At 43.5% G+C, this 121,896-nt stretch overlaps 1 protein-coding gene across 6 annotated transcripts; it reads left to right on the top strand.

The window, feature by feature from the left end:
* The first annotated feature begins 2,175 nt into the window (after positions 1-2,175).
* MIER2 (MIER family member 2) lies at positions 2,176-103,706 on the top strand. 6 transcript variants are annotated; one of them, XR_013272199.1, is made up of 13 exons: positions 2,213-2,353; positions 3,220-3,385; positions 17,704-17,820; positions 17,904-17,988; positions 31,254-31,294; positions 45,539-45,602; positions 47,078-47,226; positions 62,411-62,492; positions 62,663-62,757; positions 80,784-80,908; positions 83,094-83,170; positions 92,830-93,039; positions 102,491-102,730. XR_013272199.1 is itself a non-coding variant. In XM_077475608.1 (12 exons), the coding sequence occupies exons 4-12, from the start codon at positions 17,931-17,933 to the stop codon at positions 102,778-102,780; spliced, it is 981 nt and encodes a 326-aa protein (XP_077331734.1). In that variant the 5' UTR covers positions 2,176-2,266; positions 3,220-3,385; positions 17,704-17,820; positions 17,904-17,930; the 3' UTR covers positions 102,781-103,706. The 6 variants fall into 6 exon arrangements, 5 of the variants coding, with proteins under 5 accessions (XP_077331734.1, XP_077331736.1, XP_077331732.1 ...); XM_077475608.1 differs by lacking the exon at positions 92,830-93,039 and having other exon boundaries at positions 2,176-2,266; positions 102,491-103,706; XM_077475606.1 differs by lacking the exon at positions 92,830-93,039 and having other exon boundaries at positions 2,219-2,353; positions 102,491-103,706.
* Positions 103,707-121,896: the final 18,190 nt, after the last annotated feature.

Here is a 121,896-nt window from a genome sequence, read left to right as displayed (position 1 = left end):
TATGACAAGCATCCGACTTCAATGATATTCAATGGGCTGAAGTAGGACCAAAGTGGTGCAGGGACCTTTTTCAAAGTCAGACCGACTTGTGTCGGACCAGTTAGGACGGCTCTCATAGGGAATCATTGATTTACACTCATCATGTCACATGTGCTCCCAAAGTCAGAGTGTATGTTGTACCAGTGTGAACCCAGCCTAATACCATAAATAATAAAACACGACTATAACTAAAACAATTCAGATGACTAAAAATATAACTAAAACTAAAACAGCATTTTAGTCAAAAGACTAAGACTATAACTAAATCAAAATTTGCTGCCAAAATTAACACTGCTGGCCCACACACACACTGTAGATAAAATACGTATTGAACAAATCACGATTTTTATAGGTAAATATACACTATTGGGACACCCGCCTTTACACACATGAACTTTGATGGCATTCCAGTCTTAGTCCGTGGGGTTCAATAATGAGTTGGCCCACCCTTTGCAGCTATAACAGCTTCAACTCTTCTGGGAAGGCTGTCCACAAGGTTTAGGAGTGTGTCTATGGGCCAACTCAATATTGAACCCTACGGACTAAGACTGGGATGTCATTAACCACTTCAGCCCCAGAGGATTTGGCTGGCCAAAGGCTGGAGCGATTTGGCACCGCGTCGCTTTAAATGACAATTGCGCAGTCGTGCGACGTGGCTCCCAAACAAAATTGATGTCCTTTTTTCCCAGAAATAGAGCTTTCTTTTGGTGGTATTTGATCACCTCTGTGGTTTTAATTTTTTGCGCTATAAACAAAAAAAAGCGCCAATTTTGAAAAAAAAACTCATTTTTTTTACTTTTTGCTATAATAAATATCGCCAAAAAATATATATCATTTTTTTTCCCCCTCAGTTTAGGCTGATACGTATTCTTCTACATATTTTTGGTAAAAAAATTGCAATAAGCGTTTATTGACTGGTTTGTGCAAAAGTTATAGCGTTTACAAAATAGGGGATAGTTTTATGGCATTTTTATTATTATTTTTTTTTTACTAGTAATGATGGTGTTCTGTTGAGAACTATAGTGTCTGCCCTGTACTGTGCAGGGAGATGCCAAAAGTCTCCGAAGATGAACGGCGCCTGCGTACTTAATAGTACCTTCTGCCCTGAGGCCAGGTTCAAGCCCCACCATGCAAGTGGACATACGGTAGATGATGTAAAACAGCAGTTAGTAATAGGGCCCCTCACCGTCGGCACGTCAGACACTTTTGCCACTATTTTGGGACCATTCACATTTATACAGCGATCAGTGCGATTAAAAATGCACTGATTCCTGTGTAAATGTGACTGGTAGTGAAGGGGTTAACACTAGTTGGCGCTATAGGGGTTAAGTGTGTCCTAGAGGGTGATTCTAACTGTGGGGGGGGGGGGGGCTGGGCGTGACAGGGAAAGTTGATCAGTGTCCTGTCACTAGGCAGAACAGGGAGATGTTTATTTACATCAGCATCTTCCCGTTCTTCCTCTCTGTGAGGCGATTGCGGGTATCCCTGCAGGACCCGCTGTCGGACTCACGGCAGGCACGCACACGTGCCTGCTAGTTAGGCCTTGCGAGACCACATACAATAACGTGATTTTGATGCTTGGGGAGATGCTTTTTTACATTAGCATCTCTTCGTTCTCCCTCTCCGTGAGGCGATCGCGGGACCTGCTGTTGGAATCACAGCGGGCACATGCCCACTAGCAAGGCCTCGCGAGACCACATACAATAACGTGATTTTGCGCAGAGGAGCCAGCCTGCCGCAGTAAAACTGCGGTGGCTGGTCCGCAAGCGGTTAAAGTTGATGTGCATGTAAAGGCAGGCATCCCAATACTTTTGACAATATAGTGTAGGTGCTGTGGCCTAATTTTCGCCCCCATTCAGGATGGTGGATGTATTTATCCTAGTCATGTGTTCGTCTATATGCAGTGTACAATGCCATGACTCCTATAGCCAATACCCAGTTGTGTAGGTAACCATTCTTGGCACAGACAAGCAAGCATCCCTCCGTTCTCCAAACGACGACAACGGAATGACGTGTTCTCCTACGAACCAAGCTCCACCAGTATCACACTTGGGCGCCCACCACCAACTCCCACCTTCTACTAATTACTAAGTACTGGCCCGGCTCATGCGCGTCACGTGACAGCCCTACCTGAGGCACGCCCCTCCTTCCGCCCAGTTGCCAATCGTGTTCGCCGCTCACATCCGGGCCACGCTGCTCCTCCTGCTCCGGTACTCGGCGGCTGGAGGTAACCGGGTACAGGGTGTGGCGCGACCGGGGCTAGCTCCGCCCGGAGGGGACCCCGCGGGGAGGGCGCAGCGCTGAAATGCCCGAGGTATGCGGCGGAAGTTTGCGCCTGTATGAAGGCGCGAGCGGGGCGTATGGAGGGGGAATGTGAGGGGCTGCGGTGCATGAAAGACTAGACGTCCTATGTACACGTCATTAGTTGTGTATAGGAAGCCTGCATGGCACAGTGGAAAGTCTTTACAATAAAACCTTCTCTATGTATGGGCTGGAATGGCAGCCTTGTTCTGACACAGACCTCCCACCAATATACCAACTAGAGCAACTCCTGACCACCAATCACCTCTATGGTAGGAAATAAAGGACTAAAAAGTGAGGCCAAAGCACTTTAGCAGGCACTCACCTCTGTTCTTCTACTAAACCAGTACACAGTTCCCTCAGACCCCCACACACAATACCCCCTTCATCTCATTCTTCCAGACCCTCAACTAGATCGTACCTTACAGACAGGGATCACACGTTTTATTTGGAAATAAGAAATCCAATATTGTGTTCCCCGTAACCAAAGTACATCGCTTTTTATTTTTTATTTATTTTTCCCCATTGTTCTGTATTTTCAGCTATCGATCTATACAGCAAGCAGTTCACGTTTAATGGGCTCTATTTTTTTTTTAATTTATTCTTTCAGCTAATTGCTGTAACAAATTAACCAGAATGGAATGCATGTTGCCATAAATAGGAGTTGGTATTAATGGAATTTTTGCCGGAGGAGGACTCACGATTTTCATACCTGGATTTGTTTTCCGACTATACTTAATAAATGGCAGAGACGAATAGTTTGCCAGACTTTTACCTAAGATGTCTATTGATTTTTATGGAATTTGTGCAACAATAGGACCAGGGGCTGGGAGAATAATTGTCTTGGAGTAAAAATGTGTTCGTTCTGTGTGGTTTTAGGGACACCCGCTGGACACACATTGTACTGCGTTGCCTGCTGCAAGTTCACTTGCAACCTCTGCCTGCTTTATAGCCTTCAGTGGTCCACTGAGTAAAGGGGCTAAGAATAGCTGAGATCCTGGCGCAGGAGGAGCAAGAACCATCCTGGGACACTGGGGACGTAGAGGTAAGAGATCTAAATAAGTTCAGGCAGATATAAAATACACAGTTTAAGCCAGCTCTGCATAAATATATAGACTATAGGTTGATTTACTAAAGTTCTGCAGCAAGTTGCTCTAGATCAGGGGTCTCAAACTGGTGGCCCTTCAGGTGTTGAGAAACTATAAGTCCCATCATGCCTCTGCCTGTGGTAGTCATACTTGTAACTACGGATGAGCTCCGGTGTGTTCTCAGAGCCCGCCAGGAAGTCGGCACTGCGCTAATCACAGGCAGTGAGACATTTCCCGATGCGTGGCTGCAGAGAATGTCTCACTGCCTGTGAGCGCAGTGCCGACTTCCTGGTGGGCTGTGCGAGCACGCTGGAGCTCATCCCTACTTGTAACTGTTAGCCTTGCAGTGCCCCATGGGACTTGTAGTTTTGCAACAGCTGGAGGGCCGCCAGTTTAAGACCACTGCTCTAGATCTAGAAGTGAAGCTTTAATTCAGGGATATGCAATTAGCGGACCTCCAGCTGTGGCAGAACTACAATTCCCATGAGGCATAGCAAGACTCTGACAGCCACAAGCATGACACCCAGAGGCATGATGGGTCTTGTAGTTTTGCTGGAGGTCCGCTAATTGCATATCCCTGCTTTACTTCAATTACCACGATCTGGAGCAACTGCACTCTGCACATTATGGGGTTGATTTACTTAAGGCAAATCCACTTTGCACTACAAGTGCATTTGGAAGTGCAATCACTGTAGCTATTAGGGGGACATGCAAGGAAAATAAAAAACATTTTTGTTTGTACGTGATTGAATGATAAAATCAGCAGGTCTTCCCCTCGTTTCAGATCTTCCCCTCAGATCTACAGCGACAGCACTTCCAAGTGCACTTTTAGTGCATAGTGGATTTGCCTTTAGTAAATCAACCCCTATATTTGCCTATAGTAGATTAACCTCCCTGTGTGTGTATATATTGGTGAATTTAAAGTATTCAGACCCCCTTCACGTTTTTTTTAAATTTTATTATATACAGTTATTTAAAGCAGCGTTCCACCCAAAAGTGCAAGTTCTGCTTAACCACTTGCTTACTGGGCACTTAAACCCCCCTCAGTCCCAGACCAATTTTCAGCTTTCAGCGCTGATGCACTTTGAATGACAATTGCGCGGGCATACAACACTGTACCCAAATTAAATTTTTATCATTTTTTTCCCACAGATAGAGCTTTCTTTTGGTGGTATTTAGTTACAGCTGGGAGTTTTATTTTTTGCTAAACAAACAAAAAAAGATGCAAAAAAATAAAAAATAAATAAATCATGTTTTAATAGTTTGTTCTAAAATTTTGCAAACGGGTAATTTTTCTCCTTCATTGAAGTGCGCTGATTAGGCGGCACTGATGGGCTGCATTGGTGGGCACTGCTGGGCTGCATTGGTGGGCACTGCTGGGCTGCATTGGTGGGCACTGCTGGGCTGCATTGGTGGGCACTGCTGGGCTGCATTGGTGGGCACTGCTGGGCTGCATTGGTGGGCACTGATGGGCATAGTTAAGGCGGCACTAATAGGCACAGATAAGGCGGCACCGATGGGCACAGATAAGGCGGCACTGATGGGCAAAGATGGGCACAGATAAGATGGCACGGATGGGTGGCACGGATGGGCACTGATAGGTACCACTGATAGATGGGACTGATGGGCACTGATAGGTGGCTCTGATAGGTGGCACTGCTGGGCGGCACTGCTGGGCACGGATGGGCGGCACTGCTGGGCACTGATGGGCGGCACTGGGGTGAAGCACCTTTGAGGCAGATTGTGGGCACTGTGGGTGGCACTGCTGGGTTGCACTGGGCACTGCTGGGTGGCACTGACGGGGGGCACTTTTATTCAGGATGGCACTGCGGGGGGGCAGGTGGGCACTGGCAGGAGGCAGATGGTCGCTTGAATTGCTGGCCGTGATCGGGACTGATGTCGGCTTTTTTTTTTTTCTCCTCGCGCTGACAGCGCGAGGAGGAATACTAGCCGATTACCGGCTCCGTTCTATCACCTGATCAGCTGTCATTGGCTGACAGCTGATCACGTGATAAGGGGTCGGGATCGACCCCTTGCACGGATCGGTGATCAGGCGAGTCTCATGGACTCGCCGATCACAGAGCGCGCCCCTCAGGGGGCACGCAGGCCGCTCATGCACAGGACGACGTCAATAGACTAAGTCCCGGAAAAGTAGGTCCGCTCTAATGCCGTCATTTGGCAATAGCGCGGATCCCAAGTGGTTAAAAGCCTCCTCCCCCTGCTCTTTCAGTAATGGCACTTTTGGGGAGAGGGGGTACCCGATTTTGACAAGTACCCGCTCCAATCGCCTAGGCGTTCGAAAGTGGAAGTTCTTCTCCTTCCTCCCCGCTGTTTTCTGGGACACATGACAGGCCCCAGAAGATTACAGGACCACATTCACAATGCGCAGTAGGCATCCGGCTGTAAAGCCACAAGCTGTCACAGCTGGGTGCCCACACTTAAAGTGGTAATAGTCTATTAAAAAAAAAAAGTTTATTTAAAATGTGTCTCCCCGGCAGCCTTGCACTATAATGTACTAGAATGCACTGCATACTAGTAAATTATGACAGACTTTACTACAAAAGCTGCCCTCCGGCGCTGCACTCTCCCCGCTCTCCTTTGTCCCTGGCAGCTTCCATCTACACCCAATGTTTCTTCCGGGGTTTGTGATCTCTGGCCACGTGATTGCCTGTGCAGAAGTGATGTCACTCCCTTGCATGGGAGTCACATCACATCGGCACACAGAGCAGGCCGTAAATGTGGTCTGAGCTGCCCATGTGCAACTCAGATCACATTACTCGCTGACGGCCAGGGGGAAGATTTGACAAAAGAGACTTTTAGGGTCTCCTCTGTTACAAAAATCGCTGACATAACTGACTTTACTACCACTTTAAGATGCCAGGGCCAAAGACAGAAGATGAGATTTCAGAAAGGCTGGGGTGATCGTGTGACAGGTGAGTGGCTGTTTATTAAAAGTCAGCAGCTATAGTTTTTATAGCTGCTGGCTTTTAATTTTTAAACAGGAGCCTGGAGCTCCTCATTAAAATAAGTTCCACTTTAAGGAGAGAAATTTTGCAGGTATAGCTAAAACATTTAGGGCCAGTTCACCCCATAGAAACGCTGTCCATTTTGTTTTTCTGCATGTGCGTTTTTGATGCGTTTTAGTACGTTTTTCCCCTCCTTTTTTTTTTTTTTCTTCATCTTAAATAAGGAAGTGTGTTCCAGTGCGTTTTTGTTGCGTTTGAGCACAGTGAGCTTAGATGTATCAAAATACAATACAGAAATTTATGGCATCACTGCCTTTTTAAATTACTGACCTGCACCATACCATGGAAATGGAGATATAAGCGTTCAGGTCCTAAAAAAGCTTTTATATATAAAGCGGGTAAACTAAGTATTGAACGTGTCACCATTTTTCTAGGTAAATATATTTCCAAAGGTGCTATTGACATCAAATTTTCACCACATCTCTGTAACAACCCATGCAATCCAAACATACAAAGAAACTAGGGATGCACCGAATGGGTTTTTTGGTGCCAAAACCGATACCGAAAATGAAAAATACACTAGGCCGAAAACCGATACCGAAACAGCACCGATACCGAAAATGACTGTTTTCAAAAAATATTTTTATACAGGAGATGGTCAGAGACTGGGGACATGGTACAGGAGGTGGTCAGAGACTGGGGACATGGTACAGGAGGTGGTCAGAGGCTGGGGACATGGTACAGGAGGTGGTCAGAGGCTGGGGACATGGTACAGGAGGTGGTCAGAGGCTGGAGACATGGTACAGGAGGTGGTCAGAGGCTGGAGACATGGTGCAGGAGGTGGTCAGAGGCTGGGGACATGGTACAGGAGGTGGTCAGAGGCTGGGGACATGGTACAGGAGGTGGTCAGAGGCTGGGGACATGGTACAGGAGGTGGTCAGAGACTGGGGACATGGTACAGGAGGTGGTCAGAGGCTGGGGACATGGTACAGGAGGTGGTCAGAGGCTGGGGACATGGTACAGGAGGTGGTCAGAGGCTGGGGACATGGTACAGGAGGTGGTCAGAGGCTGGGGACATGGTACAGGAGGTGGTCAGAGGCTGGGGACATGGTACAGGAGGTGGTCAGAGGCTGGGGACATGGTACAGGAGGTGGTCAGAGACTGGGGACATGGTACAGGAGGTGGTCAGAGGCTGGGGACATGGTACAGGAGGTGGTCAGAGGCTGGGGACACGGTACAGGAGGTGGTCAGAGGCTGGGGACACGGTACAGGAGGTGGTCAGAGGCTGGGGACACGGTACAGGAGGTGGTCAGAGGCTGGGGACACGGTACAGGAGGTGGTCAGAGGCTGGAGACACGGTACAGGAGGTGGTCAGAGGCTGGAGACACGGTACAGGAGGTGGTCAGAGGCTGGAGACACGGTACAGGAGGTGGTCAGAGGCTGGGGACACGGTACAGGAGGTGGTCAGAGGCTGGGGACACGGTACAGGAGGTGGTCAGAGGCTGGGGACACGGTACAGGAGGTGGTCAGAGGCTGGGGACACGGTACAGGAGGTGGTCAGAGGCTGGGGACACGGTACAGGAGGTGGTCAGAGGCTGGGGACACGGTACAGGAGGTGGTCAGAGGCTGGAGACACGGTACAGGAGGTGGTCAGAGGCTGGAGACACGGTACAGGAGGTGGTCAGAGGCTGGGGACACGGTACAGGAGGTGGTCAGAGGCTGGGGACACGGTACAGGAGGTGGTCAGAGGCTGGCGACACGGTACAGGAGGTGGTCAGAGGCTGGCGACACGGTACAGGAGGTGGTCAGAGGCTGGCGACACGGTACAGGAGGTGGTCAGAGGCTGGCGACACGGTACAGGAGGTGGTCAGAGGCTGGCGACCTGATAAGAGATAAGTGCAGCCAGTGTTGCCCCCTGTGATGCAGCCAGTGTGTGTTGCCCCCTGTGATGCAGCCAGTGTGTGTTGCCCCCTGTGATGCAGACAGCGATGCCCCTCTGCAGTGAAGAGAGCCGTCTGGTTGAATAGAGCCCCGGGAACATCACAGCTTTAATTTCAATAGCTGTGTGTTCCCTGTCACACACAGCCCCTCCCCCTTGTCCAGGCACTTTGATAGACAGATCACCCGTCCAATCTGGACGGGTGATCTGTCTATCAAAGTTCCCCGGACAAGGGGGAGGGGCTGTGTGTGACGGCGCGCGACGGGGAACACACAGCTATTGAAATTAAAGCTGTGATGTTCCCGGCGCTCTATTCAACCAGACGGCTCTCTTCACTGCAAAGGTGCATCGCTGGCTGCATCAGTCCTGCGCTATTCACCCCCATCATGGGAGGCTCCAGGGGCGGGGCGGAGTTCCGCCCAGGCCCCGCCCCATTTTCGGCTCTATCGGCCGTTTTTTTCCTTTCGGCAAATTGCCGAAAAGGGCATTTTCGGCCGATATGTTTCGGCGGCCGAAATTTCGGTGCATCCCTAAAAGAAACCTAAACGAATACATTAAAAAATTAATCTATATGTAATAAAATGGAGTGACATAGGGAAAAGGTATTAAACACATAAAGGGGAAGTGCAAAAAGGCATGGAAAGCCAAGACACCAGCTGAAATCTATCAGTAAGGCCCCTTTCACACTGGGGGGGAGGAGCATTAGCGGTAAAGTGCTGCTATTTTTTGCAACGCTTTACTGTCAGATTTGCGGCTCTATTCGCCTGATAACGGGGCGGTTTTATTCCTTGCTAGCGGCTGAGAAAGGGTTAAAAACAACACAAAGCACCTCTGCAGAGACGCTTTGCCGGCGGTATAGCCGTGCTACCCCATTGATTTCAATGGGCAGGAGTGGTTTACACACCGCTCCAAAGATGCTGCTAGCGTCTTGCTAGCGCATCGCTCCACTGTGAAAGCCCTCGGGGTTTTCACACAGCAGTGGCGGTTTCAGGTCGGTTTGCAGGTGCCATTTTTAGTGCAATAGCACCTGCAAAATGACCCAGTGTAAAAGGGGTCTAATTAGAAAGCAATCCTGCCCCCTGTCAGTGCAAATTAATATCAGCTGTTTCAGTCTCAGCTGATGGGCTATAAAAGTGTCTCATTAACAAGGTGTCACACAAGAAACATCTCATGATGGGTAAAAGCAAAGAGCTCTCAAGACCTTTGCAACATTATTGTTGCAAAACATACTGATGGCATTGGTTACAGAAGGATTTCTAAACTTCTGAATGTTACAGTGATTGGGGCCATAATCTGAAACTAGAAAGAATATCATTTCAACATAAACCGGCTGTGACCAGGTGCTCCTCGCAAGATTTCTGACAGAGGAATGAAAATAATTATCAAGAGTTGTCCAAGAGCCAAGGATCACTTGTAGAGAGCTTCAGAACGACCTGAATTAGGTACAATTGGTTCAAAGAAAACAATAAGTAATGCACTCAACTGCCATGGCTTGGAATGCAAGACTCCATTGCTGAAGAAACAGCATGTTGAAGCTCATTTAAAGTTTGCTGCACAACATTTAGACAAGCCTGTGAAATACTGGGAGAATATAATCTGGTCAGATGAGACCAAAATGTAACTCTTTGGATGCCATAATACACACCATGTTTGGAGGTCAAATGGCACTGCACATCACCCCAAAAACACTAACAGTAAAGTTTGGCTGTGGGAGCATCATGGTGTGGGGCTGTTTTTCAGCATAGGGTACTGGCAAACTTCATATCGTTGAAGGAAGGATGAATGGAAAAATGTACAAAGAATTTCTTGATAAAAATCTGCCGCCATCTACCAAGATGATGAAGATGAAACGAGGGTGGCCGTTTCAGCAAGACAATGATCCCAAACGCAAAGCCAAGGAAACTCAAGTTGTTTCAAAGAAAGGAAAATAAAACTATTAGAATGGTCTGCTAGCCCAGTCAATCACCTGGCTTGAATCCAAAAGAAAATCTATGGAAAGAACTAAAGAACAGAGTCCAGAGAAGAGGCCCATGGAACCTTTAAGATTTGAAGACTGCTTGTGGGGAAGAATGTGCCCAAATTACACCTGAGCAATGCATGCAACTAGTTTCTCCATACAGAAGGTGTCTTGACCCTGTCATTCTCTACAAAGATTTTGTGTGAAGTATTAAATACGTTTCAGTTTGCGTGCTCAATACTTTTTCCCTGTGTGATTCCATTTTATTACACGTAACTTAATTTCTGAACTTCTTTGTTTTGGTTTCTTTGTATGCATGGATTGCATGGGTTCTTACCAACGTGGTTAAAATTTCATGTCAATAGCACCTTTAGAAATGCACTATGTTGTCAAAAGTATTGGGACACCTTCCTTTACATGAACTTTAATGGCATCTTAGTCCGTAAGGTTCAATATTGAGTTGACCCACCCTTTGCAGCTATAACAGCTTCAACTCTTCTAGGAAGGCTGTCCATAAGGTTTAGGAGTGTCTATGGGAATGTTTGAACATTCTTCCAGAAGCGCATTTGTAAGGTCAAGTTCTGATGTTGGACAAGAAGGCATGGCTCGCAGTCTACGTTCTAATTCATTCCACAGGTGTTCTATCGGGTTGAACAGGCAGGCCAGTTATGTTCCTCCACCCAAACTCGCTCATCCATGTCTTTACACCCTCTTTTACAAGCGAAAATGTCCAATTTGGGCCCAATTACCCATTTTCGCTCCCCGGTGTCATGTGACTCATTAGTGTTACAAGATCTCAGGTGTGAATGGGGAGCAGGTGTGTTACATTTGGTGTTATCGCTTTCACACTCTCATACTGGTCACTGGAAGTTCAACATGTCACCTCATGGCAAAGAACTCTGAGGATTTGAAAAAAAGAATTGTTGCTCTACATAAAGATGGCCTAGGCTATAATAATATTGCCAAGACCCTTAAACTGAGCTGCAGCACAGTGGTCAAGACAATACAGCGGTTTAACAGGACAGGTTCCACTCGGAACAGGCCTCGCCGTGGTCAACCAAAGAAGTTGAGTGTACATGCTCAGCGTCATATCCAGAGGTTTTCTTTGGGAAATAGACGTATGAATGCTGCCAGCTTTGCTGCAGAGGTTGAAGGGGTGGGAAATCAGCCTGTCAGTGCTCAGACCATACACCTGCACACTGCATCCAATTGTTCTGCATGGCTGTCTTCCCAGAAGGAAGCCTCTTCTAAATATTATGCACACAAAAGCCCACAAACAGTTTGCTGAAGACAAGAAGGATTAATGGAACCATGTCCTGTGGTCTGATGAGACCGAGATAAACTTATTCGGTTCACATGTTGTCAAGCGTGTGTGGCGGCAACCATGTTAGTACAAAGACAAGCAGGGGAGGGCTGGCAGGCAGCCTTAGGCCTGGGGGGCAAGTCCAGTCAAGTGGCCCATTGAACCACTGAATAAGCTCACCATCACCAGTGCCCATCAGCGCAGCCACACTTGACCAGCTCCGCTGAGCCATTTGCAGGGCGCTCGCGTGGCCTACATGTCCCAGAATTTCACAGCGTGTGGCCACACATGACCCTGTTTGGCCAATCACAGGGTGCTTGTGTGGACTACAAGTCCCATAATGCCACAGCATGCGGCCATGCCCCTGGCCGACTTCCCATGCCTGCTGGCTGTTTCCTATATAAATCTGGACGGCCTGGGGGGAAATTGCCACCCAGCCCAGCCTGCCCCTGAAGACAAGTGTGTCTTGCCTACAGTCAACCATGGTGGTAGGACAGGGCTTGACAAATTTGCTTGGAATCTAGGAGCCAGCTAAAAAAGTTAGGAGCCAGGTCGGTAACGGCGATCCGGACCTGTCCCTGGCCTGACATGGAGACGAGTGAGGGGAAGTCATTGCCCATAGCTCTTAGAGGGACATTTTATTTAAATTTTTTTCAAATTGCAAAAAAAAAATTTAATTGCATTTTTGTATAAATATGAGATGTGAGATCTCTCTGACCCCAGATCTCATATTTAAGAGGACCTGTCATGCTTTTTTCTATTACAAGGGAGATTTTTACATTCCTTGTAATAGGAATAAAAGTGGCACAATTTTTTTTAAAAGAACAGTGAAAAATTGTAAAAATAAAAGTTAAAATAAATAAAAAAATTTTTTAAACGCGCCTTGTCCCGCTAAGCTCGCGTGCAGAAGCGAACACCTACGTGAGTAGTGCCCGCATATGAAAGCGGTGTTCAAACCACACATGTGAGGTATCACCATGATCGGTAGAGGAAGAGCAATAATTCTAGCCCTAGACCTCCTTTGTAACTCAAAACATGCAACCTGCAGAATTTTTTAAATGTCGCCTATGGAGAGTTTAACCAGTTGCCGACCGCCGCACGACGATGTACGTCGATAGCATGGCACGGGCAGGCATATTGGCGTACATGTACGTCCCTTGCCTCCCGCGGGTCGGGGGCCCGATCGGGCCCCCGCCCGGTGCCTGCGGCGGTCGGTATTCGTGCGGGAGCGATCCCGGACGAGGGGACGGCCATTCGTTCATGGCCACCCCCTCGCGATCGCTCCCGACGAATAGGAATCCCCCGTGACATCACTTCCTCTCCTGTAATGTAAACACAGGAGAGGAAGTGATGTATTCTCTCCTCCGTGTCGGTATTTTTCGTTCCGACACGGAGGAGAGCGGATCGGTGAGTTGCACCAACACTCTACACACACAGTAGAACATGCCAGGCACACTCACACCCCCCCTTTACCCCCCCGATCACCCCCCCAATTACCCCTGCCCCCCAGTCACAGTGACACCAATGTCATTTTTTTTTTTTTTTTTTTTTTTTTTGCATTGGTGTCATTTGTGACTGTAATAACTGTTAGGGCAGTTAGAGTTAGCCCCCTTTAGTTCTAATGTACCCCCCTAACCCCCCCAATAAAGGTTTAACCCCGTGATCACCCCCCGTCGCCAGTGTCACTAAGGCTGGGTTCACATTGCAGCGGTTTATGAGAACGAATGTGATTCGCACCGCACTGCAGTGCAAATCACATCCGATCTCTGTGCGATTCGAGTTCAGCCATTCGCCGCACCCGCCACACCCGCCGCACCCACCGCAAATTCGCACGGGACCCTTTTTTTGGCCCGCAGCAGAATCGGATCGCATGGGTGTTCACACCATGCGATCCGAGTTTGCAGATCGCACTGCGATATGCGAACTGATCTGGGGGTGTCAGTAACATTTCACTGACACTCCCAGCAGTTCGCATAGGGCAGTGTGAACTGCCGCCGGGAGGCATGCGATGCGGGAACCCGCCGCGCATTCGTGGCGTTTCCGCATCGCTCCAGTGTGAACCCAGCCTAATAAGCGATCATTTTTCTGATCGCCGTATTAGTGTCACAGGTGACGCTAGTTAGGCAGGTAGGTATTTAGGTTCGCCGCAGCTTTTTATAGCGCCAGGGACCCCCATATACTACCGCATAAAGCCCCCTGATTGCCCCCTAGTTAACCCTTTCACCAGTGATCACCATATAACTGTTACAGGTGACGCTGGTTGGTTAGTTATTTTTTATAGTTTCAGGGCACCCGCCATTTATTACCTAATAAAGGTTTAACCCCCTGATCACCCGGCGGGTGTCATTTGTGACTAATAACTGTTAGGGCAGTTAGGGTTAGCCCCCTTTAGTTCTAAGGTACCCCCCTAACCCCCCCAATAAAGGTTTAACCCCGTGATCACCCCCCGTCGCCAGTGTCACTAAGGCTGGGTTCACATTGCAGCGGTTTATGAGAACGGATGTGATTCGCACCGCACTGCAGTGCAAATCACATCCGATCTCTGTGCGATTCGAGTTCAGCCATTCGCCGCACCCGCCGCACCCGCCACACCCGCCGCACCCGCCGCAAATTCGCACGGGACCCTTTTTTTGGCCCGCAGCAGAATCGGATCGCATGGGTGTTCACACCATGCGATCCGAGTTTGCAGATCGCACTGCGATATGCGAACTGATCTGGGGGTGTCAGTAACATTTCACTGACACTCCCAGCAGTTCGCATAGGGCAGTGTGAACTGCCGCCGGGAGGCATGCGATGCGGGAACCCGCCGCGCATTCGTGGCGTTCCCGCATCGCTCCAGTGTGAACCCAGCCTAATAAGCGATCGTTTTTCTGATCGCTGTATTAGTGTCACAGGTGACGCTAGTTAGGCAGGTAGGTATTTAGGTTCGCCGCAGCTTTTTATAGCGCCAGGGACCCCCATATACTACCGCATAAAGCCCCCTGATTGCCCCCTAGTTAACCCTTTCACCAGTGATCACCATATAACTGTTACAGGTGACGCTGGTTGGTTAGTTATTTTTTTATAGTTTCAGGGCACCCGCCATTTATTACCTAGTCTCACTAGTGTACCCCTAAATTTAGGGGTGTCTACTTTCCAAAATGGGGTCATTTGGGGGGGGTTTGTGCCATCTTGGCATTTTATGGCCTTCAAAACTGTAACGCCCTTAGAAAGCCTGAAGGCGGTGCTTGGTTTTCGGGGCCCCGTACGCGGCTAGGCTCCCAAAAAGTCCCACATATGTGGTATCCCCGTACTCAGGAGAAGCAGCAGAATTTATTTTGGGGTGTCATTTCACATATGCCCATGGCATGCGTGAGCAATATATCATTTAGTGACAACTTTGTGAAAAAAAAAAAAAAAAAAAAAAAGTTTGTAATTTTCCCGCAACTTGTGGCAAAATATAAAATATTCCATGGACTCAACATGCCTCTCAGCAAATAGCTTGGGGTGTCTACTTTCTAAAATGGGGTCATTTGTGGGGGTTTTGTGCCATCTTGGCATTTTATGGCCTTCAAAACTGTAATAGGTAGTGAGAAGTGAACTCAAAAATTTACGCCCTTAGAAAGCCTGAAGGCGGTGCTTGGTTTTCGGGGCCCCGTACGCGGCTAGGCTCCCAAAAAGTCCCACATATGTGGTATCCCCGTACTCAGGAGAAGCAGCAGAATTTATTTTGGGGTGTCATTTCACATATGCCCATGGCATGTGTGAGCAATATATCATTTAGTGACAACTTTGTGAAAAAAAAAAAAAAAAAAAAAAAGTTTGTAATTTTCCCGCAACTTGTGGCAAAATATAAAATATTCCATGAACTCAACATGCCTCTCAGCAAATAGCTTGGGGTGTCTACTTTCTAAAATGGGGTCATTTGTGGGGGTTTTGTGCCATCTTGGCATTTTATGGCCTTCAAAACTGTAATAGGTAGTGAGAAGTGAACTCAAAAATGTACGCCCTTAGAAAGCCTGAAGGCGGTGCTTGGTTTTCGGGGCCCCGTACGCGGCTAGGCTCCCAAAAAGTCCCACATATGTGGTATCCCCGTACTCAGGAGAAGCAGCAGAATTTATTTTGGGGTGTTATTTCACATACGCCCATAGCATGTGTGAGCAATATATCATTTAGTGACAACTTTGTGTAAAAAAAAAAAAAAATTTTTTTTTTGTCATTATTCAATCGCTTGAGGCAAAAAAATAAAATATTCAATGGGCTCAACATGCCTCTTATCAATTTCCTTAGGGGGTCTACTTTCCAAAATGGGGTCATTTGGGGGGGTTTTGTACTGCCCTGCCATTTTAGCACCTCAAGAAATGAGATAGGCAGTCGTAAACTAAAAGCTGCGTAAATTGCAGAAAACGTACCTTAGTTTGTAGATGTGACAACTTTTGCGCAAACCAATAAATATACAATTATTGACTTTTTTTTTACCAAAGACATGTGGCTGAATACATTTTGGCCTAAATGTATGACTAAAATTGAGTTTATTGGATTTTTCTAATAACAAAAAGTAGAAAATATCATTTTTTTTCAAAATTTGCGGTCTTTTTACGTTTATATCGCAAAAAATAAAAATCGCAGAGGCCATCAAATACCATCAAAAGAAAGCTCTATTTGTGGGAAGAAAAGGACGCAAATTTTGTTTGGGTACAACATTGCATGACCGCGCAATTACCAGTTAAAGCAGCGCAGTGCCAAAGTGTAAAAAGACCTCTGGTCATTTACCAGCAAAATGGTCCGGTCTGAAAGTGGTTAAAGGGTAAATGTTTGTTGCCATTCCACGAGCGGAAGCAATTTACTCGGCGTAACATTATCTTTCACTATATATATATATATATATATATATATATATATATATTGGGCTAACTTTACCGTTGTCTTATTTTTTTATTAAATTATTTTTCCCCAAGAAAGGTCGCTTGTAAGACTGCTGCGCAAATACAGTGTGACAGACAGTATTGCAACTGCCGCCATTTTATTCTCTAGGGTGTTAGAATAAAAAATATATATAATGTTTAGGGGTTCTAAGTAAAGGGAAGGAGATAGGCAGGAAGGGGAAGCTCCATTAGCATTGCTGGTTGTCATACCAACTGCCACCACAAGAGGACGCTAGATTCCTGAAGGAAGCATAGGAACACAGAAGGCCTCAAAGCCGCGGCCTCAATTACCGGCCGGCGGCGGCGCGGCCCAACACGATCACGCCGGCGGGGAGGGGGGTGTGCACGGAGACGGGATACCCCCCAGCTGTGATGCCCCAGGCGCCAGGTCGCTAATTCTAGTCGCAAATGCGACCTGTGCCCGGGGTTTGTCGAGCCCTGTGGTAGGAGTGTCATTGTCTGGGACTGCATGAGTGCTGCCAGCACTGGGGAGCTACAGTTCATTTAAGGAACCATGATTGCCAACATGTACTGTGACATACTGAAGCAAAGCATGATCCCCTCCCTTCAGAGACTGGGCCACGGGGCAGTATTCCAACATGATAAAGACACCAAACATACCTCCAAGACGACCACTGCCTTGCTAAAGAAGCTGAGGGTAAAGGTGATGGACTGGCCAAGCATTTCTCCAGACCTAAACCCTATTGAGCATCTGTGGGGCATCCTCAAACGGAAGGTGGAGGAGTGCAAGGTCTCTAACATACACCAGCTCCGTGATGTCATCATGGAGGAATAGAAGAGGAACCTGTGAAGCTTTTGTGACTTCCATGCCCAGGAGGGTTAAGGCAGTGGTGGAAAATAATGGTGGCCACACAAAGTATTTACACTTTGACCCCAATTTGGACATTTTCACTTAGGGGTCTGCTTCTTCTCTGTTCACTGTGCTGTCAGAGGTTGTGCGGGGAAGACCTAGTGTTACCTAACTGCAGGTCTCTTGCCCTGCCAAAAAAGGCTGTGTGGTGAGGCAGAGCTGTCTAAATCTCAAACTATATGGACAGAACTACAAAGCCTTTGTCAGGTAAAACGGCTCCCTTCTGTTTATTTCTTCTGATGTTTGTCTGGAGTTTAGCTTTAGGACCTCAGTTCTTTTCTGGGCTGATGGTGTTATATGACAGGTATCTGATATTTTTTTCCTTGTTTGAGTAGGAAGAGGAGCTGGCTGTCCAAGATTTATTAGCATTTTATGGCTATGAAGCATCAGACCCTTTACCAGAAAATGATGTAGAGAGTAGTGAATCTGAAAGTACACAGCCTTTATTCCAGGTAAGAAATCCCTACGTACGTATAAAAATGCACTGCTTTTAATTAGATATAGGGTACAATTGCTTTATATTTTCGTTTCGCAGGTACAAACATCAGCTGAAACTGAACCAATGTCTCCTTCTTTGGCTTCTGGAGGGTCTGCTGATCTCTCTCCTCGTTTTGCAGATTGTAAGTATATATGAAAGTGGGGTTAATTTTCTCTTTTGTCTATTGAGGTACACAAGAGAAGTGGACACTAGGCACATAGAAAACCAAAGGGTCATGCCTTAAGGGCTATAACCCCTTCCAATCCAGTCCAGCTCACTATTGATGAATGGAAAATGGTTCTAGACAGCCGCACTCCGTAAAAAACCTTTTTATTCAAAAAACACGAAATCCAAAATTACATGTCACAGCAGAACAGGAAACTGACGTGTTTCACACTACACACAGTGCTTAATCATAGCTGACATTCATAAAAATAAGAGTTGTATAAATACTATTTTTTAGACCCCATGTGACCAAATGATTAGTTCTTTAATTGATGAATTTTCATCAATTAAGTATTTATCAATTTTAGTATGCGGTGCATACTAGCTCATTATGCCTTTTCCCTTACAGGTATGAAAAAAAGGGGTTTAGTACTGCTTTAACATTGCACATTAGTTACTACTTTATTCACATCAATAGATAGAAACACATCGATCGATTCATTTTGAGTACATACACTAATCATTGGGGCATTGACATTTCCACACATCACACATACTGTGTTTACCACTTGCATGGTTAACATATTGTGGATATTGCACATACACATTTTTACATGCATGCATTTTTTGCATTCTCTAACTCTATTTCATATTTTTTGCTTTTTACACCCTTTTCATTCTGCTTTCACCTTTTTTTTCCTGCATATGCATCTATTTTGAGCACTTATTTACATTTATTTCAAATTACAGTCAGAAGTAAGGACCACTTATATTTACAACATGTGTAGATACTCCTAGTGGCTAATTGAATTGGATTTCCTTCACCTGAAAATTCATCAATCAATTAAAGAACTAATCATTTGGTCACATGGGGTCTAACAAATAGTATTTATACAACTCTTATTTCCATGAATGTCCGCTATGATTAACCACCTCAATACAGTGCACTTACACCCCCTTCCTGACCAGACCAATTTTCAGCTTTCAGCGCTCTCACGGTTTGAATGACAATTACTTAGTCATCCAACACTGCACCCATATGAAACTTGCGTCCTTTTTTCCACACAAATGGAGCTTTCTTTTAGTGGTATTTAATCACTAGTGGGTTTTTTATTTTTTGTGGTATAAATAAAATAAAACGTAAATTTTGTGAAAAAAATGCCTTTTTCTTTGTTTCTGTCATATATTTTTTGCTAATTAGTAATTTTTCTTCATAAATTTTGGCCAAAATTTATACTGTTACATATCTTTTGTAAAAATAACCCACATTAGTATATATTATTTGGTCTTTGTGAAAGTTATAGAGTCTACAAACTATGGTGCCAATCACTGAAAATTGATCACATCTGATCAGGCCTTCAGTACATCAGGTGTACCTCATTTTTTGAGACACTAACAAGTCAGGAAAGTACAAATACCCCCCAAATGACCCCTTTTTACAAAGTAGACATTCCAAGGTATTAAGTAAGTAGCATGGTGAGGTTTTTTAAGTTGTCATTTTTTCCCACAATTCTTTGCAAAATTAAGATATTTTTTTTTTATTATTATTTTTTTTTACAAAATTGTCATATTATCAGGTCATTTCTCACACACAGCATATGCATACAACAAATTACACCCCAAAATACATTCTGCTACTCTTCCTGAGTACGGCGATACCACATGTGTGAGACTTTTACACAGCCTAGCCACATACAGAGCACCAACATTGATGTAGTACCTTCAGACGTTCTACGAGCAAAAATGACGCATCTCATTTCTCAACCACCTATTACATTTTTGAAGGCCCTGGAGTACCAGGACAATGGAATTTCCCATAAAATGACCCCATTTTGGAAAGCAAACACCCCAACGTATAATCTGTGAGGCATAATAAATCTTTTGAACGGTTAATTTTTTTCCAGAAGTTTTTGGAATATGTGGAAAAAAATTAAAACGCATTTTATTTTACACAAAATTGTCAATTTATAAGAAATTTCTAACACATAGCATGTATATAGCAAAAATGACACCCCAAAATACATTCTGCTACTCTTCCCGAGTATAGCGATACCACACATGTAGGACTTTTACACAGCGTGGTCACATAGAGAGGCCGAACATTGAAGTAGTACGTTCAGGCGTTCTAGGAGCATAAATGACGCATCTCATTTCATTCCTACCCATCACACTTTTGAAGGTCCTGGACCACCAGGACAGTGAAATTACCCACAAAATGACCCCATTTTGGAAAGCAAATACCCCAACATATATTCTATGAGACATGGGCTGCAAATAGGTACTCGGGTACTCTGATGGGCTGGAGATAGGTACTCTGGTACTCTGATGGCCTGGTGACAGGTACTCGGTTACTCTGATGGCCTGGTGACAGGTACTCGGGTATTCTGATGGCCTGGTGACAGGTACTCGGGTACTCTGATGGCCTGGTGACAGGTACTCGGGTACTCTGATGGCCTGGTGACAGGTACTCTGATGTCTTGGTGACTGGTATTTGGGTACTCTGAACGGCGGTGACAGGTACTCGTATAGACTGTGACAGGAACTCGGGTACTCAGATGAACTGTGACAGGTACTCGGGTACTCAGATGGACTGGGACAGGTACTCGGGTACTCGGATGAACCGTGACAGGTACTCGGGTACTTTGATGGGCTGTGACAGGTACTCGGGCACTTTGATGGGCTGTGACAGGTACTCGGGGACTTTGATGGGCTGTGACAGGTACTCGGGTACCCTGATGGGCCGTGACAGGTACTCGGGTACCCTGATGGGCCGTGACAGGTACTCGGGTACCCTGATGGGCCGTGACAGGTACTCTGATGGGCCGTGACAGGTACTCTGATGGGCCGTGACAGGTACTCTAATGGGCCGTGACAGGTACTCTGATGGGCCGTGACAGGTACTCTGATGGGCCGTGACAGGTACTCTGATGGGCCGTGACAGGTACTCGGGTACTCTGATGGGCCGTGACAGGTACTCGGGTACTCTGATGGGCCGTGACAGGTACTCGGGTACTCTGATGGGCCGTGACAGGTACTCGGGTACTCTGATGGGCCGTGACAGGTACTCGTGTACTCTGATGGGCCGTGACAGGTACTCTGATGGACTGTGATTGACAGGTACTATGAGGGGTGGTGACAGGTCCTCTTTATTGGGGGGGCAATCAGTGTGCTTGATGTGTACTGTAGGCGGTAACGAGATGTTACCACAATCTCCTCCTCACACACGATCGGTGTGTGAGGAGGATAACCCGGTAACATACCGCAGTTTGTTTACATTTAGTGATCAGCATCGGTGACGAGCAGTGTTCCCGGGGAACACGCCGCCACCGACGTGCACGCGCAGCGTGCTCACGTTCGCGCACATGCGCCGTACACAGTCGGGGTGTGACCATCTGTGATCGGCCGTAACTTCATCGCGGCCGATCACGTGGTGAACAGCCATAACCAATGGCTGTTCACCCCCTTCGGTGGCGAGCGGTGTCTCCATGACACGCCACCACCGAAGAAAAAGGGGTGCGCGCGCATTCCCTGTTTAAACAGGAGGCCGTCGTATGACGGCCTCCCGACGCAATAGGTGCGTCGCCTGGCCATCATTGGACGGCCGGCGGTCAGGAACTAGTTAAGCACTGTGTGTAGTGTGAAATGCATCAGTTTTCCTGTTCTGCTGTTGCATGTAATTTTGGATTTCATGTTTTTTTTTTAATAAAAAGGAACCATTTTCCATTCATCGCTATACGCATTGCCAGCACCTGTGGCTTCTTTAACTAGGTGAAGATCGTTGTTATCAGATGACCCTCCTGGAGCAGTGATATTTCTTTTCTCCAGCTCACTTTTGCTTAGTGGTCTTAGAAGAATGGTTGGTTGTTTTTATTTTTGGTACTTTTTTTTTGCTATGGAAGATGTTTCTACTATCAACAGATACTGGTAAATTCAGGCTGGATAATAGCAAAGGGCTATGCTATTCAGGTCAGGCCAGTATATATGGTGATTCTTTGTGAAGTTATCGGGACAAGAACTGCGTTTTTCATTCCCGTTCTCCAAAACTTGCTGTCATGACTAGCAGGCTATAGACCATGTAAAGGGTTTTTATCTGTTTTGTTTTTGAATGTGTGATATTTGCCAGGCCAGTTTTTGAAGGTGTTAGGAATTCTCCTTTTACTACTGGCTTGTCTGTATGTAGTTTCTAGGTTGGTCACCCACATGGGAGAACCCTTCACTTTATTTTAATTCTAGAGGCATACTTTCTGTTGCTCTGGTGGATTGGCACTGTTTAACCAGTTTACCTCTAGAGCAGTATTTAGCATCATTTATCATATTTTCAGGGAAAAATACACTAAAAACTAATTTTAGTGGAAACCAGCACAAAATAATACTCAGTTTTTTCGGTAAGCTTTAAAAAGTGGTTGTGTCAACAATGTCAAGTCCTAAAATTGCTTGCTGCCATGATATCGCGAAAAGCTATGGTACCTAAAAATCTCCATATGCAACACTTTAAAAGACTTTACAAATCATCAGTCTATTATTATTATTATTATTATACAGGATTTATATAGCGCCAACAGTTTGCGCAGCGCTTAGTCTAGAGTTGATCTTGGACTATTTTCTTAAATTTTTTTTTATATAGTTTTCATTTAACTTTGTTCTTATCACAAGGGGCTAACAAGCCCCCGATGTGATCGCATTGGGCATGTGACAGGTACTATTTATAGATACAATGTCTCCCATGTTCTCCAATGCAGATGATCATGTACAGATCATGCTCGATTGGCTGTTTCCCCAGCTACACAAGCTAGGGAATGACAACTCTGAAACTTGAAACGCTCAGATTTGAGCACTTCTAACTTCATAAACTGCAGAAGAAATCTGGGAACAGATGCTCCTTGATTTCCTCCCACTCGCCACCCGGGGACGGCAGGTGTTTGTTTTAAACCCATTACTTTCTGGTGGACCATTGTGAAAGCTGAGGCATGTTATACAATGAAATTGAGATTTACTCCCTCCCTGTGCCACCTCTAAAAACACAGTACAGATACACAAAAGTACACGCGTACATAAAAATATAAGCACGATCTGAAATTTAAGCGTAGGTAGGAATAAGTAATCTCACAGCCTGAAGAAACAAACTGCTCTTTAGCTTTAACATCTAATGCTTCTATATTATCTGCTTGACGGCATCAAACTAGCCAGCCTGAAGCAGATATACTGTAGGTGCTGTCCATTATAGATCCTCTGTCACTGTTGTTCCCAAGAATCTAAAACTGTGTACTTGTTCATACTCTACATCAAGTAACCTCAATGTAACTTGGTGCCCCGCTTTCTAAAGTCAGTCAGTAAGCCCCTTAGACAGGCTGGTTGTACTGAAGTCGATCTTTAGTGTTGCCTCTAGTTGAAATGTGTAAATGTTGATGCAACTTAGGCAAGACTGTTCTTAAATCTCTCTATTAAAGTCAGCAACCACAATACAGATGCTGTTTGGTTTACTGACTATTTGTATGCCAATGCATAAAAGGTTGCCCCACCATTTCCATCAGAGTTGGTATGACGGGTGATGGTTTTGATGGAAATTTGGGAAGCTTACATAACTGACACATGAGTGCAGAAGGTAGTATTAAACAGAACTGAACTTCTATTGTCCACCTGGATTCTTCCCTTTGTGCCTCTCTGTCCCAGCTATGTCTTTTTTTTATTTTTTATTGTTATACTGAGTAAATAGATACCTTACATGTTACGCTTTAAAATTGTGCATGCTCATGGAACAGCACTAGCATTATTACTCTCATTTTAACTTTTACGGCGATACTTCACATTCAAATACTGTTTACATATACGTATGACTTACGGAGGAATAGGGGGTACTTTAAAAAAATAAATTATTTTACTTTTATATTTTTCCACCGTCCCTGATCGCTTTTATTCCTATTACAAGGAATGTAAATATTCCTTGTAATAGAAACAAGGATGACAGGTCCTCTTTATGGAGAGATCTACGGTCAAAAAGACCCCAGATCTCTTCTCTACCTTTTAAAAAGCAAAAGATTAAAAAAAATAAAATAATCTTGCTCGCTTTAAAAAAATAAAACATTTCTTTCAGCCTGGACCTGAAGTCGCTCTGGTCTTCCTAGGTCATAGTCGATCAAAAAGTCTTAACTCTTTGATCGTCTATAGGAGCAGCCAGCCGAACCATCAGATCTTTTTCTGGGGCAAACTGGCAAAAACGGTAAGCCCCAGAAACACAGACGAGAGGTGAGAGGGGCGACAAGTGTTCCAGGGGCTTATGAGCCGCTCAGACCGGTTTCATGAGAAAGCCTGCTGAAAAAAAACAGTACCGGGGTTATGGATGATATCTTCTGCCATGATCCCAGTAAACCACTTGCAGACTGCAACCTGTACAGTGGCTATAAAAAGTCTACACACCCCTGTTAAAATGTCAGGCTTCTGTGATGTAAAAATATTAGAAAAAGATAAATAATTTCAGAACTTTTTCCACCTTTAATGTGACCTAATAAACTGTACAATCTGAAATCTTTTAGGGAGAGGTTAGTAAAAATAAAAAAGTAATGTGGATGCATTAGTGTGCACACCTTATAACTGGGGATGTAGCTGTGTTCAGAATTAATAATCACATTTAAACTCAGGTTAAATAGGAGTCGGTATACACATGCTATCATTTAAAATGCCTCTGATTAACCACAAATAAAGTTCAGCTGTTCTAGTAGGTCTTTCCTGCCATTTTCTTATGCCGTGTACACACGGTTGGACTTTCCGTCAGAAAAGTCAGACGGAATCATTTCATCGCATATTCCGATCGTGTGTGGGCTTCATCTGGCTTTTATTTTTCAAAAATTCTGATGGACCTAAAAATAGAACATGTTTTAAATATTTTCAAAGGAAACAATTCCAATCAGGGAAAAACGTTCATCTGTATGCTATTCCGACGGACCAAAAACGACGCTAGGGCAGCTATTGGCTACTGGCTATTGAACTTCCTTTTTCTAGTCCTGTTGTACGTCATCGCATTCTCAATGAACAGAGTTTGGTGTGATAGTGTGTAGGCAAGTCAGTTTCAGAGGAACTTCATTGGAAAGACCGTCTGAGTTTATTCTGACGGAAAAAATGGTCGCGTGTATGCGGCATAAGTCGCATCCTACAACAAAAGCCATGGACCACAGAGAGCTTTCAACACTCTCCAAGATCAGAGGGATCTCGTTGTTAAAATGTATCAGTCAGGAGAAGGGTACAAAAGAATCTCCAAGGCATTAGCTATACCATGGAACACAGAGAAGACATCATCATTTGGAGAAAATATGGCACAACAGTGACATTACCAAGAACTGGACAGCTCTCCAAAATTGATGAAAAGACGAGAAGAAAACTGGTCAGAGAGGAGGGGTCCCCTTCTTTTGGGGACCCTGCCAACAGAAAGGCAGAGTCGATCGCTCGGTCTATGTTTACTATGGCGCTTACTGAGTGGACTAAGCTATTACACCATGAGTTGGGTAGTGAGTTGGGTAATGAGCAGGTTTCTCCTGTCTATGTGAAACTGGCAGATCAGCTAGTACAAGGGCTCAAATACGTTTGTGATGCAGCCTTGGATGCGGCCCCTTTGCTTTCTAAATTGTCTTAAGTGCTGGTCGGTGGACCAAACGTCTAAGAAGGCTCTGGCTGATTTGTCATTCCAGGGTGGGCAGCTATTTGAAGCCACTCTGGATGACATTATAAAGGATACTACTAGGGGGAAGAGTACCTTTTCTCCTGCAGTCCAAAAGAGGCAAGGAGTCTCAGCGCAGGCAGGGACCCTCCTTTTCTGTTCGCAATTGTCTATTTGGTCTGCCCGGTTCTGCGGGCAAGGATTCCCAGCCCGCCAAGGCTCCGGCGGGTGAACATAGGAGTCCTTGGCACCGTAAGCACATGGAAAGCCCTCCTCCCACATAAAGGGTCACACGCGCCTTCCGGGTGGGGGGGTCGCCTTTGTTGGTTTGCAGACCGGTGCACTTCCCTACTTTCCTACAACTGAGTCCGCAAACTAATTTTGTCAGGGTTTAAATAGTTTCTTTCCTTCCAATCTTCATCTTCCCCCATCTCATCTTCAGGCTCATCTTCAGGCTTTGTTTGGGGCAGTGCAGGACTTGCTGCTTTGGGTGGAGGGTGATGGTTTTGGGGTTTCTACTCAAACCTGTTCACAGTTCTGAAGCAGGAAGGTGTCCGTCCGATCCTGGTTCTCAACGCCCTCAATTTTTTGGCGAAAGTACGGAAGTTCAGGGTGGAGTCCCTTCGTTCTATAGCCATTCATCAGGGGGATTTCCTGGCCTGCATAGACATGAAGGACACTTGCTTGTATGTCCCCATCTTGGCCAGGCACCAGCATTTCCTGCGTTTTGCGGTTGGGACGCACACTATCAGTATCCCCTTATTCAATAAAAAAAATTATTTAAAAAAACATTATTCATCTGATAAATGCAGCTAGGAAGCAGACTGCCTCACCAAATTGGTCACAGTGGTTTGCCCGGATTAATAAAATGATTCAAATGGAAGACTTGACAGCCTCTATATGATAGAGGAGCAATTTAAAAATATATTTTTATGTATGTGTACCCCTAGTGTGAATTCTGTATGACCCCCGAATATAGATCTCATCTTCTCCAAGTCTTGGTCACTAAACTGCCTTAAAATTTGTTTTGTTTTTTTGTTTTGTGTTTGTTTTTTCTCTTTATGTATTTTGATGGAGGAACTGTGTTTTTTAGTAAGATCAACTGTAAAAAAAAATGTCCTCCCCATTTTGATTCCATCATTCCTTTTTTCCCTTTTTTTTTCCCTCAAATATGAGAATAACTGTAAATTGTGTAGGTTATGCTCTGTTTTCTTTTTCGCTTAGCGTGTTGAACTGTGGAAGTGTAGTATATTCTATTTTTAATGTTTCAGTTATGAAACACTTTTTCTTTTCTTGTTTATGGTTACTATACAATTGATTCACATTTTGATTTGTAAAACTATGGTATGTATTTGAGAACTTTTTGAATGAAAAAAAAATGTATACTATAAAAAGAAAAAAATGGGCTGATGACTACATCAGAATACTATGAATGGCTGAATGCCCGATCAGATAGACTCTATTGAGTTCCGGGTATAAGTCAGGAAGGTCTCGGCTCAAACCCAGAACACAGTGCAGCATGCTGTATGTAACCTCAGCTACATACAGTTTATACAGAACATCCAGTGGCCTCAAATGTTAGAGACATGGTTCGTTTGGGCCAACAAAGCTGGAGTTCAGCATTAAAAAAAAATTCAATGACATTAAAATAGATACACCATTTTTTTAAAACACCCAGTGCCTAAAGTGATTGTAAAGTCTTGTTTAAAAAAACAAAAACAAACATGTTATATTTCTATTGCGGTGGATTTGCACAGAGAAGCCTGGATCCTCCTCTTCTTGGGTTCTCTTTGCTGCTCTTGGCCCCTCCCTCCTGCCGAATGCCCCCACAGCAAGCAGCTTTCTATGGGGGTACTCGAGCTTCAGCTCCATGTGTCCGTTCAGACATGGAGCTGCCATTTGGCCCCACCCCTCTCTTTCCTGATTGGTTAACTGTCTTTTTCCAGTCGTGGGAGCCAGTGGTGCTGCTGCTGTGTCTCAGCCAATCAGGAGAAGAGTCTCGGCCCGGCGAGGTACTTGTGGACATCGCTGAACAGAGACTCAGGTAAGTATTAGGGGTTGCGGGGACGCTGCTGCCCACAGAAGGCTTTTTATCTTAATGCATTAAGATTTAAAAAAACTCCTACCTTTGCAACCCCTTTTAAGTGAGAAAAAAAAAACCAATATAAAAAAGTTCTTCAACACTTTGGTGAAATATAAACAAACCGTCCAGTGTATTCCACCCTGTGCTTCCGTGCTCACACCTTTCCCCAGCAGGCTGAGACTCACCAGATAGCCATGCCTCTCTTATAGAAGATCAGCTAATTGCACTCTATGTATAAATGGCACATCACCTGGCCAATCCAGTACAGCAATATTTGCTCCCATATTGGCTCCCACAGATGTAAAAATGAAAGACGAAAACTTTTAATAAAACCCAAGAAACTTTTTACAAATACAAAAAAAACTTTAAATTACCCTATCCCATTAGGGTAAATCGGCAGTAGTATTATGCAAGCACACACACCAGGAAGCTTCCTCCCAGAGTCTGTCTCTCATCAGTTCCTGATACATCCGTTCTGGTGAAACAACTGACATTGCATCTTGTTCAACCACGCTCCTATGTTCAGTGTTGGAACCACTTTTTTATTTATATATATATTTTTTTGTATGTCAATATTTTTATTACGAATAATGAAGATACAACAGAGAGGTAACATGAGGTTCTCAGGGTGCAAATACAATAAAAAAACATCAAGGACACCTAAAAAAAAAAAAAAATAAGCAAATCAGAAGATCTTCAGGCACCAAGCCCCAATGCCAGAGGAACCTCTGGTATATATACTAGAGTATATGCATAGTGAGCAAACATCTTCAGAGTGTCAGTATTCATAAAATTGATATACATTAAACTTGGCATCAAAACTTAGTACAACATTTGTTTTGAAAGCTATGCTGTAAACAGCAATGTGGCCAACAGCTAAATTATCAATGATATAACCGTAGTAACAGCAATGTAATAGTGGTTAAGTCCCCAAAAAAGTGAAGAGGAGATCTGATACAAAAAAAGAAGAAAAAAAAAGGAAAGACCAGAAAGAAGAGGGTCAGCCAGGGACTCGCTAAGGAACAGACCAGTATTCAATCCACGGGTCCCACGTTTTGTCAGATTTTTTATTTGTGTATTATTTTTTTTTGAAAGATGCAGGTAAGTTTGTCATTAACCATGATCCAGTTAAGCTTGCTTTTAACATAGTCAAGTGACGCCACCGACTGCCTCCAATATTTTGCAATAGCGATTTTTGCTGCCAAAAGCATATACATTATTAGTTTTGTGGATTTTTTTGGGGGACATCATTAGGAAGTTTCTGAAAGAGGGCAGCCTTCAGGAATCTGCAGATATTCACTCCCGTCACTGAATAGATAGAATTAAACATCCAAATTCAAAATCTGGATACTATGGGACATTGCCAAAGAATATGGTGCACAGTCCCCATTTGTCCGCAATGGCAGAAACAAGTGGGCAAGGGAGTAGAATGCATTTTAGCGAGCCGTGTGGGAATCAAGTACCGTCTTGAAAGTATTTTATAGTTAGACACTATCGACATATTATTAATGGATATTTTAGATGGAGCATAGGCAATATCTTGCCATTCAGTTAGGTCAAAAGTAAGATTTAGGACCTGTTCCCACTGCATCATATAGGGAAGTTTCCTAGTCAACTCGGCGAGTGTGTACACCACAAATATGCGCCCCCTCTCAGGAGATCCCCAGCCTGACAAGATAACTCAAAGGTCATGAACACAAGAGGTTTTTCTAGCAAATTTTGACCCTTAATTTCTAACATATTTATAAATGATAGAGTCTGGATTTAGAAGTACCTTTTTAAAGTTTGCAGATGACACCAAGCTTTGCAGTGGAACAACATCCTTACAGGATGTTTCAAACTTACAAGCTGACCTTAATTCATTATTTAATTGCGCAACTATGTGGTAAATGAGGTTTAATGCAATATACAATGCATCATACATTCTAGGAGGAGAACAGCTGGTTGAGAAGGTTCTGGTGTTCTGGTAGATCACAGAATTATTAATAAATGCAATGCCAAGCTGCAGTTACTAAAGCTTGCAAAATACTTTATTGTATTAAGAGGTATAGACTCCAGAGAGAGAGACATCATTTTACTATTGTACAAACCATTAATAAGGAATATGCAGTTCAATTTTGGGCACCGGTTCACAAAAAGGATAAATGGAGGAAGTGTAGAGAAGGGCAACCAAATTGAGGCATGGAGGAGCTTAGCTATGAGGAAAGATTAGCTGAACTGAATTTATTCTCTCGAAGCATTTGGGGCGGGGGGGATATGATCGGCATAGATATGTTATCCATATAGTGATCTTGGTGTAGAGTTATTCACTTTTAGGTAATTTCAGAGAACAAGTAGGCACTCTTTAGGTCTAGAGAAAAAGAGATTTAACCACATATGGAATGGCTTCTTCACAGTAAGAGCTGCCAAAATGTGGAATAGACTCCCCCCAAGAACTAGTTCTGGCCAGGTCAGCTTTAAAAAAGAGAGCTGGATGCATTCCTAAATGCACGAAATATAATTCCACACTAAGGGGTAGTTAATCCGGAGGATACCCGATTGCCTGCTGGGGGATCAAGAAGGCATTTTTCCCCCACTGGAGGAAATTGGATCATGTTTTTATTGTTTTGTTTTTTGCCTTCCTCTGGATCATTTGTGGGTATGGGATAGTGTATATGGAGGTTTTCTATTTAGAATTTTTTTTTTTTTTATTGTTTGGACTAGTATCTTTTTTTTTTTCAACATGACTGTTACTGTCGTGTTTTGTCCTTGTGACTTTGTCCAGGGGATCCCTGTATGCGACATCAGTGGTTTCACCAGACGTGACCTGCCAGGAGCTGGTAAGAGACATGACTGGGCAGAAGCTTCCTGGTGTATGCTTGCCTTATAATACTGCTGACTTTACAATTTAACCTGATGGGTGGAGTAATGTGTTTTTATTATTTTTTTTATACTTTGTGAGCAGTTTCTTACCTTTTAATAAAAGTGAGTGTTTTATGGTTTTACAATATTGGAGCCATTTGTCTTTCATTTTTACATCTGGTAGAGCCATATTTGCTGTACTGGCTTGGAGTGGATTGACCAGGTGATACAGTGACCTGCCATTATACATAGAGTGCAATTTTGCCAATCTTATATAGGGGAGGCATGACTATTTGTAGAGAGGTGTGAGCATTGATGCACTGACTAGGTGGAATACATGGAAACATCTGTTTTAATTTCACCAAAGTTTTGAAAAACTTGTTTATATTGGATTATGTTTTTTCACTTGCACACTTGGATTTTTATTACGTATAATATAATTAATTTATTTGATTATATGAAAAAAAAAAATTAAAATCTTTAATCCTAGCCACTAGTGTTGCCCTTTCCTTATAAATTTACACCAAACCGAAGATGAATGTTGTATGTTTTTATACAAGGGGAAGCAAATTAATATTTTGAGAAATTTTAAGGTTGCATTTAATACCAACTTGTTGATGAAACTATTGCTAACTTTTTCTGTCAAATTTAATGTGTGTTCATTTAACAGCTCCTGAGGACTGGACAGTGGAGTGTGAGATCAGGTCTGAGGTAAGGACTTAATTTGTTCAAGGATGTAAGTTTTCGAAATGGTGATGGACTACATCATATGTTTGCTGATATAACAGTTTACCACATTTAGGAAAATGTATAATCTGTTATATTCAGTCAGATAACAGCGTCACACTTTGTTGGTTAGATCTTGTCATGAAACTTCCAGTGTCAAAAAAATAGTGTCCCCAAACATGTCTAGCCTCTTTCTTTAATAGTTACACTGACCATAATACCTAACCATTCCCTTCCTAAACCGTAGCACTTAACCTCCTTATAAAATGTGACACTTAAAGCTGAAGTTTAAGTACAGCTTTTTTTGCATACTGGTCCGTTTTGGACCAATGTAAGTATACGTGTTTCATACCTGGCCAATCCCCACAGAAACTGGCAATCACTGTAGTAGGCACCTTTGTGCAGCAATAGCCAAGTGTAATGATTTAAAAGTGGGAAAAGGAGGACCAGGCTATATTCAGATATGTGCGGTTAGCTATATGGAGATGACACAAAATAAAAAAATTCAAAAAAAAAAAAAGTCCTCAAATAAAAAGGAACAATAAAAAAGCAATCTCAAGTAAAATTTTATTATTCAAGAACATCTCATTGTGTTTAAACTGGGTCCATACCGCCAGATTGCCTGAGGGAGGAGCTCCAGAGATATGTAAGAGAGCACAGAGTGAAATCCAGCGCAATTCTCATAATGCAGTATTTACAACAATTGACTTTAAAAAATGAATTAGATGCACTCACAACATTAGGTGAAAGGAAGACATGCAATCCACAGCTATTAAGGGCTCAATCCAGGTACAGGTGTGCTGTAGAAGCCTGGCCAGGCTGCTGTTAAAACCTGGAGAGATGCTGACCTATGCAGAACCACTGGCTGCTGGCAAATGGGGACTAGCCCTTAGGAATGATGTAGTAAGTTAATATATGCCAAGCAGAGTCTGGGAACTTGTTTATGGGGAAAATTCCCTTTCATCAGCCTACTGCTGGGAGTACCCGTGACCTTATTTGTAAGTCTCTGCATTTATTACGAGCAGCTGTATAGTGGCCATATTAATCAAACCAGCAAAAATCAATGCCTCGGAGAGCTACTATAGACATACAGTGCCTTGCAAAAGTATTTACCCCCTTGGCTTTTTACCTATTTTGTTACATTACAGCCTTTAGTTCAGTGCTTTTGTTTTTATCTGAATAATATGTGAAGGATCAGAACACAATAGTCTTAAGTTGGTGAAGTAAATTAGAAAAATTATGTACATAAAACAATTTTTCAGAATTAAAAAACTGATAATTAGCATGTGCCAATTGGAGGGCATTAATCAGAGAGGCAACATGTAAATGTGTTGGAATGGCCTAGTCAAAGCCCAGACCTCAATCCAATTGAAAATCTGTGGTCAGACATAAAGATTGCTGTTCACAAGCGCAAACCATCCATCTTGAAGGGCCTGGAGCAGTTTTGCAAGGAGGAATGGGCAAAAATCCCAGTGGTAAGATGTGGCAAGCTCATAGAGACTTACACAAAGCGACTTGGAGCTGTGATGGCTGCAAAAGGTGGCTCTACAAAGTATTGACTAGGGGGGTAAATAGTTATGCACATTGACTTTTTATGTTATTTCGTCATATTTGTTTGCTTCACAATAAAAAAAATCGTCAAAGTTGTGGGCATGTTCTGTAAATTAAATGATGCAAATCTTCAAACACTCCATGTTAATTCCAGGTTGAGAGGCAACAAAACTTGAAAAATGCCAAGGGGGTGAATACTTTTGCAAGGCACTGTATGCTGTAGTGCACCCCCAGTGGACGATTTCAAAAGTAAATATCACACAGTAAACGATTCATTGATAAAAAAAAAAAAATCGTCCATCCAAAAGTTAGCCATAATCATAATTCAGGACCATGAAAAAAAATCATTAAACAAATTGATTATATTTAAAAATACTTAAAAAGCTTGGCCCTAACTCAAAACAAATTTAGTAATAATCATTTTGGTGCATAATAACCCAAAAAATCTATATAGTGAAACAAAAGCATGAGAGAGTCCTCAAAAGAAATCCAAATGCCCAAAAAAAAAGTCTGTGTAGTGACAGGTAAATCTTGGTTATCCGTGCTCCACCAACGCTCGTTTGGGAGAAATACTCACCAGACAACTAAGTATAGTAAGCCTCGTAATAATCAAATCCTTTGGGAAGCGATATGGGTCAGAGGGGGGTGATCCATCACTTAAGCTCAATCCTTAGATGTTTCCTTATGCTTGTATGATAAGGCTCGGAAAAAGCAAAGTATATATATATATGATAGCCCAATATGTGTATTAAAACAAGTATTAAGTTTGATAAAATTCATACTTAAATTTTTAGGTGCTAAAAATTTAGCACCAACATGTACCGCCAGTAGAACAGGAACAACACCATTCCTCCAAGTTACAGCGAGCTTGGTTCCAATTTCTGGTGTGTTGGAACACTCGCCGCAACTTAGAGGAACGGCGTTGTTCTTCTACTGGCTGTACATGTTGGTGCTGACTTATTAGCGCCTAAAAATGTAAGTGAACATTCTATCAAAATTGATACCTATTTTAATACAGATACTCCTCGTTTAATGACTTGCCTGTATTTAACGACCGCTCGGACTTGCGACCAGCTCTTGGCGGCCCATGCAGGACGACTGCTCGGACTTAAGACCAGCTTTCCTGCTCTCCTGATCCGCGCACAGGACGTAATGTCAGCACTCTGCATCAGTACAGTACTGTAATGTGTGCCTGTACTGTATACAAGTATTGTCCATGCCATGTCAGCAAAAAAGAAAAAGCCTGCTTGCACCTGCAGAAAGTGCTCTGAAAAAAAGAAAATCTATTGATCTTGATATTAAAAATAAGATCATTAAGGACTATGAGGCTGGAAAGAAAGTTAAAGAAATAGCAAGTGAATTAGAACTTGCACATTCTACCATTTCAACAATCCTAACCACTTGCTTACTGGGCACTTAAACCCCCCTCCTGCCCAGACCAATTTTCAGCTTTCAGCGCTGATGCACTTTGAATGACAATTGCGCGGCCATACAACACTGTACCCAAATTAAATTTTTAGCATTTTTTTCCCACAAATAGAGCTTTCTTTTGGTGGTATTTAATAACAGCTGGGAGTTTTATTTTTTGCTAAACCAACAAAGATGCTAAATAAAAATAAAATAAAAAATCATGTTTAATAGTTTGTTATAAAATTTTGCAAACAGGTAATTTTTCTCCTTCATTGAAGTGCACTGATGGGCGGCACTGGTGGGCACTGATGGGCGGCACTGGTGGGCACTGATGGGCGGCACTGGTGGGCACTGATGGGCGGCACTGGTGGGCGGCACTGGTGGGCACTGATGGGCGGCACTGGTGGGCACTGATGGGCGGCACTGGTGGGCACTGATGGGCGGCACTGATGGGCGGCACTGGTGGGCACAGATAAGGCGGCACTGATGGGCAAAGATGGGCACAGATAAGATGGCACGAATGGGTGGCACTAAGGGGCACTGATAGGTACCACTGATAGATGGGACTGATGGGCACTGATAGGTGGCTCTGATAGGTGGCACTGATGGGCACTGGTAGATGACACTGATGGGCACGGATATGTGGCACTGGGTGCAGCACCGTTTTTGAGGCAAATTGTGGGCACTGATGGGGGCACTTTTTTATTACTGAGGTGGCACTGGCAGGGGGCAGGTGGGCACTGGTAAGCTGGCCTTGATCGGGACTGATGTCCCGATCACAGCCGCCGGTGATCGGATCGATTACCGGCTCCGTTGTGTCACATGATCAGCTGTCATTGGCTGACAGCTGATCACGTGATAAGGGGTCGGTATCGATTCAAACCAAAACACGTAGTATTTTTGAGAATATAAAAGTGAACAAAGGAGAAGATTCCACTGAAACATTTACAGAAGGCCATGGATGATTTCAAAGGTTTCGTTGAAGATTTTAACTTCTATAATCAGAGTATCAGTGGGGAGGCAGCAAGTGCAGATGTGGAAGCAGCTGAAAAATTTGTGGTGGAGTTTGATGAAATCATTGAAAAGGTGGCTACTGTCCAAAGCAGATTTTTAACATGGATGAAACTGGACTTTTTTTGGAAAGAAATGCCCAACAAAGTCCTACATACACAAAAGATAAAACAATGCCCGGGTTTAAGGCTTTTAAAGATGGGGTCACGTTGTTGGGAGGAAATGCTGCTCGGTTCAAGTTAAAGCCTCTCATCTATTGTTCACAGAACCCACGTGCATTGAAGCAGGTTAGTAAGCACACCTGTTTATTTTTGTGCAAATCAAGCATGGATGACGCAAGCTTTATTTGATGACTGGTTCACCAACTGTTTCATACCCTCGGTCAAGTGTTATTGTCAGCAAAAGGGTGTTCCCTTTAAAGTTATCCTTCTGCTTGATAATGCCCCAGGCCACCCTCAGCATCTTGATGACATGCATCCTGACGTAAAGGTAGTGAATCTGCCTAAAAACACAACTGCTATGCTACAACCCATGGATCAGGGTGCAACAGTCAAGGCCCACTATTTGAACAACATATTTTCCAAAGCTGTAGCAGCAACTGAAAATTATGAAGTTACCCTTCGTGATTTTTGGAAAGCTTACAACATTTTACACTGCATAAAAAACCTTGCATCAGCTTGGGAACGAGTAACAGAAAAGTGTATGCAGGGAATATGGGAAAAAATACTTACAGCGTTTTGTGAACAATAACTAAATTATAAATAAAGTGTCCAACTTGCTAACATGCTTGACTTAGACGTTGAAGTGACCAATATTAAAGAATTTGTGGAATTTGTTGAGGGAGAGTTAAGTAATGAAGATTTTAATAGAGTTGGAAACACAGCAGCACTTAGAACAGGAAGCGGAAGAAAAGGAGGAAACAATGGAAGAAGTACAAAAGAAGTTCACAGTCAGGGAGTTAGCTGCCGTGTTCTCAAAAGTGAATGCAGCTTTATTACAGTTAGAGAGTATAGACCCAAATGTTGAAAGTTTCTCTAGAGTGGAACGGCAGATGAAAGAACGTATGTGATGTTATTGTGAAACTTATGATGAAAAAAAGAAAAGGACAAAACAGAGCACCTTAAAAGAATCCTTCTTGCAAGCTACCCCTACCAGTTGTGTAATTTCCTTGTCTTCTCCCTCATCTACAACTCCTGATGACCCTGCTGGTTACTCCAATGATGATACTGATGATCCTGCTCGTAATTTCAGTGATGACCCTGAAGCACTATCACCCTTTGAAGGATTTTATGACTCAAGTGTTAGGCCCCTTTCACACATGCGGACGTTCTGTCCATATTTCATCCATCCGTTTGCGGATGAAATACGGACATACATGCATCCCTATGGGATAGCGGGTGTCTGCGGATGAAAATCCGCAGACACCCGCTATTGTCCGCCTCCGCTACTGTCCGATTCTGCAGACGGAGGAAAATCCTATTTTTCTATCCGTCTGCAGAGCGGATCGGATGAACACGGACAGACGGTCCATGTTCATCCGATCCCCATCATAGAGGAGAGCGGAGATCTGACAGGGCGGTCCCTGCACAGTGTGCGGAGACCGCCCTGTCCCCGCTGGCTCAGCGGGGACAACAGAGCGATCCCCGCTGAGCAAGCGGATCATCACGGGGCGGATCATTACTGATCCTCCCCGTGTGAAAGGGGACTTACTCTAAATGTCTACTGTACAGTGTACCTTTACTTTTTGGGCACTGTACATCATTGTATCCTGTACAGTATTTGTTTATTTTTTTGTGTTCTGTACTTCTGTCAAAACATTGCATTGGAGTTTGTGTTTAAACCTTTTTGCCCAGAGTACAGTACAGTAGTTGGGAATGCTTAAAATATTGATTAATTGTGGTTCCTCGTTTAATGGCCAATTCGTTTAATGACCTGGTCAGTGGAACGGAACCCGGTCGTTAAGTGAGGAGTACCTGTAAACATATTGCGCTATGATATATATACTTTGCTTTTGCTGAGCCTTATACAAGCATAAGGAGACATCTAAAGAGTGCGCTTAAGTGGAGGATCATCCCCCTCTGACCCATATTGTTTCCCAAAGGATCTGATTATTACGAGGCTTATTATACTTGGTTATTTGGTGAATGTGTATTTCTCCCACACGAGTGATGATGGAGCACGTATAACCAAGAATTACCTGTCACTCCACAGACTTTCTTTTTTGGTGTTTGGATTTCTTTTGAGGACTTTCTCATCCTTTTTGTTTCACTATATTGTTTTTTTTGTGGGTTATTTATTATGCACCAAATGATTTGTTTATTTATAAATTTGTTTTGAGTTGGCGGCAGGCTTTTTATATATTTTTAAACTGTTTAGAAGGTGATTCACTCACTTGAAAAAGGGGCAGCTCTACTCACATTGTTTTGCACTGTAATATAAATATATATATATATATATATATATATATATATATATATATATATATATTTTGGTGTCACCGCTTGTTCTTATCTAGGGAAATTGATTGTATTTAAAAAAAAAAAGTAAAAATCGCAAGAACTTTACAATGTAAGAGACGTTAAATGAGGATCTAATGCAGCATTATAGTATCTAATATAGATACTATAATGTAGATGGTACTAAAAAACTAAAAATTCAAGGAAGATATATACAGTAAATGTATTTTATATCTCCAAAGATGAATGAAATGGTAATGGTGAATTAATATTAGTGTTCATCATGATGGGTACATTATGTAAAGTAGTAAATTATACTCATATTAATGTAAATAAAGAGAGGGAAATGGATAGAACACAAGGTAAGTAAAAACAAAAAGTGAAGGTAAAAAAAGGGAGATATTATTATTATTGGCTCAGAAAATTAACAATAGATAATCATAAATATATGCTTACACATGCATTACTGACAAAATAAATAGTGAATGATGAATGACTGCTATAATATAATGGTAAGTATATAGTGACCAAAACCAAAAGGGACCCGTCAAACTGAAAGAAGTGCGAAGGGCCTAGCCAGAGGGAAGGACTGGGAACTAGATTGAGACTTCGCCAGTTGGATAGGATGTAAATAATCATGATGTTCTATACATCCAGTTCCTCATTTAACCCTTTGGGGAAGGGCTGTGCAACTGAAAAATCAAGATTCCTTGCATGCCTAATGATTTAAATCTGTCTCCTGATAGTGAAGGAGAGATGGACTAAATAAGAAATTACTGCAGTCAGTGTGAATTTGATTTAATTTACAAGTAAAAAGGCTTGATTTAAATCATAATTTTTAAAGCGCAACTGTCATCTCTGTCCCACAGCGGCGGCTCCTCTGACCCCCTGTTGACTCACTGACAGTCTCATTCACTTTAAAGTGGTTGTATACTCATTTTGTTTACTTTTACCTACAGGAAAGCCTATAATAAGGCTTACCTGTTGGTAAAAAAATATCTCCTAAACCGTACAGGTTATATTCCCCTCGGTATGCGCACAAGGGGATTCTCGGCTGAAATCCCGGCAGTGGCCGGACCCGGCTGGGATGAAATCTCCCATGCGCGGGAGTGACGATATCGCGGCTCTGGCCACTCACAGCGCCGAGCCGCGATACCCGGAAGAAACGCAGAGGGAGCGTGTCAGCTCCCTCGGCGTGGATCGGGCCAGATGTCGGGGCCTCATTCTAAGGTAAGTATTTCATAATGAGCTAGTATGCGGTGTATACTATCTCATTATGCCTTTTCCTTTGCAGGTGGCAAAAAAAAAAAAACATTAGCGGGTTTACTCCCGCTTTAATGGGAAGGCTGGTGATGTGGCAGTGACGTGGCGGCAGTAGGTGAAGCTGTCCCGCTAAAAAATCCCTGATCGCCGCCATTACTTGTAAAAAATAAAAAAATAAAAAATGTAATAATAAAAGTGCCATAAATCTATCCCCTATAACTTTTCCACAAACCAATCAATATACGCTTATTGCGATTTTTTTTTTATTTTTTTTATTTTTTCAAAATTGTCACTTTTTTTTGTTTTGTTTATAGTGCAAAAAATAAAAACCACAGAGGTGATCAAATACAACTAAAAGAAAGCTCTATTTGTGGGGGAAAAAGGATGTAAATTTTGTTTGGGTACAACGTTGCATGACCGTGCAATTGTCAGTTAAAGCGACGCAATGCCGTATCGCTAAAAATGGCCTGGTCATTAAGGGTCCTTAAGTGGTTACAATTTGATAAAAAATCTAAAAAATCATATTTTTTTTTTTTTAGATGATTTTTATTCACCCTGATTACAGATGATTGGGTTCTTTGTTATGATGAGCCAGGAAGTGTTTTGCAACACTATATTTTTAGGGGAGCCCTACTCTTTGCTCCTGTGTTCCCCAAATGTATTCTAGAATATGGTTACATAGTAACTGATCTTGGAATAATCTTTATAGTGTGGCCTACATAACGTAGGCCACAAGTAGAAAATCCCTTTATAGTGTCTGTTCCTTAAGATCACAAAAAGATTTCAAACCATGGGGAACAAATTGGCATGTAAGGCATTTGCATTTTTTGCACAGGTACATGGCTATCGGGGACAAAAAACTCATGATATTTTCCACTGGCTCATTATGCAATTTAGCCACTTTGCTTAGAGCTAATACGTTCTTAATATTTCTGGCGCTGTGGAAAATCACTTTAGGATAATCCGGGAATATGGGTGCCAATTTGGGGCCATTTTTCAAAATGGAGCAATACCTCTTTATAATTCTTTTGATGGGCTTGTGTTTTGCCTTGTCTTTTAAGGTTACTTCGTGGTGAAGCAAACAATCATAAAAAAATCTCTATGTATAAAGGTGCTTTACTAAACAGAGATGGTGTTCAAACTACTTTAAATTTAGGAAAATACATGACAAAGAATTTTACAAAATACACATACCATATACACATGTACAAGTTATCTATTTTTCCTATAAAATGGGCATAGACAATGTATACAATAGGGATACAATAAACCGCTACTGAACTTGGGTTGTAGATTTAGTGTCATCCCTAGCTAAAGTCTTTTATGATGGAGTTGTCTTCCTATCCCTGATCTCTTCGAAAACTCCTTGCTTCTCAGAGTCCCCCTTCTCTTTGTCTTCAGCCCATGACTGAGTTCAAGTCTTTTGTTCCCTCCCTCTACATCCAGCCAACATCATTTCCTGTTCCATGAGCTCCGTGATCCAAACCAGTTCATTAGTATATGAATAGGGGAAGCCCGGCTTCTAAAACAAATGCATTGTAACTGAAATGCATTATTTCATATATTTGTTATAAAAATCACTAAAATGGCCATAACAACACAGCTTGTATTGGTCCTTAAATTGTGTAATAAACAGAGGACCTTGATTATTAACTCGTTCCTTAGTTGGAAACGACGATGAATCTTTTTCCAAGTACAGGCATTAGTATCTATATTGACTAGTTGGATGGAGCTTGATGTATATTCTTTTTCAAGGAACGTCTGGGTCCAAACATATCTGTGTGATCTTCTAGGGTGGAGCAATTATGCTGCAACATACAGAATTGGCTATATGGGGTGTTCTTTCAGCTGGGTAGGTGACAACTAGCCTTGTGTAGCTAAGTAGGCTAAGTAAACCTTAAGTAGGCTTAAAATGAGTTTTGGTTCCCTAAATCATTGTGCTATAATTCAAACGCAAGGAATACCAATGATTTTTTATCGATGACAGAAGTGAAATTGTGCTAAAAGGGTTGTTGCAGTATAATAAATTGAGAGATGGAATTTGTCTTGCCTTGCCAGATAATTAAAATGTCATCTATGGGGGAACGTTGGCCCAAATGAACAGCTTCCTCTAGTAGGCCATAAAATGTTAGCATAGCTCAGAGCGAAGCTGGCCCCCATAACTGTGCTGTAACTTGAAGAAAAAAATGATTCTTGGAAGAAGTAATTTGTATTTTGAAAATAAAATGAGCAGCTTGGACCAAAAAGTTGGCGTGACTAACTATTGAACTGTCTTTGGTTAAAAAAAATAAAATATTGGCGGGCGCTAAGGAGGGGAGGGAGGCTACTATTGGCTATACTAAGTGATTCAAAAAGACCACAATCTGTCTCCCTAGAGGATTTACTGGGTCTTTATGTACCTTAGGTAGGTGATAGAAGTATCGTACATCGTAGCATTCTCGGCATAGGAAGGCCTTTTCATTCATGAATCAGAATAAAGTACACAAGTGAAATATAAGATGCCTGGTCTGTTTCTCCTTTCTTCTACAAGTGCAATAGAATTCTGCATATAAATGCTCTTCCTTCTATACCCACTGGTGACGCACACAAAAAAAGCATTGGTTTCAATTTTTGTGATCAAGTGCCATGCATCAACAAAACATGAATCCTCCTGTGACAACTCTTGGTCCTTAAATATATACCCTTACCTTCTGGATAATCAGTTGCGCTTGATATGAATCCATTACCAATTCTTCCTTCCAGAATAATCATTTTTGCTTTGCATTTACTATTAGAACAACCGAACAGCAAAATAACAAAATTTAGTGTTGTACATTTTAAACCTGTTTGTGCCAAGCGCACACAAATATGGGGCCTCTTAGCGGCGAGCAGCCACATTTTTTGCATGCCACTTTGCATGCTTCTGGTGGCTCATGGAAAGTTTTCCAATCATGTCACCTCCGTGACTGCCAATCACGGCAGTCATGTGGCCATAAGCCCAACCCCGCTTCCCGGCATAACAAACCCCTTAAAGAGGAAGTAAACCCTGATGAGTTTACTTCCTCTTTCATTCCCTGCAAAGGTAAAGCATAATGGACTACTATGCATCGCATAGTAGTCCATTATGTGTCACTTACCTGACACAGGAGCCAGTGAAGTCACCGCTGTCCCCTGTAGTCCGGCGCATCCATCTTGGTGGGTCTCGCTGCTCCGCCGCTGTCATTCGGCGAAGCGATGACGGTGCCGCGCTCAATGCACCTGCGTGCCTGTCTTTCGGCAAATATCTCCTAAACCGTGTAGGTTTAGGAGATATTTCTTGGACCTACAGGTAAGCCTTAATCTAGGCTTACCTGTAGGTCAAAGTGTGTTGTAAGGGTTTACAACCACTTTAAAGGGCCCGCAGCAGCTGGTGCCAAGGGGTCAAAATAAGTAGCCCTAGAGTACACAAGTGCTCACATTTCCCTTATGTGCTTAGTGCCTTACTAAACCCAGTGACATGCATTCTCAGAAAATGTTCGTCCTCGTGCAACTACTGATATCCTTCAGCATCTACCCTTATCTAAGAAATTGGTAATTATGCATTGTATATCGCTCTCCCCGCTTTTTCATGCAGACAACTAAGGATGAGCTCCGGCGTGTTCGCATGCTTCACGTGCAGAGCCTGCCAGGAAGTCAGCGCTGCGCTAATCACAGGCAGTGAGACATTGCCCCGATACAAGGCTGCAGAGATGGGGTAATGTCTCACTGCCTGTGATTAGCTCAGTGCTGTGTCGAGTTCCTGGCAGGCTCTGCACGTGGAGCATGCAAACACGCCTGAGCTCATCCCTGCAGACAACGCCAGTTGCAGTGTCCCATTAGTTCCAAAAATACAAAAATGCTAAAATATTGTAATACCAAGTACAATGCCACCCAAAATATACTCACTACATTTTGTTTTTGGAGCTTCTAATAGTGAATGCAAAGGGAAGAGGATTATTTTGGAAGGCTTGATAGTGGATTTATATCAGTCACAATTTATTATCCAGAGGGTAAGGGTAGGTATTTAAGAACTAAGCGTTATCACAGGAGGATGCATGGCACTTTATCACACAATTGAATTGTGAGCATATTTACTAGCTTTACAGTTTTGTTTGGACATACTGTACTACACTACATGTTGTTTTTTTGTTAGTTTTTTTGTGTATCACCAACGGGTATAGAAGGAAGAGGATTAATCTGTATTCCCTGTACTTCTGATTTCCACAATATATCTATTGATGGTCACTGTTTGTGCTATGTGTTTTCTTCCAACTGTAAATGATAACTACTGTGTCCCTCAATGGACGCAAAAAAAGTAGGAGTAGTACTGCTTGAGAAATGCTGGTAGTAGGAGGGGTTGTCCTGGGCTGGCCTAATAGTTGTTTTGTTTGGCAATTTCCAATCCTCTGGTAGGGAGCAGGATAACCAGTGGGTGAAAGACCTCTGTGTCCCTTAAAAGATTCCAAGAAAAGTATTTTACCGGAAATCAGTTCCCCCCCCCCCTGAAAATATAGATTTGTGCAAATATCACAAAGCCCTCTTGCTTTCAGAATAGCTTAAGTGGTCTTTTTTTAATATGTTTTTTTATTGTGTGTTAAGGCCCATACACACGATCAGACTTTTTGATAACAAACATGCAAATTAGCTGTTTTGGAGCAACATCCGACCGTGTGTACGCTCCATCGGACAAACTATTTTGGTTTTCATCTGACTTTTGTTGGCTGTGCGAACGGACAAACTTTTTGGCAACAAAAGTCCGATGGAGCAAAGTTTGATCGTGTGTACAGAAAACCATAGGACTTTTGTACAAAGTACAAACAGGCATGCTCAGAACCAATGCAAAAGATCAGACAACAATACAGAAGTTGACCAAAGGTGGCGGTAAAGAGCAGAAAAAACACGTGATTTGGTGAAAGTTGGCTGAAAAAGTCCTGCTGTGTGTATGCAATACAAGTTCAGGGCCGACGCCCTTTGTACAAAAATCCAAGGGAAAGTTTATACAAAGTCCTATCGTGTGTATGAGGCTTTAGTTTTGTTTCTATTTCTTACATTCCAAAACAAAACTTACACAACTGCTTAATTTATCACCTTTCATCAAATAACTTTAACCACTTGCCTAACTCACTAAGTTGTTACACCGAGGTTATACCTGCAGCTGTATGTCATAACCCGGGTGTTTTTTTTTTTTTCAGCCGGCGATGCTCTTTCATCTAAAAGCAATCCTAGCAGCTGAGTAGCGGCTGGATTGCATTTACAGTTGGAGGGAGGGACGCCTCCCTCCTGCCAGCCACCGGTGCTGCCAGGTTATCATAGAGCTGGCTGAGGACCGGAAGGTCCCTGGCCATCTCTATGCTCTAAAAATAATTTAAACAAAATAAAATGAACGTATTTTTTATAAAGCGCCCCTGTCTCCTTGTACTCTCCTGCAAAAGCGAACACATACGTAAGTCACACACCCATACGTAAACGGTGTTCACACCACACATGTGAGGTATCGCTGCAAAATGTTCTAGCGAGAGCAATAATTCTAGCAGTAGACCACCTCTGCAACTCTAAGCTGGTGGCATGTAAAAATGTTTTAAAGCGCTGCCTATGGAGGTTTTTAAGTATTGTCGTTTTTCGCCATTCCACGAGCTAACGCAATTTGAAAGCATGACATGTTAGGTATCTATCTATTCGGCATGACATCATCGTTTATATTTTACCAAAAACTTGGGTTATATTTAGTGGTGTTTTTTTTTTTGTTTTTTTTTTTTACATTAAGAATCAAAGTTTATTTTCCAAGAAAATTGCATTTGAAAAACCGTTGTATAAATACTGTGTGAAAAAATTGCAACAACCACCATTTTATTGTCTATGGTCTCTGTTAAAAAGATAAATAAATAATTTTCTGGAAAAATTGCTGATTTTTACTTGTAAACAAGTGTCCGAATAGGCTGGTCTTCAAGTGATTAACCGTAGCGTTCTGTAAACCTGTAGACTCTGATAAACTGTCAACTAAACCCATTACTTGACCTGTCAATAAAATATTTTGCTTTACAATAGAAATTTGTCATCTCTTATTGCACAGTAGTATATTGCAACCCAAATTGTGCATCACTGCATAATCCCTATAAAACCAAGTTTTGACAAGAAGGTAAATGTATAGCTCCTCCTACATTTAGCTTAAAAAAGTAACCTGTGTGTCACTAAGGAGTGTAGAGCTAGACCTGGTACTTTCAACCACAGATTAAATAACTTCTCAAATTCATTATGACAACTTCTATCCTGGAATACAAATGTTTTTTCTGACCAAATTATCATTGACATGATTTTTCCACTCTTCAACCACGGAGGGTTAGGGAAGATTGTATTTGGGGTTGTCTTTACCAGATGTTCAAGTCAATATGCACTCTATCATGTGAATGAACCATCAGCAAAAGGGTAAACACCAGCATAGGACAACATAATTTGTAAAAGTTTACCTCAGACTGGCAAGTTATTATAAACACATTGACCGTACTTTCATTGCTGTGTCTTAGTGGAATTTTTTTTCTTGCAGGAAGTCTTGTTTGGATCTGAGCCTCAACTTCCATATCTGAGATACACCCCGACTGGTGGAAGAGGTCAGATGATGTAATTTGTTGCATGTGTATTGTTAAGGGTTATATAATAGTTAGAAATCTACTAGAACAAATGTCAAAACTTAGACCACCTCTGAAAAAAATCTTCTGTTGGCAGTTTAAAGACAGATAAGGTTTTACAGGCACATTTACAGCAGCCACTGTATTGCAGCACAGTGGCTGGTATGTGTTGTGGTGGAGCCAGTGCCGATGCGCACCGATCCTGGCACATCACACTGATTACTTTTTTGAAATGTCAGACAGTGACATTTCATAAAGTTATTGGCCAGCGTGCAGTGACTGCTGATCGCTGGAAAAAAGTGGCAGTTTTCCTTGTCTTGGGGTCAGGGTGCGCTGAAATAGCTGCTCAACACAGTCACACTGCACCTGGTGTGAATAGACCCTTAACCTGATTTTATTTGTTATAAATGATATGTTTATATCTGGGCATGTATTCCATTTTAACCTCTTGCTATCCAGAGGCCATATATAATATATATATCTATCTCCTCGTGCCTTGGCAGCAAGCCGATATACCAGATGCAGCCGCCCGGAAGGGAGCTGCCCGCTGCTGTTCTTGGTCTATCCTGTTCCTCTGGGGAGCCCAGGATCAATGAAAGCAGTAGGATTGGCTATGCACAGAGAAAATGGAGGAATATCTGTTTCCTGATCTCCTCTGTGACAAAGGAAGCCATAGGGATTCTGTCGCTTCCAGTTTCAGAGTTGTTTCCCCCTTGCTGCTACAGCCAGGGAAGCATCGGATCAAACCAATCTGTGATTGATCAGATGCTTTGAAGGGTAGAGGAGATATCAGTGGTTTAATATAAGCCTGAGGTCTCTATAAAAAGTACCGGTTACTGCCCAAATTTATCAAAAGGGGTTTATGTACCCCTTGTGATGGCAATAAAATTAAATGAAAAAATTATAAAAGTGTGTAAAAAAAAAAATGGAAATAAATGCTCGCATGAAAATGCAGACACATATGGCATGCATATATAAATAGTGATTTTTACCACGTGAGGTATCGCTATGAACATTGGAGTGATAGCGCTCTACTCTAAACTGTTAACTTACAGTATAAAGGCTTTTAAAGTGTCGCCTGTGGACAATTTTAGGTGCCATAGTTAGTCGCCATTTCACAAGTGTGAGCGATGTTAAATCTTGACTTATTTGGTATCTGTATTTGACACAACGTTATATTTTACCAAAGAAATTGGGGATTGTGTGTGTCACTAAAATTCATTTAAGTGCATTTTCCTGAAAATTTGCAATTTAATAACGGACTGTGCAAAAAATATGCAATAGCCGCCATTTTATTCTCCAGGACCTCTGCTTTCAGAAACTCTTCAATGTTCGGGGGGGTTTAAGTAATTTTCTAGCAAAAAATTAAAATAAAAATGCATATTTTAACATGTATGTGAAAAATGTCCCCATAGGCAAGTGTTTAAAATATGGTTATAGTACTGTGGTCTTTACAGATTCTCAGGATAAAGACCAGCTGCTTTGGGATCCTAGTGTTCTCCCTGAAAGAGAAGTGGAGAACTACTTAATGAGAGTAGCAGAGTATCAGCTTGGGACCGGTGAAGCTTATAATCAAGATGAAGGGATTATCAGAGATAATGAACAGGTAAGCGCTACTGATCAAACCTAAGGGTCCCCCGGAGATTAGTTACATTATTATGATGTTACATGTATGTTCCTAAAGTGTTCCTTTCATCAAAATGACTGTCATGTGGCTACCAGCGAGGGACTGACCTCCAATTTTATGTCCCCCTCTCTCTTTCCCTCAGCATATGGGGTAGACTCTTTAAACCCCACAATTTCAAGTCTCCCCATTGTCTCCTTTTTTTTTTACAAAATAGGGATTTCACCCTGGCCTCATGCATTTGAATGGTGGTCCAAAAAGGGTTTTACGCACATGTAATCATAAGGGCATATTGACCAAGCAAGCCCTAATAGAGAGGCACCAATTGCCGGAATCTGAACACTTTCGATACACTCAAATAAAACATTACTTGTATACTTTATCTTACAAATGTGATCTTGTAACTATATCAGCTATGGCATATTTATGTCACAAATATGATAATGTTCAAGGTCATATATCTGAAATAAATACTATTCTAAAGTATGCCTCAGCCACATGGGCAACAGGGCTACATGGTCAAATGGGAGCATGACATCCTGGAAAGTCTTGCACTTGCGGAATGGCACTTGATTGCACAGGCAGCCTCGTGGTCATTCGTCAACACTTATTACACCATTATTGAAGCAAACTATAAAGTACTGTTGAGATGGTACATGGTGACGGCCAGGTTGGCTACCTATGTCCTGGGAGTTTCACCTATGTGTGTTTTTGAGGCTGTGGCCCAGAAGGGGCAGCATACAACATATGGTGGCAATGTCCCAAGGTGAGGCGATGTTGGATCAGAGTCTACAAGTTAAATTTTACCCTCACTCAAATCAATCTGATTGAGTCTCCCAAACATGCTTTGCTGGGATGCAAAGTGGAGGAAGCCTCAAAATCGGACCACTCCTTTATTATTTGTATCTGCTAAAATCACTATAGCCAGGAACTGGAAGTCGGCTACCGTACCATTTACTAACTCGGACACAAGTCTTCCTGACTTTTGATAAATGGTCATCGGCAATCCTAAACGACAGAATGAAAGTGTTGGAAAAGGCCTGTGATACGTGAATCAATTTAAATGATTGCCGGGCTATGCCTGACCCTGACCAGTTTGCCTCCTGGTGGCGAGTACCTGAGCGTGGGGTCCATCTCCCCTTCCCTTTTTGCCTCCTTTTTCTATTTCTTATTTTTCTTTTTCTTTCCTTTATTTGTGTGATTTGAAATATTCAGGTTACGCAATTTTACAGTCACGGAAGATAGAATGTCCTCTCCCTATGGTGGAAGGGACTTGCACTTCTGAATATAGAGAGCATATCCTGAACCCCATCAAATCACATGGCTTTCATGAAAATAACATGACATAATAAGGCTATAATTGTTAGACTATAAATGGTTGAGAATAAATAAAAAGCTCGCAGTTACGGAAGTGATGAAGCATTCTAGAGAGTGAAACCCTTAGCTAGTGTGGAGCCTGGATTTATATGCCTTCTGTTCTTACATGGATTATAATGCAAACTCTTCTGCTCTTGTCCTATATGTATTTCATGTTGTGGAAAATGTGTGTTGTTTTAAAAGCTTTATCATTTCTTTACTCTTTGAAAATTTTCAATAAAAATATTGAAGCAAAAATAAAGAAATGACACACATCATGAAGGTCCTCACTAGTTAGTTCAGTTTTTTTTCTGAGAAAACTATTTTGTCTATATAAGCACAAATCTGAACCCTGTGTACAGGATGCCAAGGTTGGCTCCTGGATGGGTGCTATGTAGCAGCAGTATTTGGATTGTGGTCCCTTTAAGGGAGTCACGGTATACTTCAGGGGGTCACCCAGAATGGGTGAGAAATTCCGGGTGTAGTCATCAGGGGAGGACTGACTCGTGGTCCTCTATATTAAGAGAGAGTTAGTTGGCACCCGGAATTTGGGGGGCTCTGAAGTGATATTCGGGTGGGAAAGAGCCTCACTCCCTGACCACAGGGATTCAGCATACAGGGCGTTAAAGGCCTCCAGGAAAACGGCCCATAAAAGACAGGAAGTAGTGAAGAGGTCGTGGTGAGGAGGAGTAGGTGATTTGCACCTGTCTGATGAGCTGTGTTGCTGTTTTGGAGGCTGCAAAAGATTTCTGTAAGAACTCTCAAAACTTTGGGGCGAAGACCCGGCTACAGAACTGAACGGCTAAGCAGACTTTGGTTTATAATTTGATCTGTGTGCTGAAGAAAGCCTTATTTTTGATTTATTATAAATGTCTTTTGGTTTCACATTTGAACGGTTTATGCACTTAGTCCCGCGGAGCTATTATCCCCAAAGTTTACACCCTGTACTGCCAGAAAGCAACAGGTTGCCCTGGTGTTTTGTTCCCTTGTTCTGTTGCATTTGCATATTGGAGCATTTCCAGATCCCATTCAATGGCCAAACACTCCTGTTTGAATATAGTGTCGTTTTTCTCAGCTGCTAATTTTCAACTGAGAATAGCCACATCAAAGACGTTTGAAAAAAAAAAGGTGTTTAAAGAAATCAGGCACTACCAGAATTAGGTGTTGGTACTGTGCCAACTTGAGCTCTAGGAAGGCCTTATCAGCATCTGCATTTCACTCAACCGTGAAGAAATGCACACACCTGGTTTTTGGTAATTGGGTGGTACCAGGACTTTATAGGCTCTTCTTGACTTGGGGATTCACCATCCCTCTTCCCACAGTGTTCCCAAACGTACTTTGCTTCCTGCATGATAGCACGCTTTTCATGGTTCAGGGAAAATCTCCCCTTGATCATAAAATCTAACACTACCTGGACTTTGGGCAACAGGATTTCCAGTCCTACTGAAAATGACAATGTCATCAAGATACTCTGAGGTGTATTCTTGATGGAGGCATAATGTCTAATCCATTGTCCGTTGAAAGATGGAGGGTGCAGTCTGAAGGCTAAATGTCACTTTTTTGTACTGGAAGTTCCCACCTAGGGAGAAGAAAGCTAGCTGTTCCTGGGTGACCTTGTTTAAGGACAAAGAAAAGGTAATTGCCACTATGATATATTGATGCTGACATTTTGAATAGCTAGATAAACACAGCGTTCCTTTATTTGCTGACTCGCCGGTTAAGGTGTGCTCCAGGTAATCATAGAGATACTAATAGCAGGCAAGGTGAGCATAGACCCCACCTAAAAGTAATCAACAAGGACCAAGCAGCTTGAATAAAGGCCTTTTAATACAAAATTCTAAATAATACAAGGAAAACTGGATTTCAAATTCCACCACCAACCCCCGCAGCTAAAAAAAACAAAACGAAAGACAACGTTGTCTATAGTCAATGTAGCGGCTTCATTGCTCATACAGGGACATTACACATGTATAGCCCATAGCTAATAAATAGGCCTTGATAAATGTGATCAGAGGACCACTGGGTGTAAGAACATCAGGAATTAAGAATAACTTCCAGGTGTAGATCATGAAGTTATAAACTATATTAGTTTGTGTGTGTCTCCAAGAGTAACAATTAGCGGGAGCTTCTTCAGGGATGTCATCACAATTTTTTTTTTTTATTGTGTTTGCCATGCTAGCCATGCGTTGCCTAGTGGGATCCTAGATGGTGGATATTACTGAACAGTAACATTTGTTTGTTGCCTACTGTCTGCAATACAGGGACTTTTGGATTTTGCCTTGCATTTGTTACTCTTGGAGACACACACCCCATGTCAGTCTTCCCAAACATGACCCTTAACAGAAAAATGTATCCTCGCCCCACAGAGCAGCTCTGGTTCAGAATTCTACTCCCTGGTACTAGTGGCCTGTGTAACCAGACCCGACTTCACACATATCACCATTAACTGGCATATCAATAACAATATCATCTGAGAGTCGACAGTCTGTTTTCCCATTTGGTCAGACCCCTTTATCCCACAGTTCACACAATTTTGGAAAATCATATCAATCTATTAACCACTTAAGGGCCAAGCCTGTTTTTTAGACATGCTGTTTACAAGTTGAAAACAATTTTTTTTTACTAGAAAATTACTTAGAACCCTCAAACATTATAAAAAAAAAATTTCTGACACTCTAGAGAATACTTTTTGTCACACCGTAATTGCGCAGCGATCTTGCAAGCGCACTTTTTTGGGGGAAAAATTCACGTTTTTTTAATTAAAAAATAAGAAAAGTTAGCCCAATTTTTTTTCATATTGTGAAAGATAATGTTACGCTGAGTAAATTGATACCCAACAAGTCACGCTTCAAAATTGTGCTCGCTTGTGGAATGGCGTCAAACTTTTACCCTTAAAAATCTCCATAGGCAACGTTTAAAAAATTCTACATGTTGCAGGTTTTGAGTTACAGAGGGGATCTAGGTCTAGAATTCTTGCTCTCGCTCTGCCGATCCCTCACGTGGTTTGAACACTGTTTTCATATGTGGGCGCTGCTCAGGTATGTGTTCGCTTCTGCGCGTGAGCTGTCAGGACGGGACATTTAACCACTTGCCGACCGCCGCACGACGATATACGTCGGCAGAATGGCACGGGCAGGCATATGGGCGTATATATAAGTCCCTGCCTGCCCGCGGGTGGGGGGCCCGATCGGGCCCCCCCCCGGTGCCTGCGGCGGTCGGCATTCCTTCGAGAGCGATCCGGGATGAGGGGGCGGCCATTCATTCATGGCCACCCCCTCGCGATCGCTCTCGACGAATGGAAATCCCCGGTGACATCACTTCCTCTCCTGTAATGTAAACACAGGAGAGGAAGTGATGTATTCTCTCCTCCGTGTCGGTATTTTTCGTTCCGACACGGAGGAGAGCGGATCGGTGAGTTGCACCAACACTCTACACACACAGTAGAACATGCCAGGCACACTCACACCCCCCCTTTACCCCCCGATCACCCCCCCAATTACCCCTGCCCCCCAGTCACAGTGACACCAATGTCATTTTTTTTTTTTTTTTTTTGCATTGGTGTCATTTGTGACTGTAATAACTGTTAGGGCAGTTAGAGTTAGCCCCCTTTAGTTCTAATGTGCCCCCCTAACCCCCCCCAATAAAGGTTTAACCCCGTGATCACCCCCCGTCGCCAGTGTCACTAAGGCTGGGTTCACATTGCAGCGGTTTATGAGAACGAATGTGATTCGCACTGCACTGCAGTGCAAATCACATCCGATCTCTGTGCGATTCGAGTTCAGCCATTCGCCGCACCCGCCACACCCGCCGCAGCAGAATCGGAATTGGTCCGCAGCAGAATCGGATCGCATGGGTGTTCACACCATGCGATCCGAGTTTGCAGATCGCACTGCGATATGCGAACTGATCTGGGGGTGTCAGTAACATTTCACTGACACTCCCAGCAGTTCGCATAGGGCAGTGTGAACTGCCGCCGGGAGGCATGCGATGCGGGAACCCGCCGCGGATTCGCGGCGTTTCCGCATCGCTCCAGTGTGAACCCAGCCTAATAAGCGATCATTTTTCTGATCGCCGTATTAGTGTCACAGGTGACGCTAGTTAGGCAGGTAGGTATTTAGGTTCGCCGCAGCTTTTTATAGCGCCAGGGACCCCCATATACTACCGCATAAAGCCCCCTGATTGCCCCCTAGTTAACCCTTTCACCTGTGATCACCATATAACTGTTACAGGTGACGCTGGTTGGTTAGTTATTTTTTTATAGTTTCAGGGCACCCGCCATTTATTACCTAATAAAGGTTTAACCCCCTGATCACCCGGCGGGTGTCATTTGTGACTAATAACTGTTAGGGCAGTTAGGGTTAGCCCCCTTTAGTTCTAAGGTACCCCCCTAACCCCCCCAATAAAGGTTTAACCCCGTGATCACCCCCCGTCGCCAGTGTCACTAAGGCTGGGTTCACATTGCAGCGGTTTGAGAACGGATGTGATTCGCACCGCACTGCAGTGCAAATCACATCCGATCTCTGTGCGATTCGAGTTCAGCCATTCGCCGCACCCGCCGCAAATTCGCACGGGACCCTTTTTTTGGCCCGCAGCAGAATCGGATCGCATGGGTGTTCACACCATGCGATCCGAGTTTGCAGATCGCACTGCGATATGCGAACTGATCTGGGGGTGTCAGTAACATTTCACTGACACTCCCAGCAGTTCGCATAGGGCAGTGTGAACTGCCGCCGGGAGGCATGCGATGCGGGAACCCGCCGCGCATTCGTGGCGTTCCCGCATCGCTCCAGTGTGAACCCAGCCTAATAAGCGATCGTTTTTCTGATCGCTGTATTAGTGTCACAGGTGACGCTAGTTAGGCAGGTAGGTATTTAGGTTCGCCGCAGCTTTTTATAGCGCCAGGGACCCCCATATACTACCGCATAAAGCCCCCTGATTGCCCCCTAGTTAACCCTTTCACCAGTGATCACCATATAACTGTTACAGGTGACGCTGGTTGGTTAGTTATTTTTTTATAGTTTCAGGGCACCCGCCATTTATTACCTAGTCTCACTAGTGTACCCCTAAATTTAGGGGTGTCTACTTTCCAAAATGGGGTCATTTGGGGGGGGTTTGTGCCATCTTGGCATTTTATGGCCTTCAAAACTGTAACGCCCTTAGAAAGCCTGAAGGCGGTGCTTGGTTTTCGGGGCCCCGTACGCGGCTAGGCTCCCAAAAAGTCCCACATATGTGGTATCCCCGTACTCAGGAGAAGCAGCAGAATTTATTTTGGGGTGTCATTTCACATATGCCCATGGCATGCGTGAGCAATATATCATTTAGTGACAACTTTGTGAAAAAAAAAAAAAAAAAAAAAAAGTTTGTAATTTTCCCGCAACTTGTGGCAAAATATAAAATATTCCATGGACTCAACATGCCTCTCAGCAAATAGCTTGGGGTGTCTACTTTCTAAAATGGGGTCATTTGTGGGTGTTTTGTGCCATCTTGGCATTTTATGGCCTTCAAAACTGTAATAGGTAGTGAGAAGTGAACTCAAAAATTTACGCCCTTAGAAAGCCTGAAGGCGGTGCTTGGTTTTCGGGGCCCCGTACGCGGCTAGGCTCCCAAAAAGTCCCACATATGTGGTATCCCCGTACTCAGGAGAAGCAGCAGAATTTATTTTGGGGTGTCATTTCACATACGCCCATAGCATGTGTGAGCAATATATCATTTAGTGACAACTTTGTGTAAAAAAAAAAATATATATTTTTTTTTTGTCATTATTCAATCGCTTGAGGCAAAAAAATAAAATATTCAATGGGCTCAACATGCCTCTTATCAATTTCCTTAGGGGGTCTACTTTCCAAAATGGGGTCATTTGGGGGGGTTTTGTACTGCCCTGCCATTTTAGCACCTCAAGAAATGAGATAGGCAGTCGTAAACTAAAAGCTGCGTAAATTCCAGAAAACGTACCTTAGTTTGTAGATGTGACAACTTTTGCGCAAACCAATAAATATACAATTATTGACTTTTTTTTTACCAAAGACATGTGGCTGAATACATTTTGGCCTAAATGTATGACTAAAATTGAGTTTATTGGATTTTTCTAATAACAAAAAGTAGAAAATATCATTTTTTTTCAAAATTTGCGGTCTTTTTACGTTTATATCGCAAAAAATAAAAATCGCAGAGGCAATCAAATACCATCAAAAGAAAGCTCTATTTGTGGGAAGAAAAGGACGCAAATTTTGTTTGGGTACAACATTGCATGACCGCGCAATTACCAGTTAAAGCAGCGCAGTGCCAAAGTGTAAAAAGACCTCTGGTCATTTACCAGCAAAATGGTCCGGTCTGAAAGTGGTTAAAAAAAAAAAAAAATGTATTTCTTTATTAATTTTAAAACTGTTTTAAAAAAAATTGGACTTGATGCAATAAAAAAAAACTTTTGTCATTTGAAAAAATTATAACAAAAAATGGCCCTTTAAGATGTATTGGCAGAAGTGACGTTTTGATGTCGCTTCCGCCCTGCTATGGTATGGAGATGAGTGGGGGCCTTCTTACCCTCACTCGTAATCCATACCATGGAAGGAGAAGGACGCGATCACCTCTGCCACTACCGACAGCTTCGGTAAGCGGCGGGGGGGGGGGCCTCTCCCACCACCGATTAATGGTGCTCTCGCGACAAATCCGCCACAGAGACCACTATTATAAGAGCCACCCGCTGAAAAGATGGATACCTCGGTTGTGGCAACAGCTGCTGCTGTTATGAGATATACATCTTTAAAATGCCAACGTATATATACAGTGGGCAGTCGTTAAGTGGTTAATGGGTGGACCAGATTTCTTAACAAGTCCAATCTCATGTTTGACAGTACCACAGATGGTGGTAATGGACATTGACACCATTGTGTAGGTCCTTGTTATCTCCATGGATGTAGATGACCCATAGTGTCTTGATCTTAGAGATTTGGGTGACCATTTTACACCCACTGTTGCAGGTCAATTGGTAGAGATTGAAAATCCTATCCATCACGACACCCCCCACTGTTTATTTGCTATCCCATCAAGGTCTCTGATTGCAGCCACTGCGTGAACAGATCACGCAGCAGCTCCATCCTCTCCAAAGCCTCCATCGGTCAGTGTAGACTGTGCAAGAAATGTTCAATTCTAGTGGTTACCTGGTTTCCAGGGCCAACAACTGGACTCGTGACCTTGAGAGAGTGACTGCACTGCTTCAGCCAATAACCTTACTTTTGCTGCTACCATTTCTCTCAAGGCAGTCATCTGGACCTCTGTATTTCTTTTCTGTGCCGCCTTGTTTCACTGAAGTGCCTTTTGGGTTTGTTGGAGAGCTTTAGCCACCAGCACTTGCTTTAAAATATCCATAATTTCTGACTTCAACAGGGGTTGTGGTCCCTTTTTTAAATGTTTGTTTTTTCAAAAATGTCTTTGCCCGCATCCTCTAGCAGTTGTAATTTTAGGGGTAAGAAAGATTGAACAATAATATGGGAACACCTCCATTGGAGCCAGACTGTCCTGGTAGAGTTACATTCTCTGTCTGCTGGATGGTAAGCGTAACTCCCTCTCCTCTCCTTCCGTTGGTCAAGCGGTGGGCTTCAGTTACCCCCCCCTCCATCTACCAGGTACCCTGGGTGTTTTTTCTTACCTCTGCACACTTCTTCTACCGGAAGCTTTTGTGCCCTTGTCTGCCTAGAATGGTTGGTAGTTGTGGCAGTGACCATATACACCTCCTCTATATTGGACTACCACATGTCTGCTGGCAGCCTGCCATTGAAACTTTGGCAGCCATCTTTGTTTGAGGCCTAGTGCTAAGTGATGACACCATTTCTGGAACACTGCTGGATCTTTCTGTGTTACCTGGCGGCAATTAAAGATTGATTTTTGGCTTCCTCCCAGTGACTCCTTTATGGTTTGTTGCAGTGAGTCCATATGCAACTGCCACTCTGGTTATATGGGCTATCTTGCACCTCACTTTTGCAGATGGATTAGTGCATCTGGGGTCCAACCCCAACTGGAGTGTCATCTCGAGGAGTGAACTAGCCCATCTGGCACCCTCTTTGGAGGTGGCTGGGTCCTGTAGTCACTCCATGCCTATGGATGTTCTTTTCACTGTCCTGGAAACCTTTGTCCCTCTTGTGGAATTGGAGTTTAAATGCAAAGCAGTAAAAAAAAAATTTGCTACTTCCTCCCCCTCGGATACGTCTGATGCAGAGGTCGAGGCTACTGTGGGACCCACATTGCCTGCGGAGAATGTGGATAACAACCTTGTCCCTTCAGGTAGTGAACATAACTTTTTCTCCTCTATCATAGCACAGGAAAGAACACTGGTCTTTCTTGATTTAGTCTGTGTGAGAGGCCCTTAAAATTGAGGCTCCCCCGGGGCTCCAGAAGCCTTGGCTGTTTCTTTTGGTACCTATAAGCCACCAAAGTTTTTCCCTATCCTGCCTACTTTAATAAGTTGATACAGTAAGTTTATCTTTAGGGAATGGGGACACCTTTAACAGTCCTTTTGTGTTTTTGAGTTCCCTACCGCTTTGGGGGGCCCTCCTAAAAAAAGGACCCTGAGAGGTTCAGTGGTTTTTATACCGGCCTGTTTTCAGTGCCAAAAAAGGCTGGCGTTGTATTTGGAGAGGCGAATCGGTATAAGGTATGACCTGTGGGGAATGTAGAGGTGCAAAAGGCGATCTGACAATTTAGGGGGCACAGTTAACAGGGGGCCAATACCTCATCCGTCTCCCACCTGGATTTCAGTTGATATGCCTGAGTAGTGGCCGAGGGCAACATAAGGTGATTATAAAAGGAGGAAATCAACTTCTTGGGATCCTGACCCAGGACCACTTCCACCAGGTACAATGAATCAAGACTGGGGATGGAATCACTGAATTGGCAATTGAGAGCGTTGCGGAGTTGGAGGTAGCGGAAGAACATATGATTAGGCAAACTGAAATCATCCTTGAGAGCCTGGAATGATGTAATCAAGCCATTATCTATGACCTGTGAGAGAAATATGACCCCCCCCCCCCCCCCAATCAATCCATAATTTATAATCGGGGACAGTTAGCAATTTGGGAAGTTGTGGGTTTTCCCACAGTGGTGTGAGAGTGTGAATTGTGGGGGCCTTTAATGGTGGACATGGACAGCTGCCAGATTTTGCAACATTGAAATAGCATGTGTAGCACTAACCCCCGAAGGAGCTGCTGGTTTTTATTGGGCTTACCGCTACCTCACCTGCTCGCTTTTCTGTCTCAGGGGTCCCATTGTAAAGTGAATCAAAGAATGTTGGCTCCGACACTTAGTCCTTTTTCCAAGATTTATTTGAGATAGAGGGATAGAGGGTTAAGGGGAGTTCAGATACCTTGTAATTGCAGGTTAGAGGATCCTCCAGTCGCTTGGCTTCTCCCCGCAGGCAAGACAGCACAGGACCACCCCTGGGTCAGTAGGCCCTACGACTTTTGGGCCTACCTTTTCAGTTGCAAAGCCTCGGGCCAGCCGGCCCCGAGACACAGGAGCAGGCAGCACACACCCCAGGCGGGCCATGAGGTCTGGATGGCGAACCCCAGAAAAGAACCCTTCAAAATGGCGTCAGTACCCTAAATACCCCCATACATAATGCACAGCGGGTGAACCACTCCCAGTGGGCTATTTCCGAGTAAAACGGGTATTCAATGCATCCAGCCTGTTGCATTTCCAACACTTACCGGTGGGGACAGGGACACCTATGGCCAAGTGGAAACTAGCACAACCCAGGTGAACTGGTACAGAAACCAGAACTTAGAAATAATTAGCCTGAGCCAAACTGCAGCTTCAGACAACTTAAATTTGCAAAAACAATAGCGTCTGTTCATTAGGAGCAGGGCACTACACATGCAACACCTGTTGCCCATATGAGATGACTCACAGGTGCCACAGAGTAGAACTTGGAAGGGATAGGACCCCCGGGCTAGAAACAGAAGAGCATACAAGGGTGAACTACCTTTCCCTGTCTGCTTTGTTAACCACTTAAGCCCCGGACCAATTTGCAGCCAAAGGACCAGGCCCCTTTTTGCGATTCGGCACTGTGTCGCTTTAACTGACAATTGCGCAGTCGTGCAATGTGGACTCCAAACAATATTGGTTTCCTTTTTTTCCCATAAATAGAGCTTTCTTTTGGTGGTATTTGATCACTTTTGCGGTTTTTATTTTTTGCGCTATAAACAAAAATAGAGCGACAATTTTGAAAAAAATGCAATATTTTTTACTTTTTGCTATAATAAATATCCCCAAAGTTTAGGCCGATACGTATTCTACATATTTTTGGTAAAAAAAATCGCAATTAGCGATTGGTTTGTGCAAAAGTTATACCGTTTACAAAATAGGGGATAGTTTTATAGCATTTTTAGTCATTTTTTTTTACTAGTAATGGCAGCAATCAGCGATTTTTATTGTGACTGCGACATTATGGCAGACACATTGGACATTTTTGACACATTTTTGGGACCATTGTCATTTATACAGCAACCAGTGCTATTTAAATGCACTGATTTCTGTGTAAATGACACTGGCAGTGAAGGAGTTAACCACTAGGGGTGGGGAGGGGTTAAGTGTGTGTGTGTGTGTTTGTTTTTGTTTTTTTTAACTGTAGGGGGGGCTTGGCTTGGCGTCAGGGAACAGACGATCAGTGACAGGCTCAGTAGGAACCACAAGCAGAGGTTTGTTTACACAGACCTCCCCTTGTTCTTCAGCTCTATGACCCGATTGCGGGACACCAGCGCCGATCGGGTGTCCGTTGGTCCCGCGGTCACAGAGCTCAGGACCGGGTCGGGAGCACGGCACCGGAGGCGCGCTCATGACCCAGGCCTGGGCACTTAAAGAGCAACGTACAGGTATGTGCTTGTGCCCAGCTGTGCCATTCTGCCGATGTACATGTGCAGGAGGCGGTCCTTAAGCGGTTAAAGTAGAAAAAATTGGATAATCGAGAGGCAATATAATACAGGGTAAGGTCGGATAAATAGGTGCCACACAGGTGGACAGAACACTTCAGAGCTCGTCATTACAGTTTGCGATGGAAGGGGCACCATACAAACGTGTTGAGGATAGATTCCATGTATTTGAAGACCTGTATGGGGATGTATAGGGGGGGCGTGCCAGAAAAGGTAATGAAGAGAAGTATAATTTTCCCCAAATTAATACGTCCCATAATTCCGAGAGGTTCTAAGTTTAGGACATATAGTCCGTGAGGGTCCTCGAGATTTGTACACCTAGGTACCTAATCCTACTGGCTCTAAACAGGGGTAGTCCAGCTTGGTCTGCTGTGGGGGCATCTACATCCAGTGGGAGGATTCGGGACTTATACCAGTTGATCTGGAATATGCACCAAATTCTTTGAGCCGCAGAGCCGACTGGAGTGAAGGCCCGGCATCTTCCAGGTATAGGAACATGTCATCCACATAGACTTCAGACTTCAGACACCCATCCCATGCCGCGGCCTTTGATGTCTGAGTGTGCCCTGATCGCGATAACAAGAGGCTCTACTGCTACGGTGTACAGTAGTGGGGATATGGGGCAGCCCTGACGGGTACCAGGGGATACGGAGAAGGGGTCAGGAATTCTACCATTAACTTGGATCTGGGTATTGGGAGCCTGGTAGAGGCGTTGGAGACATTTAATGCATTTCGGCCCAAAGCCAAATCTGCGCTCCATTCCGCAGCGTCAAACGCCTTGGCTGCATCCAGGCTGACCACTAACCTGGATCCAGTAATCTCGTGTGTAGATTGAAGATTCATAAAGAGACTTTGGAGGTTGAACGCTGTGTTCTTGTTGGGCATGAACCCCGTCTGATCGAGATGTATTAAACTAGGTATTACTTTATTAAGCCTCAAGGTCAAGATCTTGACATCTAACTGCAGGAGAAAGATGGGGCGCTACAGCTCTGGAAAGAGTGGATCCTTTCTGGGTTTGCTGATTAAGACAAGAGCTTCACTCATGAATACAGGGAGTATGGCAGAGTCAAATATGTGGGCATATATAGTGCTTGCAATTCGGGTTGAGAACCTCCCTGAATTGGTCATAGAACTCTAGGGGAAGGCCATCTATGACAGATGCCTTAGAAGGCGGGAGATGCGCCAGTGCCTCCTCTATGCAGTCTGTGGTGATCGGCGCCTCTAGCTGGCTGATCTGAGAATGAGTGAGGGTGGGGAAGGCAATGTTCTGAAGGAATGTATGATCAGTTCCTCTTGAGAATGACTAGCAGTGAAGGTGTAGAGGTCAGAGTAGAACCCCCTGAACTCATCGGCTACTTGGGAAGGGTCTGTAATGATAGTCCCAGAGGCTGACTGAAGCGTGACCACTACCGGAGGCCTATGGTCAAAATGGACCGTATAAGCGAGCAGTTTGCCAGCACGTTCACTGTGCTCAAAGATACATTGCTTACTAAAGAAAATTAACTGTTTAGCTTTTTCGAAGCGTAGTTGGTCAGTAAATCTAGACTGTAGTCTCACGGAAGCGTTGGACACAGATGGGTCAGTGAGAAAACCCTGCTTGAGAAAGCTCAGACGTTCCTCCACTGTGTAGAAGTACGAGTTTGGATGAGGCCTTGTGCCTATTGATGTGTAGCTACGGCCATGTAACTTGGAAGGTTTCCGACACCACCCCAACCAACGCTGACCCCTGGTTGGTACGAAAAAAGTGAACCCATTCTTGCTCTCCAGGTCCGACATAGTGTTAAGCCAGAAAGGGTTCAGCTTATATATACGAGTCGCGGGGAGAGCCAGCAAACCATATGGTCACCCAATATGGGGAGTGGTCAGAGAGCACCCTAACACCGAACCCCACATCAAGCAGGTCAGGCAATGAAGCGGGCAAAACCAGCAGTAGGTCAATGTGGGACATGGGAAGGAGTTAAGCAGGAGTATGCATGTATTTGTGCCTCCGGGTGTCAATCATGGCGAACTCCAAGAGGAACCTCCCAAACCTGGTGATTGAGGGTGGAGGTGACACCCTCAATCACAGGGCAATGGAGCTGAGTATATGGAGACTGGGGTTTGTTGTCATGTTAAAGTCCCCTAACCACATAGCAGGTATCATGGGGTGTTTAGCCATGAAGGCCACACCCTCCTGTAGGACAGGGAATTGAAATGGTGGCAGAATATAGAATGCCATCAGGAGGACTTCCAATCCACTGATGGTGGCATGTAAAATTAAAAACTGACCCTGGGGTCCGACTGCAAAGAATGAAGCTGCAACTGAACCTATCTGGCAATCAGGATAGCAACGCCACAGGAATTAGAGGTGCAAGTTGCCTGTTATAACCAGCCTACCCAGGGTTTTTTAAGCGCCATTTGCATTTGTGATACGAGTCTCCACAAGAACGGAGATATCTGCCCATACAGATTTAAGATGGGAGAGAATAGCTACTCATTTAGGCTTGGTGCATAGCCCACGCACGTTCCAAGTAACTAGCTTAAGGGAAGCCATGGCAATAGTGAGGCTAAAGGGGCATGCAGTCGGACCATCAGGGAACAGCCTACAGCATAACACCCGAGCATCTCAAACAAAAAATTTAGCCATAAGATGTGGTGGAAGCAGTACATCTACGCATAGGCCTGGGCTGTACAGACAATCTGCAAAAGTCGATGCAACATTGGCTGTACATAGAGCAGAGGAAAATTGCAAATTGCGGTCGCAATTGCAAGGGAAACAAAACTTGAAGTATCAGTGGCAGCAGAGCGAACTGGGAATTATATACATACCTTTTAGCACTTGCATTTCCTATCACTTGTTTCAAAAAAGTATTACTTGTTTGTTTTAATGAAACTACTTCCTTTATTGACAGGCTCTCTATGAATTAGTGAAATGTAGATTTCACACAGACGAAGCTCTCCGAAGACTCCACTTTAATGTCAAGGCAGTACAAGGTAAGAGGTAGATATGAGGTGAATAAAACCATAATATCATACAGGTCTCTATTTTTTTTTTTTTTTTTTTTTTACGCCCGAGACTTCTCATGAATGATAAACATTTTTTGAAGGTTCCTATGTTAAAAGGATAGAAAATCAATCCATATTTTTTTTTTACCCATGATTAGGTCAGCTGTGTGCTTGGAGTGAAGATGAGTGTAGAAGTTTTGAGCAAGGATTTCGGGTTTATGGGAAAAACTTTCATCTCATCCAGGCTAACAAGGTGAGAGGTTTGAAATAAACAAGCATAAACAATTTGTAGGCTTGTCTCAATGGAGGGTATGTTGGAGTCATTATTTAATGTTTTAATATGCACTTGTTCATTAGAAATCTATGTAGCCATAAGTGCTTTGAAGTTTACATCAACCACATTTTGTAATCCTTATATGTGCTCATTTACATGAGCAAGTGATAGTCTGAGAGCAGCATCTTGAAATCCCAACTTCAGGCTCCTAACAAGATTAGTCCAACAGGCTAATTAGGATTTCTTTTTTAAATACATTTGCCCCATATTAGAGTACAAGGGGCTGTACTGTTCAAGGATGTTAAAAAATGCTCACTTGCATCAATAAATTCTCTATTATGAAGCATCATATTCTAACAATCCAGGTTACTCCTTGAAGCAGAAACAGGGCTGCTATTGAAGATGTCTGTTCTCCTGCTTAAAAATTCAAAATTGTGCTCTTTACATTGCCCAGGAAAATCAAGTGACATGTCATGGTGACCAGGAATTCAGAAGCACAAATATTGCGAAACGTACCCTTATGGTGATATTATTACATTACCCCAGCAACAGGAACTCCACATCATGAACTGTGTCCTCTAAAATCTCACTGGTGCAGGGAATGAGGGTTTTAGTCAACTTATGCAGTAGGATAGGTTTAAATTTTTATAGAACTATGTTCCCTGCTGCTTTATCAGGAAATGGAGCCTACACCAGTAAGTAGAATTAAAATACAGTACATCTACTGTCAAAATGCTTTGAACTAAAGGAGTGATGGCATCTGGGCGATAGGCCTCTTGTGCACCTGTAAATCTGCATTGGCCCTGAAGTTGAATACACAAAATAAAACACTAAAGCCAGCCATACATGGATCGATGTTCGGCTGGCTCAGCAGAGACCGGCCGAAGTTCGATCAATGTATGGGGGCGGGTTAGTTTATATAAGTCTATCAATTGACTTGTGTACAACTGGCCTGTTAGAAAATTCTCGATCAGTGTCACAAGCTACAGGCGCAAACTTGTGTACTGCAGTTTCCATTCAGTGCTATATAGACAGTTCATATTTTAGCAGAGTACAAATACTTAATTGAACTGAATGAAAATTGTTACGGTGGGTGAAGGAAAATATTCTGACAGGATTCTGTGCGGCCACGAAAGAGGTCACAAATCAAAGAAGTATAATGGCACAAAAAGTCCTCTGAACGACCCTACTGTGACTGATATGTCCTTTGCATGCATACCCAGATATACACCACCAGACCAGTTGTCATAATGGCACACATTTCTCAGCCAGGACCATTAGCTTCTCATATTGTCTGACAGCACATCAGCTGGATTTGCAAGTATTTTGTTTATTGTGCTTGTAGCATTCTATATATAGTTTAGTGCACATCTGTTTAAAAACAAGCTTTTCAAAGGTCTTCATGTGGTTATAAAGTAAGGTAAATGTGATCTATCATTTCAATAAATGTTTCACAGAGGTGATATTTAACCACTTCCGCTCCGGAGGATTTGGCAGCTCAATGACCGGAGAGGCCTTTTTACAATTTGGCACTGTGCTGCTTTATCTGTTAATTGCACAAACATGCAATGTTGTACCCAAACGAAATCTGCGTTTTTTTTCCCCCACAAATAGAGCTTTCTTTTGATGGTATTCGATTGCCTCTGTGATTTTTATTTTTTGCGATATGAATGGAAAAAGACAGAAAATTTTGAAAAAACAACAATATTTTCTACTTTTTGTTATAAAAAAATAAAAATAAACTCAATTTCATACATTTAGGCCAAAATGTGTTCAGCCACATGTCTGGTAAAAAAATTTCAATAAGCATATATTTATTGGTGTTATAGCGTCTACAAACTAGGGTAAATTTTTGGGAATTTACGCAACTATTAGTTATACTACCTCATTACTATTTCATTTCTTGAGGTGCTAAAATGGCAGGGCAGTACAACCCCCCTCCCCCCCCCCCCCCCCCCCCCCCAAATTACCCCATTTTGGAAAGTATACACCAAGGAAATTGGTGGCATGTTGAGCCCATTGAATATTTTATTTATATTTAATTTTTTTGTCACAAGTAATTTAAAAAATGACACAGAGTTGTCACTAAATGATATATTGCTCAAACATGCCATGGACATATGTGGAATGACACCCCAAAATACATTATGCTGCCTCTCCTGAGTATGGGGATACCACATGTGTAAGACTTTTTGGGAGCCTAACTTCCTCACTACCTATCGCAGTTTTCGGAGGCCATGAAATGACAAGATAACACAACCCCCCCCCATGACACCATTTTGGAAAGTAGACACCCCAAGCTATTTGCTTATAGGCATGTTGAGTCCATGGAATATTTTATATTTTGGCACTAGTTTCGGGAAAATTAACATTTTTATTTTTATTTTTTTTTACACAACATTGTCACTAAATGATATACTGTTCAAACATTGCATGGTACTTTTGGGTGGGTTTTGAACTGTCCTGGAATTTCTGACACTTTTTGTTTACATGGAAAAATATATTTTTTTTTGCAAGAAAATTACTTTGAACCCCCAAACATTATATATATATATATAAATATAATTATTATTTTTTTTTTAAAGCAAAGGCCCCACAGATTAAAATGGTGGGTGGTGCAATTTTTTTTTCACACTGTATTTGCGAAACGATTTTTCGAACGCAATTTCTTTGGAAAAAACACACTTTTTTTTTTTTCATTTTAATGCACTAAAATACACTATATTGCCCAAGTGTTTGATAAAATAAAAAAACATGATCTTATGCTAAGTACATGGATACCAAACATGACATGCTTTAAAATTGCGCACAAACATGCAGCTGCAACAAACTAAATTTTTAAAAGAATTTACAGGTTACCATTTTAGAGGAGGTCTACTGCCAAAATTCTGCCCTCGATCTGACCTTCGCAGTGATACCTCACATGCATGGTGCAATTGCTGTTTACATATGACACCAGACCGACGCTTGCAAGGGGGGACAGGGGAGCTTTGTCTTTTATTATGCTTTTTTATTTTTAAACTGTTCCTTTTCATTTTTTTTTAATCATTTGTATTATCTCAGGGAATGTAAATATCCCCCATGATGGCAATAGGTAGTGACAGGTACTCCCTTTTTAAAAAAAAATAAAAATTGGGGTCTGTTAGACCCTAGATCTCTCCTCTGCCCTCAAACCTTCTGACCACACCAAGATCGGTGTGATAAAATGCTTTGCCAATTTCCCAATGGCGCTGATTATATCTGGTGAAACCGAAGTCACGAAATGCTCATAGCTTCCGGTTCTTAGGCCATAGAGATGATTGGAGCTGTTCTGGTCTCTGATCAGCTCTATGGTCAGCTGGCGGAACCACCGGCTGCATTCTTGGGTTCCCTGTTGGGACAGGAGAGCCCGAGAAAACCATGGAAGATAGAGGGAGAGAGGAAGACGTTCACTCCCACTGCTTATAAAAGCAGTCCAGAGGCTAATTAGCCACTAGGATTGCTTTTACATGAAAGCCGAAAGGCTTAAAAGAATGATACCAAGATGATACCTAAACCTGCAGGCATCATTCTGATACAACCACTCAAAGTCCTGCAACATACCAGTATGTTGCTGGTCCTTGTTGGCCATACATTGTTCTTTTTTTTTTTTTCATGCAGCCTGTGGGCTGAACAAAAAGAGACTGATCGTGGGTATGCCCACCATTAGAATATCGCCCTTCACCCACTTCTATGGATGGTCATAGATGCACCATTTTCTTTTAACTGTGGTGGTGAAATCACCTCCTACAGCACTGGAGTCGCTGATTTATGTATCGTGGGAGCAAACGCTGTTGTTGTCAAGATAGATAAATCAGTGCTGCAGCTGAATGGCATACCTGCTAAGCAAATGATGGTTAACAATAAAACAAAGTAACATTACAGTATAACAGTAAGACTTACCATACCTGCAAAGCAAATACAATAAAGCATAGTAAAACTAAAACATTTTTTAACGCAATCTGTGCCTAAAAAATATGTCGAAGCATGGGGGCATCCGTCCCTAATGTTAGGAGCAAATGGCATCTCCACCCCTGCCCCCATGCTTCGGCATATATGCTCTTTTTTTTTAACTGGTGGTGAATAAGAATGAGCTCCGGTGTGTTCGCACACCCCATGTGCAGAGCCCGCCAGGAAGTCGGCACTGCGCTAATCACAGGCAGTGAAACATTGTCCTGATGCGTGGCTGCAGAGATCGGGAAATGTCTCACTGCCTGTGATTAGAGCAGTGCCGACTTCCTGGCAGGCTCTGTGCATGGGGTATGCAAACACGCCAGAGCTCATCCTTAGTGGTGAAGTCACCTCCGACAGCGCTGGAGTTACGACTTTAGGTATAGTGGGAGCAAACGCTGTTGCCGTCAAGATAAATAAACCCGTGCTGCAGCTGAATGGCGTACCTGCTAAGCAAATGGTGGTTAACAATAAAATAAACATTACAGTATAACATATCATACCTGCAAAGCAAATACAATAGAACATAGTAAAAATGAAACAGAGCGAACAATAGATATAGGACAATAGTGAGAGGACAGTAGAGAGCGAACATCGTGTAACAGGCTTACTGCATTTGCATTGGGAAGTTGGGCCAGAGCACCGTCTGGGAACAGAAGGGCTCTGAAGATCTCTTCCTGGAATTTAAGGAAGGATCCAGTTCGTCCTGAAGCTTTGTATAGCACAAAAGCATTCAGCAAAGCCAATTGAAATAAACAAGATATTTTTTTGTACCAGCATCTAGCCTTACAGGCAATTGGGTACGGCTCCAACAACTGGTCGTTGAGGTCCACACCCTCCCACACCCTTCTTCACAACACCAGTTGCCATAGGAATTTAGACTGTCGCGTCTGCGTGAAGGGAGGAAAGAATGAAAACATTCTTATTATCCCTCCACTACACAGCGAGCAAGTTAGTACACTTCAAGCAGGCTCTCTCCCCCAGCCTAAGATGGGAATCTACAAGCCGCTGGGGAAAGCCTTGGCGATTAGATCGCACAGTGCCACATGCTCCAATTTGTTGATCAAACAAGTGACTAAAAAGTGCCACGCTCCTGTAATAATTGTCCACATACAAGTGGCACCCCTTTCCGAATAAGGGTGACACCAATTCCCACACAATCTTGCCAGTGCTCCCTAATGTAATCTGGGCAGTTCAGTGGCTCTACAAGACTATCTCTTCCCTCTTAAACCATAAAAATATATGTATAGCCTGTGGTCCTGTCTTGACCCCATATCTGGCACACTTGCTGGGAAGATACTGTATGAATGACAAGCAGCCAGAAAACTTCATCACGGACTCGTCAACGCAGATAACTCGATGGGGAGTAAACAAGGCTGCAAAATGTTGGTTGAAGTGGACCAATATGACCACACCACCAATATATAAATGGACCAATATGACCACAACTCACTCTTTTTAGTTACACCCATGAGAAGGGATAGGCCCAAGAAGGTCTTAAATTCGGAGACCGTAATTGGTCTCCAATCTCTGGCAAGGGTCAGCTGGGGATTAGCGGCGATGAATTGACCAGCACATAAATTGCTTTGGTCCACAATAGATCTATAGAGATCTTCGGTGAAAAACAGGGAATAAAAATCAAGTGACGTAAATTCAACTGTTTCCACCTTAATTTCCGGGTTGGCCAGTGAATGGGTACTGCAGAAGTGGTGGGTTCCCAATTAGGATTGACGAATGCAGCAGGAAGGGCACTATGAGCTTGACCGGCCTATCTTTGTCGTCTTCTCTGTGGCAGCGGGACACTAATTGTGCTTGCCACCTAGCCAGCTTGAACTGCACTTATGGGACTCGCCATGTCACCAAGTGTTACTGCAGTGCTGGATGTACGACCAGGATGTACTAGGCCGCTGGTGCTTGCCAGTTCACCATTAGGAATAGGGGCACTAGTACTGGCTCTCTGCTTCATATGAGGGACCTGCGGTTCTTGCACATCAACGACGGCAGAAGATCGGGGTCTGGTATGCCTGACCTTGGCATGGACCTAACTCCATTGTCAGAGCTATCTGTCAGGGTGCCGCTGCTGTCTACAGGTACGTATTCTGAGCCTGAATCTAACAGATGAGTGACTTCCTCTTCACTATCTGTCATGCTTAGAAAAGTATAGGCCTCTTCCCTAGTGTACCTTCGATTTGCCATTTTGGGCTCTAAATTTACTGGTACACTAATGAGACTCGCAGGTAAAAAAGCTCCTGACCGTTAGCGACTAATTCAAACGCTAATTCAAACGCTACCAAAAAAACTGTTAGCAATCACAGGGATCAGGCCTGAATCTACGAACGCTTCAGTTATGTGTGTTGTGTTTTGTAAGTGAGTGATCGATACGGCACTTGGGTGGGCAGAGCTGGGCGGGGGGGCTAAACACAGGTGCTAGCAGGTATCTGGGCTGATCCCGCTAACACTGTTTTTGAGAACCCTAAACTGCTGGGGACGCTAGTATAGATCTGATCAGATATCAATCCTTATCCAGACACTACTACTAAGGGAGGCATATGGTGCGCGCATGGGTGTTAGTGGTACTGGCACTGATCTGCCGCTGCCTGGGGCGATGCAGACCCTATCTGGTGCTAAAACCGGGTCAGGAGGTTAAGCCTTTATTGGGTAAAATACAGCGGGTGCCCTGACGCTATAAAAAATAAACTAGCTAAACTGCGTCACCCGTGACACTTATACTGATCACAGGTGACAGGGTAACCAAGTGATTAAACCTTTAGTGGGGGTTAGGGGGGTCCCTAGACCTATCTGGGCCTAATACTAATTACCCTAACACTGATTAGTGTCACTAATGACACCAGTACAGCGATCAAAAAAAATCTGAATGCTGCACTGGGTGACACAGTGACAGGTGGTGAAGGGGTTAACTGGGGGGGTGATCGGGGAGTGAATTGTGTGCCTACGTGACCTGGTGTCAGTGTTGTGTTGTGCAACTCACTCTGTGATGTCTTCTCTCACCTCGGTCTGGAGTGTAAAGACCAACATGAGGAGAGATGACATCACTTCCCCTGTCAGTGTTTACATTTACACGACAGGGGAAGGATCTCGTTCATTAGGACTGATCACCAGGTCCAGGCCAGATTTCATTGGCCTGTGCATGGGGATTGATCGGTTCCCGATCGAATACGACTGTCGCGGCCGGCCGGCCGGCCGCCCGACGTAGCATGACTGTGATTCGCCTGCCTGTGCCATTCTGCCGTAGTATAACTGCGGCCGATGGTTGGTAAACGGTAATGCAACATCTAGTACATTGAGTGTGGCTTAAGCTGGCAAAGGTTTGGGAAATATGCTTTAGCTGAGCCAATTAGATTTATTCTTTTCTCCTAAATAAGTCACTAACAGTTTACGCGTGTTTTAAGGTGCTATTACGTAACCTAATTATAATAATTACCGTATATGACGGTGTATAAGACGACCGGGCATATAAGACGACCCCCTAATCTTACTGTTGTATAAGCATTTTTTTCTTGTACTTACCGTATAAGACGACCCCCTTCCAAGGCTTCCGACGCTTGATATTCCGTCCGTCCTTGCTGAAGCAGGAGCTGGCGCCATATCTTTCTTCCTGCTTTTGCTGGAACCAATCACAGCGAGCGATGTATTCTATTAATGAATACAAAGCCTGCTTGGATTGGCAGAGGCTGTATCATTATCAGCCCGCGCCTCTGACTCTCAAAGCCAATCCGAGCAGGCTACAGAGTAGCCTGCTCGGATTGGCAGAGGTTGTTGCTCCAATCCGAGCAGGCTCTGTATTCATTTGAATACATCGCTCGCTGGGATTGGCTCAGCGGTATATACTGTATGTAGCCGAAGCTACATACAGTATTACCGAACCCTCAGCAGGCATCGGAGGGGCTGATCCGGCGTATAAGACGACCCCCGATTTTCGGCCAGTTTTTTTAAGTGTAAAAGGTCGTCTTATACGCTGGCAAATACGGTAGTTTAGTAAAAAAAAAATGTTAAACGTCATTGCAAGGTTGGTGGAAGCGCAGTTAGAATATTCTATGGGTTATTCTGTAATGATCTTATGTACCAAAAATAAACTATTTCATGTTTACAAATGTGTTTGATACCATTACAACTGCCAATGTACGTTTAGCAGAATGATGGATGTTTTAATATTCCTTGTGATTTAAAATAAAAGCTATTATAAAAAATGGCATCAGCGACTACTTATATTTAATGTGAAGTTTCCTTTATGCTGCTGGTTGCAGTTTTAGTTGAAATCCTCTGATTCCCACTACCCCATCAGCAGTAATCCTTCAATGCTGAAGTTTTTTTTCCCCGTGAGGGATCTGTCATATACATTTGTCAAGAGTGTCTGCTCCTACTGGTTTACGCTGGATCGTGTACTATGTATCAGGTGATCTAGCTGGCAAGGTGCTTAAGGCAGGTCCAGGGCAGTGATTCCTGGGGTAGAGTTGAGTCTCTGAAGGCCCTGCAGTGCCCGCCCACTATCAGGGGTAAAGACTGGCCCTGCAGCATCAACTGGCGAATGACCCCGTGGTGCAGCTTGTGGCAGTTTTTCTCTAACATTGTTCACTGTGCATTGGGGCAGTGTAGGCTGATTGTTTAAAAGTTGCAGACTGCCATTCGTGTGCAATGAAGTCATCATGCTGTTTGCCCAAGCATCATTTCTCCTGGCTACAACGTGGCAAAACTGTTTCAATGGTTTAGCTATCCTTTAGCCACAGCCCCTGTCCAGCTGCAGCAGCCTACAATTTTAGTCTGCTCTCTGCTGAAAATGGGTCATAGGAGTGCAAAATGAACTACACTCCTGCAATCCATAGGAGAAATCTAAACAAGCTTTGGCTGGACTTCTCCTTTAAGGGCGAATGCTCGTTTGGACCATCCTTGGATGACTTTATCAAGCAGGAAACTGAAAGCGCACTCTTACCCCTAAAGAAGGCATAGCTGACAGGTCAGAAACTGGTGATGCCTTCAGAATCCAAGAAGAGTTCCTTTCGTAAGCACCAAGCCTCGGGCAAGCAGCAGCCTATATACTAGCTGAATTAATTGAAAGAGCCCTAGATAGGGGTGTGACCATTGCTGAGACAAAATCTGAGAAATGTGAATAATGGTATCGCATGATCTTGGATTACAATTTTCAGCATAAAAAATTTGAAAAGATAGTGACCAAACATGATTGAGTGCTTGGCCCATTACTCCCTGAACACCCACAGTTTATTCACAGAAAAGTACCCTCTCTCTGGGACAGCCTGGTCCCAGGAGTCATTGACCCCCAAAAAAATATAGATGATAGACTTTTTGCTTTCTTATTGGGATTTTATGCATGTGGGAGGTGTGTAGCCTGTAAAAGCTTGAAGAGAACATCAAAGTGAAAGGAGTTCAGCTCATCGGTTACACAGAAATAATAATAAATAAAAGATTTATCACCTGTACGACTCAGAGCATTGTATACATGTTTGAGTGCGGGCATTGAGAAGGTCTCGAGACACTGGGGAGGCGGGAAACTTTTTACGACATTTCATGCCGAGTCCTCCTGGATCTACAAAACTTGATCCTGACTCCTGCTGGCTTGAATGTCGATTTTGTGCTTAACTGTTTTATTTCAGATAAAATACATCTATTTTATCTTTGTGATATCTATTTTTTGGAATATATATATTTTGTAAAAAGATGGCCGCAGTGTGACTGTTTAGTTGCATATATTGATTTTAGGTTTTGGAATTTTTATACTTAATTGCTCTACTGAGTATATTAATACATTGGAGGGTGGGGTGCCCTATTATGTTAAAATTAATTTTGTTATACCCTTGAAGCAGCAGGACTTTTAGGTGATAGATTTACCTCCTTTTTGCATGTTTGGGCAATATCATTGGGCCAATGTGAGTATGAGAGGTTTTTATACATTATTCAATTTTAAATAAATTAAATAGTATGGGGTTGAGCGCTACCTTTAATGTTTGCGGCTACACCGCTCACCCCGGGGGAGATAGATCAGTCAGTGTCTGGTTGCTATGGCACTTGTTATTTAAGAACTGGTTGACTACGTGGTTCTGATCCCGCTTATGGATGTAACTTGGGGGGGGGGGGCGCTACGTATGATGTTGCCTGTGGCCATCATCTTGGTTAGATTGTCTATGCACAGATACACCTTTACACACGCACTTGGTTCAAGTACTTTGCCTGTAAGGGATTTTTAATAAAGTAGTGTTTATACAGAGAGCACTAGATTATTTTGTTCTTACTTATACATGTCCTGTGGAGCTATTGCCATCTGCATCGTGAGCTGATTGTTGGGGGAATTACCCCCACAGTGTGGGAAAGTGCTTGTTGACTGTTCTGGTCACACTAAGCCCTTGTACACACGGTCAGACATACCGACTAAAAATGTCCGATCGGACCGTGTTGACGGATAATCCGACTGTGTGTGGGCTCCATCGCACTGTTTCCGTCGGAATATCCAAGAGCTGGGCTATAAAACTTTCCGACAACATGATCCGATCGGACTTTGTCCGATTGTGTGTAGATAATGCCGATCGGACAAAGTGCCACGCATGCTCAGATCAAATTCCTAGACCAAAGCTATTGGCTACTAGCCTGAATGTAGTCCCGTTGTAATGAAATAACGTCATCGCGTTACGTACGATCGGATTTTCCGACAACTTTGTCCAACCGTGTGTATGCAACACAAGTTTCGGACAAAATCTAACGGATTTTGTTGTCGGAATGTCTGACTGTGTGTACAGGGGCTAAGGAGGTGAGAGACTGCTATTTTAGTCAGTGGTGGACAAGTTGGACTCACTCTGAACACTTGCATGTCTATTATTGGACACTTTTCCCACAGTGGCTGACATTTTGATAGCTTCAAGATTTACTGCTTCCATGGACTTGTTTTATTGCTTTTTAGTGATTGGTTCTTTTGTGCTGCCCCTGACCTATGTTTATATATATCCCAGTTCTGTAAGAACTGTACCCCCAAGTCCTCTAGGCAAGGAGTCAAGTCCTCTACACAGGGTAGGGGTGCTCACGTGGGGGTGCTGGATTTAAGGAGGGAAGAAGGCATTTATCGGTCTTCGCTTGAACTCAGGAAGACACAGCATGGTGCTCAGAGGTTACAAACTAGAATTTTGCTGCTTTCACCCCTCCACTCTTTATGCACTCACAGGTATATTGGGAGCCACAGAAAGAGTGGTTTTCTTTGCAGATGTGGAAAAGATGCTGTCCCAGCGGCTCATTGTACCTGTACAGGTATTCAAAGAGGTCTCATGGCTTCTATTTCAGCTGTCTGACATATTCTGGAACTTCATGGCCTTCAACAAGTTTGAACTGCAGGGGAGGATCACCACAACCAGTCTGAGTCCTTATCTTTTGTCCTGTCCACAGCCCCTGAAGTTTATACATGTTGGCTCTGGTTTTGAAGTTGTTGTTGGTATGCTTCTTGTGGGGTATCTGGATGACCTGCTCTCAGGGAGCAATTGGTTCAGAAGCTGACATCAATTGTTCATTAGACAGTATATGTTCTGGAGAAATTCAGTTGGGTGCTGAAGATTCAGAAGTCGGCCTTGATTCTGACACAACATCTGGAGTTGTGCCTTTTTGATCCTATGTGGAGTCCCTCAGGTCATTGGAAAGTCCCTTGATTTGAGCCTGCATGATAGTGCTTCGGTAAGGTGGTAGGTGCATTTTATTTCAATTCCCTATGCCCAGTTGCACCCCAGAGCTCTTCAGTTCAAAATCAAGGGTTGGGTTGCCTCTCGATCCACTATTTGTTGTTGGATTCGTCAGCTTACGTCTCAGGCTTATGGTCCTATGGGTAAGGTTCCTCCTCTTCCGGTGAAGGCCAGTTCTACCAGGAGTACCAGCACTTCCTGGGTGATTTAGCTTCAAGCTTCTGTTCATGTTTGCAAGTCTGCTACCTGATCTTCTTGTCACATTTACCAAGTTCTACCAGGTTGATGTTCATACCTCTGTGAACATCACGAGGGCAAAATGTTCTTTGTTGTGGGATTCTTCTTTTATTCTGTTTTTATATTTTTTTTTTTTGTTTGTTTTGGAAGTGTTGACCTTATTGCTGTTGCCAACCCCTCACGTTCAGTGCTTTGGGATATCCTAAATAATCATGAAAATGAAGTGCCCTGTGATGTACAACCAATAAATTGTTTGGAGTTCATCACAGGGCTCAGGGACCCCTTCCCTCTTTGTTTTCTCATTGCTTATTATAAAACTGGGGTTTAGTTGAGCTGGGAGTGGTTTTGTCTAGGCAGGGAACTCCTGCTTTTTTGGTCAGTGTCCATTCACCTGAAGGTAGAAGCATAACCCAAGTATTCATGAATAAGACGTTTCCTGTGATGTTCTCCAAGGACAGGATTTTACAGTTAAACCAAAAATCCTACTTTTCTGCACAACCTGTAAATAAAGTTCCTTTAAGGTGAGGATGGCGCTACCATGTTACCATGCATTCATATGTAATTTGTAACTTAAAGTGGAGGGCCACCCTGAAAAAAAGAAAATGCATAAAAAATTGGAAAAAAATGAAGAAATCTTTTTTTTTTTACTTACCAGAAATGCCTGTTGCTAGGCACATCATCCTAATCTGCCTCTTCCTCCTCCGCGGAGATCTTCTATCTTCTCTCCTCCGTGCGGAGTCTTCTGGGTAATGGGTCGCGCTGTGTTCTGGGAACTGTGTCCCCCAGAACACAGCGCGTCCCATTCACAAAGCGTTGCGTGACTCGCGCATGCGCAGTAGGAAATGGGCAGTAAAGCCGCAAGGCTCCACTGCCTGTTTCCCTTACCCAAAATGGCAGCGCCGGGACCCGAGACCAAGGGACAGGTCAGCCTCGGGCGGCCGACATCGCGGGCGCCCTGGACAGGTAAGTGTGCTTATTAAAAGTCATCAGCTACAGTGTTTGCAGCTGCTGACTTTTACGTTTTTTTTTCCAAAACCGGCCCTCCTCTTTAAGGCGAGGATGGCGTTACTATGCATCTATTTGTAGTTTGTAACTTGGTGTGTAAGTCAACCCTAAAACTAAAATCCCTGCATCTGCAGACATCCACATGCTATGATTAACCTGTCTAGCCCTGTAAAGCAATCCATATACATACCTTTTCTAAAGCTGATCCAACCTGATCTCCAGCAGCGGAAGCTCTGCAGAGGACGCTCTGCAGAGGACACAGCTGACAACGGCTGTGAAATGAATGGGGAGTGACGTCATCCATAGACTTACTATGGGGCTTCTGTTGTCGGATGTGTCCTCTGAACCCGCCTATACAGAGAAGCCATGGCAGGCACATGTTAACATGGAAGCAGTCCTTGCTTTAAAGGAACTTTATTTACAGTAATGGATAAATAGATACTGTATATTTCTGAACAATCTGTTATAGTTGAAAATGATTAAAGATACAGATATTGGTTTTATATATTTGGAATAGGAAGCTGAAAGCAGACTTTACATTAACAAAGAGACTGCTTACTGCTTCAGGGTCTCTTTTCAACAGTTAATCATGGTATTAGCCACTTCAACCCTCGGAAGGATTTACCCACTTCATGACCAGGCCATTTTTTGCGATACGGCACTGCATCATTTTAACTGGCAATTGCGTGGTTGTGCCATGCTGTACCCAAACAAAATTGATGTAATTTTCTTTCCCACAAATAGAGCTTTCTTTTGGTGGTATTTGATCACCTCTGCGGTTTTTATTTTTTGCGCTATAAACAAAAAAAGTGAAAATTTTTAAAAAAAATAATTTTTTACTTTCTCCTATAAAACATTTCCAAAAAAATTAAAAAAAACTAATTTCATCATAAATTTAGTCCAATATGTATTCTGCTACATATTTTTGGTAATCTACAAAATAGGAACTAGATTTATGGCATTTTTATTTATTTATTTACTAGTAATGGTGATTTTTAGCGGGATTGCGGCGGACAGATCGGATACCTAACGGACATTTTTGACACTATTTTTTGGGAGCCAGTGACATTACTACAGTAATCAGTGCTAAAAATGTGCACTGTTATTGTACTAGTGACACTGGCAGGGAAGAGTTTAACATCAGGGGCGATCAAGGGGTTAACTGCGTTCCCTCACTGTGTTCTAAGTGTATGGGGTAGGACTCACTGAGACAACACACAGATCCGTCTTCCTGCATAGCAAAAAGACAGGAGTTTAAGTATTCTCTGCACCTCCTTGGACACTGTCTTTCTGTGTGCTTCTGGGATGCGATACAGCTTTAAACATTAAAGATATTGGGCACTGTTATGATGTCATGCTTGATGACATTGGTGAAAACCGGCAGTGGATTCCTGTTTTCTGTCCCTCCAGGGTTTTAACAAATTTACGAGATAAATTTGGCAACGTTTTCTTTTTCCAGGCTGATGTACCTTGTAGTTCACCTCATTAGCCTCCTAGATGGCAAACAATAGGGCAACATGTCCCAATCCGTCCCTGCCATCACCTTCAACATAAAAGGTGTACCCTGGTCCATCAGTATCTCTTTGGGCAGTCCAGTTCTTGAAAACATATGGAATAACTCCCAGGCAGTGGCCTTAGAGGGAAACAAACAAAAAAAAATGAGGGGGGGGGGGGGACGACGACGACTCTTAACAGTAGTGCTGTTATTGGCACTAGAACAAAATGAAAAAAAAATGAATTGTGATCCAGTAACTACTGAGCTTGTTAGCATATTGTAAGGGGTAGATTTAAGTTACATGTAATAAGATGGAAGTCATCATTATAAGATGTGTGGGTTGGCCGTGGATTCAATTACATACAATATACGTGTCCACCTGAGCCTTTATGATGTAAGCTACTAATTAGGAGAGTCTGGGTCAGTATTGGCAGACAGGTCCTCAACCCAAATGTTTCAGATTTTTTAGGGTATCCTCTCACCAAATAGGTGGCTTTGTACAGTGGTAAATTGACATTAATTAATTTTTTTCAACAAGTTTAGGGTTGGAGCTGAAGGGGATTTCCATTGGAGAAGAGTAACTTTCCTTGCATAGAACAATAATAATCCTATCAGCATCCTAGAAGCCTGCAAATGAGCCAGGGCGTCCTCCAAACCCAGCAAACAAACCTCCACTGTCCGGGGCACATGAATAGTGGTCACAGAGTGTATGACCGAGACTACCTCTCCCCGGAATATTTGAATATTAGGACATTACCAAAATACGTGGATAAAGTCTGCTGAGTCCGCTGCACACCCCCAACACTCCGCAGGAAAGGAGGGATATATTCTGTGTAAACGCACAGGTGTAAGATGGATTCTATGCAGGAGTTTGTAGTGAATCAACCTGTCCCTTGCGGAAACCAGTTGTACAAATGGACATTCCCATGTTTCTTCCCACCCTTCAGCGTCCAGGTCAGGGACGTCCAGTGTCCATTTAGATTTAAGAGCTTCGAACCCCGAGTGGACAGAGGGAGACATGGTCTTATAAATGGTTGAGAGGGGTTTGGCGAGGATGTAATCTCTAAGTGTTTCTTCTAGAGTCGAGGTATAAAAAGCTACAGGTTGTTGTTTAAATTGTATTTGAAAGGCGTATCTCAATTGTAAATATCTAAAGAAGTATACATTAGGCAAGTTAAAGTGTAATTTTAAGGTTTCAAAGGGTTTTAGTTCTCCAGCAATACATATCTGTTCTAAATATTTTATGCCCTTTACTGCCCAAGGTATAGAGGGAATTCCGGTAATTAATGGATTGAGCCATGGGGGGGGGGGGGTGTTGTGAGATATGATCGGCGGAACTAGGGCATAGCTTGGGCCAGCAACCAGGCTTTCAATACGGCTTTTATGGCTGCAGTCAAAAGAAGGGAAGTAGAGGTCCCTCTGTATAGGAGGTTTTTAAGAGCCTTGAAGGAGCCTACACAGGAAACCCCTAATACTACCGCTGCGTTGGTCTCATTCTGTGTGAGACAGTTATGGGCATGTGTGAGCATGGCAGCCAGGAAATATTTGTAGAGATTCGGGCACGCCTATCCTCCCTATAGCCACAGCCATTGCAAAATTGTCAACTTAAATCTTGGTTGTTGTGAGCCCCAAATGAAAGCAGTTAGAGTAGAATTCATTATTTTAAAAAAATTTGGGGGAATCCAAACTGCCGCTTGCCGGAGCACATAGCACGATCTGTGATTGGCTGTGTCCGAGGGACATAGCCAACACAGAACTTCCCCGATGAGCGTCCGCGGTGGCGCGCATTGGGGAAGAAAACGGGAGGACGTCCAGGGACGGCCTCCCGGCAGTTAGCGTCCACTCTGTAGCCGTCTTTTGGCTATAGAGTGGGCACAAAGTGGTTAAAATACCCACAAACCCCATCCAAAATGCTCTATAGGGTGCTTGGACACTAATTGAGACCTATTTTTAAAAAAGTAGGCATTGGGGCATGAGTACTCTATTTTCAGTAAAAGGGAAATCATGATTTTAATACATTGTGCAAAACTATCTTAAAATGTCTGCAAAACCAAATACTAGATGTGACTCAAATAAAGCATGCACATATAACAGAAGTATCTAACGGAAAGTGTAATTTAAAGGGATGTTAAACCCCAAATCAAAAAGGTATTCAATTGCAGCTTACCAATTCTTAGATGTGGACATATATTTTCTTTTTTTTTCCTTTATTTTCAGCCATTGATCTGGCCAGTAAGTTGTTTTTTGTTTTGTTTCTACTTCATTTAACATAATGTTTCTCAACTACAGTCCTCAAGCACCACCAACGGGTCATGTTTTCAGGCTTGCTATTATTTTGCACAGGTGATTTGATCAGTTTTACTGCCTAAAGCCTCGTACAAATGTTTAGATTCTCGGACAACCGAATGTCTGTTTTTTGTGGCATGCTAGTCTCATGTCAAAAGTGAACAGGTTACTCACAATATGAAAATTTTTGTACGACAGAATTCAACATCAGGAGTGACGTAACGTGTTGAATAGTTTTTTATGTATTCTTTTGTTTCTGAGCATGTATAATCTTGCTCTTACGACTTTTTTTAGTACGAAAATCATTCACATTCGACAAAAATGTTATGGTCTGCACATCCAGCTTTTGTCTGCCGAAAAAGCAAAATCGTCTGTCGAAAGCACCGTACTAACAATCCGAAAATCAGCAGACAGCTCGTCGTGCAAATTTTTCTATTTGATATTTGTGTCCTGTGTACGGGCCTTTAGTATTTATCACAACTGTTTCATCTCAGGGAAATCCTGAAAACGTGACCTGTTGGGGGTACTTGATTACTGGAGCTGAGAAACATTGCTTTAACAGACCAAGTGGCAATTAGCGGGCAGAGAAAAAACATTTAACACTAACAGGAGTGCTAACAAGGTCAGCTTTTATTCATTTATGTAAAACCTTTATTCCAAAAGAAAAAGCTGTTGCTGTAACTGCATGAAAAGTGTTTGGAGGAGATGGGCTTTAATTTGTTGGTCATCTCCATACAAATCTGCTAATGCATGGAACACTACCCTCTCCCCAGATTGACCATGTTGCTGTCCATAAGTATATTGGGGGTTAATTTACTAAAGGCGTATGACTGTGTACTTTGCAAAGTGAAGTTGCTACAGAGCTTAGTAGGTAAAGCTTCACTTAAAGATTACCCAATCACGTGCAAGAAAAATAAAAACAGCATTTTTGCTTGGATATGATTGAATGATGGAAGTTAGCAGAGCTTCTACTTATTTATTACTTATTTACTAAGCTCTGGAGCAACTGCTCTTGCAGAGTTAAACTACACTTTGCAGAGTTCAGTCTATTTTATTTGCCTTTAGTAAACAGATACCTTTTGTTGCTCTTCCATCAGGAGTGAAGACACCCTAAGAAAAGTATTTTGTGTTACTGACCAAATCAACAGGTGAAAATAAAAGGGGAAGAAGCCAAAAAAACAACTAATGCATACATCACATTATAGGATTGGTAGGCTGCAGTATTTTACATTTGTTTGCTGCTGCAAGACATTGTTACTGTTTCTTTAGTAGCATTTCTGTCAAGATGTTAAGTCGTCTTTTTTTTTTTTTTTTCCCCCTCTAAGGTGCGCACACGGTCAGTAGGGGAGTGCGTCCAGTTTTACTACAGTTGGAAAAAGTCTGAGCGTTATGATCATTTCACCCAGAGTCGAATGGGAAGGAGAAAGCAGCTAATAAATTCAGCATCCTTGTAAGTATTTGGATCTTTCGACAGGTGTAGAATGTCCCCAGTAAGCTGATAGTCCATAATGTTTTGTTCAAAAATAAGACCTTGAAGTCTTTTTGTAAAAAATAAATACATTTGCATAGTGCCCAGCGAAACTGCATATAGCAGCGGGTTAAATTGGTATTAAACCCTAAAGCAAATATTTTATTGCAGCTTATCAAACCCTACCTGTGATGCTGCATTAATTTTCATTTTAAGTACTCATGCACACAGGGCTTAAAACATCACTTTTACAGGCATTTGGTGTTTTTTTTTTTTTTATTTTATTTGTTTTTTTCAGCATGTAAACATCTCTGTGTCCATGCACACATAGGTGTTTACAGGCTTTTGATCAGAAACAATGCTTGATCTTCATAAATGTGCTTAAACTTTAGACGTATTTAGCATTTGATCGTCCATACCAGTGGCTAGAATGAATGAATATTCTGCCAAATGGAATCCATAAACCCTCAAATGCTTGACGTGCTTAAACGTGTGCAATATGTGGCTTTAAAGTGGTTGTAAACCCTTACAACCAACTTTGACCTACAGTTAAGCCTAGATTAAGGCTTACCTGTAGGTCCAAGAAATATCTTCTAAACCTATACGGTTTAGGAGATATTTACCTGAAGACAGCCACCCCTGTTTACCTGTAGACAGCGGCGCACTGGGCAGGCCGCAGATCGCGGCGATATGCCGCGAGTGTCGGCTCCCGTGCGCATGCGCGGGAGTGACATCATCACGGCTCCGGCGAATCACAGCACCGGAGCCGCGAGACCCGGAAGTCGCTCCGGGATCCATGGCAGCGGCGAAGAGGAAGACGGAGGACCGCTTCGGGGGCTTCGTTCTCAGGTAAGTTATTCATAATGAGCTACTGCACTGTGTGGCTTTTCCATTAGTTTGGAGGCCAACATTTTCTAGTAAGCTGCCATCCTTTTTACTTAAGGTGTTTCACACGGAGGGCCTGGGGAAGCTGGCTTTATCCTTTTTTATATATCTCTATTTTCCATTTTCCACTCTTTACTTGCTGGATTTGATTGGGACATTAGATCATTAGACATCTCTAATCCCTTTTTTCCACATTGACTTTTTTTAAATTGATTATTTATGGACTTTGTTTTTGGCTTATTATTATTAATGCTCATTCCTTTTTGAATCTTGTTCATATATGGTTGATAGCGCTACACATTTTATATTATTTGTTTGGTTGTGTCTATTGACCTGTGCTAGCAGCTATTTTTTCAATTTTCTGATATTTTTATTGATTTAGTGCAAATATTTCCTTTATTTTTATAATATGTGGCTTTAGGATTATTTTTTTAAGCAGCTTGTTCCTGCCAGGAGTAAAAAAACATTCAGGGGAGAAAATCATATGCCGTGTGCATGAAGCCTTTGGCTTTCTTTTATTTTCACCTGGTGATCCTGCTAGTAAGTCTGTTGTGTTTCAGCAGAGCAAGCTGTCCTGATGTAGCAGTTAGAGGTTTGGGGTGAACTGTTTAACACACACGGGTGCTTACAGTGGTCAGCTTTTATTCATTTATGTAAAACTTTTATCCCAAAAGAAAACAACTGTTGCTGTAACTGCAGTTTCAATCCGTTAGTGTATCTAAATCTGCTAGTGCATCTAGCATTACACTTCCCCCAGACTGACAATGCTGCTGTCCAAAGGTGTCTCTGTTGCTCCTTCATCCAGTGTGTAGGCACCCTAATACTGGAGGTGTGTTACTGGCCAGATCACAATGTGAATACAGAAGGAAAAAGCCTAAAAATAAAAAAAAACAAATGCAGCCACCACATTTATGGATTGGTAAGCTGTAATATATTACATTTTTGGTTGCTTTAAGCCAATTGGGTTCCTTATTACAAAGTATCACACTAAATGCAACCATGTTGCCTTTTGACTAGGGAGTGCTGTTCCCTAAATGGACCCCGTAATGTTACTGCAGGAAAACTCAAACCTGTTCATAGCCATAAAGAACTGGAATGCACACTTTGCACTTTTGCACACTTGCACATATTGTCAAAAAAGTGGAGCTTGTAATTTTTGCTATATACATACCAAAAGCCTTTATATACAAGTTTAGACTAAAGCCATATTGTGTAATTTTGTTTTCCTTATGAATGACACTATTGTTTGAACTATTGGGGAATGTGTTCTTTCATTCATCAGAGAGTATGAAAGTGATGTGCCAATTTCAAAGTGTCAGTATGCGCTGCGCGGATCTGTATTAAACAAAGGAGTTGGAGGTAGGTCTGTTTCTTATACACTGAATTTGAATGTAAGTAAGGAGACCACTTTAAATGGACTCAAAATGGATTTTAACCATTGAGGATATAAGGGTGCGATCAAGGTGGCTAAGATAGAACATGAAAGACACATAAGCGGAGAAGGAGAGTAAAAAAAAAAAATCCCAAGAAATTCTTTAACCACTTCCCACCCGGCCAATGTACATATACGGTCGGGTGGGAGCCGCCTCCTTCTGACTGGACGTTCAGGAATGTCCTTCAGAAGGAGGGGGATCACGCACTTGCCCGCGCAGCGGCGCGATCCCGATGTGCTCCTGTCACCCGGACACGGCGCATCTCGGATCGGCAGGAGGGCTCTGTGATTGGCCCTCCTGATCACATGACGGCCGTGTCCACTCACGGCCGTCATGTGATGTAAACAAACAGCCGGTTGCTAGGCAATTAGCTCTCCTCTCCTCACACGGAAGTAGTCACTGAGGAGAGGAGAGCAGATCGCTGCAGCCGGCTGGTGATCGAGTATGAGCTGTTTTTACAGCTTTTTACTAACTGATCACCAGTCTAGTATAAACCTACAGTGTAAACACACGTCCCCAAAACACACATGTTCCCAAATAATAAAAAGACATGTCCCCAAATAAAAAAACACATGTCCCCCACATATGTCCCACTAAAATCACATGTTCCAATGATTATCTGCACACATATGTACGTGATCACCTGCACACATATGTACATGATCATTTGCGTACATATGTCTGTGATCACACAAACCAATTATTATACACTTAACTGAATTTTTTTTTACCAAAAACATGTAGCAGAATACATTTTGGCTTAAATTTATGACAAAATTAGATTTTATTGGATTTCTTTTAAAATAGAAAAAAGAAAATATTCTTTTTTTTTTCCAAATTTCCGCTTTTTTTGCGCTTATATCGCAAAAAATAAAAAACTGAGTCGTGAATAAATACCACCAAAATAAAACTCTATTTGTGCGAACAAAATGATAAAAATTTCATTTGGGTACAGTGTAGCATGACCGCGCAATTGTCATTGAAAGTGCGAGAGCGATGAAAGCTGAAAATTGGGCTGGGAAGGAAGGGGGCGAAAGTGCCCTGTATTGTAGTGGTTAAGTACATAAATAGTAAAAAAGGGTCAGATCATATTGGTCCCATAAAGAATGATGAAGGGAATCTGGTTACGAAGGATGGAGAGATGGCGAAGATATTTAATTTCTTCTTCTCCTTAGTCTTCACAAGGTAATCTGGGGGCTTCAACAACCAAAACTGCAATGTTTATCGTCATGACATGTCACAGGAAGCACCCTCATGGCTAAGAAAGCACAGAATTAGAAATAGACTTGAAAAAATTTACATTACTAAGTCACCGGGACCAGATGGCTTGCACCCAAGGAATGATACCAGCTGATTGGAGAAAAGCCAATGTAACACCAATATTTAAAAAAGGGGCAAGATGCATCCCTGGGAATTACAGACCAGTTAGTCTAACATCAATTGTTTGCAAGCTCTTGGAGGGGATAAGGGACTATATACCAGATTTTAGTAATGACAACGGTATCATTAGCAGTAATCAGCATGGATTCATTTAGAATCGTTCTTGCCAAACCAATCTATTAACCACCTATGAGGAGGTGAGTTGCCATCTAGATAAAGGAAGTTCTGTAGACATGGTGTATCTGGATTTTGCAAAAGCATTTGATACAATTCCCCGTAAATTTACTGTACAAAGTAAGGTCTGTTTGCATGGACCATAGGGTGAGTACATGGATTAAAAACTGGCTACAGGGGCAGGTTCAGAGGGTAGTGATAAATGGTGCGGGGTGGAAAGTAGGGTCCCCCAGGGTTCTGTCCTGGGACCAGTCCTACATAATTTATTCATAAATGACCTGGAGGATGGGATAAACAGCTCAATCTCTGTATTTGTGGATGATACTAAGCTAAGCAGGGCCATAACTTCTCCACAGGATGATTTTGGGCAAAAAATTTTTTTATTGGATATATTTTATAGCAGAAAGTAAAAAATACTGTTTTTGTTTCAAAATTTCCTTTTTTTGTCTATATAGCAAAGAAAAAGAAAACGGTGTTGATCAAATAACACCTAAAGAAATCACCATTTCTGTGACAAAATAATAAAAATGTTGTTTGGGTTCAGCCTATGACCCTGCAATTACCAGTTAAAGTGGTGCAGTGCTAAATAGCAAAAAAATGGCCTGATCATGAAGTAGTAAAATCTTTCCCGGAGCTGAGGTGGTTAAGACAAAAATGGGTGTAAAACAGAAGGTTTTACTCACCCATCTCCCTCCCTTACTTGCTGGAATCAGTGAGCATAGCTTTAGCACTTCCTGGTAGTGTTAAAGCTTGCCCACCCCTTCTTTCCTCTGGCACAGTGAGGCAGTCCATCATAGTGATGGGTTAATATGAATGTATGGAGTGGGGAGGAAGGGCAGGGCAATATGGACAAGCTTTGCTGGAAAGAAGAGTTGTAACCTCCATATATTCTCACAACAGATTGTTTTTTATACATATGTAAAATGAAAGTAAATGTACTATGTTTGATTTTGTCAGTATTGTTAAAGGAAAAAATGTAGTTTTTGGTCTTGTAACACGAGATAGTCTCGAACTTTGCACTGCTTCCAGAAATTCCAGTAATCAATAAGCCATTCCACAGAATGAGTCTGTCCAATAGTAAACCCTTCTTCCATATTTAAACTGTTTTATTAAAGACTTGTCTATCAGTTCCCGAAAGCTCCAGCAATGACACTGGTGTAACGCACAAAAAAAAAAGCACAACCAAATGTACATAGCCTGATAAGTGCACCAGTGATGAGAACAATACATGGGCTGGCATTACTGGCCTTTGCTTCTGCAAATGTAATTGCTTGGCTGTTTTGATGTTTCAGCTTCAACATGTCTTAGTCACTGACTGAGTATAAAGATAAAAAAAATCTATAACTTTCTGCATGCCTGTCTTTGTTCTGTAGCTCAGAAATATTTAGGCCAGAAGTAGCTAGGTAACTAGCTATTTCAAATATAGGGAAACGGTGACGGCCTGTATTTTTATCTTGACAGATAACTTTACTTGGTCATTTTAGATTGACTGACTACTTTCAATTTAACCTATCAAATTTCTGCTATTTCTTTTTTCAAGCATTTTTATTTTAATATTACCCGCTTGTTTCTTTAAAGCGGTTGTATACCCGCTGATGTGTGTTTTTTTTTTTTTTTGCCACCTGCAAAGGAAAAGGCATAATGCACTGCATACTAGCTCATTATGAAATACTTGGCTTTGCATGCGCGCAGGAGATTTCATCCCGGCAGGGTCCGGCGCCTGCTGGGCTTTCAGCCGAGAATTCACTGTGCGCATGCACCGCTGCAGTCAGCGGCACATTGCGAGGGGAATATCTCCTAAACCATACTGGTTTAGGAGATTTTTTTTACCTACAGGTAAGCCTTATTATAGGCTTTCCTGTAGGTAAAAGTAAAAAAATTGACTATACAACCACTTTAAAGTCATTGTAAAGGGAATGATATTATTATTATTATTTTTTTTTTTTTAAATAATAAACTAGGAATCTAGGATGGAAAAGGACCTGGGGGTCCTAGTAGATGATAGGCTCAGCAATGCCAAGCTACTGCTAGCAAAGCAAACCGAATATCGACATGCATTAAAAAGGTGATCAACTCCAGAGATAAAATGATAATTCTCCCCCTCTACAAGACTCTGGTCCGGCCGCACCTGGAATATGCTGTCCAGTTCTGGGCACCAGTCCTCAGGAAGGATGTACTGGAAATAGAGCGAGTACAAAAAAGGGCAACAAAGCTAATAAAGGGCCTGGAGGATATTAGTTATGAGGAAAGGTTGAGAGCACTGAACTTATTTTCTCTGGAGAAGAGACACTTGAGAAGGGATATGATTTCAATTTACAAATGGGTAAGAAAAAAACTGCGCTAATAGCAAAATGGAAAAATAGAGAACAAGCTGCAACTTATGTTATACAACATCAAACAAATAGGTAAAAAAGATTAAAAAAAAGTTGCGCTAAATAAATTGACCTGTGGAATGAAAATTAAAATATAAATTACCCACAATAAAATGTATATGTGTGTACATAAATGCAAACCAATGCATAAACTGCTCACACAGCTCGAACACGATTATAAATCTCCATAGAATGAAGAAAGGGCTCATATAGTGTAAAACCTTTTACAATTTATTACGTTTAACCACTTAAGCCTCAGACCAATTTGCAGCCAAAGAACCAGGCCCTTTTTGCGATTTGGCACTGCGTTGCTTTAACTGACGTGGCTCCCAAACAAAATTGGCGTCATTTTTTCCCCACAAATAGAGCTTTCTTTTGGTGGTATTTGATCACCTCTGCGTTTTTTTAAATTTTTTTATTTTGCACTATAAACAAAAATAGTGCGACAATTTTGAAAAAAATGCAATATTTTTGACTGTTTGCTATAATAAATATCCCCCAAAAATATATATAAAAAAATTTTTTTTCCTCAATTTAGCCCGATACGTATTCTTCTACATATTTTTGGTAAAAAAAATTGCAATTAGCGATATTGATTGGTTTGTGCAAAAGTTATAGCGTTTACAAAATAGGAATCGTTTTATAGCATTTTTATTAATATATTTTTTTTACTAGTAATGGCGGTGATCAGCGATTTTTATTGTGACTGCGACATTATGGTGGACACATCTGACATTTTTGACACAATTTTGGGACCTTTGTCATTTAAATGCACTGATCCTGTGTAAATGACACTGGCAGTGAAGGAGTTAACCACTAGGGGGCGAGGAGGGGTTATGTATGACGTTATGTGTTTTTTTTTTTATTGTAGGGGGCGTGGCCTGGCATGTGACGTCACTGATCGTCTTTCCCTATATCAGGGAACAGACGATCGGTGACAGCCACAGTAGGAAGCACGGGGAGAGGTTTGAGTAACACAGACTTCTCCTCGTTCTTCAGCTCTGTGACCCGATCGCGGGACACCAGCGGCCGCTGGTCCCGCGGCCACGGTGCTCAGGACCGGGTCGGGAGCGCGGCGGCGTGCTCCCGACCCACAGCTGGGCACTTAAAGAGCAACGTACAGGTACATGATTGTGCCTAGCCATGCCATTCTGCCGACGTACATCGGCGTGAGGCGGTCCTTAAGTGGTTAAGGAAAGACAAATGAACACTTACATTCACGTGCATTAAAAATCGCGTCTAAAAAGATTAAGCCAGCTGGCTCACAATAACTGCCCGCAGCTTCTGGGACTGGCGTTGCGGCGACGCACTGATGTCCCGGAAGCTACGGGCAGTTATTGTGAGCCAGCCGGCTTAATCTTTTTAGACGCGATTTTTAATGGACGTGAATGTAAGTGTTCATTTGTCTTTCCTTAAACATGTAATTGTAAAAAGTTTTACACTTTATGAGCCCTTTCTTCATTCTATGGAGATTCATAATCGTGTTCGAGCTGTGTGAGGACCAGTACTGTAGAAGTGAAGCAAGTTAGTGTCTGCATACCAATCCTCGGCTGAGCTGACGACTATCTGCGCTCTGTGGTCCCCTGTAATAAGCGACCATAGTGACCCGAGGTTAAGGAGTCCAATGTCTGCATAGAGATCCCGGGCTGGGGTATCAGCCATATGTGCTCTGTGGTCCCCTATAATAAGGGATCGTAGCGCTGCTGTAAGTGGCAGTGTTTGCTGTGGTGGAGGTATTCCCATTTCTTCATGTTTTTCCTGTGTTTTTTTTTGTTTGATGTCACTGGGGATGAATTATTAACCCTCTGCACTGACTTTTATCATTAATAAGTTTGAACTATCTTTAGCTCCATTGAGTCATCATTTCACATTTGGACTCATTTTTTTATATAGTAATTTTTTCATTATGAATTATTACTGACTTTGTGCCATTGGTTTGCGTTTTCATTGATGTTATACACATACTAATTTATTCATTTTTTGTCACTTCATCACATTTTTGAGTCTTTAGATCAATTCACTGGTTACTTTGTGCATTTTTAGTGGCAGTTTATGCATTGGTTTGCATTTATGTGCACACATTGAACGACCAAACATTGAGTGTTTCCACATTAGCAAGCATTCTGCATGATGCTACAACTTCACGTGTATAGGAGTCTAGTGTTGAGAAATCTTCCGCAGCCTCCTCCAACACTGCCTCTGGGTCCTCCTCATTTATTTTTCTTGTATTTTCCTCTTCTAGGCCAGGCATATCAGGATCCATCTCAGGTAAAGACAGGGGAGCTGGGAAATAGGCTTGGCTTTGGATACAGAGACCGGTGTTCATATCTGGTCCTCCTCAGATGCAAGGGAAGCATCGTCACTCTAAGACTGAATGTTCTGCAGGCCTTTGGCAAGGCGAATGTTCACCTGAGGTTTATTACATAGTTACATAGTAGATGAGGCCGAAAAAAGACACAAGTCCATCAAGTCCAATCTATGTGTGTGATTATATGTCAGTATTACATTGTATATCCCTGTATTCTGCTGTGGGCAAAGGCCTCTGCATTGTCGCACTTGATTCTTCTCCATCTCGCCATATCCCTTTGGGGTTCCTTGTTCGTGAACAAATAGAATTGACAATCTGTGACGATTGGGTCACTCCAGAAAAGATTTTCCCCCCTCATAAAATTAGTTCTAAACTCTATCCAGTGGAAAAAGAGTTTGCTAAGTAATGGTCTGTTTCAGAAGTTGACCTTGCCATTGTAGTCTTAACCACTTCAGCCCCGGAAGGATTTACCCCCTTCCTGACCAGAGCACTTTTTGCGATTTGCACTGTCGCTTTAACTGACAATTGCGCGGTAATGTGATGTTGTACCCAAACAAAATTGATTTCCTTTTTTCCCCACAAAGAGCTTTCTTTTGGTGGTATTTGATCACCTCTGCGTTTTTTATTTTTTGCACTATAAACAAAAAGCATAAATTTTGAAAAAAAAACATTATATAATAAATATCCCCAAAAAATACATAAAAAAAAATTTTTTTGCGCAGTTTAGGTGGATACGTATTCTTCGACATATTTTTGGTTAAAAAAAAATTGCAATAAGTGTTTGGTTTGCGCAAAAGTTATAGCATCTAGAAAATAGGGGATAGATTTATGCCGTTTTTATTCATTTTTTTTTTTTTTTACTGGTAATAGCGATCAGCGATATTTATCGTGACTGCGACATTATGGTGGACACATTGGACAATTTTTAAACATTTTTGGGGCCATTGGCATTAATACAGCGATCAATGCTATAAAATTGCATTGATTGCTGTAAAAATGTCACTGGCAGTGAAGGGGTTAACCACTAGGGGGCGAGGGGGGGTTAAGTGTGTCCTGGGGGTGTGTTTCTAACTATCTGGGGGATGCGCTAGCAGTGACATGACACTGATCGCTGCTTCCGATGACAGGGAACAGACGATCAGTGTCCTGTCACTAGGCAGAACGGGGAGATGCTGTGTTTACATCGGCATCTCCCCATTCTTCAGCTCCGTGACACGATCGCTGATATCTGCGGTCACGGATCTTGTGGCAGGCACACAGTGGGAAATTCAAAGAAATGTACAGGTACGTTACTTTGCCCAGCTGTGCCATTCTGCCGATGTAGATATACAGGCAGCGGTCGGTCACTTTACCAATTGAAGATGTTCCTTCATTCAAACTACAGATACAGTGCCTTGCGAAAGTATTCGGCCCCCTTGAACTTTTCAAACTTTTGCCACATTTCAGGCTTCAAACATAAAGATATAAAATTTTAATTTTTTGTGAAGAATCGCCAACAAGTGGGACACAATTGTGAAGTGGAATGAAATCTATTGAATATTTTAAACTTTTTTAGCAAATAAAAAACTGAAAAGTGGTGCGTGCAAAATTATTCGGCCCCTTTACTTTCAGTGCAGCAAACTCACTCCAGAAGTTCAGCGAGGATCTCTGAATGATCCAATGTTGTCCTAAATGACTGATGGTGATAAATAGAATCCACCTGTGTGTAATAAAGTCTCTGTATAAATGCACCTGCTCTGTGATAGTCTCAGGGTTCTGTTGAAAGCGCAGAGAGCATCATGAAGACCAAGGAGCACACCAGGCAGGTCCGTAATACTGTTGTGGAGAAGTTTAAAGCCGGATTTGGATACAAAAAGATTTCCCAAGCTTTAAACATCCCAAGGAGCACTGTGCAAGCGATCATTTTGAAATGGAAGGAGTATCAGACCACTGCAAATCTACCAAGACCTGGCCGTCCCTCTAAACTTTCAGCTCAGACAAGGAGAAGACTGATCAGTGATGCAGCCAAGAGGCCCATGATCACTCTGGATGAACTGCAGAGAACTACAGCTGAGGTGGGAGAGTCTGTACATAGGACAACAATCAGTCGTACACTGCACAAATCTGACCTTTATGGAAGAGTGGCAAGAAGAAAGCCATTTCTCAAAGATATCCATAAAAATTCTCGTCTAAAGTTTGCCACAAGCCACCTGGGAGACACACCAAACATGTGGAAGAAGGTGCTCTGGTCAGATGAAACCAAAATCGAACTTTTTGCACACAATGCAAAATGATATGTTTGGCGTAAAAGCAACACAGCTCATCACCCTCAACACACCATCCCCACTGTCAAACATGGTGGTGGCAGCATCATGGTTTGGGCCTGCTTTTCTTCAGCAGGGACAGGGAAGATGGTTAAAATTGAGGGGAAGCTGGATGCAGCCAAATACAGGACCATTCTGGATGAAAACCTGTTGGAGTCTGCAAAAGACCTGAAACTGGGACGGAGATTTATCTTCCAACAAGACAATGATCCCAAACATACAGTAAAATCTACAAAGGAATGGTTCACAAATAAACATATCCAGGTGTTAGAATGGCCAAGTCAAAGTCCATACCTGAATCCAATCGAGAATCTGTGGAAAGAGCTGAAAACTGCTGTTCACAAACGCTCTCCATCCAACCTCACTGAGCTCGAGCTGTTTTGCAAGGAAGAATGGGCAAGAATTTCAGTCTCTCGATGTGCAAAACTGATAGAGACATACCCCAAGCGACTTGCAGCTGTAATCGCAGCAAAAGGTGGCTCTACAAAGTATTAACGCAAGGGGGCCGAATAATTTTGCACGCCCCACTTTTCATTTTTTTTATTAGTTAAAAAAGTTTCAAAAATACAATAGATTTCGCACTTCACAATTGTATGCCACTTGTTGGTGATTCTTCACAAAAATAAAAATTTTATATCTTTGTTTGAAGCCTGAAATGTGGCAAAAGGTTGAAAAGTTCAAAGGGGCCGAATACTTTCGCAAGGCACTGTAGGTAATTTGAGATACTCTTAAAGACAGTCTTTACACTAGAAGGCACAGCTTCTGTCTGTCAAACTGCAGCTAACTGGACAGCGGCGGCCCATCCATTGAGGTGCACGGGCGCCCCCCCCCCCCCCCCCATCCATGCAGGACGCCGGATGAATGAATTATAATGGCGGAGGTTTTTTTTTAAGCACCTGAATGTAGAGACAGAGGCTCTAATAGGCTTCAAAATATGGTGGGCTCGGAGAGCACTGCGAACAAAGCCCACCCAGTTGTGTGACAATAGCAAATGAATGAAATTAATGAATTCACAATTTTCACACTGAATCTCCTCCCCGCCAATCAGGAAGCGAGTCTGAGACCCCTTACCCGATTGGCAAAAAGCAGTGTTTCGATTGGCCATCGAGGAGGAGGGAGGAGATGGAAGCCTCCGAGCAAGGGAGGGGGAAGTTGTCCTTGGTGCCTGCCGCCCGTGATGCCTACGGAGGAGAAAGTCGCCTGTGATGCCCGCGGAGGAGGGAAGGGGAAGCCGCCCAAGATGCCTGCCATAGCTGGGGTAACTGCTCTGGACCCACCTGCCACCACTGTAACTGGACTAGGGCAATGAATAACCAACACGATCCTGTATTCCAGGCCTATTACGTAACTGAACAAACACAGCAAATGCTTTCTGCTTTACTCTTTTGTTTGGATGCCCTAGAACAGTGATGGCGAACCTTGGCACCCCAGATGTTTTGGAACTACATTTCCTACGATGCTCATGCACTCTGCAGTGTAATTGAGCATCATGGGAAATGTAATTCCAAAACATCTGGAGTGCCGAGGTTCGCCATCACTGCTCTTGAACATGTAATACCACAAATTTCCAGAATGGCTCTTGTCCCCATTCAAATGCACAGAATCTTGTGACTCAAATTCTGGACAGCGAAAGTTGCCTATAAAAGACTCCTCGCATGTATACCCTTTGAAGGACATCTTTTTGGGGAGGCACTTGGCAAATTTAGAAAAGATGTCACAGGAGAAAGTTCTGCTTGCAAGTGACAGATCCCAAAACTCCCCTCCTTAGTAGCATCTACCTCTTCATAACATAGAACACCTTATTGCTTTACCCAGGCTTTAACTTCAAAGTCTAAGTTCAACCATTTCTTTTGGCTCAGGACTTGGGTCACAAAGTCCACTAAGTCTTCCACAAAGCCCTCTTCCCAATGAAGGGGCGCCCTCACAACTAAGAACTGGTGGATGTCTGTTAGTTTGCCTCTCACAGATGGCCCAGACCTGTGGATTTAAACATGGTTTTAAAGGGGTACAAAACAGAGTTTAAAATTGTATCCCCTTAGCACTTGTTTCCTCTCAAATCAAGAAAGCTGTCCAAGGACAGTCAGATTTGCAGAATCAAACAAAAATACTCAAGCGCAAAAATGGATATTGTGATCAAACCACAAAAAAAAAGAAAAGAAAAAAGTGCCCTAATTATCAAAAACTATTAAATTATCCAGAAAAGACTATAACATATGTTGTGCTTTCTTTGATATTCCCACAACAGATAGTGCTAAGTGCTAAAATATCACAAAAAACTGAAGATCATCTATATTAGGAAATATGAGAACAAGGAGGGGACACGTCTCCCTAAAATATTTCACTCCTCTTATAAATGTGATTGCAAACACTTAAAATAATAGTCAGATGAAAGTGCAATGTGCAAAAAAATTATTTTTTATAAATGTATATGAAGGGAATAAATCAGCACCCTAAAACCAACACAAATTCATATGAAATAGTATCCAAAATATTTAGGGCAGTTCATGAATGCCAAAAAAAAAACAAATATGCAATTTGTCAAATAAAATAAATGAATAGGATTAAATAAATTTGATGGTGCAAATCAGCACAACCACTGTGCCAGAAGAATGATCAATGTGGATTCATTAAATATAATACAAATACTAATCATCCGGTAAAAGTCTGTATCAAAGAAACGTTATTGTATATACGGATTAAATATTGTATAAAGTGTACTTATCCAGTGAGGTCCACACTAAAGGGGTAACCCATCCTGGGCACATAAGGAGCTTCAGATTAATGAGGATACCACAGGGAAGATCGCCACACTTATCCTCCAACTTCAGGGAGAGGAGACTGACAGTGCACAAGTGAGTTTGGCAGCGCAGCAGCTGCAAACTCATGCGGTGGTCTGACCATTCATTGATCTAATGCGCGCTCATATCCTTACACATGTGAGTGGCTCTTTATGCTGATCCTACTGTTCTTGATTAGCAATTTTGCGCAATGATTTCTTTCTTCCTTTCTTTAAATTAAATATTTTATCCGGAGCGGAGGAAGCTGGAATATCTTTTTTTGGCTCACCTTTTACTGAAGTAGGAGTATAAGTGTGGCGATCTTCCCTGTGATATCCTCATTAATCTGAAGCTCCTTATGTGCCCAGGACGGGTTACTCCTCTCTAGTGTGGACCTCACAATATTTAATCCGTATATACAATAACTTTTTTAATGCAGACTTTTACCAGATGATTAGTATTTGTATTATAATTAATCCACATTGATCATTCATCTGGCACAGTGGTTGTGCTGCTTTGCACCATCAATTTATTTAATCCTATTAATTTATTTTATTTGACAAATTAATTGGTTGGTTTTAGGGTGCTGATTATTTATTCGCTTCATATAGATTTATAAAAACATTTTTTTTTTGCACATTACACTTTGACCTGAATATTATTTTAAGTGTTTGCAATCACATTTATAAGAGGAGTGAAATATTTTAGGGAGGCGTGTCCCCTCCTTGTTCTCATATTCCAGATTTGCAGAATGCCCCAAACCCTCCCTTGTCACAGGGCATAGTTGTACCAATATCCCTGCAAGACAGGTTTAAAGGCTTCTATTCAAACTTGTTCCCAAAGCCCAAGAGGGTCCATCCTATTCCGGATCTAAAACCCCTCAACAGATGCCCTCAAATTCCAAAATTTTGCTTAGAATCCACAAAGGTTAAATTACTGCCTCTCTGAGACCAGAATACCGTGCATTTATAGGCATTTAAGATGACTACCTACATATTCACATTTGTCCACCTCATAAGTGTTTTCTGCACTTTGCAGTGGCAGGCAGCCATTTCCAGTTTCACATTGCTTTTTTACCTGCCTTCTACTCCAGAGTATTCACAAAGGTCCTAGAACCTCCTCTTACTCTTCTCAAAACTCAGGGCATTCAGATCACAGGTTAAGTGTTTGACCTTCTTCTGAAGGGTTCCTTTCCCTTCCAGCTGTATGAAAAATTTCCACAGGACAATTCAGATGTGCCAGGCTTTTGGTTGGGTGATCAATTTCCAAAAATGTGCTTGCCAACCTTCTCTTTGCCTAGAGCACTTGGATCTGGTCCTGGTCACCTTCCAAGCAAAGTTTTTCCTACCAGAAAAGAAAATTCTATCTTTGAGTTAACACTCAAGGACCCAGATAGCAAGCAATTGTGCTGCAAGTTTAACAATGACTTGCCAAGCTATTGTTAGACTTGTCAGGCTTCACAAGTTTGCACAATTGCAGCAAGTCTGAATTGCATGACTCCAGATCAACTTTCTTTACAAACATTCTGCAAGTTCTGGTTCAGTTATATTGTGCAATAGTCATCCCACCTCAGGGTTCACTGACTGGATTTTCATGCTGTTGACTTGCAGAGCTCTTGTTGTAGACCCACCACTGCAACTTTGCTCTTGCTAGAGACCTGCCACACAAATTTGCTTCACATTGGGAAAGTGCCCACTAGAATTAGTGCTTGAAGTGCTCTGCAAGTGTACAATTTACCAGTGAAAATGTGCAGCAAGTTAACAGACTTGCAATTCAACACTGCACAAATGTGTGAGATTCTCCATGAGAGTACTAGGACTCATGGTAGCCTCCTTCAAAGCTGTACCATTTGCCCAATTTAATTTGAGACTTCTCCAATACAACATCTTATCTACCTTTTTGAGGCTGTATCATTCACCATATTTAACTTGAAACCTCTCCAACATGACATCTTGTCTACCTGGAACAGGCATGCTCCTTCTCTAGACCTGCCAATGCTCCTATCTAGTCAAAGAAGGAACCCCCTAACTTTGTGGATCTCCAGTCCTGCCTTATTAGGGAAGTCCTTCCTTCCTTATCACTGGAAAGTAATACCACATGTCAGTTTTTCAGGCTGAGGAGTGTTCCAGTTCCTTCGCGGTCCAGGGAACATGGTGATCGGTGGAAGACGAGCTGCCCATCAGCCTTCCTGGAGCTCAGAGCAAAAAGCGAGGCTGTGTAACACGCGACCTCTCTTTTACAAGGACACCCAATATAAGGGATACCAAGTGCAGGTATACAGCAACCGCTATGGTGACCAGTTCATTGTAGCTGTACTTGGGAAACAGAAATCGGACTGTGTAGGATTAAAGTAAGATTTAGTAATAGTTAACTCAAACCCATACCAACACCAGTAAATGTAGCACAGATGAAGTTGTACATTAACTAAAGACCAAGTGACAAAATACCAAATAAGCAACCTAAATATAACACAATATGTAAGAAATGGGGAACATGGATAAACTGGGTAAGACAGGAGCTGGAAGGAAATTGATAAGGATGGAGCCCAGATCAGAGATCCAGAACAGGTGAGACGGATTACTGTGAGACACCTGCTGGTGGCCACTGGAACTACACCCTTCTGCTCTGGGAACCATAGTGCCACCAACAGGTGATCCAGTGCCTGACACCTAATCACAGAACAGCTATTGCCACAGCTGTGGTCTACATCAGCCATCAAGGGGGCACCAGGAGTCATGCAGCCTTGAAGGAAGCCACATAGATAATCTCATTAACTGTGACTCATTGTCCAGCAATCTCTGTAGTCCACATACGAGGAGTGGAAAACGGATTAACTTAGCTGCCATTGCCTGGATCAAGGGGATTGTGTCCTTCACCCATAGAATTTCAACCTGATAAGTCAGAAATAAGGGATCAGGGCATCTATATTCAACAACAAACTACTTCTGTTTGTGGCCAGGACCAAGGATTTCCTAGACCTGACATCTGAGAAGACCGTGATTCTGATCCAAACTGGCACAGGACCTGATACTCAGACTACTAGGAGATGACCCCTGACCTCTTCCCAACAAGCTAGACCTGCTGTCTCATGGCCATCTGTTCCATCCCGCTTCTCAGTCTCTGTCTTTACCAGCATGGCTGTTGAAGCCTAGGTCGTAAAAGGCAGTAGGGGTCTCTTATTCTGCCATTCACACTTTGCTAAAATCATAAAAAGTATCTTCCAGAAAGATCTGCTATCGTGCCTGTAAATACTTATGTCCAGTGCTTCTATCCCAGCGATTACTCTGTGGCTCCCACAGACCTCTGGCTTCGCTCTCCCATGGGAAAACTTTTATTCAAGGTGTACCTCACCTCAATCCTTCTTTGCAACAGCATCCTGTGCTTCCTTGGGATTTCAGCTTGGTTCTCTCTGCCCTGCAGAAAACAACCCTTTGAATCCCTTAGAGATATCTCCTCAGATGGCCTCTCCTCCATAGTAGCCTTTTTGGTTGTGATCATGTCTGTCAGACATGTCTGAGTTGGTGGCTCTCTCTTGTAAGGAGCTGTTCTGCATTCATCAGTGACAAGGTAGTCTTATGCCCAAGGCAATCCCTTTCCAAGATTGTATCAGTCTTCCGCACAGTGAAGACATAATCCTACCATGCTTATGCCCTGCTACAAAGCACCCGAAGGAAATTGCTCTCCATTGCCTAGATGTAGTCAGAGCCATAAACATCTCCCTCAAAACAGCCTCCATCTGGAAAGCAGATTCACAATTTTGTCTTGTTTTTGGGATCTGCCAGGGGACATCCAGGTTCCATGTCTATCCTCACACAATGGATAAGACATCTGATCGATAGAGCTTACACTCTCAAGGACAAACCTTCTCCTGCACTTTTACAAAAAAAAAATTTCTGTCGGGTAACATGGACAAATTCAATGGGTACGTGTCATATGCATAAAGTGATGATACATTCAAGATATGACTGACCTTTCAAGCTTATAAATGCACTCACATACACATTATCCAGCCTTGAATGTTGGGGCCTTTATCACCCATATTGGAAGTCTGTTCCAATCCCTGCAAACTAAGAGGGCATGTGTTATTATTTAGTGCATAGGGTTAGAGCATGGGGGTAGGGTTGTGCCCTTTTAGTTAGTTGTAAGAAAAACTTCACATAGAAAACAGGTAGGACTCTTAGGCATCAGGATTATATGGGAAAAGGGAATGTGAGAATAAAGAATCCAGGGGCATGGGGTAAGTGTAGGGTAAGTAGAGATAGTCACATATAGTAAGGTAGCGGGTCAATGTGGTAGGGGGTCTCACAGAAAAGTACATCTCCATCCCATCCCTCTACTTACCTGGGCCAGATAATTGATGGATCAGATTGTGTTTGGCAAGAGTTCATGATCTGTTTGTGCTCTACATTAGTTTTGTTGTGCATCCAGCATGCTCATATGCATCGTATTGCCGGGCCTAGAGGCGATTCAGTTCGCATTGTGCGATATACAAGTATTTCATTCATTCATTTAATTATTGACTGATTCAAAGATATGCCCGCATGGGGAATTCTTTAGGTTGAGTGATTTCAGATGAGGTGTATTTTTTATGGAACCTATGTTTTAAAAAATAAAATAAAAAAATGGTGGGCTAGGGGTTGGGCATGTTGCCAAAAGTCCTCCTCCTACACTTTTACAGTTGTGCTCAAAAGTTTGCATACCCTGGCAGAAATCGTGACATATTGATATTGAATATATGACTGATCGTGCCAGAAAACTGTCTTTTATTTAATGATAGTGATCATATGAAGCCATTTATTATCACATAGTTGTTTGGCTCCTTTTTAAAATCCTGATTATAACAGAAATCGCCCAACTGGCAATGATCAAAAGTTTACATACCCTGCAATATTTGGCCTTGGTACAGACACAAAAGGTGACACACACAGGTTAAAATTGCAATTAAAGGTTTATTGCCCACATCTGTGGCTTTTTAACCACTTCACACCCGGGCCAATTGACATTTCTCTCCTACATGTAAAATTCATCATTTTTGTTGCTAGAAAATTACATAGAACCCCCAAACATTATATATTTTTTTTTTTAGCAAAGACCCTAGAGAATACAATGGCGGTTGTTGCAACTTTTTATCTCGCAAGGTAATTTTTCAAACACATTTTTTTTTTCAGAAAAAAAAAAGTTTCATGCTTTAAAAAAAAAACAGTGAAGTTAGCACACTTTTTTTGCATAATGTGAAAAATTAACATACGCAGAGTAAATGGATACCCAACATGTCACGCTTCACAATTGCACGCGCTCGTGGAATGGCGCCAAAGTTTGGTACTTAAAAATCCCCATAGGCGACATTTTAAATTTGTTTACTGGTTACATGTTTTGAGTTACAGAGGAGGTCTAGGGCTAGAATTATTGCTCTTGCTCTAACGTTTGCGGCAATACCTCACATGTGTGGTTTGAATACAGTTTTCATATGTGGGTGGGACTTGCGTATTCCCTTGTAATAGGAATATGGCATGATCGGACCTCTTTACAGTGACCCCACATCTCACCTCTAGGCTGGGAAGCCTAGAATCAAAAGAAAAGACACGATCACAGCTTCCCAGCCGAGGCGGCGCTGTTTTTTTAAATCTAGAGGCTGGGAGTGATGTCATAAAATCATGCCCGGCCTCCGTACGATCATAGAGACTCCGGCGACCATCTGGTCCGCCGGAAATCTCTATGATCACCATCCAGGGCCGGCGGATCCTGTGTCTCACCGATGGAAGCAATGAGTCGGTAGAAGCACCGGAGGGAGGCGGGAGGCGTCCTCTCCCGTTGCCCTGTAAGAACAGCCACTATGATCATTCTTTTGGTGTAGGGAATCGCCGGGTGAAAAAGCCGATATCTGAATGATATCTGTAGCTACAGGCATCATTCAGATATAACCCTGGAAAGTCCAGGGTGGCCCTCCGGCGCAAAGTGGTTAAATTGCAATTAGTGTCTGTGTATAAATAGTCAATTAACTTGTTGGCTCTCATGTGGATGCACTGAGCCTGCTAGATACTGAGCCATGGGGAGCAGAAAAAAACTGTCAAAAGACCTGCATAACAAGGTAATGGAACTTTATAAAGATGGAAAAGAATTTAAACAGATATCCGAAGCCTTGAATATGCCAGTCAGTTTAATCACTTGCATAGTTACATAGTTAGGAGTTTGAATGTTCTCCCTGTGCCTGCGTGGGTTTCCTCCGGGTACTCCAGTTTCCCCCCACACTCAAAAGACATGCAGGTAGGCTAATTGGCTTCTGTCCAAAATTGACCCTAGTATATGAATGGGGACCTTGGATTGTGGGCTCCTTGAGGGTAGGGACCTATGTGAGTGTGCAATGTACAGGGATAGGGACAATTGTAGATATTCAGTCAGGTTGAACTGGATGGACTGGTGTCTTTATTCAACCTTGCTAACTATGTAGCTCTGTAAAAAGCCACAGATGTGGGAAATTAACCTAAATTGCCATTTTAACGTGTGTGTTTCACCTTGTGTCTTTATCAAGACCAAACATTCCAGGGTATATAAACTTTTGACGAGGGCCATTTGGGTGATATCTGTTATGATTTAAAAAGGAGCCAAACAACTGTGTGACAATAAATGTCTTCATAGGACCAATATCATTAAATAAAATGTGTTTTTTTGGTATGATTATTCATTTATTGCGTGGGTATTTCCCAGTGTCTGTGAATACTCAACCTGAGTCCTGTACTGTATTAGGATAAGAGGAATTGTCTTACCTGTAAATTCCATATCTTTGAGTACAGTACAGGACGTAGGCCCTCTCCCTGCCATTCCCTGGTTACTCTACATTGCTTGCTACAAAACTGAGGACTCAGAGTGGGGTATGGGTTCCTAGGGGAGGAGCCCAGTGGGCATGTCCTCCAAAACCTTTTCAGTGTCTAATCACCTTACAGCGTAACTTTACCCTTAACAACTGGATTGAAAAGTAATGTTCTGTAGTAAGGAACATAAATTCCACATTAATAATTGTGCTACAAAAATTATCATGTGCTATAAATTGCCTGCAGCATTGCTCCGGTTTCTTCTTGCCGGAAGCAGACATATTGCTGAAGTCCAAAGCCCCATAGCAGCAGTAAATGTTTAGGCTGTCAGCAGATCAGCCTCTAGTGGCTCTTATTTAAGACTCAGTGCTAAAAAACAGAGTAACTGAGCATGTGCAGAGAAGGGTGAGATAGTGTATTACTGGATTTTAGGCAGCATAGTCACTTATTCTTAATGTTTTAGATCACTACCTGCAAAAAAGGGGCCAGCCTGAAGTGATCTATCAGGACTTAATTTTCTGACTAAAGTTCCACTTTAGGGCTATAACCCAGGGTCTTTGAATACTCGGCCTGTGTCCTGTACTGTGTACTCCAGGATGTGGAATTTACAGGAAAGGAAAAATTCCTTCTTTTAGATAGAAAAGGGAAGAATTAGACTCGCTGTCAAGATTTTATTGCCATCTGTGTCCCCACTGGGGGTATTCATGGTCCCCAAAACAGAACACAAGGGTGACATCCTAAGATTCTGAGTTGTCACCAGAGCAATAAATGAGAAAAAACATAATCCTATAGGAAAGCTTCTTTTTTAACCGGGTAATTCTGTTCACTTTGGATAGATTTTTTTTTTTAGTTTTATGTTGTGTCTTAAGGACAAGGAAATTTAAGCTAAACAGCAAAAATAACTTGATATGGGCTTGATCATTCCCTACTTTCACATTTTTGACAACTATTCTTTATCTGCTTAGTGTACTCGTTCTAGAATATGTTATTTCACTGGATATGTAAAGTGCAGTACAAACTGTTAGTGCTATATAAATCCTGTATAATCTGATTCTAAAAATGCAGATACCACTTTAGTGTCTTAATGTGTGCCCGTTAACTGTGTTTCTGGCATGTTTTATAGATGTAGCTGGACCCAAGAAGAGCTCCTCTCAGGACAGTATCTGCACCTGCAATAAAGATCAATACTCTTGCAGACTTCACACGTCCCCTTGTTCTAACCAGGAGGATCAGCAATCTCTTGGTCTGCACAATGAATCAATCAGCCTTGACTCACACCAGTCAGAACTACCTTCATTACCTGATGCAAAAAAGCAAGACCATCCTTTGGAAGAATTAAACATGGCTGAGTTACCTCTTCATAGCTTTTTGTCAAGGCAATCATTTTTTTGCACTGGTTCTTATTCTTCTTAAACATTTATTTCTTAACTTCTACTTTAAAGTTGCCTTGAACTTATTTTTTCTAGCAGAAGAAAGCTTTTACCATTCCTTCTCTCATTATCGGCTGTTGGGTTATAGATGCTTAATTGTATCAACTCAGGAAGACATAACCAACAATACCAGAAAATCTGGAGGCTTTATAATTTTAAGTATTCATTAAAATATGTGCCGGAAATGGCTTGGTTTAAGCAACTGGTAACGCTGTTTAATTTAGTTATAAAGTTTCTTTACTCACATTTAACACTGCTAGCACACAAACATCTTGAGATTGCACAAAAATTTGATCTGCTTTAACTGGTCAAACTCACTGGGTGAATCGCCACATATTGCCACTAATTAGTGTTATGCAGCAAAAGCTGTCATAATCTTAAACTATTAAGGTCAGTAATAGTAAGTTTTGATTGAATTTAGCCTAAAAATATCCACAAATGCCTGCACTGTCATAAAAATGTATTAAACGCATTTTCATATCTAAAGTACAACTATAGCCTTGAGGAAAAGGCTATGTTGCAAATCAGGTGTGTTTGGAAGGTAGGCACTGCTTTTCCTTTTTTATAATTACGTTTAAAGTATTTTGGAAGGGTGATATTAAGGCACACCTCCCTATCAGGTAAACGCCGGTTCCATACTGTTCAGCTTTCCTCCTTTTGTTGTAATAAGGATCGGTTGTGGAAGAGTTTGGTAATGCTTGCAATGATCTTCTGAGGTCACATTGAATTCTTTCAACAGCTAAAGTGCAGACAGTGTGGTGTGTTGTTAGATCAATAAATCTTTTGTTTGACATACCTCCTTTGATATTTACTTTCAGCTGTATTTTTAAACATGTATACTTGTACATTTTGGAGTTGAATTTTATTTGGTTTTGTAAAACCAACATCAATAAAGGAAAACATGAGTCATTTCTTTGAATTGTTAAAATCTTGTTTAGTAGAAGTATACAGTCAGGATCATATTACATTTTAATGCCTTTGAGGAGAGTTGATTAAACTGCATTTCATTTATAATTTTTCCTTTAGTTTTAGATAGCATGTGGAAGAGTCAGATTCACTATGTGAACGGGCCACGTTAAATGGACAGCTGCCGCACAGTAAAACTGCAGTGAGGCTTCCCTTTGATCTTGAATATAAGGTCATAAGGTGGTTTAATTGAACTATGGCGATATTGGTGGGAGAATTTGGTCCCTGGGATTCACCAAATTGTTACCAAACACTATTTGATAATTGAGGATGGGAAACTGTTTTCGAAAACGTTTGTACATAATAGCCATATCCTTTTGAAGTACATTTGCTTGAGTCCTAAGCAATTTATTTGCCTTATTCCCTATTATAATTGTGCATTTTTTGTACTGCTGTATCCTTTTTTTCTTGAAAAATAATTATTGTAAAAGAAAACCATAGTGGGATTACTGTGTGACCGCTGTTCATTCCGGCTGCAGTGAGCTGACGCACGTCACACAGCTTCCTTTTTTCTTTCATACAAACTTTATTTGAAGTGCACAAAAGTAGCTCTTCATTAAAGTTGCTGTACAGTGCTGCAGTGCTGATATGTGATTCTGTGCATTGTAAAATGAAGCATGTCTGCATTTTTTTTTTTTTTTTTTTTTTTTTTTTTTACAGTTCACTGCAGCACAGCTGTAGGTTGTGTTTTAGTGTGAATAGGGGACACAAAAAAAAAGTCTACATGTCTTAGACACCTGTCACTGCACTAGTGTGAATTTTATCACAGTGCACTGGACATGATCACATGTACAGCATACATACAGCAAGCATCAGCTACATAGTCTGGTTGAAAAAAGACACATTTAGTGCAACCAATAAAAGCTGTCATCTTCCAGTTCTGCGGGGTGGGGGGGGGGGATACAATAATACAAGCCACTGGACGTCTCAGGCATTCATCAAAAGTTCCGACTATGTCTGCCCTTTTCACTCCCCTGCTCCATTTATAAAAGTTGTACTGTCACTTCTCACAATGAAAATGAATTTCATGTGACAGAATACAGGTTAATCTGCAGTATTTTGTACATTAACCACTTCCATACCACACAAATTCCAGCACTCCTCTCCTACATGTAAAAATAATTTCTCTTTCGATCATTGACGGACACATCATCTTCATCTTGACCTTAGGGTTATAGCGCCCCTTAAGGAGAGGACTAGGCAGAAAGTGTTAAAAACAGCAACACTTGCGCAATACCACCCAGGGGGCGGTCCTACTGGTTATGACCCCCTCACACTGCATCCAGCAGCTCAGTTTTTTTCCTGCCTAGTGTAGAAGGACCTGGCTCCCGATGGGACCATTGGTCCTGGGATTTTTTTCTGCATTTTTGATTCCAGTGATCTAGAATGAACAGCCAGGCTGGGTGACAGGCTAGATAATATAGATCCTGGTAGTCTCCCCAGCCCAGCCATCGAGTGTGAGCAGGCCCTAACTATGCGCTGGGTCGGCCATGACATGCCCTTCCTGATCAGGAGCGGCCGGTGAGCTATATGCTCCGGGGCACTCATATGACCAGGCTACTGCTGTCTGTGTCAGTGCACCGTGGCCGACAGCCACCCTGTACTGCTCGGATGATGGGTCTGTCTGTGGAATGCATCCAGCAGTCCCTGCAGGAGGGGTAAGTATGGGTTCCACCTGTCTCAGCAGGATTGAGCAGCTTGGCATTCCCTAGGAGGTCGACTAAGGGGTCTCTCACTCTCCCTTTCTTCTCTCCCTGTCCCTTCCCTCCTCCCCATGCTAGGGCCACTGTGTGACTGGGCACATGGGGGGTGAGGTGCACGTACCTGGCTGGGGGTCCTCCGGGGGCGGGGCTCTGGGTCCTGGCAGGGAGCTGTGCTGTGTGTTAGGGGTCCGCTCCTCCTCTTCCCTGTTTCTGGACCACGGTGGGGTGTTTGTGCTGTGTTTTGATATGTGGGGAGGCCACCGCGTGCTCGTGGCCATTTTCCTGGGGCCGCGACCATTTTTTTGTAGCCACAGCCAGTTTTTTGCTTTTCAGCCATTTTCTGGACCTTCGGCCATTTTCTCAGCGCCCTCGGATGTTTTCTGCTGAGGCGGCCAGTGGCCATTTTCTAGTAGCCTCAGGTAGTTTTGCCTCTAGCGCTGGGTGCTTGTTTCCTTCTAGAACAGTGCGCTTTTCACACAGTCACTTCGTGGATGACACAGGAGAGAGCAGACAGCAGTAGCACAGCGCGGTACCTGGGTCAGGGTGGTGAGTCCTGCGGGGGGCCCCTCGGTCTGTGGCAGCTAGGAGGGTGGACATTTTGTGTGACTTGCCTTAGGTCCCCAAGTGGTGACAGGCATGTGTTGGTCAGCATGGCATCGGAAGCTGGGGGTTCTTCCCCAGATATCCCTGTTATTGCAACTGGTTCCCCTGCACCTGTAGTGCCTATGGACACTCTGTTGGCGGTTCTGGAGGCCTTTGTTGCCAGGGTGGAAGCGTGCCAGGGTGGAAGCGTGCGGGCGTAAGAGTTTAAAAATGCCCTCTCCCACCACCGTCTTCTGCGAAAAGCTCTGATTCAGACTTGGGCCCTGCTGCGGCATTCGGCCCCTGTTCTGACCTATCAGAGGATGCGGACCAGGACTGTTCGGCCAGTGAGGATGACTCCGTGTCCGGGGCAGCGCAGGAAAAGACCCTTGTATGAGCAATTAAAGATGGAGGATATCGCGGGGGCATCTGTGTTGGTCCCTTTCGGGTCCCAAAAGCCGTCCCGCACGGCTAAGGTGTTTCCTTACTCAACTTATTTTGATAAGTTTATTTACAAGTAGTGGGGAAAACCGCAGCTGGCCTTTTCAGTCCCGAAACGCATGGCGGTGCGTTACCCCTTTGAAACGTTTCCTGAATAAATGGACATCTCCGATTGTTGACCCCCTGGTATCTAGGTTAAATAAGGTAACCACGATTCTGGTTGAAGGGACTCCTGCTTTCAAGGACCCTGACGACAGAAGGGCCGAGGAGGTTGCTCGGTCCATGTTCACGGTGGTGGGATCAGCATTGCGGCCAGGGTTAGCCACAGCCCTGGTGTCACAGACGCTTACTGAATGGGCAAAATTGTTGCACCGTGAGTTGAAGCAATAGGCTTCCCCGATCTGCGTGGAACTGGTGGGCCAGTTGGTGCAGGGCCTTAAGTATGTCTGTGATGCAGCCTTAGATAACTCGCCTGATTTGTCTGAAATGCTGGTCTGCGGAAAGGCATCTAAGAAAGCACTGGCGGACTTGCCCTTCCATGGAGAGAGGCTATTTGGAGCCTCGCTGGATGACATTATTAAAAATGTTACTGGAGGTAAGAGTACGTTGCTCCCACAGTCCAGAAAAGGTAAGGAGCCATGCCGTAGCTCAGAAGCGTTTTTTTCGTCCGCCTGGGTTGGCAGGGAAGCGTTCCCAGTCCGACAAGGTGCCTGCTGAGGGACAAAAGCGTTCCTGGTTTCTCAAGTCAAACAAGCCTGCGAGCAAATCTGCTACCGCATGAAGGTTTGCCCCGCCCGACTCTCGGGTGGGGGGTCCCCTTCGGGAGTTTGCAGCCCGGTGGACCTTTCCGACCAGTGGGTCTGCGAACTGGTTTCATCAGGATACAAGTTTCTTTCTTGTCTGCCTTTTCTCCTCCAACCTTCATCTTCTTCCGGCTCGTCGGGAAGCCCTGTTCGGGCAGGTAAAGGACCTGCGGTTGCGCAGGGTGATAGTACCTGTACCAACGCCGGAAAGCTTTCAGGGATTCTATTCCAATCTGTTTGTAGTCCCAAAGAAGGAAGGAGTCCCTCCGATCCTGGACCTCAAGGCCCTCAACAGCTTTGTGAAGGTACAAAGGTTCAGGATGGAATCAGTTCACTCAGTGGTTGCTGCACTCCATCAGGGGGATTTTCTAGCATCCCTGGACATCAAGGACGCATACTTGCATGTCCCCATATGCATCAAGTATCAGAGGTTTCTGTGACTTGTGGTCAGGGACAAGCACTACCAATTTGTAGCACTCCCTTTTGGTCTGACATCGGCACCAAGGGTCTTCACCAAGGTGATAGCCCCAATTTTGTTCACAACGGATGCCAGCCTGACCAGTTGGGGGGGAGTTTGTGGTGTACAGTCAGCCCAAGGTCGCTGGACCCAGGAAGAATCCCGCCTGCCGATCAACGTGCTGGAACTTCAGGCAATCAGGCGGTGCTTCTCCACATGGTCACAGAGGCTGCAGGAGGATCCAGTCAGACAACGCCACAGCGGTGTCGTACGTCAACCATCAAGGAGGAACAAGGAGCTCGGCTACATCACTGGAGCTCACACGTGTCGGCTCTGTTGGCTGTGTACATTTTACTGCCAAGTGAACTACCTAAGTCGTCAGATGCTGGCCCAAGGGGAATGGTCGCTACATCCAGATGTATTCTGGCTCCTTTGCCTGTGGATCGCCAAACTTCTCAACTGAATCGGAAGGTACAGAGGTTTGTGGCCAGGTCAAAGGATCCCTGGGCGGACGCGGCAGATCCTTTTGTGGCTCCATGGGGCCATTATCGGCTGATTTTATGCTTTTCCCCCCACTCAAATGTCTACCACGTCTGCTTTTCAGAGTGGAGGCCGGGGAGATTCCAGTAATACTGATTGCCCCAGATTGGCCTCAGCGTCCGTGGTATGCCGACATAGTATGATTGGTGGCGGATGTTCCTTGGTGACTGCCGATGCGACCTACTGTCGCAAGGTCCAATACTTCATCCTGCTTTAACGACATGGCTGTTAAAAGCCAGGTGCTAAGGGACCAAGGTCTGTCGGATTTGGTAATATCCACTATGCGGAGGGCACAGAATTATTCTTCTCGGAAGATTTATCATCGTGGAAGGCCTACATCTCCATGTGTGAGGAGATGGGGTGGCGTCCGCGCACATACTCGATTTCCAGGATCCTGCTGTTTTTGCAGCGAGGAGTGGATCAGAAACTTGCCTTAAGCACCATCAAGGGGCAGATATCAGCTTTGGCTCTTTTTTTCAGTGACCCTCGGCGACTCATTCATTGGTGAGTACGTTTGTTCAGGGGGGTTCGACATATGGCCCCTCCGGTTAGACCACCGCTGCCTCCGTGGGATTTGAATCTGGTGCTCTCGGTGCTTCAGAAACCGCAGTTTGAAAACATTAGGGAGATCCCCTTATTGACACACTCTCAGAAAGTAGTCTTTCTAGTGGCCATTACATCTGCCAGGAGGGTTTCTGAGTGGGCAGCCTTGTCTTGCAAGTCTCCTTACTTGGTCCTTCACAAGAATAAAGTGGTGCTGCGTCCGCAGCCTTTGTTTCTGCCAAAGGTTGTTTTGGCCTTTCATCTAAATGAGGACATTGCGCTTCCGTCCTTATGACCTTGGCCGTCACACCCCAAAGAGGTAGCTTTGCATTTCTTGGATTTGGTCTGGGCTTTGTGGGTGTATCTGTCTGCTACGGTTCTTTTTCGGAGGTCGGACTCGCTGTTTGTATCGATGGTTGGTCCGAAGAAGGGACTGGTGGTCTCATCAGCCACCATTTCTCGGTGGATCAGACAGATCGTGTTTTTTTTTACCTTTCCTGTCATAGCACATTCTACCAGGGCAGTTGGTGCCTCCTTGGGCTTTCTGACATCAAGCGTCTGTTACCCAGGTGTGTAAGGTGGCGACCTGATCGTCCGTTCACACTTTCACAAATTTTTATAAGGTTGATGTGAACGCATCTTCGGTTGCTTGCTTCAGCCGTAAGGCTTTGCAGGCGGCTGTTTAAGGATGCAACTCCTCCGTTGAGGAGCTCTGGTTGTTATGGGTGGAGCTATTTTCTTGCTGTTCCCACCCCTCGTTTTATTTGACACTGCTTGGGGACGTCCCTAAGGTCAAGATGAAGATACTGTGTCCGTCAATGAACGAACGAGAAAATAGGATTTTTGTACTCGCCGTAAAATCCTTTTCTCTGAAGTTCATTGACTGACACAGCACCCACCCCTCCTGTTTGTACTGCTTTTGACGAACTGAGCTGCTGGATGCAGTGTGAGGGGTTATAGCCAGTAGGACCACTCCCTGGACAGTACTGTGCAAATGTTGCTTTTTTTTGTAATTTTTTTTTTCTTCCTAGTCCTCTCCTAAAGGGGGGATATAACCCTGAGGCCCCTTTCACACTGGGGCAGTTTTCAGGCGCTACAGCGCTAAAAAATCTTTGGAGCGGTGTATTCACCGCTCTTAAACTGCTCCTACCCATTGAAATCAATGGGGCAGCACGGCTATACCACCGGTATGCGCTTTTGCGGGCAGTTTTAACCCTTTTTCGGCTGCTAGAGGGGGTTAAAACTGCCCGCTAGCAGCCGCTAAAAATAGCGCCGCTTTACCGCCGACGCCGCTCCCGCCCCAGTGTTAAAGGTCAAGATGAAGATGCAAACTTAATTTTTTTTTTCCCCCTAAAATAAAAAATGTTCTACTTTACTTACCTGTTCTGTGCCTTCTCTTCTTCCAGTGCTCCAGTCTCCTACTTTTTTTTTTTTTTGCATTTGCCACCATAGGAAGCCATCTCATATGGTGGTACACATGTAGGCTACTGCCCAAGCCAGGCTATGTGTTGTCCATGACACACAAAATGCAACTCAGCTCCACCACCTGCTCTCCTCACTAGATTTGACTGACAACAGCAGGAGACAGGAAAGAAATCCTGCAGATGTGCACAGCTCTAGATCAATACAGGATTTGGGGGGGGAGGGAGAAACAGGCACACAAAAGTGTTTACCTTAATGCATAGAATGCATTATGGTAGATAACTTAATGTCCATGTTAATGTACTTGTACATGGGGGTGCCATTCTAAGTTAATGTGTGGGTTACCATGCATTGGGGTAATGTGGTAAAATACATACCGTTTTTATCGGTGTATAACACGCACCTTCATTTTAAGAGGGAGGTTTCAGGAAAAAACATATTTTAAAAAATACGTTTGAAGCAAAATAGGGGGTCCGTGCCCATCAATGCAGCCTTATCAGTGCCCATCTGGGGCCTCACAATTTCCCATGAATGCAGCCTGATCAGTGCCCATCTGCAGCCTCACCATTGCATGGAGATTATATTACATTACAGAGTGGGGATCTCCTGTTTACTCAGCGGCCTCTGTATTACGAAGCCCCACCGCTTGGTCCGACTCCTATGAGAGACAGAACACTGGTCCAATTCCCGGGCATGACGTCTATCATAAGAGGTGGGACTTTGTATTACAGAGGCCGCCGAGTAAAGTGGAGATTCCCGATCTGTGTAATCCGGCAGAGCTCGCTTCCCCCTTCCCCTCTGATGCAGTCCAATGTCACCGTATAACACGCACACATCATTTTCATTTTATTTTCAGGGTGAAAAAGTGTCTTCGATGGCAATAAATATGGTAGGTTTGAAGGAGGCAAAAAGTTTAACCATAATTTCATAAAACTCAAACCTTATAACCCCCCCAAATGCTAAATCTTTCTGCACTTATACTGTACAAAGCGCTGTGTAGACCTACACTGTATTGGTCGAAGCTTAGATGATGAAGCCTCCCTGCTGGCTTTACAAGCAGACAGCTTTTACATTGGGGCCCGTGAAGAACCCAGTAGCCCTGGCATGCTACACCTTGATATTGCATCTGTTACTTGGCACACCTTCAAATCACCGGGAGACCTCGAAGGGGACCCCCAGTACTTGATATCTCTTGAGTATCCTGGGTGAATTGACAGCTATAAACTTGTCAACTATGCTCTTCATGGTCAAATAGTTGTTACTGCAGGATCTTGGGGTGCTGTATACATTCTTTGTTAATGGGGGAGAGGGAAGTAGATGCACAATTCTGGGCTGAGAGTAAGAGGGAATAAACATTTTCACAGGAAATATTTAAGTGGAAAATACAGCCTCCTGTCAGTCCTTAGTTTGGGGAAGGGAGGAGGGGAGTGCCTTGCCATCCTAGGCTACAAGGCTGTGTTTTTCTATTGATGCACAGAACATAGGGAGACAAGGCTCTAGTCCCTGTATGCAAGTGTGGCTCCATGCAAGAAAAGAAGTTGCCTGAAACCAGGGTCAGCAGCTTTGGCACCAGCTTAAACAGGAACATATGTAGCGCGGGCTCCTGAAGAGCATGCGCTATATGTTTTGAAAGTTAATGTTACACCTGAACTGCAGTTTGGTTTGGGTACAATTGTTCCAAATTTGGACCTCAGCATCAGTCTGACTGGACCTTGCCTCGGGGCTGGCTAGCCCGAGGCAAGGAAACTAAAGAAGGGATTCTGAGGTGGTTCGGTGCGGTCTCCGGTCGTGGAGAAGTCCAGTAACTTCATAGCTATCCAGGGGAGGACTCTTCAGAAGAAGGCCACGTATGGGTTGGCTTCTTAGCAAGAGACTGGTAGGGCTGAAGTACCTAAGTGAATCCAATCTCGTGGGTATCGCCAAACTGGCTGAAAGATACAGGTATTACACAAGTGTTCTACAAGTTTTAGTTTCCTGCATATTCTACGACAACGTCTGTGGCAGAGACTTGTTCCTGAGTTAAGCACCTTGTTGGCTGCTAGGCCTTGTGAGAGAGGGACTATCCAACTTGAGTGAACATCCAGTTGTGAATGGCTATTCTCTGGATTTAGTCAAAGTAAGCAAGTCTTTCATTATTACTTTGACACTAAGAATACCTGAACTTTCCACCTAACCCTCTGATCCTATTTTAAGAGACAGTTCGTTAACTACGGTTTTTGCAAATAAAAATCCCTTTAAGCGGATCTGTCGTCAGTCTCTAAAGTTAATGGGCCATCTACCACGGGTACCCCTAGACACAAATCGAGGTGAAGAAGGTAACGGTAAGCCCAATCAAACCAGCAGCTCCTTCAGGCAGGGGTTAGTGCTACATGTGGGAGCTCGCAGTCCAGGATTTACCGTTGCCCCTTGAAAGAAAGAACTGCACGTGGTGAATACAGGACAGAGGGTTGTTGTTTTTTTTACTACGCCATCTTGTGAAATGATGGACATCCACTGTTGACGCGTAAGCATGGGAGGAGCCTGGAAAAAGCCCACGAGTTGCGCAGCCAAAGGAACCAGTGGGAGGAGTTTAGCCTGTTTCATTTCCCTGCACGAGGCACCGCGTGAGTGTGTTGCGGGAGAGGAAGAAGCGGGTTGCATTGTTTGGATGCGGGAATGCCACCCCGTATGCTGTCAGGAGAAGGTCTGATGGGTGTGAGACGCCCGGGAGCTACTTTGACCGATACAGGGATTCGCCTGGCCCCTCAAGGGCGGTTCGTTCTGTACACAGCGGGAGATGTTGAGGCTCTGGGGATGCTATGTGGAAAGTGTGCAGGACTGTTCGTGAACCCCCGGCCATTTGTCCGCTGTCCTGCCTGCGGGGAATACTTCTTTAGAGTGGAACAGTCATTCACGCTACCAAGGGCCTACCACGTGGACTGGGCCACGGGCATGACAACCGAGGAGTCGACCATCTTTGCTCCTTCAGGGAGGCCTTCCACAGTGGTGATACCTGTTGCTGCTGACACCCCTGAGGGAGATGCCACTACTTCTACAACTGCCACTGCCGGAGAGACCACTCTGGAACAGATCGACACTGCTACTACTACCGTTACTGTAGCCACTATGCCTCCTTTAGAAAAAGTGGGGCGTACAAAATCTTCCAGGAATCGTAACGGAAGACCGCTACCGAGTCCGACTGGACCCAATCGGTGGAAGAAGGTTGCTTCGGGGAAAGCTCAGACTGTGAGTAAAACTATAGTGAATTATTTACTGACAGAAGAGTACCAGGACTCAGAGTTAGAGTCCTTGTCAGATACGGGGGGCGATGACATTTTTGAGACACTGTCCCAGAAGTTGTTATGGGCTGGAGGGGATGATGTAGCCACCACTTGTACGGATGTTTCGGGCTGATTATCCCTAACTTCAGGGGGTGAAACGCCGAGTGCGGAAAACCCCATCACGGTGAATGTGACTTTGCCCAAACCCGTGAATTTGCCTACACTTCAGAAGGACTCTGCCATGCTGGTGCAAAGGTCCCCAAACTCCTGTTTACCTCCAGGGGATGGAAGTGCCCGTGCACTGCCAATGCTTGCAAGGTCGCAGCGGCTCCTTAACAAAAGAATAGAAAATGAATACGGGCTGGAATTCCCTTATGTCCCGAGGGATATTATGGATGTCATTGAGGAGAACCGCGAGGCATGGTACGAGGACGATGTTTGTAACTACTTAAAAGTACCAAAGCCGCTTCACAGGCCTTTTCACCGGAGCTGTATGAACGTTTTGTTGGATGTCTGCAGCATTGGAGTTTCGGTCGGCATATTTATTGGGACAAAGTTGTCATTTGCCGACCGGACAAAGATAGTGCTGTTTATTTCATTACCACCGTGGATGCACAAGGGAAAGACTTAACCATACCAGACCCGCTTTTCTATTGGTAGGAGCTAAAGCTACTGGAACTATGTTTTCTTGAATATTAAAGTGGTTCTGCACCTAAAAAAAAAAAATATTAAAAGCCAGCAGCTACTAATATTGCAGCTGCTGACTTTAAATAAAATCACACTTACCTGTCCCAGGGTCCAGCGATGTTGGCGGCAGATGACGAGCGATCGCTCGTCTCGCTGCTGCCAACGCCGCCATCCTCTGTCAGGGAATCGGGAAGTAAAGCATGGCGGCTTCACTGCCCGGTTCCCTACTGCGCATGCGCGTCTCTTCAGATCCCCCGCTGTGTCCTGGGAACTGTGTGTTTCCCAGAACACAACGGGGGGGGGGCGGGGCGTCTGCGGTGGTCTGCCCGGAAGTGGGTGCAGATACGTGGATTATCCAGGTAACTGCACCCCCCTCCCCCCTGAAAGATGCCGATTGTGGCACCGGAGGGGGGGAGGGATCAGATTAGCAGAACTTCCCCTTTAGGTTGAAGAACCGCTTTATGGAGAGTTTTACATTTTTCTCTAATTTTCCTGAACAGAGAAATGGAAAAGGCCAGGAACTGTGGGGTAGTTAGACAGGGCTAGCTAAACAGAATGCCCTGTCAAGTTTACCTTATTGGTCACAGAACCTGTTCTAGGGAAAGACTGCACCTCAGTGACTCTTACCACTAGGTGGCATGAGTCGGCGCAAGTAGTACTGTTTTTTTACTTGTTGATAAAAAAGTTTGTGTGCAAGTTGTTGTTTGTGTATTTTCTTATTTTTTTTCTTTTAGGATTCACCAAAGAACATCTTTCAAGCTGCCAGAGAGTGGGTGGTTTAGGTAGACAGGTTTTGGGTTGTATTCTATGTGTATGATAATCCTGTGTTACTAAACAATGTTTCAATAATATTGAAAGTTTTATTGTTCTTTCCCTTTCCCCATTCCTGCCCCAAAGATCAGATACTCTATTTTTGATAGAGCTAGTTTTTTCGTCTCTGGGTTTTTTCCTGTCCTTCCCAGACGATGAGGACAGGGGAAGTATGTAGCGCCAGCTCCTGAAGAGCACGTGCTATATGTTTTGAAAGTTAATGTTACACCTAAACTGCAGTTTGGTTTGGGTACAATTGTTCCAAATTTGGACCTCAGCATCAGTCAGACTGAACTATAGGATGTTCAGCCTGGCCACCGGGGACACTGTCTCTTCTGGCAGGCATGGAACCACAGTCTGGTTGGGTGTTTTAAGGTTACTTTCTCTCGGAGCCCGCCCAGTGGGAGTGTCACTCTTGCTGTGCTTTCTGGGAGAGGGTACTTACGATGCGGATGTCACATGGTTCGGGGTTCCGGTCCAGAAGTATGTTCTGACTCCATGGTCCTGGTCCTCCTGACCAGCCCCCAGGAAGGCTATGGCCTGGGGTGCGGATCCACCCAAATTTATGTCTCGGGGCTGGCTAGCCCAAGGCAAGGAAACTAAAGAAGGGATTCCGAGGTGGTTCCGTGCTGTCTCCGGTCATGGAGAAGCCAAGTAAAATCATAGCTATCCAGGGGAGGACTCTTCAGAAGAAGGCTATGTACGGGTTGGCTTCTTAGCAAGAGCCTGGTGGGGCTGAAGTACCTAAGTGAATCCAATCTCGTGGGTATCGCCAAACTGGCTGAAAGATACAGGTATTACATGAGTGTTCTACAAGTTTTAGTTTCCTGCATGTTCTACAACAACGTCTGTGGCAGAGACTTATTCCTGAGTTAAGCACCTTGTTGGCTGCTAGGCCTTGTGAGAGAGGGACTATCCAACTTCAGTGAACATCCAGTTGTAAATGGCTATTCTCTGGATTTAGTCAAAGTAAGCAAGTCTTTCATTATTGACTTTGACACTAAGAGTACCTGAACTTTCCACCTAACCCTCTGATCCTATTTTAAGAGACGGTTCGTTAACTACGGTTTTTGCAAATAAAAATCCCTTTAAGCGGATCTGTCGTCAGTCTCTAAAGTTACTGGGCCATCAATCACGGGAACCCCCTAGACACAAATCGAGGTGAAGAAGATAACGGTAAGCCCAATCAAACCAACAGCTCCTTCGGGGGTTAGTGCTATACATACAAGAGAATTAAAAGATGAAGAAGCTGCATATTCTGTAAGTGATTAAATCAGCTGCTGGCAGTGCCTAAAAAAGTTTAATATCTTAAGGGCTCATTCTCCTGTATGGCAGCTCTTGCTTTTAACTAGGGATGAGCTTTGAATTCGACTCGCACATCGGGTGTTTGCCCTTTTGCTGAACAGCACATTTTATGGGGTATTCGTAGTAAATCTGAGCGCCCCATAATGCACTGCAAGACGGCAGTGCATTGCTGTATGATGATTGGCCAAAGCATACACTTGACCTGCATGCTTTGGCTAATCACAGCACGCTCCTCAATGAGAGCCATAATTGGTGCTTTGCCAGCAGTATAGCCGCGCTGCCCCATTGATTTCAATGGGCAGGAGAAGTGTATACACCGCTCCAAAGATGCTGCTTGTAGGAATTTTTTACTTTTCCAATAAACTTTTATTAAGTAGAAGGAAAATACAGCTAAAATGAACATACAATAAACATCTGTTACAAATGGTAAGTCTCAGAGATTCACAACACGCATGGTTATACGTATGACAGCAAGTATCAAATAACAACCTTAAAATTCAAAACAACTCTACTGGTCGTACTAGGCGGTCTTGTTTAGCTTAGCGGCCATGCTTATGGGGTTCCGTTGGTTGTGGTTCTCTTTTGTACTGAGATTCATCAGACAGTAGCTTTCTGGTGGTATACAAAAAAGAAAAGGGGGTTTGTCCAGTTTTGATGTATGGCATGGTATTGGTGGCAAGTTCGGGTAAGGGGGGGAGCATAGGGGAGGGGGGTAATAGAAGATGGGGGGAACTGGAGGGAGGGGAAATAGGAAATGGGTGATGGGCTGCCCTCCGCTGCTCTCTGTTGTGAAGATGTGGCGAGAAGGTAAGAGGTTGGGTCATGCGCCATTTGTTTAGGCTTATGAGATTGGGGAGATTGCAAGGGAAAGATTCGGGTTACAAGACAATCTCCAGGTGAGAAATCGGTAAGGGAAACCAGGTTATGTCGAGGTGTAGGAAAAGTATGAGGAATTATTTGAAGACTTTCCTGGTGAGCATATGTCTTCATCTACTTCCCTATCCTATCCGTTATGACCCTGAATGCGGTCGAATTCAGAGGTAGTCATGAAGTGTTTCCAACAGGCCCATTTGGTTCCGTATTTACCTGGGGTGTCTCTAGCTATATGAATTAATTCTTCCATTTCTGCTATCCTTTGTATTTTTTGAAGCCATGCTTTAATGGTAGGGATGGTTTGGGATTTCCAATGGATCGGGATGCATTGTTTGGCTGCATTAATCAGGTGGATTGTTATGGATTTGCGGTATGGGGTTTGTGGTAAAGTGGTGTAATGTAGTAGAAATTGAGCTGGGTTGTAGGGTAGGTCATACGTCGTTATGGTTTTTATCAACTGGTGTACCATCTTCCAAAAAGGTTGGAGGGAGGGGCATGTCCACCAGATGTGGAGTAGTGTACCCTGGGCTTGTTGGCATCTCCAACATTTCTCTGACATGGAAGGATCCCATTTGTGTAGTCTGTCTGGCGTTCTATACCATCGAGAAAGGACTTTGTATCCATTTTCTTGGATACGTTTGTTGAACCTTTATGTATATTAAGGAAAACATTTTCCCATTCATCCTCTGTAAGTGTGAGATCCAAGTCTTTTTCCCACGCTGCGCAGTTTTTAGAAGCATTGGGTTTGCAGTCCCCGAATAAGAGAGAGTGCGTTTGGGAAATAAGATGGGAGTGGGGTGTAGTCGAAGAGCATAGTTGTTCAAAGGGTGTCAATTGTCGCAAGCAATCTGTCTTTCCCTGTCACTTTTAGGTAGTGGGATATCTGTTGGAATGTCCAGGAGGGTATAGGGTTTTTTTGCATCGTAGTGGCTAGTTGGGCGGGTGTTTTCGGGCGTCTATTCTCATTGAAGTGTTTTAACAGAATTTGTGGCTGTAACCAATGATGTTGGAGAAAATTTTGGTGCATCCCTGGCGGGAAATCGGGGTTAATTTTTAGCGGTGTTAAAGGACCTGTGATAGTAGAGATAGAGGACTGTGTGCATAGTGTGAAAACATCGCAGCGTTGGTGCTAGGAGTAGGTAGGTTTTAATTTCTCTTTGGAGGAGGGAGGTCTGGATCCACGGAAGGGATTTAAGTGGTAATTTAGTGAATGAAGATTCTAGAGGCACCCAGTCTTTATTGGACATTTGGGTATTCCAATCTATGATTCTGGTTAGCTGTACTGCCTTGTAATAGTTAAGATGGTCTGGGAGGCCTATACCTCCGAGATTTTTGGGCCGGGATAGATAAGAGTAGTTTATTTTAGGTCTGTGGGTACCCCATAGGAATCTAGAGCAGAGGCTTCTATAAGAGTTAAAAAATGTGTGGGGGAGTTGTATAGGTATCGTCTGGAGGACGTACAGGAATCGGGGCAATACATTCATTTTTAATATGGTGGCCCTACCAAACCAGGAAAAGATCAGTTTGTCCCATTGTTTTAGGTCAGAAGTGATCTTCTGTAACAAGACGTGGTAGTTCCGTGCATAGAGGTCTTTTAGGTGGGACGTCAGCTGTATGCCTAGGTAAGTTATGGAATGGTCGTTCCATTGAAATGGGAAGTTAGCTTTGCAGTGACTTCGGGGGGAGGGAGATATTGAGGGTGTATGATTTGGCGAAGTTTATTTTAAGGTTAGATAATATGTTAAAATTTCTAAATTCACTCAGTAGGATCGGGATCGTTGTGTGTGGACGTGTGAGAAATAGTAAGATATCATCTGCAAAGGCAGCGAGTTTATATTCTTTGGTGGTCATCTTTATTCCTGTTATGTCGGGATTTTGTCTTAGACTGTTAAGGAAGGGTTCGAGGGTAAGTATAAAAAGGATGGGGGACAGGGGGCATCCCTGTCTGGTTCCATTGCGTATGGAGAAGGTATCTGACAGGGTGTTGTTGACTCGCACCTTGGCCGTTGGATTCTGATAGAGGGACTGGATGAATGTAGTTAATCTTGGTCCGAGACCAATGGTTTGTAGGACTGCTTGCATATAGTCCCATGCTACCCTGTCAAATGCCTTCTCCGCATCAAGAGACAGGAAAAAACCCCTTTGTTTGGATGTTGTAATGAGGTGATGTAAGTTTATAGCTTTAGTAGTATTGTCTCTGGCTTCACGATTGGGGACAAACCCTACCTGGTCGTTAGTGATAAGTGTGGGTAAGAGGGGGAGGAGCCTATTGGCCAGTATTTTGGCGAAAACTTTGATGTCCACATTTAGTAAGGCTATGGGTCTATAATTGGCAGCTTGTGTGTGGTCTTTGTCTTCTTTAGGGATGACTACAATATGGGCCTCGAGCATCTTTGTGTGTATGGGCTTTGTCTTAGTTAGGGAGTTGAAAGCTGTCATGAACGGGTTTTGCAAAACATCTGAGAAGGTCTTGTAGTAGACCGCTGATAGCCCATCTGGGCCCGGGTTTTTGCCGGATTTTGTTTGTTTGAGAGCCTTGTCCCATTCTAGCTGAGTGATGGGACCATCCATTTCAGCTAGGAGTTCTGCTGCCTGAGGTTTAGGGCAGTATTTGTTTAGGAATTCTTCCATGTTTTTTAGTCTGGTTTGGGAGGGGTAGGGGGGCTATTTGTCTCGTTCAAATTATATAATTTAGTGTAGAACTTTTCAAATTCCCGTGCAATCTCAGTGTTCTTGGTGTATGTGTCACCTGTGGGGGAGTGTAGGCAGTGGACGGTATATTTAGTCTTTTTAGAATGGAGGGCTCGCGTCAATAATCGACTGCTCTTGTTGCCAAATTCATAAAAATGCTTTTGGGACAGTGTCATGGTTATGCAGTGATCTTCCTGTGTTTGCTTACCTCCCCTCATGTCTTCAGACTGAGGCCAGCCACTTCCACCTGGTGGTTTTTATAACCTCTCCTCTAAGCATGGCTCCACCCCAGGCCCTATCAGGGAGCGCCTACTGTGGGTGTGAGCTGGGGGTCGCGACCTGGAGCCAGTTGCAGCCAAGTCCATCCTCACCACCAGAGGCGCTGGTGAACACCTGCTGGCTCTTAGACTCCGCTCCCCAGGGAATCTTACGCTCTAACCCCAGTGGGATCTGCCCCCCGTCTGCAGCAGTCAACCGTAGGGTCCACAACCTTGCGGTGCTCTCCTGATCCTACGGTGTGCACCTGTCACCTCGTCTCAAGGTGACCTGACAGTTTGATCAGCCATGGACCCGGCTGACGTGCCGCTTCCTGCAGATGATCCATTGCAGAGCTTAGTTCGCAGACTTGAGACCCAAGAATTGCATCAGACCCAGGTGATGCGATTCCTTCAGGATTTGGCATCCCGTTTTGAACAGGTTCAGGCCTCATTAGGACCCCCGGTTCAACAACCTCAACCGCTATCTGCCACTGAACCTATCGCATCAGTCGCTGCCACACATTCATTACAACTACCAGCTTCGGTCCGTTTCTCTGGGGACTCAAAGGCTTGCAGGGGGTTCCTTAGCCAGTGCACAATTCATTTTGAACTTCTGCCCGAAAACTTCCTGTCCGATCGGGCAAAAGTCGCATATATCGTATCCCTCCTGTCCGGCGAGGCATTAGCTTGGGCCGCCCCTCTGTGGGAACTGAATGATCCAGTGGTTTCTAGCCTGTCTGATTTCTTGAAACTTTTTCGGAATATATTTGAGGAACCGGGTCATGTCTCCTCAGCGGCTAGCGCTCTTTTATGTCTCCGTCAAGAGTCCGCATCTGTGGGACAGTATGCTCTTCAGTTTCGTATCCTCTCAGCTGAATTGAGCTGGAATAATGAGGCCCTAATTGCAACCTTTTTACATGGCCTCTCTGATAGAGTGAAGGATGAATTAGCAGGAAGATCCCTTCCTGCTGATCTGGACAGTGTCATCACCTTGTGTTACCAGATCGATATTCGCTTTCAGGAGAGGGCCCTGGAAAAAAGACGCCAGCACTCTCCGTTCTTTAGGCAGCCTGAGTCCCCAGTCCCTTCTCTTCGATCCGAGGAGCACCCCCTGCCTACCGAGGAACCTATGCAGTTGGGCTGGACTAAGTTATCTCCCGAAGAATGCGCTAGGCGCAGAACTCTGGGCCTATGCCTCTATTATGGGGCCAAAGGTCATTTCCGTGACACTTGTTCTCTTCATCCGGAAAAACGCTCAGGGCTAATACATCTGGAAGGTGGCGTATTAGTCCCTGAAATATCACCGTCACCTTATCGTCTTCTCCTTTCTGTGTTGCTTCATGTCGGTGCTTCCTCTCGTTCAGTCTCAGCACATCTGGATTCCGGAGCCGCTGACGATTTCATGGATTGGGAAACTGCATCCTCCATGAGACTTACCCTTTTGCCCCTTACAATACCATTGGTGGTCTTAGCGATTGATGGCACTGTTCTCCCAGGGGGCCCTATCCGCTTCCAGACTCTTCCAGTTAAGATGTCAGTAGGGACACTCCACCAGGAGTGGATATCCTTCCTTGTCTTACCTAAGGCTTCATCTCCTATCATATTAGGTCTTCCTTGGTTACGGCTCCATTCTCCACACGTTGACTGGTCTGCCGGTCAGATCTTGGCTTGGGGTTCCTCCTGTTCCTCTTCCTGCCTACTCAAGGGTACCCCAAAAGAGAAATTTCCTGTTACCACCATCTCAGTATCTTCTGCTTTT

This window comes from Lithobates pipiens, unplaced genomic scaffold, assembly GCF_037356315.1.
Source record: "Lithobates pipiens isolate NorthernLeopardFrog02 unplaced genomic scaffold, aLitPip1_a1.2 Scaffold_13, whole genome shotgun sequence".
NCBI classification, from domain to species: Eukaryota; Metazoa; Chordata; class Amphibia; order Anura; family Ranidae; genus Lithobates; species Lithobates pipiens.
The sequence above is the reverse complement of the archived record's forward strand: the minus strand, read 5'-3'. Positions and strand labels throughout refer to the sequence as shown.

Bases quoted from the DNA above. Each gene is read 5' to 3' on its own strand.
- MIER2 (XM_077475608.1), top strand. From the start codon at position 17,931: ATGTCTCCTTCTTTGGCTTCTGGAGGGTCTGCTGATCTCTCTCCTCGT. The intron at 17,989-31,253 runs GTAAGTATATAT...TTCATTTAACAG, and splicing joins CTCTCCTCGTTTTGCAGATT to CTCCTGAGGACTGGACAGTG. The intron at 47,227-62,410 runs GTAAGCGCTACT...CTTTATTGACAG, and splicing joins TTATCAGAGATAATGAACAG to GCTCTCTATGAATTAGTGAA.